Source organism: Oncorhynchus keta, unplaced genomic scaffold (genome assembly GCF_023373465.1).
Source record: "Oncorhynchus keta strain PuntledgeMale-10-30-2019 unplaced genomic scaffold, Oket_V2 Un_scaffold_5451_pilon_pilon, whole genome shotgun sequence".
NCBI classification, from domain to species: Eukaryota; Metazoa; Chordata; class Actinopteri; order Salmoniformes; family Salmonidae; genus Oncorhynchus; species Oncorhynchus keta.
This window is the reverse complement of record NW_026290961.1, coordinates 98,017-242,195: the sequence shown is the minus strand read 5'-3', so window position 1 is coordinate 242,195 and position 144,179 is coordinate 98,017. Positions and strand designations below refer to the sequence as shown.

At 44.3% G+C, this 144,179-nt stretch overlaps 5 protein-coding genes and 3 long non-coding RNA genes across 151 annotated transcripts in view; 4 read left to right on the top strand and 4 right to left on the bottom strand.

Moving 5' to 3' along the window:
• Window positions 1-11,197, top strand: part of LOC118373693 (fibronectin-like) — a 36,722-nt gene extending 25,525 nt beyond the window's left edge. The window contains exons 9-16 of one of the 50 annotated variants that reach the window (XM_052517004.1): window positions 1,465-1,548; window positions 1,630-2,028; window positions 7,056-7,195; window positions 7,275-8,122; window positions 8,301-8,421; window positions 8,744-8,825; window positions 9,318-9,779; window positions 9,840-10,389. In XM_052517004.1, the coding sequence (XP_052372964.1) occupies window positions 1,465-1,548; window positions 1,630-2,028; window positions 7,056-7,195; window positions 7,275-7,388 (737 nt within the window). In that variant the 3' untranslated portion in view covers window positions 7,389-8,122; window positions 8,301-8,421; window positions 8,744-8,825; window positions 9,318-9,779; window positions 9,840-10,389. The other 49 variants (XM_052516992.1, XM_052516989.1, XM_052516986.1 and 46 more) reach the window with 49 other exon arrangements.
• On the bottom strand, window positions 4,964-6,028 carry LOC127929175 (uncharacterized). Of its 3 annotated transcripts, XR_008133662.1 has the most exons (4): window positions 5,610-6,028; window positions 5,328-5,402; window positions 5,184-5,258; window positions 4,964-5,108 (listed from the first exon to the last, which is right to left on the bottom strand). It is a non-coding gene; the product is annotated as an uncharacterized LOC127929175 (long non-coding RNA). The 3 variants fall into 3 exon arrangements; XR_008133661.1 differs by lacking the exon at window positions 5,184-5,258 and having other exon boundaries at window positions 5,041-5,183; window positions 5,259-5,402; XR_008133660.1 differs by lacking the exon at window positions 4,964-5,108 and having other exon boundaries at window positions 5,109-5,258.
• Window positions 11,198-35,632: 24,435 nt separating the features above from the next.
• On the top strand, window positions 35,633-42,692 carry LOC118373694 (uncharacterized). Its single transcript, XR_008133656.1, has 5 exons — window positions 35,633-35,827; window positions 37,055-37,199; window positions 37,446-37,687; window positions 42,226-42,309; window positions 42,394-42,692. It is a non-coding gene; the product is annotated as an uncharacterized LOC118373694 (long non-coding RNA).
• A 1,960-nt stretch (window positions 42,693-44,652) lies between these two features.
• On the top strand, window positions 44,653-45,910 carry LOC127929177 (uncharacterized). 6 transcript variants are annotated; one of them, XR_008133687.1, is made up of 4 exons: window positions 44,653-44,764; window positions 44,969-45,091; window positions 45,132-45,213; window positions 45,856-45,910. It is a non-coding gene; the product is annotated as an uncharacterized LOC127929177 (long non-coding RNA). The 6 variants fall into 6 exon arrangements; XR_008133690.1 differs by lacking the exon at window positions 45,856-45,910 and adding an exon at window positions 45,378-45,425 and having other exon boundaries at window positions 45,132-45,172; XR_008133686.1 differs by lacking the exons at window positions 45,132-45,213; window positions 45,856-45,910 and adding an exon at window positions 45,530-45,609.
• Window positions 45,911-49,047: 3,137 nt separating this feature from the next.
• On the top strand, window positions 49,048-52,173 carry LOC127929170 (uncharacterized). Of its 50 annotated transcripts, none has more exons than XR_008133579.1 (5): window positions 49,048-50,616; window positions 50,677-50,744; window positions 50,899-50,942; window positions 51,153-51,421; window positions 51,475-52,173. XR_008133579.1 is itself a non-coding variant. In XM_052516943.1 (5 exons), exons 1-5 carry the CDS (start codon window positions 50,543-50,545, stop codon window positions 51,728-51,730), a joined length of 951 nt encoding a protein of 316 aa, XP_052372903.1. In that variant the 5' UTR covers window positions 49,048-50,542; the 3' UTR covers window positions 51,731-52,173. The 50 variants fall into 50 exon arrangements, 22 of the variants coding, with proteins under 22 accessions (XP_052372903.1, XP_052372896.1, XP_052372895.1 ...); XR_008133565.1 differs by having other exon boundaries at window positions 50,973-51,421; XR_008133577.1 differs by having other exon boundaries at window positions 49,048-50,637; window positions 50,698-50,744.
• LOC127929169 (prostaglandin reductase 1-like) lies at window positions 51,812-64,496 on the bottom strand. 10 transcript variants are annotated; one of them, XM_052516924.1, is made up of 13 exons: window positions 64,281-64,494; window positions 63,650-63,793; window positions 61,548-61,701; window positions 58,401-58,504; window positions 56,586-56,753; window positions 56,351-56,468; window positions 55,166-55,321; window positions 54,854-55,031; window positions 54,422-54,517; window positions 54,134-54,157; window positions 53,875-53,993; window positions 52,135-52,509; window positions 51,812-52,098 (listed from the first exon to the last, which is right to left on the bottom strand). In XM_052516924.1, exons 3-12 carry the CDS (start codon window positions 61,653-61,655, stop codon window positions 52,399-52,401), a joined length of 1,182 nt encoding a protein of 393 aa, XP_052372884.1. In that variant the 5' UTR covers window positions 61,656-61,701; window positions 63,650-63,793; window positions 64,281-64,494; the 3' UTR covers window positions 51,812-52,098; window positions 52,135-52,398. The 10 variants fall into 10 exon arrangements, with proteins under 10 accessions (XP_052372884.1, XP_052372885.1, XP_052372886.1 ...); XM_052516925.1 differs by having other exon boundaries at window positions 63,650-63,785; XM_052516926.1 differs by lacking the exon at window positions 63,650-63,793 and having other exon boundaries at window positions 64,281-64,496.
• A 2,521-nt stretch (window positions 64,497-67,017) lies between these two features.
• On the bottom strand, window positions 67,018-85,253 carry LOC118381412 (C-type lectin domain family 4 member K-like). 28 transcript variants are annotated; one of them, XM_052516915.1, is made up of 10 exons: window positions 84,467-85,253; window positions 84,096-84,189; window positions 83,793-83,894; window positions 81,338-82,165; window positions 76,519-76,643; window positions 76,192-76,316; window positions 69,777-70,533; window positions 69,425-69,464; window positions 68,588-68,667; window positions 67,018-68,347 (listed from the first exon to the last, which is right to left on the bottom strand). In XM_052516915.1, the coding sequence occupies exons 1-7, from the start codon at window positions 84,608-84,610 to the stop codon at window positions 70,380-70,382; spliced, it is 1,572 nt and encodes a 523-aa protein (XP_052372875.1). In that variant the 5' UTR covers window positions 84,611-85,253; the 3' UTR covers window positions 67,018-68,347; window positions 68,588-68,667; window positions 69,425-69,464; window positions 69,777-70,379. The 28 variants fall into 28 exon arrangements, with proteins under 28 accessions (XP_052372875.1, XP_052372870.1, XP_052372872.1 ...); XM_052516910.1 differs by lacking the exon at window positions 69,425-69,464 and adding an exon at window positions 68,988-69,107; XM_052516912.1 differs by lacking the exons at window positions 68,588-68,667; window positions 69,425-69,464 and adding exons at window positions 68,468-68,547; window positions 69,659-69,698 and having other exon boundaries at window positions 69,817-70,533.
• A 47,103-nt stretch (window positions 85,254-132,356) lies between these two features.
• LOC118383606 (N-acetylaspartate synthetase-like) lies at window positions 132,357-134,299 on the bottom strand. Of its 3 annotated transcripts, none has more exons than XM_035770079.2 (3): window positions 134,012-134,299; window positions 133,528-133,692; window positions 132,357-133,005 (listed from the first exon to the last, which is right to left on the bottom strand). In XM_035770079.2, exons 1-3 carry the CDS (start codon window positions 134,226-134,228, stop codon window positions 132,611-132,613), a joined length of 777 nt encoding a protein of 258 aa, XP_035625972.2. In that variant the 5' UTR covers window positions 134,229-134,299; the 3' UTR covers window positions 132,357-132,610. The 3 variants fall into 3 exon arrangements, with proteins under 3 accessions (XP_035625972.2, XP_052372851.1, XP_052372850.1); XM_052516891.1 differs by having other exon boundaries at window positions 133,528-133,610; window positions 134,012-134,159; XM_052516890.1 differs by having other exon boundaries at window positions 133,528-133,730; window positions 134,012-134,157.
• Window positions 134,300-144,179: the final 9,880 nt, after the last annotated feature.

Genomic DNA, 144,179 nt, shown 5'->3' with positions numbered 1-144,179 from the left:
GTTGGCTGGGCTCCCTGCCTGTGCCATTAAACCCCTACAACTCATCCAGAACGCCGCAGCCCGTCTGGTGTTCAACCTTCCCAAGTTCTCTCACGTCACCCCGCTCCTCCGCTCTCTCCACTGGCTTCCAGTTGAAGCTCGCATCCGCTACAAGACCATGGTGCTTGCCTACGGAGCTGTGAGGGGAACGGCACCTCAGTACCTCCAGGCTCTGATCAGGCCCTACACCCAAACAAGGGCACTGCGTTCATCCACCTCTGGCCTGCTCGCCTCCCTACCACTGAGGAAGTACAGTTCCCGCTCAGCCCAGTCAAAACTGTTCGCTGCTCTGGCTCCCCAATGGTGGAACAAACTCCCTCACGACGCCAGGACAGCGGAGTCAATCACCACCTTCCGGAGACACCTGAAACCCCACCTCTTTAAGGAATACCTAGGATAGGATAAAGTAATCCTCCCCCCCCCCCTTAAAAGATTTAGATGCACTATTGTAAAGTGGCTGTTCCACTGGATGTCATAAGGTGAATGCACCAATTTGTAAGTCGCTCTGGATAAGAGCGTCTGCTAAATGACTTAAATGTAAATGTAAATGTAAATGTACTTCGCCACCATGGCCTATTTATTGCCTTAACTCCCGTATCTTACCTCATTTGCACTCAGTATATATATTTTTTCCTACTGTATTATTGACTGTATGTTTTGTTTATTCCATGTGTCACTCTGGGTTGTTGTATGTGTCAAACTGCTATGCTTTATCTTGGCCAGGTTGCAGTTGCAAATGAGAACTTGTTCTCCACTAGCCTACCTGGTTAAATAAAGGTGAAATAAATAAATACTTTAGTAATCATAATGTATGTGTCAGCATGGGATGTAAAGGTACATTATCTTTGACTACTATTCTACTTTTCCTCCTGTTCAAGAGGATAGAAATCCTCATAATTTCCTGATAATTTTAGCGTAATTATTTCTATATAGTCTATACTTTCTCACTCTGAACTTCTAACTCAAGTGGGAAGGGTGTGACTTCTTGACAACGATCACAGATCGCCCCTGTAGCAATTAAGGTGAAGTGCCTTGTTCAAGGGCACAACATATTTTTCACCTTGTCCGCTCCGGTATTCAAACCTGCAACATTTCGGTTATTGGCACAACACTGTAACCTCGAGGCTGCCTGCCTCTACCTTACCCCTAACTACAGTGCCCGTTAATATTGAGGCTACCTGCCTCTACCTAAAGTGCCCTTTTTCAGGTGCGAGCTATAAATCTGTGTTTTCACATTGCATTTGTTTTAGGGGGCATGAGAATTGGCGAGGAGAAAACTCAAAATAACTTTGATCGCTTTAATTATATTTTTTTTACACTGCAAATTGTTTTTAATGCCATGAGATCCAGCCAAATAGGTTCTGGAATGCATCAGTCCTAAACTGAGGTGCTGTTCCTGTTCCCTGTTAATAACCTGTTATTCAGTACATTTTCAGTGGTGGAAGAGAACCTCCAGAGTTGCTGCAGTGTGTGTTCTACTGGCTGTGATCATTGGCCTGTGGGATTCCTGTAAGTTAATGTTTTATTACTAAACATTTGTAGTCAATGTTGTGATAATTACACATTTTGATTGACTTTTCCGTTTTACAGATGCAACTGCAGAGCGAGACCAGCTACAGAATAGTCTAAATACCAGGACTACAGAGAGAGACCAGCTACAGAATAGTCTAAATACCAGGACCACAGAGAGAGACCAGCTACAGAATAGTCTAAATACCAGGACCACAGAGAGAGACCAGCTACAGAATAGTCTAAATACCAGGACCACAGAGAGAGACCAGCTACAGAATAGTCTAAATACCAGGACCACAGAGAGAGACCAGCTACAGAATAGTCTAAATACCAGGACCACCGAGAGAGACCAGTCACAGAATAGTCTAAATACCAGGACCACTGAAATAGACAAGTTGATGAAGAGTCTGAACACTACAACTATGGAGCGTGACCAGCTACAGAAGGAGAAAGAAAGGCTGAACTGGACGAACAATGGTAAGGACAGCCCCCCCACATAGTTTCGGTAGTTGACCTGTTATCTCACACCCAAGCAAATTCAAGAAGTATTGTCATCGCTAGCCGTGGCCATTAGGAACAATAACAAATGACAGGAACTGTGTTTTGCCGTAGCGCTCAACACATGCCACAGGAGATAAGAGGTCATCAGAACTACCTACCTACAACTCCCACAGATTTTGTTTTGTCAGTCGAGGAAATTAGATAAATACTAGTTCGACATCTTTTATCATTCACCAGTGACCTTGTGGTTAGTGGTCGCCCTGAGATTGGAAGTATTGAGAGTTCGATCCCCGACTGAGTCCTATGAAAGGCTGTACAATGTTACCTGATGAGTGTCTGCTTGGCACTCAGCATTAAGGAGATAAAGTGGAGGTAAGGTCCTACGATAGACTAGTGTCTAGCGGGTGTACTTTATAAAAAAATATATACTTTTAGTTAAACAGGATCAACTAGGACCAATGTCTCATTTGCAGTAGAGCCCTGTTTTCAATACAAAGAACTAAACATATACAGTGGCAAGGAAAAGTGTGAACCCTTTGGAATTACCTGGATTTCTGCATAAATTGGTCATTAAATGTGAACTGGTCTTCATCTAGGTCACAACAATAGACAAACACAGTCTGCTTAAACTTTTAACACAAACAATTATTTCCGTGTCTTTATTGAACACACCGTGTAAACATTCACAGTGCAGGGTGTAAAAAGTAGGTGAACCCTTGGATTTAATAACTTGTTGACCCTCCTTTGGCAGCAATAACCTCAACCAAACGTTTTCTGTAGTTGCGGATCAGACCTGCAAAACGGTCAGGAGGAATTTTGGACCATTCCTCTTTACAAAACTGTTTCAGTTCAGCAATATTCTTGGGATATCTGGTGTGAAGTGCTCTCTTGAGGTCATACCACAGCATCTCAATCGGGTTGAGGTCAGGACTCTGACTGGGCCACTCCAGAAGGCGTATTTTCTTCTATTGAAGCCATTCTGTTGTTGATTTACTTCTGTGTTTTGGGTTGTTGTCTTGTTGCATCACCCAACTTCTGTTGAGCTTCAATTGGCAGATAGACAGCCTTACATTCTTCTGCAAAATGTTGATAAACTTGGAAATTTATTTTTCCGTTGATGATAGCAAGCTGTCCAGGCCCTGAGGCGACAAAGCAGCCCCAAACCATGATGTTCCCTCCACCATACTTTAAAGTTGGGATGAGGTTTTGATGTTGGTGTGCTGTGCTGTGCCTTTTTTCTCCAAACATAGTGTTGTGTGTTCCTTCCAAACAACTCAACTTTAGTTTAATCTGTCCACAGAATATTTTGCCAGTCGCGCTGTGGAACATCCAGGTGATCTTTTGCAAACTTACGAAGTTGAGCAATGTTTTTTTTGGACAGCAGTGGCTTCTTCTGTGGTGTCCTCCCAAGAACACCATTCTTGTTTAGTGTTTTATGTATCGTAGACTCGTCAGAGATGTTAGCATGTTACAGAGATTTCTGTAAGTCTTTAGCTGAAACTCTAGGATTCTTCTGAACATCATTGAGCATTCTGCTCTGTGCTCTTGCAGTCATCTTTGCAGGACGGCCACTCCTATGGAGAGTAGCAACAGTGCTGAATTTGATCCATTTATAGACAATTTGTCTCACCGTAGACTGATGAACATCGAGGCTTTTAGAGATACTTGTGTAACCCTTTCCAGCTTTATGCAAGTCAACCTAATCTTAGGTCTTCTGAGATGTATTTTGTTCAAGGCATGGTTCACATAAGGCAAAGCTTCTTGCGGCTCGAGTGTTTTTTATAGAGCAAGGCGGCTCTAACCAATTTCTCCAATCTCGTCTCATTGATTGGACTCCAGGTTAGCTGATTCCTGAATCCAATTAGCTTTTTAATAAGTCATTAGCTCAGGCTTAGTTTAAGGAGACTGTGTTTGTCTATTGTTGTGACTTAGATGAAGATCAGATCAAATTTGATGACCATTTTATGTAGAAATCCAGGTAATTCCAAAGGGTTCACATACATTTTCTTGCCACTGTATGCACAACTACACAGACACAATAAATATATGCCTTAAGAAAAACAACCACAGTAAACATTTACAAGATCAGAAATACATTTTTTGAAATGCACAAGAGGCACCAGAACATCAATTCTAAGAGTTTTTTGTAAATTGTTCCACATACAGTTGAAGTCGGAGGTTTACATACACCTTTGCCAAATACATTTAAACTCAGTTTTCCACAATTTTGGACATTTAATCCTCATAAAAATTCCCTGTCTTAGGTCAGTTAGGATCACCACTTGTGAATTGTCAGAATAATAGTAGAGAGAATGGTTTATTTCAGCTTTTATTTCTTTCATCACATTCCCAGTGGGTCAGAAGTTTACATACACTCAATTAGTATTTGGTAGCGTTGCCTTGAAATTGTTTAACTTGGGTCAAACATTTCAGGTAGCCTTTCACAAGCTTCCCACAATAAGTTGGGTGAATTTTGACCCATTCCTCCTGACAGAGCTGGTGTAACTGAGTCAGGTTTGTAGGTCTCCTTGCTCGCACACGTTTTTTACAGTTCTGCCCACAAATGTTCTATAGGGTTGAGGTCAAGGCTTTGTGATGGCCACTCCAATACATTGACTGTGTTGTCCTGAAGCCATTTTGTCACAACTTTGGAAGCATGTTTGGGGTCATTGTCCATTTGGAAGACCCATTTGCGGCCAAGCTTTAACTTCCTGAATGATGTCTTGAGATGTTACTTCAATAAATCCACGTAATTTTCCTTCCTCATGCCATAATTTGCCTTCCTCATGCCATAATTTGCCTTCCTCATGCCATAATTCTAGAAGAGACTATAGATGTCAGATACATTGGAAGTTGTTACTTGTACATCAAGCTGCCTCTACAGAAACAGGAGCATAGATCCTATGAGCTGTTCTGACCTCTCACAAGCTCTCTCATCAAGCTGCCTCTACAGAAACAGGAGCATAGATCCTATGAGCTGTTCTGGCCTCTCACAAGCTCTCTCATCAAGCTGCCTCTACAGAAACAGGAGCAGAGATCCTATGAGCTGTTCTGGCCTCTCACAAGTTCTCTCATCAAGCTGCCTCTACAGAAACAGGAGCAGGAGCATAGATCCTATGAGCTGTTCTGACCTCTCACAAGCTCTCTCATCAAGCTGCCTCTACAGAAACAGAAACAGGAGCATAGATCCTATGAGCTGTTCTGACCTCTCACAAGTTCTCTCATCAAGCTGCCTCTACAGAAACAGGAGCAGAGATCCTATGAGCTGTTCTGACCTCTCACAAGCTCTCTCATCAAGCTGCCTCTACAGAAACAGAAACAGGAGCATAGATCCTATGAGCTGTTCTGACCTCTCACAAGTTCTCTCATCAAGCTGCCTCTACAGAAAAAGGAGCATAGATCCTATGAGCTGTTCTGGCCTCTCACAAGCTCTCTCATCAAGCTGCCTCTACAGAAACAGGAGCATAGATCCAATGAGCTGTTCTGGCCTCTCACAAGCTCTCTCATCAAGCTGCCTCTACAGAAACAGGAGCAGAGATCCTATGAGCTGTTCTGACCTCTCACAAGCTCTCTCATCAAGCTGCCTCTACAGAAACAGGAGCATAGATCCTATGAGCTGTTCTGACCTCTCACAAGCTCTCTCATCAAGCTGCCTCTACAGAAACAGGAGCATAGATCCTATGAGCTGTTCTGACCTCTCACAAGCTCTCTCATCAAGCTGCCTCTACAGAAACAGGAGCAGGAGCATAGATCCTATGAGCTGTTCTGACCTCTCACAAGCCAAGGCTCGTGCAACGCTACTTACTTATTGAATGTGTGAATAAATAATAGTTGCAAAGTTATGTTTAACTTGAAAGTGTCACTGAACAAAAATATAAAGGCAACATGTAAAGTGTTGGTCCCATGTTTCATGAGCTGAAATAAAATATATCAGAAATGTTCCATATGCATGTTTCAAAGCTCAAATGTTGTGCACAGATGTGTTTACATCTCTGTTAGTGAGCTTATCTCTTTTGCCAAGATAACCATCGACCTGACAGGTGTGGCATATCAAGAAGCTAATTAAACAGCATGATAATTACACAGGTGCACTTTGTGCTGGGGATAGTAAGAGGCCACTCTAAAATGTGCAGTTTTGTCCACAACACAATGCCGTCTATGACTCAAGTTGAGGAAGCATGCAGTTTGCATGATGACTCCAAGAATGTCGACCCGACCTGTTGTCAGAGATTTTTATGTTAATTTCTCTACATTAAGCCTCCAACTTCATTTTAGAGAATTTGGCAGTACGTCCGACCGGCCTCACAACTGCAGACCACGTGTAACCACGCCAGCTCAGGACCTCTACATCAGACTCCTTCACCTGCCACCCGGACAGCTGATGAAACTGGGTTTGCACAACAAGAATTTCAGTGCAAACTGTCAGAAATCGTCTCAGGGAAGCTCATCTGCATGTAGCAAGGATCTGTACACATTTCCTGGAAGATGAAAATGTCCCAGTTCTTCCATGTCCTGAAAAGTCACCAGACATGTCACCCATTGAGCATGTCTGTGATGCTCTGGATTGAGCTGTACGACAGTGTGTTCCAGTTTCCGCCAATATCCAGCAACTTTGCACAGCCATTGAAGTGGAGTGGGACAACATTCCACAGGCCACAATCAACAGCCTGATCAACTCTATGTGAAGGAGACAAAAAAAAACATATATATACAGATATCTGTGACCAACAGATGCATAATTGTATTCCCAGTCATGTGAAATCCATACATTAGGACCTAAAAAATGTATTTCAATTTACTGATTTCCTTTTATGAACTGTAACTAAGTAAAATCTGTGAAATGCATTCATGTTGCGTTTATAATTTTGTTCAGTGTAAAACCTTCCTGATGAAGGGCAGAATCTCAATCAGCTCAGTGGAAGGGTTCATTAACTTTATCTGAGTCATGCTCTTGATTTTAAATAACATTAAAGTGACAAATATGGTAAATGTGAAACTTCTAGGGCCCTGTCCTGAAGGATGGAGAAGGTTTGGCTGCAGCTGTTACTACCTCTCTACTGAGGGGAAATCCTGGGAGGAGAGTAGACAGGACTGTCTGGAGAGAGGAGCAGATCTGGTGATCATTAACAGTGAAGAGGAACAGGTGAGAGACAGAGAGAGATACTCTATTTATTAGTCCATCATGTGTTACTAACAATGCTATTTCTGTTCCTCAACAACAGACATTCATCAATGGGTTTGAATCAGTCCTTTTTGCCTGGATTGGTCTGACTGACTCTGTTACTGAGGGGACCTGGAAATGGGTGGACGACACCCCACTGACCACCCCAAGGTAAGAGACTACGGATCTATAATAACACTGACCACCCCAAGGTAAGAGACTACTGATCTATAATAACACTGACCACCCAAAGGTAAGAGACTACTGATCTATAATAACACTGACCACCCCAAGGTAAGAGACTACTGATCTATAATAACACTGACCACCCCAAGGTAAGAGACTACTGCTCTATAATAACACTGACCACCCCAAGGTAAGAGACTACTGCTCTATAATAACACTGACCACCCAAAGGTAAGAGACTACTGATCTATAATAACACTGACCACCCCAAGGTAAGAGACTACTGATCTATAATAACACTGACCACCCAAAGGTAAGAGACTACTGATCTATAATAACACTGACCACCCCAAGGTAAGAGACTACTGATCTATAATAACACTGACCACCCCAAGGTAAGAGACTACTGATCTATAATAACACTGACCACCCCAAGGTAAGAGACTACTGATCTATAATAACACTGACCACCCAAAGGTAAGAGACTACTGATCTATAATAACACTGACCACCCCAAGGTAAGAGACTACTGATCTATAATAACACTGACCACCCAAAGGTAAGAGACTACTGATCTATAATAACACTGACCACCCCAAGGTAAGAGACTACTGATCTATAATAACACTGACCACCCCAAGGTAAGAGACTACTGCTCTATAATAACACTGACCACCCCAAGGTAAGAGACTACTGCTGTATAATAACACTGACCACCCCAAGGTAAGACTACTGAGACTGACCACCCCAAGGTGCTCTATAATAACACTGACCACCCCAAGGTAAGAGACTACTACTCTAATAACACTGACCACCCCAAGGTAAGAGACTACTACTCTAATAACACTGACCACCCCAAGGTAAGAGACAACTGCTCTATAATAACACTGACCACCCCAAGGTAAGAGACTACTGCTCTATAATAACACTGACCACCCCAAGGTAAGAGACTACTAATCTAATAACACTGACCACCCCAAGGTAAGAGACTACTGCTCTATAATAACACTGACCACCCCAAGGTAAGAGACTACTGATCTATAATAACACTGACCACCCCAAGGTAAGAGACTACTGCTCTATAATAACACTGACCACCCCAAGGTAAGAGACTACTACTCTAATAACACTGACCACCCCAAGGTAAGAGACTACTACTCTAATAACACTGACCACCCCAAGGTAAGAGACTACTGCTCTATAATAACACTGACCACCCCAAGGTAAGAGACTACTGATCTATAATAACACTGACCATCCCAAGGTAAGAGACTACTGCTCTATAATAACACTGACCACCCCAAGGTAAGAGACTACTAATCTAATAACACTGACCACCCCAAGGTAAGAGACTACTGCTCTATAATAACACTGACCACCCCAAGGTAAGAGACTACTGATCTATAATAACACTGACCACCCCAAGGTAAGAGACTACTGCTCTATAATAACACTGACCACCCCAAGGTAAGAGACTACTGCTCTATAATAACACTGACCACCCCAAGGTAAGAGACTACTGCTCTATAATAACACTGACCACCCCAAGGTAAGAGACTACTGCTCTATAATAACACTGACCACCCCAAGGTAAGAGACTACTGCTCTATAATAACACTGACCACCCCAAGGTAAGCGACTACTGTTCTATAATAACACTGACCACTCCACGGTAAGAGACTACTGCTCTATAATAACACTGACCACCCCAAGGTAAGAGACTACTGCTCTATAATAACACTGACCACCCCAAGGTAAGAGACTACTGCTCTATAATAACACTGACCACCCCAAGGTAAGAGACTACTGCTCTATAATAACACTGACCACCCCAAGGTAAGAGACTACTGATCTGTAATAACACTGACCACCCCAAGGTAAGAGACTACTGCTCTATAATAACACTGACCACCCCAAGGTAAGAGACTACTAATCTAATAACACTGACCACCCCAAGGTAAGAGACTACTGCTCTATAATAACACTGACCACCCCAAGGTAAGAGACTCCTGCTCTAATAACACTGACCACCCCAAGGTAATATACTACTGCTCTAATAACACTGACCACCCCAAGGTAAGAGACTACTGCTCTATAATAACACTGACCACCCCAAGGTAAGAGACTACTGCTCTATAATAACACTGACCACAGTGGAAGGAGTAGGACTGATTCTCTGTGTTGTTCATACTCTAGGTTCTGAGAAGGTGACCAGTCTAACTCTGTGTTATTCATACTCTAGGTTCTGAGAGAGTGGTCAGTCTAACTCTGTGTTGTTCATACTCTAGGTTCTGAGAGAGTGGTCAGTCTAACTCTGTGTTGTTCATACTCTAGGTTCTGAGAGAGTGGTCAGTCTAACTCTGTGTTGTTCATACTCTAGGTTCTTAGACCTATATTATTAGAGAGTGGTCAGTCTAACTCTGTGTTGTTCATACTCTAGGTTCTTAGAGAGTGGTCAGTCTAACTCTGTGTTATTCATACTCTAGGTTCTGAGAGAGTGGTCAGTCTAACTCTGTGTTGTTCATATTCTAGGTTCTGAGAAGGTGACCAGTCTAACTCTGTGTTATTCATACTCTAGGTTCTGAGAGAGTGGTCAGTCTAACTCTGTTGTTCATACTCTAGGTTCTGAGAGAGTGGTCAGTCTAACTCTGTGTTGTTCATACTCTTGGTTCTGAGAGAGTGGTCAGTCTAACTCTGTGTTATTCATATTCTAGGTTCTGAGAGAGTGGTCAGTCTAACTCTGTGTTATTCATACTCTAGGTTCTGAGAAGGTGACCAGTCTAACTCTGTGTTATTCATACTCTAGGTTATGAGAGAGTGGTCAGTCTAACTCTGTGTTGTTCATACTCTAGGTTCTGAGAGAGAGGTCAGTCTAACTCTGTGTTGTTCATATTCTAGGTTCTGAGAGAGTGGTCAGTCTAACTCTGTGTTGTTCATACTCTAGGTTCTGAGAGAGTGGTCAGTCTAACTCTGTGTTGTTCATACTCTGGGTTCTGAGAGAGAGGTCAGTCTAACTCTGTGTTGTTCATACTCTACGTTCTGAGAGGGTGACCAGTCTAACTCTGTGTTATTCATACTCTAGGTTCTGAGAAGGTGACCAGTCTAACTCTGTTGTTTCTTCTGCAGGTATTGGAGGATTGAACATCCTCGTGGTGGTACACTCCAGAACTGTGCATTCATCCATCACATGTCATCAGGCCAAGGACAATGGTGGAGTTTTGATTGTTCCTCTTCACAACAGTGGATCTGTGAGAAATAGGCTTCTCTTAGGTACTTTCTCTACACTGCTGATTAATGAACTCTACTGTATGTAATGATGGTCTGAAGACTGGTGTGTTTTGATAGAATGGTACTCTGAACTACAGGTCGGAGAGAAACACATGCACACATTCAGACACACCAACATACAGGACCTGAACAAGAGTCTCCCACGAGAGAAACGACACCTTTATTAGAAATTCCCTTTTGGGCCGAGAGCTGACACTGATTTTGAAGTTGCAGGCAGGGCTACCTCATCACTTGACCATGAACAACCAATCATGACTGACTCATGTCTGCTACACAAGCCGACACACAATCATTTATTCATATGTCAAACAATGATGTGTAGAATATAGATATCATTCAATAGCCACTGTCAATCAATTACTGTTAAGTTCTACATTTCTAAATACATTTAAAATGACTGTATATGTTTATTAGTTATACAGTATGTCTGCTTCTTGTGCTTTTATCATTCCGTACTTAAACGTGTACTTCCTGCTTATTCAATAAATCATTTAATCTTTTTTAAAGACATTTCTTGTCTAGTACATTTTTGTTCTCTCTAATCTGTTCTATACTTTATCTAATATTAACATGGAATCTAGAAGAACAAGACTCCTCTGTCTCTTTAGGATAGAGAGTGAATGTTACTGTTTACATTTTAACTCATATCTTGTTAAATTCCTCTATGTTGTGACAACACCAGATTGAAGGGTTGGATTGTAACCATTAGTTATCAAAGCAGTGTCTATGGTTGTGTAACTAAACTAACAAATGGGACTAATCATTGACTACAGTAGGACAGGTGGCAATGACCTCCAGTTATCAGAGAGACAGCCTTCAAATCAAATGTATTTGTCACATACACATGGTTAGTTGATGTTAATGCGAGTGTAGCGAAATGCTTGTGCTTATAGTTCCGACAATGCAGTAATAACCAACGAGTAATCTAACCTAACAATTCCAAAACTACTACCTTATACACACAATACATATATATACACAGTAAGAATATGTACATAAATATATATGAATGAGTGATGGTACAGAGCGGCATAGGCAAGATGCAGTAGATGGTATAGAGTACAGTATATACATATGAGATACGTAATGTAGGGTATGTAAACATAGTAAGTGGCATTGGCAGGGTTTTGGCAGGGTTAGGCAGGGTTTTGGCAGGGTTAGGCAGGGGTTAGGCAGGGTTTTAGCAGGGTTTTGGCAGGGTTAGGAAGGGTTAGGCAGGGTTTTGGCAGGGTTATGCAGGGTTTTGGCAGGGTTAGGCAGGGTTTTGGCAGGGTTTTGGCAGGGTTAGGCAGGGTTTTGGCAGGGTTTTAGCAGGGTTTTGGCAGGGTTAGGCAGGGTTTTGGCAGGGTTAGGCAGGATTAGGCAGGGTTTTGGCAGGGTTAGGCAGGGTTAGACAGGGTTTTGGCAGGGTTAGACAGGGTTTTGGCAGGGTTAGGTAGGGTTTTGGCAGGGTTAGGCAGGGTTTTGGCAGGGTTAGACAGGTTTAGGCAGGGTTTTGGCAGGGGTAGGCAGGGTTTTGGCAGGGTTTTGGCAGGGTTAGGCAGTGTTTTGGCAGGGTTAGGCAGGGTTTGGCAGGGTTAGGCAGGGTTTGGCAGGGTTGGGCAGGGTTTTAGCAGGGTTTTGGCAGGGTTAGGCAGGGTTTTGGCAGGGTTTTGGCAGGGTTAGGCAGGATTAGGCAGGGTTTTGGCAGGGTTAGACAGGGTTAGGCAGGGTTTTGGCAGGGTTAGGCAGGGTTTTGGCAGGGTTAGGCAGGGTTAGACAGGTTTAGGCAGGGTTTTGGCAGGGTTTTGGCAGGGGTAGGCAGGGTTTGGCAGGGTTAGGCAGGGTTTTGGCAGGGTTAGGCAGGGTTTTGGCAGGGTTAGGCAGGGTTTTGGCAGGGTTAGACAGGGTTAGGCAGGGTTAGGCAGGGTTTTGGCAGGGTTTTGGCAGGGTTAGACAGGGTTAGGCAGGGTTTTGGCAGGGTTAGGCAGGGTTTTGGCAGGGTTAGGCACGGTTAGGCAGTGTTTTGGCAGGGTTAGGCAGGGTTTTGGCAGGGTTAGGCAGGGTTTTGGCAGGGTTGGGCAGGGTTTTAGCAGGGTTTTGGCAGGGTTAGGCAGGGTTTTGGCAGGGTTTTGGCAGGGTTAGGCAGGATTAGGCAGGGTTTTGGCAGGGTTAGACAGGGTTAGGCAGGGTTTGGCAGGGTTAGGCAGGGTTTTGGCAGGGTTAGGCAGGGTTAGACAGGTTTAGGCAGGGTTTTGGCAGGGTTTTGGCAGGGGTAGGCAGGGTTTTGGCAGGGTTAGGCAGGGTTTTGGCAGGGTTAGGCAGGGTTTTGGCAGGGTTAGGCAGGGTTTTGGCAGGGTTAGACAGGGTTAGGCAGGGTTAGGCAGGGTTTTGGCAGGGTTTGGCAGGGTTAGACAGGGTTAGGCAGGGTTTTGGCAGGGTTAGGCAGGGTTTTGGCAGGGTTAGGCACGGTTAGGCAGGGTTTGGCAGGGTTTTGGCAGAGTTAGGCAGGGTTAGACAGGGTTAGGCAGGGTTAGGCAGGGTTAGGCAGGGTTTTGGCAGGGTTTGGCAGGGTTAGGCAGGGTTTTGGCAGGGTTAGGCAGGGTTTTGGCAGGGTTAGGCAGGGTTTTGGCATGGTTTTGGCAGGGTTAGGCAGGGTTTTGGCAGGGTTTGGCAGGGTTAGGCAGGGTTTTGGCAGGGTCAGGCAGGGTTTTGGCAGGGTTTTGGAAAGGTTAGGCAGGGTTTTGGCAGGGTTAGACAGGGTTAGGCAGGGTTTTGGCAGGGTTAGGTAGGGTTTTGGCAGGGTTAGGCAGGGTTTTGGCAGGGTTAGGCACGGTTAGGCAGGGTTTTGGCAGGGTTAGACAGGGTTAGGCAGGGTTTGGGCAGGGTTAGGCAGGGTTTTGGCAGGGGTAGGCAGGGTTAGACAGGGTTAGGCAGGGTTTTGTCAGGGTTAGGCAGGGTTTGGCAGGGTTTTGGCAGGGTTAGGCACGGTTTTGGCAGGGTTAGGCAGGGTTTTGGCAGGGTTAGGCACGGTTAGGCAGGGTTTTAGCAGGGTTAGACAGGGTTTTGGCAGGATTAGGCAGGGTTTGGCAGGGTTAGGCAGGGTTTTGGCAGGGTTAGGCAGGGTTTTGGCAGGGTTAGGCAGGGTTTTGGCAGGGTTAGGCAGGGTTTTGGCAGGGTTAGGCAGGGTTTGGCAGGGTTAGGCAGGGTTTTGGCAGGGTTTTGGCAGGGGTAGGCAGGGTTAGGCAGGGTTAGGCAGGGTTTTGGCAGGGTTTGGCAGGGTTAGGCAGGGTTTTGGCAGGGTTAGGCAGGGTTTTGTTGGTGTGATTGACAGAATGCATGAGATTAATCTAAAAGCGTATAAATCATCGGAGGCTGCTGAGGGGAGGACGGCTTGTAATAATGTCTGGAACAGAGCAAATAGAATGGCATCAAACACAGAAACCATAGAAACAATACTCTTGATGTATTTGATACATTTACATTACATTTAAGTCATTTAGCAGACGCTCTTATCCAGAGCGACTTACAAATTGGTGCATTACCTTATGACATCCAGTGGAACAGCCACTTTACAATAGTGCATCTAAATCTTTTAGGGGGGGAGTGAGAAGGATTACTTATCCTATCCTAGGTATTCCTTAAAGAGGTGGGGTTTCAGGTGTCTCCGGAAGGTGGTGATTGACTCCGCTGTCCTGGCGTCGTGAGGGAGTTTGTTCCACCATTGGGGGGCCAGAGCAGCGAACAGTTTTGACTGGGCTGAGCGGGAACTGTACTTCCTCAGTGGTAGGGAGGCGAGCAGGCCAGAGGTGGATGAACGCAGTGCCCTTGTTTGGGTGTAGGGCCTGATCAGAGCCTGGAGGTACTGAGGTGCCGTTCCCCTCACAGCTCCGTAGGCAAGCACCATGGTCTTGTAGCGGATGCGAGCTTCAACTGGAAGCCAGTGGAGAGAGCGGAGGAGCGGGGTGACGTGAGAGAACTTGGGAAGGTTGAACACCAGACGGGCTGCGGCGTTCTGGATGAGTTGATACCATTCCACTAATTCTGCACCAGCCATTACAAGCCCATCCTCCACACTTAAGGGTCCACCAATAAACATCCATTCCATGTGACCATGTATGACTGGCCTAGAGGAGCTACAGCTTGTGCTAATTCATTAACACTACATTACACAACACTAACCCAATACACTACACTAACCCCATACACTAGGGCTCTTTCTCAGTCTTCTAAACATCCTGCTTCTCCTTCACTGATCTGAAAGAGCTGACCAGGTGAAAGCTAAGCCAGTCTAATGATGAGCTTCCTTCCACCATATTGCTTTCACCTGTGAAGCCAATCAGTGCAGATGTAGGGGAGGAGACAAGGACAGGGAGACTATAGTGAAAGAGCCTCTGGCCACATTCAGAAGTCAAACTTGGTCAAAAGTTGCAGATATAAATGATATCAATAAAGCGGACATGATTCCTTATTCTACATTTCAGAGGCATGTTTTTTACTATGTAGTATATTTCAATCTGAAGGTTTGTAAACTTTGAATCTAGCTGAACAGGTGACATGTCCACAAATCCTGTACCAAGACCACAAGAAGGTGGTCAATTATTGTACTGCTTATAAAGACAAATTTCTATTTTATATTTGACCTTAATTTAACGAGGTATGCTAGTTGAGAACACCTTTATTTAACCAGGTATGCTAGTTGAGAACACCTTTATTTAACCAGGTAGGCTAGTTGAGAACAAGTTCTCATTTACAACTACGACCGGCCAAGATAAAGCAAAGCAGTGCGACACGAACAACTACACAGAGTTACACATGGAATAAACAGGCGTACAGTCAATAACACAATAGAAAAAAAGAAAGTCTATATACAGTGTGTGCAAATGGTGTGAGGAGGTAAGGCAATAAATAGGCCATAGTAGCGAAGTAATTACAATTTAGCAAATTGGAGTGATAGATGTGGTGTGATAGATGTGAAGATGATGATGTGCAAGTAGAAATACTGGTGTGCAAAAGAGCAGAAAAGTAAATAAAAACAATATGGGGATGAGATAGGTAGTTGGATGAGCTATTTACAGATGGGCTATATACAGCTGCAGCGATCGGTTGGCTGCTCAATGATATGTATTAAACCTAGACAATTCACAGGGCTGTTTTGAAACCTCAAAACTAAACATGGTCTCAATAACAAGATGAAACGAGCTGAAACACATGGCAGTTTCTTGTCATTCTTGCTAGCAATCTGGCCATCCAGAATCACAACCAAATCTAACAAAGAGTCACTGACCACAACCAAAAAGAAACCGGTGGGTTTAGGAGGGGTTCTGAAAGACACTCATGGGGGAGTCCACTGGGAGTTGACTAGCAACAACAACAGGAACCTAAAAGACACCCATCATGAGCACTCACTAAAAGTTCCCCAAGAACAGAAACAAAAGAGCAACCATCACCAAACTGAAAGACAGGATGCAAACCAAAAACTGGTGCAAAACAGGGAAGATCAGATATAGGAATATTTTCTAGAATCAGGAGGACCAACTAAAGGTGGAACCCTCCACATCTCTCAACACAACTGGAGCATAGGGCCAGCCACTCTTAAATAGCACCTGGGCCAACACCGTCAACTAACAAAATGGACAAGCCAGCACAGGTGTAACACACACTGACTAATGAGGTGACACCAATCGGTGTCCCACTCGCTAAATGTGCTAACTTCCAACCTCAAAATAAATGGAAAAACCAAAGACTGTAACATCTTCCCCCTTAAGACAACAAATATATCCTATATTTTACTTGGACAAGTTTTCTCACAACAAACAGAAAGTATAACTTCCAATCTCACAAAATGATCAACTTAAATGCGTCACCTCCTTAAATATAAACATGGTCGCCTACTGGCTGTCACCACTTAAATACATGACAAAACAGCCACTATTTCATATATATATTTATATATTCAGGATTATTTTTGCCTAACACTGAAGTTTTGAGAAACAGAGGTAAAATCACATATGTTTCTATATCTCTCAACCAAAACCCATCTCCAAAACGGCAAAACGTGCAGTCAAATGAAATAGTGAGTCGGGGCTACTCACTGACTAAACACAAAACTTGTTGACTAAACGCCCTTGAAAGACAATCAGCAACCAAGTTGTCCTTACCGCAGACATGTCTGACTTCAAGGGGAAACTCCTGCAATATGAGTCTCCAGCAAAGGAGTCGGCGGTTCATGGAGCTCGTCTTTTACAGGAAAATGAGAGGGTTATGATGGTATAGACCACTATAGTGGTAGAGGGTTATGATGGTATAGACCACTATAGTGGTAGAGGGTTATGATGGTATAGACCACTATAGTGGTAGAGGGTTATGATGGTATAGACCACTATAGTGGTAGAGGGTTATGATGGTATAGACCACTATAGTGGTAGAGAGTTATGATGGTATAGACCACTATAGTGGTAGAGGGTTATGATGGTATAGACCACTATAGTGGTAGACCACTATAGTGGTTATGATGGTATAGACCACTGTGGTAGAGGGTTATGATGGTATAGACCACTATAGTGGTAGAGGGTTATGATGGTATAGACCACTATAGTGGTAGAAGGTTATGATGGTATAGACCACTATAGTGGTAGAGGGTTATGATGGTATAGACCACTATAGTGGTAGAGGGTTATGATGGTATAGACCACTATAGTGGTAGAGGGTTATGATGGTATAGACCACTATAGTGGTAGAGGGTTATGATGGTATAGACCACTATAGTGGTAGAGGGTTATGATGGTATAGACCACTATAGTGGTAGAGGGTTATGATGGTATAGACCACCATAGTGGTAGAGAGTTATGATGGTATAGACCACTATAGTGGTAGAGGGTTATGATGGTATAGACCACTATAGTGGTAGAGGGTTATGATGGTATAGACCACTATAGTGGTAGAGGGTTATGATGGTATAGACCACTATAGTGGTAGAGAGTTATGATGGTATAGACCACTATAGTGGTAGAGGGTTATGATGGTATAGACCACTATAGTGGTAGAGACCACTATAGTTATGATGGTATAGACCACTATAGTGGTAGAGAGTTATGATGGTATAGACCACTATAGTGGTAGAGGGTTATGATGGTATAGACCACTATAGTGGTAGAGGGTTATGATGGTATAGACCACTATAGTGGTAGAGAGTTATGATGGTATAGACCACTATAGTGGTAGAGAGTTATGATGGTATAGACCACTATAGTGGTAGAGAGTTATGATGGTATAGACCACTATAGTGGTAGAGAGTTATGATGGTATAGACCACTATAGGTGTAGATGGTTATGATCGTATAGACCACTATAGTGGTAGAGAGTTATGATGGTATAGACCACCATAGTGGTAGAGGGTTATGATGGTATAGACCACTATAGTGGTAGAAAGTTATGATGGTATAGACCACTATAGTGGTAGAGGGTTATGATGGTATAGACCACTATAGTGGTAGAGAGTTATGATGGTATAGACCACTATAGTGGTAGAGAGTTATGATGGTATAGACCACTATAGTGGTAGAGAGTTATGATGGTATAGACCACTATAGTGGTAGAGGGTTATGATGGTATAGACCACTATAGTGGTAGAGAGTTATGATGGTATAGACCACTATAGTGGTAGAGGGTTATGATGGTATAGACCACTATAGTGGTAGAGGGTTATGATGGTATAGACCACTATAGTGGTAGAGGGTTATGATGGTATAGACCACTATAGTGGTAGAGGGTTATGATGGTATAGACCACTATAGTGGTAGAGAGTTATGATGGTATAGACCACTATAGTGGTAGAGGGTTATGATGGTATAGACCACTATAGTGGTAGAGGGTTATGATGGTATAGACCACTATAGTGGTAGAGAGTTATGATGGTATAGACCACTATAGTGGTAGAGGGTTATGATGGTATAGACCACTATAGTGGTAGAGGGTTATGATGGTATAGACCACTATAGTGGTAGAGGGTTATGATGGTATAGACCACTATAGTGGTAGAGAGTTATGATGGTATAGACCACTATAGTGGTAGAGGGTTATGATGGTATAGACCACTATAGTGGTAGAGAGTTATGATGGTATAGACCACTATAGTGGTAGAGGGTTATGATGGTATAGACCACTATAGTGGTAGAGGGTTATGATGGTATAGACCACTATAGTGGTAGAGGGTTATGATGGTATAGACCACTATAGTGGTAGAGAGTTATGATGGTATAGACCACTATAGTGGTAGAGGGTTATGATGGTATAGACCACTATAGTGGTAGAGAGTTATGATGGTATAGACCACTATAGTGGTAGAGAGTTATGATGGTATAGACCACTATAGTGGTAGAGAGTTATGATGGTATAGACCACTATAGTGGTAGAGAGTTATGATGGTATAGACCACTATAGTGGTAGAGGGTTATGATGGTATAGACCACTATAGTGGTAGAGGGTCATGATGGTATAGACCACTATAGTGGTAGAGGGTTATGATGGTATAGACCACTATAGTGGTAGAGGGTTATGATGGTATAGACCACTATAGTGGTAGAGGGTTATGATGGTATAGACCACTATAGTGGTAGAGAATTATGATGGTATAGACCACTATAGTGGTAGAGAGTTATGATGGTATAGACCACTATAGTGGTAGAGGGTTATGATGGTATAGACCACTATAGTGGTAGAGAATTATGATGGTATAGACCACTATAGTGGTAGAGAGTTATGATGGTATAGACCACTATAGTGGTAGAGAGTTATGATGGTATAGACCACTATAGTGGTAGAGGGTTATGATGGTATAGACCACTATAGTGGTAGAGGGTTATGATGGTATAGACCACTATAGTGGTAGAGAATTATGATGGTATAGACCACCATAGTGGTAGAGACCGATACATAAACCTTGAAGTGCTGAAGAGCCTGTACCAAAGCGAGCATCTCTTTCTCTATAGTTTATTATTGTTTGTGATATGAGGCCCATTTCTTTGAAAAGTACCCCACAGCGTTGTTATCGTCTTTCTGTAGGAGCACAGCCCCAGTTCCTACATCGCTGGCATCAAACCAAATGGACGATGGAAATCCAGAGCAGCTGGCACCGGTGCAGAGACCAAAAGGGTCTTAGTGTTTCATAACCTGAACAGAAGACAAAGGTCGGAAAACAAACCATCAGGAGAGACAAAAGCAGACAAATCTTTGGCGGTCTGAGTTACAGAGGTCTGCCAATATCCCTTCAGCAGATCAAGCTCTCTAGCGTATTTATCAGTACCAACACGGTCCACACAATCGTCGACCCTGGGCAAAGGGTACGAGTCAGACTTTGTCAAGACATTGAGTTTCTGAAAATCTGAACAAAGCAGCAGAGACCAATCTGACAGGGTGAATTCCACGAGCCGTTTCCATCTTGTGGAATGCCGTGCTCAAGCATGAACCCTACCTCACTGTGGAGCTTCTCTCTCTTTTCAGGATTCACTCAATAGACATGTTGTTTGATTGGGGCAGAGTCCACAACGTCAATGTCATGCTTCAGTACATTTGTCTGAGTTGGCATATCTGAGAATAAACCCTGCTATTTTAAAAGCAATGCAACAATGTTGCCTTTTTCCTCCAGAGACAAGTGTGCCAAGTAGACAACAATGTTTTCTAGAGTATCTGAGTTACTTAACCGTCCAATAGGAACCGTGTGTGTTGGAATTTCTTCGTGTTCTTTAGGAAGACTATAGTCTGACCTCTTTCCCATGGAAGCACACACATTGTTTTAGTGAAGTTGTCGTCTAACCCATCTATATAAAAACATACCTGAAAATATATTTGAGAGTACTAATGTTACTGTTCCCACTACAACAAAGAAATACTTAAATACATTTATTTTGGTTCTTGAAACGTGTTAATGAAATACTGTAGAATTCCATTTATTCCTATGGAGGACTGCTTGGCCTGAGGAGTGCCAATATGGCGGCCAGTGGCTTCAAAGCCTCTCATTGGCCAATACATAGCATCAGCAAGCCAGGGTTTATATATATCATTGGTTTCTAATTTGTTAAAGTATAACTGTGTCACGAATCCCTCTGGAACTGTTGACTACCCACACCTGGTGCCCATTTCCTCACTGATTGTATTTGTATATATGTGCCCTCTGTTCACCATTGTCCTAACGATTATTGTTCCAATGTCTGTTGTTCCAGTGACCACCTGAGCTGTGTTTTGGCTTCGTGCCATTTGGATTGTGCATGTAGGTATTACGGGTCTCGCCCCGTGTGGTGTCATTGTGCGCCCTGTGTATTTATAGAGGTACTCCTCGCTCTTTGTTTGGGTTCAACCCTGTGTTTTGTATAGGTGTTTGTTTGGTCTTCGTCCACGTGCCTTTAAATGGCACGCTGTAATTTGGGTCAATAAAATACCCTATTACATATTTATACGCCTGTCTCCCGAATCCTTCACACAACGCGACAAACTAACCCCATTTAGAAGTGAAACACTGGTGTTACTATATTATTAGTACATTACAACACTTCGTAGTACAGCTTTAATCACATTATATAGATTTGATGGTTCTTGCCTGCAAGGTGGAATAATTCGTTACCACATATGAAATAAGCAGAACTTCCTCATGTTTCCCCCCACTGCAGTGTGATATACCATTTTGAAGCTTTGAGTCCCTACATTTATAAAATGTACAAAAAAAGACAAATCTTGGAAATGGTACATAAGAATCAAATGGAATATGTAGTCACTTTTAACAGGCAGAATGCATGATTGGTACATACAATGGAATGGAAGTTTAAAAAAAACGTCCATTTTTAAATTGATTAATAACTCTAAAAACTTCTATGAAAATGGTATTTTGTTAAATTGTGAAATGCACACCATAACGGGAATTGGCTGAATTGAAATGTTTTTTAAAGAATAAATCTGGAATGGTAGCAATCACAAGGGAACAGGTTGGAGATTATGGGAAGATATTAAACTAAAGGTGAGAACTCAACAGTCTTCACTTGACAAGACTGAATCCAAATATTACACAGTTGATTTGATGTGCATTTTACATATTTATTGTACTTCCTGCTGCATTTCTGTAAATACTCTGGATGCATTCAATAAACAATGCAGATATTCTTGGAAAAAGTTGGGTAGGTGCAACATAAGACAAAAAGGTACTAGGGTAAGTGCCCACACACATCGCTCCATTTAACCAGGCAAGTCAGTTAAGAATAAATTATTATTTACAATGACGGCCTACACCTGTCAAACCCAGACGACACTGTGCCAAAGTTGCACTGCCCTATGGGACTCCCAATCCCAGCCGGTTGTGATACAGCCTGGAATCGAACCAGGGTGTCTGTAGTGATGCCTCAAAGCACTGACATGCAGTGCATTAGACTGCTGCGCCACACTGGAGCCTAAAGTGCACAGATCCTAAGTTATTTCAATGCGCTTTTATGACTGAAAGAAGAGTGTTCAACTATAAAGGTGTTGTTTAGGAACTATCTGTGCTGTTGAAGAACTAGAGCAAGAAAATATGTAGTCGTTTTGTTTGGAAACAGCCCAGCATCCCCGCCATCACACTGTTGTTGTTTACGCAGTCCCAAAACGGTCCATTATAAATCACAATCTGGGTCTAGCTAAATATTAAAATATGATTTGACAGTGTTAGGCTTTCACAAGGCAATTCAGACAAGCAGATCGTAATTTTGAGTACATTCAGATGCGTGGTTCGCAGCAAATTGTCTTCACAATACAACAAACAGACTCATCCTGTTCAGAACAACCCAGGATATAAAGCCATGTCATCCAAATATGTTATATTGGTTTGTTGTTAAGACAAACACAACAACATGTAGTGATGGAGCATTATTAAGACTGGCCAAAAAATGATGAACTGATGTACCACTGTCTGGTAGATTCAGATACACCATGTGACATCAACAGAATGTGTGGTTGGTTGGAAACAGGCAGGAAGTGTAATGAAAGTTCACAGTCAAGCTCAAATCCAACTGAAAAGTTCAAGTTGCATTCTGTAACTCCAAAAGTCCCTAAAGTTAGGAAACTTGAAAGACTCAATACCAAAATGTGTCTATACTGTACTTTCAAAGATATGTTTTATGAAATAAATTACTTTATACAGCCAGATAATCTTGTCCTCAGCCATATCTCTCTCTCTCTCTCTGTCGAATGGTAACAACTGAGCCTGGGGACTAGGTTAACTGTCTGATTCTCTCTGTAGAATGGTAACAACTGAGCCTGGGGACTTGTATTGGATGATTTTCAACTCTGAATCTCTGTGGTTTATAGATATTGGATGGAAGGGGAACCTAATAACTTGAATGACAAGGTGGCCTGTGTTGAGATCTCACAGACGGCATCAGACCCATTGAAGAGTTGGAAGGATGGACCATGTTCTCCAAAACACTGGGTGTGTGAAAAACCATTCACACCGTAGTCTAATATAGTAGCTACTGTAACCCCATATCTTATGGAGTTGTTCTGGTTTTCACTGTTAGGCTTAAGCTGTTTTTGTTTCTATGTGTAACTACATTGAAAGATGTATTCATGTCTTTAAAGACTCCAGAGCTATGTGCAGTGTGTCCACCATTCATCAGGCCCAGGGGAGTGGAACTGTGGTTTTGTAGGCTGTGGTTTATCTTTTTTTTCCTTTACCATATTTACCATTTTTACCATTATGGTGTGCACATAACAATCTAACAAGATACTGTTTTCATTTAAAAACTTTTTCAAGTTTTTACAGCTATCAATCCATTTGAAATGCAGCAGTGTTCTATGTTTGCTTCCATTCTGTTCCATGTGTTCCATGTGTTCATTCTACTGATTAAATACATCTATATACTGTGATCCAGGTATGTACTTTACTTGTCAGGTATACTATATTACTAAGTATTATAATGTACTAATAGTAACTCCAGTGTTTTCCTTCTTAATGGTGTCAGTTAATAGCACAGTAAAACCACTTTATTTAATAGATAGAAAACAGTCCTTATCAGTAAAGTTTTTGCAGTACCAGAATTGACCACTAAATGTGTTGTGTCATGCATGGACATGTGACCAGAGACTGTATTCCCAAAGCGTCCCAAAGTAAGTGCTGATCAAGAAACAGTTTTTTTCTTTGACCTCTCTCTCGTAATGTTAGTATATATTTTTTGCTTAGCTTACCCAGTACAAAGGAACCAATGGGATAGTCCCAAAAGTGCGAACTCTGCCCAACCACCAACACAATACTCCTGTTGGATAAAATATTCACATTTAAAAAATCTGTGCAGTATTCTGTAGCTACACATACTACCCGTTTCCAACCACTTACACATGTTCAGGATAAACCCAAATGAACCATGTTACCTTGTATCTGAACCCACTGTCCAATGATACGTTAGTTCATTATTGTTTGATGAAATAAGGTAACTGGTATCCTGATGTTGACACATAATGTAGGGTGTTTAAACTGTTAAACACACGTTACTCCAATCTTACATTTCACTCGGTACATTTTGCTACGTTTGTATTATTTACAAACCAATATATCACAGTTGGATGCATCTGTTTTCACTTCTCTAAGACTGATTTTCTCCATTTCACCAGATATGATCATTTCAGTCATCATCATGAATCAAGTTGACAATCTACTGGCAAATCCTTTTCAATCACTGTCATATGAACAGAAATTATAGAAAAAACGTATCACTGCTCATCGGCCATTAGACATAAACATTACACAAGTTGGAAATCACAAATTCAACAATGAGTGGTTCAGAAGGAATCAGTGGCTAACAGCAAGTGTTGAATAGCAATAACTATCCTGCTATTCAGTGGAGAGGGTGTGTGTGGTCCAAGTCTGGGTTTAAGGGTCTCTTTTCCAACCTTAAAAGGATAAACACACATGCAACAACATGGGCCAGAAAAGGTTGAAAACATTGTCCATGCTGTCAATCCAGCGTGACTTCTGCCAAGTTCAAAACAACTGGAAACTCGGAAGTGGGAAATCTCAGACTTGAGTGAGTTCAAGACAACTGGGACATTGGAAAAAAACAAGGGACTCTTACTGATGCTGCTGTCTGTTAGAAAATGCACAGTTGAGGGAAAGGGTCATGGTTCGTTTTGGAAAGACTCTCCAATATGAATTGTTTCCTCTGAATCCACTGATTCTGTCATTCATCTGGAGAATGTTTTAGTATTTCTCCTGGATACTTTTGTTCAGTTCGTTCAGTTTCCCAAATATGTCTGTTACCTTTGGCAAGGAGACACATTTTCTTTTTATTAAACAGATTTGAGCATGTGGGGGGGGAGCAAACATATATATAAAATGTTGATGCCAACAAAGCCACTAAGCAATACACTAACTGTACTATAACGGTGACAAACGGTGCACACAAAGCTGTCCCAACAGCAGAGTCCCAACAGCAGAGTCACAACAGCAGAGTCCCAACAGCAGAGTCCCAACAGCAGAGTCCCAACAGCAGAGTCCCAACAGCAGAGTCCCAACAGCAGAGTCCCAACAGCAGAGTCCCAACAGCAGAGTCCCAACAGCAGAGTCCCAACAGCAGAGTCCCAACAGCAGAGTCCCAACAGCAGAGTCCCAACACCTTACCAAATACATTTTTTTATTAGTCACATACACATGGTTAGCAGATGTTAATGCGAGTGTAGAGAAATGCTTGTGCTTCTAGTTCCGACCGTGAAGTAATATCTAACAAGTAATCTAACAATTTAACAACAACTACCTACTACACACAAGTGTAAGGGAATGATTAAGAATATGTACATATAAATATATGGATGAAAGATGGCCGAACGGCATAGGCAAGATGCAGTAGATGGTATAGAGTACAGTATATACATATGAGATGAGTAATGTAGGGTATGTAAACACGATATAAAGTGGCATTGTTTATTAAGTGACTAGTGATACATTTATTACATTCAATTATTAATTATTAAAGTGGCTAGAGATTGAGTCTGTACGTTGGCAGCAGCCACTCAATGTTAGTGATGGCTGTTTAACAGTCTGATGGCCTTGAGATAGAAGCTGATTTTCAGTCTCTTGGTCCCAGCTTTGATGCACCTGTACTGACCTCGCCTTCTGGATGATAGCGGGGTGAACAGGCAGTGGCTCGGGTGGTTGTTGTCCTTGATGATCTTTATGGCCTTCCTGTAACATTGGGTGGTGTAGGTGTACTGGAGGGCAGGTAGTTTGCACCCGGTGATGCGTTGTGCAGACCTCACTACCCTCTGGAGAGCCTTAAGGTTGTGGGCGGAGCAGTTTCTGTACCAGGCGGAGGAGCACTTTGGGATCTACTTCCCAATCCGAAGTCAGTTGACTTGCCGATAAGTGAAATCAAACAGCTGATCGAGCTGTCATGTGACTGAATGCTGCAGACAATGCATTCAGGGGTCAATGTTTCACTGGATGAGTGTCAACAAGATGCATACCCAGCATTGTTAAAATAACAGTTGTAATTCAATCTGAGCATACTAGTTCACGCCCTAAAAGAAGACGAGGTTCCAATGTAGTCCATGAAGAGGTAGGTCTATTAGAATGATGGTCACAGCTATTCTACTGCACTATTACAAACAGCAGTAACTACTGTTCACATTTTTCAAAAGTGAAGACTGAAATCCAGCTTTGTAGAATCCGGTTTATCTTGTCACAAAGTGTCCTGGTTCAATTATATTCAGTTTCAGAGAAAATAGTGTCAAATAGTGACTGTAAAATCCAAGTAAAAACCAAGGCAAACAGCAGGAAGTGAAGTTACTGTACTCTGTCTTTGTTCCACCGTGATTTGACTGCAGTTACTGTGGTTTGTCTTGGTTTTCTGCTCCGAGTTCAGGTCAAACCAATCATGACACCATCAGACACACCACGAGACAGCCTGTGATCCCCAGAATAAAGAAGACACATTCCCACAGGATATTTATGGTTGATCTCTCATTGAAATGTAAATGACCAGTTAATGGTAAGATAGCAAACAAAGTATGTAAAAGTTAGCTAACATTATGCAACTGACAGCATTGTAACTATATTTATACAAAGTCAAATATTTCTTAAGTTTAAACATTCGCCATGATTCAATAGTTCTTACCTTATACTGAAACAATGCTTGAGGTTTACTTCAATACAACATTCACAACATGGAAACATGGCTACATAAAACCATTAAATACATCTAGAATGTAGTTAGAACTCTCAAACTGTTTCCATCAAACAGAAAAACGGGCTGGGAGGTATGGTTGGGCGGGCTAGGAGGTTTGGTAGGGCGGGCTAGGCCTCCTACAATGGCAGAGGGCAGTATCTGCATTTTAGGGGTCAAAGGTGTCGTGTCGGATTAAGTGATATGACATACTATTCTATAAAACCCTTTCTCCGTAATTAAATGACCTGATTGAGCTAATCATGTAAATGTAATTAACTAGAAAGTCGGGACACCACAAAATAATATTTATAGAGCTGTTATCTATCGAATAAACTCTTAAAGACCTAGTAATATTTTACATCAACAGCAGTCAATATTAATCGTCACCTTAATTCAGTCTCATCTGAACGTTGTAAATTCTTGGTTATCTTCACGAACCCTGGCTAACAAGTTGAATCAGCAATACAAAATTGGGTTTAATTATTTATTTACTAAATACCTAACTAATCACACAGAATTACATATACACAGAATGAATCATACCTTGATTACAAATGACGTCATAAAGGAAAACGTCCCTAGTGGACTGAACAGATATGACAGCTACACAAAAGAAAAGGGGGCTGGGTTTGAGTGAAAGAGCGAGAAGATTTGAGGAACAAAGGGAGATGCCATGCTATAGTTTTAACCATGGTTTGAGGCTATACAGTGTTCTGAACTAAGCTCATCAGGCATTTATAAGTTATATTATTCTAGAAAAAAATAGGCATATATCATTAATTTCAAAGTAAAATGGATGTAGCAACTGCAGATTTCCCTTTAAGGCCTTTTTTCTCAGTTTCCCTGTTTGCATAGTTACTGATCTTGGCCTTTGTGGGGCAGTTAATTGACCTCAGGTGGCTGTCCTGCCCTTGCCCCTAGTCTGCCTCATGTCCCTCCTTTCACCATGGGTACACCGTCCTGAAAACTATAGCACTACACATATATATATATATGCTTTAAACCTGTTCTGGCAGTTCATGTCTTTGAAGATTAGAAGGGTCCAACGTGGTTCGCCAAGAAGATGTTCAGATAGTAAATCTGGATGATGACTGTGTGAACTGTCAAACAGATATGTCACATTTCTGGTTCGTCCATAACTTGTTTCCTGCTTGTAGGAGGGTGCGTTTACATCAGTTAATGGAAAATGTTTCCTCAGCCTAATGCAAGTCAAGGTATCCTTGGATGATTGTTAACAATAGGCATACTCAGCATTGTTGAAATAACTATGCTATGGAAAAATCTGAACATCGCAGTTCAGACCCTAGAAGAAAACAAGGTTCCAATGTAGTCCATGAAGAGGTAGTCCATGAAGAGGTAGTCCATGAAGAGGTAGTCCATGAAGAGGTAGTCCATGAAGAGGTAGGCCATGAAGAGGTAGGCCATGAAGAGGTAGGCCATGAAGAGGTAGGCCATGAAGAGGTAGTCCATGAAGAGGTAGTCCATGAAGAGGTAGTCCATGAAGAGGTAGGCCATGAAGTGGTAGTCCATGAAGAGGTAGGCCATGAAGAGGTAGTCCATGAAGAGGTAGGCCATGAAGAGGTAGTCCATGAAGAGGTAGGCCATGAAGAGATAGGCCATGAAGAGGTAGTCCATGAAGAGGTAGGCCATGAAGAGATAGGCCATGAAGAGGTAGTCCATGAAGAGGTAGTCCATGAAGAGGTAGTCCATGAAGAGGTAGTCCATGAAGAGGTAGTCCATGAAGAGGTAGGCCATGAAGAGGTAGGCCATGAAGAGGTAGGCCATGAAGAGGTAGTCCATGAAGAGGTAGTCCATGAAGAGGTAGTCCATGAAGAGGTAGTCCATGAAGAGGTAGTCCATGAAGAGGTAGTCCATGAAGAGGTAGTCCATGAAGAGATAGGCCATGAAGAGGTAGGCCATGAAGAGGTAGTCCATGAAGAGGTAGTCCATGAAGAGGTAGTCCATGAAGAGGTAGTCCATGAAGAGGTAGGCCATGAAGAGGTAGTCCATGAAGAGGTAGGCCATGAAGAGATAGGCCATGAAGAGGTAGTCCATGAAGAGGTAGGCCATGAAGAGATAGGCCATGAAGAGGTAGTCCATGAAGAGGTAGGCCATGAAGAGGTAGTCCATGAAGAGGTAGGCCATGAAGAGGTAGTCCATGAAGAGGTAGGCCATGAAGAGGTAGGCCATGAAGAGGTAGTCCATGAAGAGGTAGTCCATGAAGAGGTAGTCCATGAAGAGGTAGTCCATGAAGAGGTAGTCCATGAAGAGGTAGTCCATGAAGAGGTAGTCCATGAAGAGGTAGGCCATGAAGAGATAGGCCATGAAGAGGTAGTCCATGAAGAGGTAGTCCATGAAGAGGTAGTCCATGAAGAGGTAGTCCATGAAGAGGTAGTCCATGAAGAGGTAGGCCATGAATAGGTAGTCCATGAAGAGGTAGGCCATGAAGAGGTAATCCATGAAGAGGTAGGCCATGAAGAGGTAGGCCATGAAGAGGTAGGCCATGAAGAGGTAGTCCATGAAGAGGTTGTCCATGAAGAGGTAGTCCGTGAAGAGGTAGTCCATGAAGAGGTAGGCCATGAAGAGGTAGGCCATGAAGAGGTAGTCCATGAAGAGGTAGTCCATGAAGAGATAGGCCATGAAGAGATAGGCCATGAAGAGGTAGTCCATGAAGAGGTAGTCCATGAAGAGGTAGTCCATGAAGAGGTAGTCCATGAAGAGGTAGTCCATGAAGAGATAGGCCATGAATAGGTAGTCCATGAAGAGGTAGTCCATGAAGAGGTAGGCCATGAAGAGGTAGGCCATGAAGAGGTAGGCCATGAAGAGGTAGGCCTATTAGAATTATGTGCACAGCTATTCTGCCATACAATTACAAACAGCAGTAACTAACTACACATTAAATGATCATATAGATACTATACTACAAGGCTGCATTTCGGGCCTAACTACACGTTGACAAAAATGTTGGTCAAAATTGAGTTAGGACTGATATCCGGCTGTGCAGTATCTATTTAATCTTGTGACAAAGTATCCTGGTTATGTTGTATTCCGTCTCAGAGAAAATGAATTGTAAAATGTGTAGTAACTACACAATCCAAGTAAAAACCCAGGTAAACAGCATTAAGTGAAGTTACTAAGTGAAATTACTTTACTCTGGCTTTGTTACAGCGTGTTTTCACTACAGTCACTGAAGTTTGTCTTGGTATTCATTGGGGTTCCTAGTTCAGGCCATCCCAAACATGACACACACCATGAGACAGCCAGGGATCAAGATCTTACCAGAATAAACATGACACTATCTCACTGGAAAATTATGGTTGAACTCGCATTGAAACGCAAATACCCAGATAATGGTAAGATACCAAACAGAATATGTAAAAGTTAGCTAACATAAAGCAACTGACAGAATTATAACTATATTTATACAAAGTCAAATATGTCTTAAGTATAAATATTCTCCACGATTAAATAGTTATTTCCTTCATACCGAAAAAATGCTTGAGGGTTACTTCAATACAACATTCACAACAAGGAAACATGGCTACATAAAACCATTAAATACATCTAGAATGTAGTTAGAACTCTCAAACTGTTTCCATCAAACAGAAAAACAACAAGAAAGATGGATTAACACATTTATATTTCAGATCCTATACTTTGCATTTACCCATATAGTTGTTTAAGGTCATACAATGTCAGAGTGCAGTATCAGCGTTTTAGGGGTCATTAGGTTAATCCAACTCGTTGTTTTTCGGGGCGGCAGGTAACCTGGTTAGAGTGTTGGACTAGTAACCGAAAGGGGTCCTTCTGTAGCTCAGTTGGTAGAGCATGGCGCTTGTAACGCCAGGGTAGTGGGTTCGATTCCAGGGACCACCCATACGTAGAATGTATGCACACATGACTGTAAGTCGCTTTGGACAAAAGCGTCTGCTAAATGGCATATATTATTATATTATATTTATTATTGAATCCCCAAACTGACAAGGTAAAAATCTGCGGTTCTGTCCCTGAACAAGGCAGTTAACCCACTGTTCCTAGGCCATCATTGAAAATAAGAATTTGTTCTTAACTGACTTGCCTAGTAAAATAAAGGTAAAATTAAACAAATCTGTGTGCATGGTTGATGTACCAAATTATTCATCGTAAAATAATAATCACTCAGTGGATTATCACTTATCTACCTACAACATGTTTTTCTATGCAGCCATATCGTTTTAAAGGGTCAATCCCCAGTTCAAACAATAACAAAGAGGGCACCCCGCCTCTGTTTTGGTAAAAAGGTTAAGGGCTGGGCCTGGATAAATGTAATCACTCTCAAATTAACAGACAAAGCTATGGGTGCAAGGACTGACCATCCATGATGTCAACAGTAAGATCTATACAGTGTACTTTTACATTTACATAGTTTACAAACATTGGAGTCAAACTTACTGCTTGGGCAGTGCACAACCCTGAATTAGCAGCGCCGTAAACTATATATACAAACGTATGTGGACACCACTTCAAATGAGGAGATTTGGCTATTTCATCCACACCAGTTGCTGACAGGTGTATAAAATCAAACACAGAGCCACGTAATTTCCATAGACAAACATTGGCAGTAGAATGGCCTTACTGAAGAGCTCAGTAACTTTCATGGTGACACTGTCATAGGATGCAACTTTCTAACAAGTCAGTTTGTCAAATTTCTGTAGTGGAAACGCCTAGGAGCAACAACTGCTCAGCCTCAAAGTGAGAGTCCACACAAGCTCACAGAATTCGATTGCCGAGTGCTGGAGCGCATAGCTCGTAAAAATGGTCTGGCCTCAGTTGCAACACTCACTACCTAGTTCTAAACTGCCTCTGCAAGCAACTTTAGCACAATACCTGTTTTTTCGGGAGCTTCATTAAATGTATTTCTGTGCAGCCACACACAAGCCAAAGATCACCATGCGCAATGCCAAGTGGCGGCTGGAGTGGCGTAAAGTTCGCCGCCATTAGACTTTGGAGCAGTGGAAACACGTTCTCTGGAGTGATGAATCTCGTTTTTCCATCTGGCAGTCCGACGGATGAATCTGGGTTTGGCGGATGCCAGGAGAGCGGTACCTGCCCCAATGCATAGTGTCAATTGTAAAGTTTAGTGGAGGAGGAATAATGGTCTTGGACTGTTTTTCATGGTTCAGGTTAGGCCCATTAGTTCCAGTGAAGGGAAATCTTAAATCTACACAATAAAATGACATTCTAGACAATTCTGTGCTTCAAACTTTGTGGCAACAGTTTGGGGAAGGCACTTTCCTGTTTCAGCATGACAATTCCCCCGTGCACAAGGCGAGGTCCAAACATAAATCATTAGTTGAGATCGGTGTGGAAGAACTTGACTGGCCTGCACAGAGCCCTTACCTCAACCCCATCGAACACCATCGGGATGAATTGGAACGCCGACTGCGAGCCAGGCATCATCATCCAACATCAGGGCCGACCTTACTAATACTCTTGCGGCTGAATGGAAGCAAGTCCCCGCAGCAATGTTCCAACATCTAGTCGAAAGCCTCTCAGAAGAGTAGAGGCTGTTATAGTGGCAAAGGGGGGACAAACTCCATTTTAATGCCCATGATTTTGGAATGAGATGTTTGATGAGCAGGTGTCCACATACTTTTGGTCATGTAATGTATATTGCCAAGCTTATATTTTCGGATTTAACAAGTGACATTAATAAGTGATCATACCTTTCACCTGGATTCACCTGGTCAGTCTGTTATGGAAATAGCAGGTGTTCATAATCTTTAGTACACTCAGTGTAAATGCCTCATGAGCTTATTTCTAATGTCGTTCCTCATAGAGACCCAAAAAATAAGCTTGGTTTGCTCAAATGTTTGTTTAGTTCTACTGTCGTAACTATAGAGACCAAAATATACTCTTGTTGCTCCAATGTTTGTTACGTTCTACATTAGTAACCATAGAGACCCAACATATGAGTTTGTTTTGTTCCAATGTTTGCTTAGATCTACTTTCTTAACATTTTTGGGATAGGTGGCAGCATTTTCACTTTTGGATGAATAGCATGCCCAGAGTGAACTGCCTCCTACTCTGTCCCAGATGCTAATATATGCATATTATTATTACTATTGGATAGAAAACACTCGGACGTTTCTAAAACTGTTTGAATGATGTCTGTGAGCATAACAGTCTCAGATTATTGCATGGTTTGCTTTTTCCGTAAAGTTTTTAAAAAATCTGACCCAGCGGTTGCATTAAGAACAAGTGTGTCTTTAATTCTATGTAAAACATGTATCTTTCATCAAAGTATTTATTTGATTTGATGTGGCTCTCTGCAATTTTCTGGGTATTTTGGAGGCATTTCTGAACATGGCGCCAATGCAAACTAACATTTTTGGATATAAATATGCACATTATCGAACAAAACATACATGTATTGTGTTGCATGATGTCCTATGAGTGTCATCTGATGAAGATCATCAAAGGTTAGTGATTCATTTTATCTCTATTTCAGCTTTTTGTGACTCCTATCTTTGGCTGGAAAAATGGCTGTGTTTTTCTGTGGCTATGTACTGACCTAACATAATTGTTTGGTGTGCTTTCACCGTAAATCCTTTTTGAAATCAGACATGTTGGCTGGATTCACAACAACTGTAGCTTTAATTTGGTGTCTTTCATGTGTGTTTCATGAAAGTTATTTTTTTTACAGTAATTTATTTGAATTTGGCGCTCTGCATTTTTACTGGCTTTTGGCCAAGTGGGATGTTAGCGTCCCACATATCCCAGAGAGGCTTTAACCTTAGAGACCCAAAATATGAGCTTGTTTTGCTCTAATGTTTGCTTAGTTCTACTGTCGTAACCATAGAGACCCAAAATATGAGCTTGTTTTGCTCCAATGTTTGCTTAGTTCTACTGTCGTGCCCCGTAGAGACCCAAAATATAAGCTTGTTTTGCTCCAATGTTATATTGATGCTTTGCTTGGGCAGTGCGCCAACCTGAAGGAGCAGACCCTATAATAGCCCAGACTTGCATTATTCGTTTTGATCTATGACCCCCACAAGCGTCACGGGATTCGAGTGAAGTCGGTACCACCAATCTGCCAAATTCTGTCTGTAGAGTCTGAACAGTTTGGGTTACACACTAATATGACCCCTTTGTAGAAAGATGAGGCTCTCACGAACAAATACACGTCAGTATAAGAACACACACAAGCTTCACAAGACTCGTGTGAAGGAAGTCCGAAACCAGTTTAAAAAATGAAAGGAAGTAATATATATGGCGGTAGTTTAGTGCCTAAAAAAAGGCATTAAACATGTGGCAAAAAATATATAATTATTTCCAGATCTTCCCTATATCGCTCAGATAAAGGACAGAATCTATAAACAAACTTCCTTTAGATTTTTTATTTTATTTTATTTTTTACAGATTTTACATGTATGAATCTGTTATTCAATGCGTTTCTATGGGCTAATAGCAGTAAGGTCAAATTCAATGTTTTATCAAATAATATACAGTTGAAGTCGGAAGTTTACATATACTTAGGTTGGAGTCATTAAAACTCATTTTTCAACCACTCCACACATTTCTTGTTAACAAACTACAGTTTTGCCAAGTCGGTTAGGACATCTACTTTGTGCATGACACAAGTCATTTTTCCAACAGCTGTTTACAGACAGATTATTTCACAGATAATTCACTGTTTCACAATTCCAGTGGTTCAGAAGTTTACATACAGTAAGTTGACTGTGCCTTAAAACCTGTTGGGGCCAGGGGTTCCGCTAGCAAAACGTTTCGACAACATCCGGTGAAACTGCAGAGCGCGAAAAAAAAGAAAAAAAAAATCACAAATTCAACACACCAAATTAAAGCTGCATTTCTTGTTAATCTAGCCATGGTGTCAGATTTTAAAAAGGCTTTACGGCGAAAGCAAACAACACTATTATCTGAGGCTCGCACCCCATCAAACAAGCACAGAAAATCATATTTCATCCCGCTAGGTGAGACACAAAACTCAGAAATAAATATAAATCATGACTTACCTTTGAAGATCTTCTTTTGTTGGCGCTCCAATATGTCCCACAAACATCATAAATGGTCCTTTTGTTCAATTAAATCCATCGTTATATATCCAAAATGTCCATTTAGTTGGCGCGTTTGATATTTGTGGGCAGAACTGAAAAAGCATGTGCGAGCAAGGAGACCTACAAACCGGATTCAGTTACACCAGCTCTGTCAGGAGGAATGGGTCAAAATTCACCCAACTTATTTTGGGAAGGTTGTGGAAGGCTACCCGAAATGTTTGACACAAGTTCAAACAATTTAAAGGCAATGCTACCAAATATGAATTGAGTGTATGTAAACTTCTGACCCACTGGGAATGAAATAAATCATTCTCTCTACTATTATTCTAACATTTCACATTCTTAAAATAAAGTGGTGATCCTAACTGAGGATTAAATGTCAGGAATTGTGAAAAACGGAGTTTAAATGTATTTGGCTAAGGTGTATGTAAACTTCCGACTTCAACTGTATATATAGAATAATTTATTTAAATTGCGTTATTTTGATTTGATTTAATACTTGTTCTCCATTTGAAGAATACATCAAAAGTCATTTGTATTACATTAAACAAAATGTTGAATCATTTTGATACTACAGGAAATAGGTTGACTGCTATTTTAAACAACAACAGTCATGGCTGCCTTGGTTGTCAACATCCTTGTGGCTGGTGAAGTCTTTTTACCATAGAAAAACAGGAATCCCTAAAGTTGTTGCTGGTGAGGCATACGGCATGGAAGGGTGGGGCAACTGTTCCTGCCCCTGAACTAGACAGACTGGAACAACCTCCGTGATTTACAAGAAATCACCCGACTGTCTAGAAATGGAAAACCTTCAAACTAAGGCTGACCTATCACTTCATGAAGTACAACTTGGCCCCACATCACTTTAAAACATCAGCTGTCAATCCTCCCGCAGACATACAACTCCAGATACCCAACTCAACAGGCAGGTAAGGACGTCTATAAAGTCACTATTACAAGACACAAGCCTGATACAATAAATGGGTGTTTTGTCTTTCTAAATCGACATGAAATGAAGTATGACTTTTGTAAAGGCTATATGCAACTTATTTTTTACATATCTGTATGGTGTTAAGATATAGATGGGAGGGGTTGAATGGAGCTGAAGGGTGGGACGAATAACAACAAGAGAAGTAATGTAAAATATACTGTGTCCGTAAAATGCTTTGGTTCAGAACTTTTGTGAAACAGAACAGTTAAAAATATATGGCAAATAGAAATCAAACTGGATGCATCCCTCGACATGTAGCGAACATTAGTCAATGCATCTCGGCCCTCACAGCCAATGTTCATTTGGATGGCATAAGGTGGGGAGTTGAGTCGTTCAGTCAGTTTCCTATTGATTGCTAGATATAGTTTATAGTGTTTTCTGACGAAGGCATTGATGCCAGTTTGTGCCTCTGCCTCCCCACACATTGTTTTCACGTATTAGTGTCACACCCTGACCTTAGTATTCTTTGTTTTCTTTATTGTTTTGGTTAGGTCAGGGTGTGACATGGGTGATGTATGTGTTTTTGTACTGTCTAGGGGTTTTGTAGGTTTATGGGGTTGTTTACCATCTAGGTGTTTATGTAGGTCTATGGTTGCCTAGATTGGTTCTCAATTAGAGGCAGCTGTTTTTCCTTGTCTCTGATTGGGAACCATATTCAGGCAGCCATATTCTTTGGGTATTTCGTGGGTTATTATCTATGTCTATGTGTAGTTGCCTGTGTCTGCACTGTTTATATATATATATAGCGTCACGTTTGTTGTTTTGTAAGTTTGTTTTAGTGTTCTTTCTTCATTAAATATATAACATGTATTCATATCACGCTGTGCCTTGGTCTCCTCCATTCAACGAACGTGAAAATTAGTGTGCACTTTCATAGCTTAGTGGGTTTAGCCATTCAGCGTGGGAATGACTCAAGTGCAAAGGTCAAGTGCGGCTTTTTCCCACTATCTGAGGGCGCTCTGGTTTAATTTAAACTTTTAGATTTAATACATTTTCATTTCAATTTTTTTAGGGTTGACCACAATGATTTAGAAAGACTAAGACGATATAATTTACCCCATTTTCATATAAGTGTGTGTCAAATCGGAAGGCCTGTTGTCTGGACCTCTGGCAGTCTCTATGGGGGTGCCACAGGGTTAAATTCTCGGGCCGACTCTTTTTTCAGTATACATCAATGATGTCGCTCTTGCTGCTGGTGATTCTCTGATCCACCTCTACGCAGACGACACCATTCTGTATACTTCTGGCCTGATGCTGAATGAAGAGCTCTTCACTAGATACCAACACACTCAAAGGCGATTTTCTGAAAAGTGAGTTTACAAGTTGATCAACTTTCAAATCAGAATTGCTTTCGCCTTGGTCCTCAAATGCAGTGTATGATATACCATGTTGCAGCTCTGAGTCTCTATAAGGTCAAAACATAATTTGTTGCTACATAAGCCCGAATCCAGGTGATGAGTCACACATAGTATTGTACATCAGCATACATGCAGAAAGTGGTTCTTATGCAGAATGAACAATTATTGCATTGTTGTGTATTGTGTCTTTATCCAAAGCCGCCGGAAAACGTGTGGCGAGACCCCATTTGCTCCAGTACTTTTTGATCTGCTGCAGCGCTGCTACACCACTTTCAGAGCAGCAGCACCAACCAAGACACTTCTCAGCACATTTTTGCATTCCAGTTCAACATTTACCTGCTCTGTTGCAGTCTATCGTTCTACTTCTGTGGGTTTTATGGCGGACTACAACCCCAAAATGTGTGTTCCCGCCACCAACTTGATGGGGTTGAAAAAACAAGGTAAAAATAAAATCCATTCTAACTAACCTAATCCACCCTAGTAAAAACATAGAAAAACACAAAACTCCCACTTCTTCCTTCCTTCATGTCTCCCTTCTCAGGTTCTAGGGTCTGGGAGGGTGGTATGGCTTGTGACAATAGAGTAGCCATATCTAGGAAAACAATAGTTTAGAAGAGGTCATACAATCAGTTTTGTAGTGATTATTTTGATGTAAAGAATATTTGCTGGTCTGTGGATGATTTATTGAATGATTTGGTACCTATTGGAGAGCTCTCCTTTGTCTACACCCATTCAGCATTGTTCACATTCTCTTAAGCTTTAGCCCCGCCCATCTCTAAGGATTCACATGAGGTCACGTGCTAAACAGTGAGAAGTATTGTAAAGATTAAGAATACACGTGGTAGTAGCCTACAATAACGAAAAACCCCAGGTAAACAGAAAGTGTCCAGATAAAAATATTTTACAAATATTAGATGATGCTTACCCAGACACACTTGTCTAAATTGATGGGTCATGTTAAATAAATGCTATAACCCCCAGCCATATTCAGTGGTGGAAAAAGTACTATATTGTCATGCTTGAGTAAAAGTATAAATCATTTCAAATTCCTTATATTAAACCAGATGGCACAATTTGTTCTCTTTTTTATTTATTGACGGATAGCCAGGGGCAGACTCCAACACTCAGACATCATTTACAAACAAAGCATGTGTGTTTAGTGATAAATGTTACAAGTACTTTTGGGTGTCAGAGAAAATGTATGGAGTAAAAGGTACAATATTATATTTTGGAATGTAGTGCAGTAAAAGTTGCCAAAAGTATAAATAATAAAGTAATGTACAGATACCCCACCAAAATGCTTAAGTAGTACTTTAAAGTACTTTTGACCACTTCCTAAATGCTTTCACACCAAATAGTATTCGATACAAAAGTTAAGGTCATGCAATCTGAGTTGAAACCTGAGTGAGGTGCACATGTACAGCACATAAAAGATGTATGCTCCATATACAGTGAGGAGAACAAGTATTTGACACACTACTGATTTTGCAGGTTTTCCTACTTACAAAGCATGTAGAGGTCTGTAATTTTTTATCATAGGTACGCTTCAACTGTGAGCGACGGAATCTGAAACAAAATTCCAGAAAATCACATTGTATGATTTTTTAGTAATTCATTTGCATTTTATTGCATGACATAAGTATTTGATCACCTACCAACCAGTAAGAATTCCGGCTCTTACAGAGCTGTTAGTTTTCCTTTAAGCCCCCTGTTCTCCACTCATTACCTGTATTAACTGCACCTGTCCACACACTCCAACCTCTCCACAATGGCCAAGACCAGGAGCTGTGTAAGGACATCAGGGATAACATTGTAGACCTGCACAAGGATGGGATGGGCTACAGGACAATAGGCAAGTAGCTTGGTGAGAAGGCAACTGTTGGTGCAATTATTAGAAAATGGAAGAAGTCCAAGATGACGGTCAATCACCCTCTGTCTGGGGCTCCATGCAAGATCTCACAACGTGGGGCATCAATGATCATGAGGAAGGTAAGGGATCAGCCCAGAACTACATGGCAGGACCTGGTCAATGACCTGAAGAGAGCTGGGACCACAGTCTCAAAGAAAACCATTAGTAACACACTACGCCGTCATGGATTAAAACCCTGCAGCTCACGCAAGGTCCCCCTGCTCAAGCCAGCACATGTCCAGGCCCGTCTGAAGTGTGCCAATGACCATCTGAATGATCCAGAGGAGGAATGGGAGAAGGTCATGTGGTCTGATGAGACAAAAATAGCTTTTTGGTCTAAACTCCACTCGCCGTGTTTGGAGGAAGAAGGATGAGTACAACCCCAAGAACACCATCCCAACCGTGAAGCATGGAGGTGGAAACATTCTTTGGGGATGCTCTTCTGCAAAGGGGACAGGAAGACTGCACCATATTGAGGAGAGGATGGATGGGGCCATGTATCGCGAGATCTTGGCCAACAACCTTCACTCAGTAAGAGCATTGAAGATGGGTCGTGAGCATGACAACGACCCAAAACACATAGCCAGGGCAACTAAGGAGTGGCTCCGTAAGAAGCATCTCAAGGTCCTGGAGTGGCCTAGCCAGTCTCCAGACCTGAACCCAATAGAAAATCTTTGGAGGGAGCTGAAAGTCCATATTGCCTAGCGACAGCCACGAAACTTGAAGGATTTGGAGATGGTCTGTATGGAGGAGTGGGCCAAAATCCCTGCTGCAGTGTGTGCAAACCTGGTCAAGAACTACAGGAAACGTATGATCTCCCTAATTGCAAACAAAGGTTTCTGTACCAAATATTAAGTTCTGCTTTTCTTGATGTATCAAATACTTATGTCATGCAATAAAATGCAAATTATTACTTAAATCATAGTGATTTTCTGGATTTTTGTTTTAGATTCTCAAAGTTGAAGTGAACCTATGACTAAAAAAAATTACAGACCTCTACATGCTTTGTAAGTAGGACAACCTGCAAAATCAGCAGTGTATCAAATACTTGTTCTCCCCACTGTGTTTGTGGTGGACACTTGATACGGCCACATGGTATTGTTGTGGTATGTCACAAAATCATGTTACGACCACATAAATGTTTTTTCAATATTTTGCTAAGTCTTGCTAAGTGGATGGGTCTCAATAGAAGGTGTAAACGGTACAGCCAAATGGTTACTTGCATAGTAGCAATATCAGAAGAAAAAAAATCTGAAACAAACAAAATACATTATGTACAAGAACGATATTGTTTCTGTACATGGTTGTTTTTTTTTCCCATGTTTAATAAAACATAACACGTAAATAACTCAAAACAATAAACGTGGACACTAGAAGACTTTAACCAAGTTTAATCATTTCCAAAGGTACAGCTGTAATCAGAGAGCAAAACATTTCTTCAGTTATATACATCCTACTTAAGACACTCCTCCTCCTTACAGATTATGGCTCCACAGGAACTAATAAAGAGGGTAACAGGATGACAAACCTTTATTACTGCCTTTAAGAGAATCTGTCCTCACCTCCTGACCTCAACACATTCCTTCATCTAATCCACAGATTTCCATTGTTTTTCAGAACACCATTAACTTCTGACATAACCCAGTCTCTTTAATTTCCTATCATTTATTTACTCTCTCAATGATCATAGTTTAGCCAATTCCAACGATTTCAATAATGATAGTGATAGACGAGGTAGTTCTAGGCATACAATCAGGGGTAAAGTGGCTGAGCAGCAGGATAAAAATAATTGTAGCAGCAACATTCCCCATCAAACCTGGCAGAGTTTGAGAGGATATGCAGAGAAGAAATGGGGAAAAGTACCTGAATACAGGTGTGCTAAGCTTGTAGAGTCATACCCATGAAGATTCAAGGATTGTTTAGGCTGTCTTTCTCCGACGACGAGTAGTAGTAGTAAGGATCGGAGGACCAATGCACGGCGTGGTACATGTTCATGCTCTTTATTAAAACAAGCACTGAAACAAAACAATAAAGGACAGGTGACATAACCAACCGAAACAGTTCCGTGTGGAACACACAGAAAATAAACACCCACAACTCAAAAGTGAAACCAGGCTACCTAAGTATGGTTCTTAATCAGGGACAACGATTGACAGCTGCCTCTGATTGAGAACTATACCAGGCCAAACACAGAAATCCCAAAACATAGAAAAAGGAACATAGACAACCCACCCAACTCACGCCCTGACCATACTAAAAGACATAATAAAAGAACTAAGGTCAGAACGTGACAAGGATGTAATCGCTGCCAATGGTGCTTCAACAAAGTACAGAGTAAAGGGTTTGAATACTTTTGTAAATGTGATATTTCAGTTTTCCAAATCCATTATAGAAGAAGGTTGTAATGTAACAAAATGTGGAAAATGTCAAGGGATCTAAATACTTTCCGAATGCACTGAAGATGTTACATTACAAATTCAACTTCTGCTGGATTTGGTTACTGGCCAAACACTCTAACCTAGAGGCTACCTGCCTCTACCTTACCCCTACCTACAGTACCCTCTGTTAATATTGAGGCTACCTGCCTCTACCTTACCCCTACCTACAGTACCCTCTGTTAATATTGAGGCTACCTGTCTCTACCTTACCCCTACCTACAGGCCCTCCGTAGTTATTGGGACAGTGAGCATGTTTTCTTCTTATGTCTCTATACTCCAAAAGTTTGGATTTGAAATAATGACAGAGGTTAAGGTGCAGACCGTCAGCTTTCATTTGAGGGTATTTTCATCCATATCAGGTGAACCATTTAGAAATAACATCATGTGTAATAAAGTTGTGAAAAGTTTTAAATTCTCAGGATATCAGGCACGGGCTGAAAAACATTTTCACATTGCATTTTTGTAAGGGGCAGTATAATTACAGAGGAGGAAACTCAGGGTAGCCTAACTCAGGTAGCCTAGCGGCAGGGTAGCCTAGTGGTTAGAGCGTTGGACTAGTAACCGGAAGGTAAAACAAGTAAAACACATTACCATATTACCAAAAATCTGACTGTAATAACTTGTTATTCAGTACATGTTCAAAGGTGGAAGAGACCCTCCAGAGTTGCTGCAGTGTGTGTTCTACTGGCTGTGATCATAGGCCTGTGGGATTCCTGTAAGTGAACATTGTTTTTTACTAAAACATTTGTAGTCAATGTTGAGACAGTTACACATTTTGATTGACTTTTCCCCTTTACAGATGCAACTGCAGAGAGAGACCAGCTACAAAAAAGTCTAAATACCTCAACCAGAGAGAGAGACCAGCTACAGAATAGTCTGAATACCATGACCACAGAGAGAGACCAGCTACAGAATAGTCTGAATACCATGACCACAGAGAGAGACCAGCTACAGAATAGGCTAAATACCATGACCACAGAGAGAGACCAGCTACGTAATAGTCTATTTTCCACGAACACAAAGAAAGACCAGCCACAAAATAGTCTAATTTCCACAACCACAGAGAGAGACCAGCTACAGAATAGTCTGAAAACCATGACCCCAAGGTACCAGAAATGTAATGTCTATTTTAACACTGACCACAGAGGTAGAGACTAGCTACAAAATAGTCACTGACCACCCCAAGGTAGAGACCAGCAACAGAATAGTCTATAATAACACTGACCACCCCAAGGTAGAGACCAGCTGCAGAATAATAAACCCTGAACACCCCAAGATAGAGACCAGCTACGTATAATCACTTTCCACCACACCAGAGGTAGAGACTACTGCTGTAAAATAACACTGACCACCCACAGAGAGAGACCAGAAATGTAATAGTCTATTTTCCACCCACAGAGAGAGACCAGCTACAGAATAGTCTGAAAACCATGACCACAGAGGTAGAGACCAGCTACAGAATAGTCACTTACCACCCCAAGAGAAGACCAGCAACAGAATAGTATAAATACCATGACCACAGAGGTAAGACCAGCTACAGAATAGTCTAAATACCATGACCACAGGTAAGAGACTAGCTGCAGAATAATAAACCCCATGAACACCCCAGATAGAGACCAGCTACGTAATAGTCACTTTCCACCCCACAGGTAGAGACTAGCCACAAAATAGTCACTTTCCACCCCAAGGTAGAGACTACTGAAATGTAATAACTATTTTCCACCCCAAGGTAGAGACTACTGCTACAGAATAGTCTGAAAACCATGACCAAGGTAGAGACCAGCTCAGAATAGTCTACTGACCACCCCAAGAGTAGAGACCAGCAACAGAATAGTCTAAATACCATGACCACAGAGAGAGACTAGCTCTATAAAATACACTGAATACAGAGGTAAGAGACCAGCTCAGAATAGGCTAAATACCATGACCACAGAGAGAGACCAGCTCAGAATAGTCACTGACCATGGCCTCAAGAGAAGAGACTAGAATAGTCTAAATACCATGACCACAGAGAGAGACCAGCTACAAAATAGTCTAAACTACAACCCATTGAACTAGATGAGTACTGCTCTAATACTGACAACCCCAAGCTATGGAGCGTGACCAGCCCAAGGTTGATAGACAGGCTGAACTGGGAGAACAAAGGTAACACTGACCACAGTGGAAGTTTCGGTAGTTGACCTATTATCTCACACATAAACATATTCAATAAGTATTGTTCCACATTTAAGCTGCAACATAACTGAAGATGCATTTTCCAATCTGTGTCGAAAGTGTAATGTAATTAATTGTCCCAGTTTTTAATTAGTAATTCTAGAAGAGACTATAGATGTCAGATACATTGGAAGTGTTTACTTGTACATCAAGCTGCCTCTACAGAAACAGGAACAGGAGCAGGATCCTATGAGCTCTTCTGGCCTCTCATAAGCCAAGGCTCGTGCAAAGCTACTTATTGAATGTGTGAATAAATAATAGTTGCAAAAGTTATGTTTAACGTGTAAATGTCAGATACACTGAACAAAAATATTAACGCAACATGTAAAGTGTTGGTCCCATGTTTCATGAGCTGAAATAAGATACCAAAAATGTTCCATATACACAAAAAGCCAGTTTCTCTCAAATGCTCAAATTTGTTTTAATCTCTGTTAGTGAGCATTTCTCTTTTGCCAAGATGATCCATCCACATGACAGGTGTGGCATATCAATAAGCTGATTAAACAGCATGATCATTACGCAGGTGCACCTTAGAAGTGCTTTATCTGTGTCATGTTCTTTTTATTTTGTGTAATATAAATGTTCATAACATTCGAGTGTCAAAGATAGTAAATGTGAAACTTCTAGGCTCCTGTCCTGAAGGATGGAGAAGGTTTGGTTGCAGCTGTTACCACCTCTCTACTGAGAAGAAATCCTGGGAGGAGAGTAGACAGGACTGTCTGGAGAGAGGAGCAGATCTGGTGATCATTAACAGTGAAGAGGAGCAGGTGAGAGACAGAGAGAGATACTATATTTATTAGTCCATCATGTGTTAGTAACAATGATTTTTCTGTTCCTCAACAACAGACATTCATCAATGGGTTTGAATCAGTCAAATATGTCTGGATTGGTCTGACTGATTCTGTTACTGAGGGGACCTGGAAATGGGTGGACGGAACCCCACTGACCACCCCAAGGTAAGAGACTACTGCTGTATAATAACACTGACCACCCCAAGGTAAGAGACTACTGCTCTATAATAACACTGACCACCCCAAGGTAAGAGTCTACTGCTCTATAACAACACTGACCACCCCAAGGTAAGAGACTACTGCTCATAATAACACTGACCACCCCAGGGTAAGAGACTACTGCTCTATAATAACACTGACCACCCCAAGGTAAGAGACTACTGCTCTATAATAACACTGACCACCCCAAGGTAAGAGACTACTGCTCTATAATAACACTGACCACCCCAAGGTAAGAGACTACTGCTCTATAATAACACTGACCACCCCAAGGTAAGAGACTACTGTCTATAATAACACTGACCACCCCAAGGTAAGAGACTACTGATCTATAATAACACTGACCACCCCAAGGTAAGAGACTACTGCTCTATAATAACACTGACCACCCCAAGGTGAGAGACTACTGTCTATAATAACACTGACCACCCCAAGGTAAGAGACTACTGGCCTATAATAACACTGACCACCCCAAGGTTCTGAGACTACTGCTGTATAATAACACTGACCACCCCAAGGTAAGAGACTACTGCTCTATAATAACACTGACCACCCCAAGGTAAGAGACTACTGCTCTATAATAACACTGACCACCACAAGGTAAGAGACTACTGTCTATAATAACACTGACCACCCCAGGTAAGAGACTACTGATCTATAATAACACTGGGTAAGAGACTACTGCTCTATAATAACACTGACCACCCCAAGGTAAGAGACTACTGCTCTAATAACACTGACCACCCCAAGGTAAGAGACTACTGCTCTATAATAACACTGACAACCCCAAGGTAAGAGACTACTGATGTATAATAACTCCACCCCAAGGTAAGAGACTACTGATGTTCACTGACCACCCCAAGGTAAGAGACTACTGATGGTCAGTCTAACACTGTGAGACTACTGATACTCTAACACTGACCACCCCAAGGTGGCAGACTAACTGCCTTGTAATAAAACTGACCACCCCAAGGTAAGAGACTACTGCTCACTGAACCCCAAGGTGGTTCACTGATAATAACACTGACCACCCCAAGGTAAGAGACTACTGCTGTATAATAACACTGACCACCCCAAGGTAAGAGACTACTGACACTGACTCTACAGCTAACTCAGTGTAACACTGACCACAGTGGAAGGAGTAGGACTGATTCTCTGTGGTTCTGAGAGAGTGGTCAGTCTAACTCTGTGTTGTTCATACTCTAGGTTCTGAGAGAGTGGTCAGTCTAACTCTGTGTTGTTCATACTCTAGGTTCTGAGAGAGTGGTCAGTCTAACTCAGTGTTGTTCATACTCTAGGTTCTGAGAGAGTGGTCAGTCTAACTCTGTGTTGTTCATACTCTAGGTTCTGAGAGAGTGGTCAGTCTAACTCTGTGTTGTTCATACTCTAGGTTCTGAGAGAGTGGTCAGTCTAACTCTGTGTTGTTCATACTCTAGGTTCTGAGAGAGTGGTCAGTCTAACTCTGTGTTGTTCATACTCTAGGTTCTGAGAGAGAGGTCAGTCTAACTCTGTGTTGTTCATACTCTAGGTTCTGAGAGAGTGGTCAGTCTAACTCTGTGTTGTTCATACTCTAGGTTCTGAGAGAGTGGTCAGTCTAACTCTGTGTTGTTCATATTCTAGGTTCTGAGAGAGTGGTCAGTCTAACTCTGTGTTGTTCATACTCTAGGTTCTGAGAGAGTGGTCAGTCTAACTCTGTGTTGTTCATACTCTAGGTTCTTAGAGAGTGGTCAGTCTAACTCTGTGTTGTTCATACTCTAGGTTCTGAGAGAGAGGTCAGTCTAACTCTGTGTTGTTCATACTCTAGGTTCTGAGAGAGGTCAGTCTAACTCTGTGTTGTTCATACTCTAGGTTCTGAGAGAGTGGTCAGTCTAACTCTGTGTTGTTCATACTCTAGGTTCTGAGAGAGAGGTCAGTCTAACTCTGTGTTGTTCATACTCTAGGTTCTGAGAGAGTGGTCAGTCTAACTCTGTCATGAATGAACTCTGTGTTGTTCATACTCTAGGTTCTGAGAGAGTGGTCAGTCTAACTCTGTGTTGTTCATACTCTAGGTTCTGAGAGAGAGGTCAGTCTAACTCTGTGTTGTTCATACTCTAGGTTCTGAGAGAGTGGTCAGTCTAACTCTGTGTTTTACACTGATCTGAACCTGATCATACTCTAGGTTCTTAGAGAGTGGCCAGTCTAACTCTGTGTTGTTCATACTCTAGGTTCTGAGAGAGAGGTCAGTCTAACTCTGTGTTGTTCATACTCTGGGTTCTGAGAGAGTGGTCAGTCTAACTCTGTGTTGTTCATATTCTAGGTTCTTAGAGAGTGGTCAGTCTAACCCTGTTGTTTCTACTGCAGGTATTGGTGGAGTGGAGAGCCTGGTGGTGGTACGTACTTTGAACTGTGGGAAATCTATTACATATCGTCAGGCCAAGGCGTATGGAGGGATTTGGGATGTTCATTTTCACAAGAATGGATCTGTGAGAAATAGGCTTCTCATAGGTACTTTTAATGAACTCTCTACTGTATGTTAATGATGGTCTGTAGACTGGTGTGATTTGATAGAATGGTACTCTGAACTACAGGTAGGAGAGAAACAAATGTTCACATTCAGACAGACACACACACACATGAAGACACTGATCTGAACCTGAGTCTCCCACAGGAGAAACCAACTTCTTAATTAGATAAGGAGGTAATTCCCTCTTGGGCCGAGAGCTGACACTGATTTTTGAAGTCGCAGGTTGGGCTGCCGAATCACGTGACCAGGAGCAACATGACTGACTACTGTCTGTTGCACAAGCTGACACACAATCATGTATTCATACTGTATGTCAAAAAGTGTGTATACATAGTGGCATAACATCTGTAATCTAGAAGGACAAGACATCTCTCTGCCTCTTTAGGACAGAGTGAATTTTACAGTGTACATTTTAAAGGTCTACTCCTAAACTTGAAGAAAGAAAAACTGGTGTCAATAAGACATTGTGCCTTTTAAGACAGAGTGAATGTTACTGTTTACATTTTAACTAATATCTTGTTAACTTCCTGTTTGTGGTGATAACACCAGAATGAAGGGTTGGATCATAACCACCAGTTATCAGAACAGGGTCTAAGGTTTTGTTACTAAACTAACTGGGACTAATCATTGACTACAGTAAGACAGGTGGCAATGACTGTCAGTGCAATAAACAGGACACGCCCCCTGGTGACCTTTAATACAGGTAGTGATTAGATTCAACTGTTTTGAAAAGCAGCTATTATTTAGCAAGTGAATGGAGTTGTTTAATGGTTGTATTATATTTCAGAGGGATAGAGAGAATCCCAACTTATACCCTATCCCCTTTGTATTGCATTCCTTTTGGTGAGTAGTGCACTATAAAGGGAATGGGGTGTCATTTGGGATTCCCTCACAGCCAGAGAGTTCGGCAGAATACAGGGAGAGACAGCTTCCGCACGTCTCACCGTGGCCCAATGGAGGCCCGTTGAGGCTCTTCAGTTGGCCATCCCAAGAGCTCAACAATATCACAAGGAAAACAAAAAGACTATCCAGACCAAACCAACCTGGTTGGGAGGCTATTTTCATATAGCTTCTCTGATCAGTAATTACCTGTCAATCATCCATGCCTGAGATTAACAGGGTTGGGAGGCTACTTTCATATAGCTTCTCTGATCTGTAACTACCTGTCAATCATCCACACCTGAGAGCAACAGGGTTGGGAGGCTACTTTCATATAGCTTCTCTGATCAGTAATTACCTGTCAATCATCCATGCCTGAGAGCAACAGGGTTGGGAGGCTACTTTCATATAGCTTCTCTGATCAGTAATTACCTGTCAATCATCCATGCCTGAGAGCAACAGGGTTGGGAGGCTACTATCATATAGCTTCTCTGATCAGTAATTACCTGTCAATCATCCATGCCTGAGAGCAACAGGGTTGGGATCAATTCCATTTAAAAAAGGAAACACCACATGTACGTTGAACCATTTCTTAGAAAAGATTACAATGCATAGTCTTGGAGGTTGGCAGTGAGCTACCCTGAAGGAGCAGAGCCTGAGTGAATTGTCATATTCAGTTAATAATATAGAACTGTTCTGTAGAATAGACCACATGTAAGTACAGTGTGAATCCAATTGGCACAATATCTGCTGATGCGATCAACTGATGTCACCACACTCAGGTTTCTTTCATGAACTGGCTTCGTTTCATATCCATTCAGTCAATTCAAGAAATAAACAGAAATTCCTATATAACATTGTTTCTCATAGACAACTCCAACTTCCAATTTCCACATTCTCATTACATAGACAAGCTTTGAGGAAAATGTATTTCAGTTTATTCACTGTATTGAAATGGAATTGACCCTAAACCTGGTGCGAAATCACTTTCTTAAAGGCCCAGTCCAACAGGACCTTGGCCCTGGCTGCTGCTGCCCCCTAGTGGTAGGATGTGAGACGTGGGAATAGACTCGTCCCAATCTCTCTCTCCTCCCGACAAGTTTAAAAACATTGGATTGGTTTAGGCATAGGCCATGGAACAAGTTTCCATACCTGGCATTTTCTTTACAATTTTAAATTTTATTTCACCTTTATTTAAACCAGGTAGGCCAGTTGAGAACAAGTTCAAATTTACAACTGCGACTTGGCCAAGATAAAGCAAAGCAGTGCGACACAAACAACAACACAGAGTTACACATGGAATAAATAAACATACAGTCAATAACACAATAGAAAATGTCTATATACAGTGTGCGCAAATGAGGTATTCAAGAAGGGAAGTGAACAAGTGCACACTACAGGAGAAGGGAGATATTGGCACTCAAACTGTGGCATAATCCACATATCTACCTCCATTCCTAACATCATTACACTGCGACATTTATGACAATTACAAAATGCATTCATGTGATTGAATGTGGCAGAAAAGTAGTTTAAAAGCATTTCTGTTGTGAAATGTTAACTAAAAAGGTAGACTCAGCAATATGACGTAGATGCAGAAAGTAAACCGCATAGTGGGTCAATTTCAACAACAACTAAGAGTGTTCTTCTCTGCTGTTCTGTTGCCCTGGATACCAACCTTTAAACAGCGTGATGCGAACCTGTGCACATGCACAGATACTGTGTGTGACTGCGAAGTGTTGCATCTCGTTGATCTCAATATCTCCGGTCCGTGGCATCGTCATTTTGCGGAGTCTATCTGGATGTGTTATATTTTTCTTGTGTCAACATGACAGGTATATTCATTCATGGCTTGAGCAGGGAGGTCTGGATTGGACTTCAGCCATACAGAGGGAGTTTGGGAGTGGGTTGATGGGACCAGTGCTGTAAAAAGTACCCTATTTTCATACTTGAGTAAAAGTAAAGATACCTTAATAGAAAATGACTCAAATAAAAGTAATCCAGTAAAATACTACTTGAGTAAAAGTAAAAAAAAGTATTTGGTTTTGAATATAGTTAAGTATCAAAAGTAAATGTATAAATAGTGGGTTGATGGGACACCTCATCTTATGGAGTTGTGTTGGATATCAATTTCAAGTTTTAAGCAGTTCGTTTTTATTTGTAATTAAACTGGCATATCATAAATGTATGTAATCTAGTGCACTAAATATATAATAGAAGTTAGCAGGTGTTATATTAGTGGTGAAGAATACATGTACACCATTGTGTAATGTATTGTAGTGAATGTGGGGACTAGTCCCAGCGACTGTCAACCCAACACCTTAGTAGTTACACCAGGAGATATGAAACCTTTGAGGTTGCTAGGTGTTGGGTTAAGGTCACTACAGTATAAACTCAGTCTAGACCAGGTTATGAGGTTGCTAGGTGTTGGGTTAAGGTCAATACAGTATAAACTCAGTATAGACCAGGTCATGAGGTTGCGAGGTGTTGGGTTAAGGTCACTACAGTATAAACTCAGTATAGACCAGGTTATGAGGTTGCTAGGTGTTGGGTTAAGGTCACTACAGTATAAACTCAGTATAGACCAGGTTATGAGGTTGCTAGGTGTTGGGTTAAGGTCACTACAGTATAAACTCAGTATAGACCAGGTTATGAGGTTGCTAGGTGTTAGGTTAAGGTCACTACAGTATAAACTCAGGTGGAGGGTTAAGGTCACTACAGTATAAACTCAGTATAGACCAGGTGTCCTCCTCCCAGAGCGCTATAGACCAGGTTATGAGGTTGCTAGGTGTTAGGTTAAGGTCACTACAGTATAAACTCAGTATAGACCAGGTCATGAGGTTGCGAGGTGTTGGGTTAAGGTCACTACAGTATAAATTCAGTATAGACCAGGTTATGAGGTTGCTAGGTGTTGGGTTAAGGTCAATACAGTATAAACTCAGTATAGACCAGGTTATGAGGTTGCTAGGTGTTGGGTTAAGGTCACTACAGTATAAACTCAGTATAGACCAGGTTATGAGGTTGCTAGGTGTTGGGTTAAGGTCACTACAGTATAAACTCAGTATAGACCAGGTTATGAGGTTGCTAGGTGTTGGGTTAAGGTCACTACAGTATAAACTCAGTATAGACCAGGTTATGAGGTTGCTAGGTGTTGGGTTAAGGTCACTACAGTATAAACTCAGTATAGACCAGGTTATGAGGTTGCTAGGTGTTGGGTTAAGGTCAGTCACTACAGTATAGACCAGGTTATGAGGTTGCTAGGTGTAGGGTTAAGGTCACTACAGTATAAACTCAGTATAGACCAGGTTATGAGGTTGCTAGGTGTTGGGTTAAGGTCAATACAGTATAAACTCAGTATAGACCAGGTTATGAGGTTGCTAGGTGTTGGGTTAAGGTCACTACAGTATAAACTCAGTATAGACCAGGTTATGAGGTTGCTAGGTGTTGGGTTAAGGTCACTACAGTATAAACTCACTATAGACCAGGTTATGAGGTTGATAGGTGTTGGGTTAAGGTCACTACAGTATTAACCAGGTGGTGGGGACTGTCTGGTAATTAGTCAAATATGATGTTATTGGTGTAGAAACAGTAAATGATCAGTAGGCTGGATGTATTATTTATAAACATTATATTGTGAAGACATGTTTATTTAGTTAATAGCATTACACTGGACCAAACCTGTCTGTCTGGCTGTCTGTTGAATTACACTGGACCAAACCTGTCTGGCTGTCTGTTGAATTACACTGGACCAAACCTGTCTGGCTGTCTGTTGAATTACACTGGACCAAACCTGTCTGGCTGTCTGTTGAATTACACTGGACCAAACCTGTCTGGCTGTCTGTTGAATTACACTGGACCAAACCTGTCTGGCTGTCTGTTGAATTACACTGGACCAAACCTGTCTGTCTGTCTGTTGAATTACACTGGACCAAACCTGTCTGGCTGTCTGTTGAATTACACTGGACCAAACCTGTCTGGCTGTCTGTTGAATTACACTGGACCAAACCTGTCTAGCTGTCTGTTGAACGTTTCTATGAATAAACATGGAACAGAACACTAGAGTGTGGTATTCGGGAAGTATTCTGGAATGTTAAGGTGAAGCAGATTCTGGTTCTAGAACCTGGAGTGTATGAAGTTGAGTGTTCTGGAATGCTTTAGCCAGATGTTCTGGAGGAGTGTAATGTTGATTGTGACGTCATCACACCTTGACCACAGCCTTGCCAGTGTTGTCTCCCTGTAGCATGCCCATGAAGGCAGCAGGCATGTTGTTGAAACCAATGGTGATGTGTTCATTGCATCTCAGCTTGCCCTGAAAGATCAACACAAACATTTTATTCTCCTCTTCCTCGTCGTCAGCATCATCATTACCGTCATCACCCTCATCACCTCTGTCATATTCCTCATCATGCTTACACAATGTTTGACAACTATTTTCATGGATTCACATGACTATAAAACTACCTTCACAAGGAATCTTAACTGGATTGGTTTCGAAAGTATCCTGAACACTGGTAATGGAACACTGGTATTGGAACACTGGTAATGGAACACTGGTATTAAAACACTGGTAATGGAACCCTGCCCCTGTACATCAGTCATCCAGTATAATATTGTCACAAGTAGCAGGACACTGCTAATAAAACACTGGTAATAAAACACTGGTAATAAAACACTGGTAATAAAACACTGGTAATACAACACTGCTAATAAAACACTGGTAATACAACACTGGTAATACAACACTGGTAATAAAACACTGGTAATAAAACACTGGTAATACAACACTGGTAATACAACACTGGTAATACAACACTGGTAATAAAACACTGGTAATACAACACTGGTAATACAACACTGGTAATACAACACTGGTAATAAAACACTGGTAATAAAACACTGGTAATAAAACACTGGTAATAAAACACTGGTAATAAAACACTGGTAATAAAACACTGGTAATAAAACACTGGTAATACAACACTGGTAATGGAACACTGGTAATAAAACACTGGTAATACAACACTGGTAATAAAACACTGGTAATAGAAAACTGGTAATAGAACACTAATAATAGAACACTGGTAATAGAACACTAGTAATAGAACACTGGTAATAGAACACTAGTAATAGAAAACTAGTAGTAGAACCCTGGTAACAGAATCCTGGTAATAGAACACTAGTAATAGAACACTTATTAGAACACTGGTAATAGAACACTAATAATAGCACACTGGTAACAGAACACTAATAATAGAACACTAGTAATATAAAACAAGTAGTAGAACCCTGGTAACAGAATCCTGGTAATAGAACACTAGTAGTAGAACCCTGGTAATAGAACACTAGTAATAGAACACTTATTAGAACACTGGTAGTAGAACACTGGTAATAGAACCCTGGTAATAGAACATTAGTAGTAGAACACTAGTAGTAGAACACTGGTAATAGAATCCTGGTAATAGAACACTGGTAATAGAAACCTGGTAATAGCAAAATAGTAATAGAACCCTGGTAATAGAACACTAGTAGTAGAACACTGGTAATAGAACCCTGGTAATAGAACCCTAGTAGTAGAACACTGGTAATAGATTCCTGGTAATAGAACACTGGTAATAGAAACCTGGTAATAGAACAATAGTAATAGAACCCTGCTAGTAGAACCCTCTCTCTGTACCTCAGTCATCCAGGCCATCAGCCTCCTCAGTGACTGCTGGTGTTTGTTTTTCCAGCGAGCACACAGGAAGCCCTCCATCCTCAGCTGCTTGAAGATCATATGGGTGTGTACATACGGCCCTGAAATATAAACACATACAGTAGCCACATATTAACATGTACAGATATACAGATCCAGTTACACAGATACAGTAAGATCATATGGGTCTGTACATACGGCCCTGAAATATAAATAAATAACTGTGGCGTGGACAGTAGACCTGTCTGTGGTGTGGACAGTACACCTGTCTGTGGTGTGGACAGTACACCTGTCTGTGGTGTGGACAGTAGACCTGTCTGTGGTGTGGACAGTAGACCTGTCTGTGGTGTGGACAGTAGACCTGTCTGTGGTGTGGACAGTAGACCTGTCTGTGGTGTGGACAGTAGACCTGTCTGTGGTGTGGACAGTAGACCTGTCTGTGGTGTGGACAGTAGACCTGTCTGTGGTGGGGACAGTAGACCTGTCTGTGGTGTGGACAGTAGACCTGTCTGTGGTGTGGACAGTAGACCTGTCTGTGGTGTGGACAGTAGACCTGTCTGTGGTGTGGACAGTAGACCTGTCTGTGGTGTGGACAGTATACCTGTCTGTGGTGTGGACAGTAGACCTGTCTGTGGTGAGGACAGTAGACCTGTCTGTGGTGAGGACAGTATACCTGTCTGTGGTGTGGACAGAAGACCTGTCTGTGGTGTGGACAGTAGACCTGTCTGTGGTGTGGACAGTAGACCTGTCTGTGGTGTGGACAGTAGACCTGTCTGTGGTGTGGACAGTAGACCTGTCTGTGGTGGGGACAGTAGACCTGTCTGTGGTGTGGACAGTAGACCTGTCTGTGGTGTGGACAGTACACCTGTCTGTGGTGTGGACAGTAGACCTGTCTGTGGTGTGGACAGTAGACCTGTCTGTGGTGTGGACAGTATACCTGTCTGTAGTGTGGACAGTATACCTGTCTGTGGTGTGGACAGTATACCTGTCTGTAGTGTGGACAGTATACCTGTCTGTAGTGTGGACAGTATACCTGTCTGTGGTGTGGTGTCGTTGTACATGGAGATGCTTCCACACACAGCTATTCTGCCATACTCTCTCATCTGAGGCATCACTACACTGGAGAACTTCCCCCCAACCTGGACGGAGAGAGAGAGAGATTGAGCTTTGATACACACACACACATGTCCACACACACACATGCATGTCCACACACACACGCATGTCCACACACACAAAGAGTGCGTGTGTGCGAGTGGTGCAGCGACCTCACGTTCTCAAAGTAGCAGTCGTATCCGTGTGGCGCGGCCTCCCTGAGTGATTCCTCCAGAGAGGTGGCAGTCTTGTAGTTGAAGACCTGGTCAAAACCCAGCTCCTTTAGATAGGACACCTTGGTATCTGTCCCCGCACAGCCCACCACTCTGCAGCCCTGAGGACGGACACACACACAGTGTCACGACTTCTGCCAAAGTCGGTCCCTCTCCTTGTTCGGGTGGCGTTCGGCGGTCAACGTCACCGGGTTTCTAGCCACTGCCGATCCACTTTTGATTTTCCATTTGTTTTGTCTTTGTTTTCTACACACCTGGTTTCTATTCCCCAATTACATGTTCATTATTTAACCTCTGCTCCAGCAGGTTTATCTCTCTGGTCACCCCCAAAGCCAATTACTCCTTCAAGTTCTCTGCTGCCAATGACTGGAACGAACTACAAAAATCTTTGAAACTGGAAATACTTATCTCCCTCACTAACTTTAAGCACCAACTGTCAGATCAGCTCACAGATTACTGCACCTGTACATAGCCCATCTATAATTTAGCCCAAACAACTACCTCTTCCCCTACTATATTTATTTATTTTGCTCCTTTGCACCCCATTATTTATATTTCTCCTTTGCACATTCTTCCACTGCAAATCTACCATTCCAGTGTTTTACTTGATATATTGTATTTACTTTGCCACCATGGCCTTTTTTTGCCTTTACCTCCCTTATCTCACCTAATTTTCTCACATTGTATATAGACTTATTTTCCTACTGTATTATTGACTGTATGTTTGTTTTACTCCATGTGTAACTCTGTGTTGTTGTGTGTGTCGAACTGCTTTGCTTCATCTTGGCCAGGTCGCAATTGTAAATGAGAACTTGTTCTCGACTTGCCTACCTGGTTAAATAAAGGGGGGAGAAAAATTGTATTACGGTCCGTTATTGTGGGCTCGGTTTATTATGCTGTATGTTGTGAATATTATGAGTAAATATGTGTTTTACTCAATGCTCCTGACTCTCTACACCAGCTACACACAGACCTTATTACACACAGACTCACTATACATTATGAAAGTCACTGGTAACACACAGAGACACATGGAATGTAGAACACAACTTGTCCTCATCTTCAGGAAGTAACTAACACTGTTGAGACGTTGTTGGGAACGCTCTGGGAACGTTGGGGGAATGTTGTACCTTGATCTTGGCGATCTGTCCCACCACTGACCCCACGGCTCCTGCTGCAGCGTTCACCAGAAGAGTCTCCCCCTTCTTTATCTCACACACCTCCTCTAGTCCATACAGAGCTGTCAGACTAGAGAGATATCATCATCACCATCAGCACTATTATAACCACTACTGTATATCACACACCTCAACCACACAGTGCAGTCTGCATATCTATCTATCGAGAAAGATCCATCCATCCTACCCAGGCATGCCGATGGCCCCCAGGGCCAGGGAGAGGGGGATGTCCTGGGGCCAGTCGGGAAGCACAGGGGTCAGCTCTGCCCCATCACACACCCAGTGACTCCTCCATCCACAATCACTGACCACATGGCAGCCCACCGGGAAGCTGGGGTTATAGCTCTGGATCACCCTGGAGAGGGGGGGAGAGAGACAGAGAGAGGTGAGTGTGTGTGTGTCAACATGAGTGTCAGTCAGTCTATAGTGTGTCAAGATGAGTGTCAGTCGGTCTATAGTGTGTCAACATGAGTGTCAGTCAGTCTATAGTGTGTCAACATGAGTGTCAGTCAGTCTATAGTGTGTCAACATGAGTGTCAGTCAGTCTATAGTGTGTCAACATGAGTGTCAGTCAGTCTATAGTGTGTCAACATGAGTGTCAGTCAGTCTATAGTGTGTCAACATGAGTGTCAGTCAGTCTATAGTGTCAACATGTGTCAGTAGGTCTATAGTGTGTCAACATGAGTGTCAGTCAGTCTGTAGTGTGTCAACATGAGTGTCAGTCAGTCTATAGTGTGTCAAGATGAGTCAGTCAGTCTATAGTGTGTCAACATGAGTGTCAGTCAGTCTATAGTGTGTCAACATGAGTGTCAGTCAGTCTATAGTGTGTCAACATGAGTGTCAGTAGGTCTATAGTGTGTCAACATGAGTGTCAGTCAGTCTATAGTGTGTCAACATGAGTGTCAGTCAGTCTATAGTGTCAACATGAGTGTCAGTCAGTCTATAGTGTCAACATGAGTGTCAGTCAGTCTATAGTGTCAACATGAGTGTCAGTCAGTCTATAGTGTGTCAACATGAGTGTCAGTCAGTCTATAGTGGCAAAATGACTGTCAGTCAGTCTATAGTGTGTCAACATGAGTGTCAGTCAGTCTATAGTGTGTCAACATGAGTGTCAGTCAGTCTATAGTGTGTCAACATGAGTGTCAGTCAGTCTATAGTGTGTCAACATGAGTGTCAGTCAGTCTATAGTGTGTCAACATGAGTGTCAGTCAGTCTATAGTGTGTCAACATGAGTGTCAGTCAGTCTATAGTGTCAACATGTGTCAGTAGGTCTATAGTGTGTCAACATGAGTGTCAGTCAGTCTGTAGTGTGTCAACATGAGTGTCAGTCAGTCTATAGTGTGTCAAGATGAGTGTCAGTCAGTCTATAGTGTGTCAACATGAGTGTCAGTCAGTCTATAGTGTGTCAACATGAGTGTCAGTCAGTCTATAGTGTGTCAACATGAGTGTCAGTAGGTCTATAGTGTGTCAACATGAGTGTCAGTCAGTCTATAGTGTGTCAACATGAGTGTCAGTCAGTCTATAGTGTGTCAACATGAGTGTCAGTCAGTCTATAGTGTGTCAACATGAGTGTCAGTCAGTCTATAGTGTGTCAACATGAGTGTCAGTCAGTCTATAGTGTGTCAACATGAGTGTCAGTCAGTCTATAGTGTGTCAACATGAGTGTCAGTCAGTCTATAGTGTGTAAACATGAGTGTCAGTAGGTCTATAGTGTGTCAACATGAGTGTCAGTCAGTCTATAGTGTCAACATGAGTGTCAGTCAGTCTATAGTGTCAACATGAGTGTCAGTCAGTCTATAGTGTGTCAACATGACTGTCAGTCAGTCTATAGTGTGTCAACATGAGTGTCAGTCAGTCTATAGTGTGTCAACATGACTGTCAGTCAGTCTATAGTGTCAACATGAGTGTCAGTCAGTCTATAGTGTGTCAACATGACTGTCAGTCAGTCTAGTATGTGTTTGCATCCACATGCCCGCCTCCCTCCCCTATAATGTACCCTTACTTGGCAACTTGTGATCCAATCATAACGTCTCCCTCCTTCATCATTGTCTGGCTGTAGGGTCTCATGTAAGGGTCCACACTGAGGAACACAGCCTCCAACAGCACCTGAACAGTGGTCTATTCATTAGTACACACCGTAGCGAAACATTTTGCAACTGAAAATATTTTGCTAAAAAAAATTACAATTTGTTAAGGGGTATATTCATTAGTGGACACCGTTTTGCAAAGAAAACACATGTTTTTTTAAACACAGATATCAAGTCATTTCACATGCCATGGAACAATGATGCAGTTTCCGGTAGGGCGCCAAGACAATTTTCCCCTCTGGGACATTAAGGGGCAATTCCGCCACTTTCAACTTCATATTCTTTATCTCCAGCAACAATCCAGTGTCTACATGTGAAAACAGTGTGTTTATGTGATCCGTGGTTAAAAAGAGAAGAAGGTCCTCAAAAAGTATTCTCTGTGACATCACAGGGTAGAATTAAAACAGTGATTTCTTGCTCCCCACGTCACTGCAAATCTCGGCGTTAGAAAAACACTGTTTTTAAAAATGTTTGAACTTTTGATGAATTGAAAATGAAAGAGAGCCGCACACTTTAGGAGCTCAGATGCAAACATGTTATTACCAACATTTCGACAGCAAAGCTGTCTTCATCGGGGTATAATCACAAACACTGCAGGATGACTCGTTTATACAGTGTCAAAAGCCACAGGTGTCTGTAATCATGGCCAAGAGTGGCCTAATATCATTGGTTAATTCTAGTCACTTTCTATACTTTGCCAAGATTACACAAGAATGTTACAAAACCTCCAGGGCGCCCTATTGTAGCGGGCATTGATGCAGTAACGGCCCCTCTATCTACTTTTGTTAACTTTTTTATTAGACCACTCGCAGAACAGCTCCCCTCCTTTGTAAAGGACACCAGCAGTATGATCTCTATCATTGAATCTCTTGATCCTCTCCCTGAGAATACCTTGTTAGTTACTTTTGATGTTGAGTCATTATACACTAATATTCCATACGAGGGCGGTATTGAAGCTATGGAACATGTTCTTCTGCAACGTGACCTTAATGAACTACCTTCCAGTGCCTGCATTGTAACATTGGCTGAAATAGTACTCACACATAACTATTTCATGTTTCTAAATGATTTCTTTATTCAGACGAAAGGTACTGCTATGCGATCCCCCATGGCTCCTAACTATGCTAATTTCTATGTGGGTTACATGGAGAAACAATCTATTTTCAATCCTCTCAAAAATGTTTTCTTGCCTCACATCATTATGTGGAAACGGTATATTGATGATATTTGTGTTCTATGGAGGAGTGATGCAAAACAGCTCCAGGCGTTCCATGCTTTTCTTAACTCCTGTTCTGAGCATCTGAGATTTACTATGTAATCTGATACACGTCTAATCAGTTTTCTTGATCTTCTGATCTTGTGTGAAAATAATGTTCTATACACTGATCTTTACAGGAAACCTACTGATCCTAACAGTTTGTTGAGGGCTGACAGTTGTCACCCACTTCCCTTGAAAACAGTTTACCCTACAGCCAATTCTGTTGAATCAAAAGAATTTGCAAAAAACAATCAGATTTCGACAGAAATATGGCTGAGACGCAAAGAAAGTTCAAGGAGAGGGGCTACAAGAATGGTCAGATTAATATTGCCATTGAGAAAATTCAAAACAAAATGAGACATTACCTTTTTCAAGGTCAGTCTCGCAAAAAGACACATTCTTGTGTTCTAACTACCCGCTATTCAAAACGTTCTGAACAAATTAAGGGAATCGTTCACAAACATTGGCACATCCTAAAATCCGATGAGTCTCAGGAATGTGTTTTCAGACCTTCCCTTGGTCGTATTCTCGCGGGGCAGAAATCTCAGAGACCAATTGGTACACTGATTTACCACCCCAAGATATTCCTGAACAACGTCTATTTGCGCCCCTACTGGATGGAAACTACAAATGTAATGGCTGTGCTCAATGGAATGGCACTTATAAATGTAGATCATTCAAACACCCACAAACAGGGAAATCGATCCCAATAAAAGGTGTTATTACGTGCTTCACTAAGGCTTGTGGGTAAAACAAAGCGCGAATTAAAAGTACGTATCTCAGAGCATCGTAGCACCATTAAGTGCAACAACTTTACTTATCCAGTTGCGGCCCACTTCTTGGAGGCAGGCCACCCGATTTCGTCTCTGCGTTATATTGGCATTGAACATGTCACCCTCCCTAGGAGAGGGGTGACCTTGATAATTTATTGTTAAAACGAGAGGCTGCCTGGATCTTTAACTTAAAGACCCTTGTTCCCTTCGGTCTCAACGTAGACTTTGATCTGAAGCCATTCTTGTGATTATTGTGACTTTGCCATTGTAATTGTTTGTAAGCTTGTGTAGTCAAATGAATCTATGATCGTATGCTCTCCATTTGTTGTTTGTATGTTGTTGTTTGTGTGCCATTTTAATATTTGAAAATTAACCAATGATATTAGGCCACTCTTGGCCATGATTACAGACACCTGTGTCTTTTGACACTATATAAACGAGTCATCCCACAGTGTTTGTGATTATACCCTGATGAAGACAGCTTGGCTGTCGAAACATTGGTATTACATTTTTGCATCTGAGTGTGCGGCTCTCTTTTATTTTCAAGTTTTCTACTCCGCTAGCCAGCACCTCTAGCCAGCACCTCTAGCCAGGACCTCTAGCCAGGACCTCTAGCCAGCACCTCTAGCCAGGACCTCTAGCCAGGACCTCTAGCCAGCACCTCTAGCCAGCACCTCTAGCCAGCACCTCTAGACAGCACCTCTAGCCAGCACCTCTAGACAGCACCTCTAGCCAGGACCTCTAGCCAGCACCTCTAGCCAGCACCTCTAGCCAGCACCTCTAGCCAGCACCTCTAGCCAGCACCTCTAGCCAGCACCTCGTCTAAATAGGTGTGCATTTCTTTTTCTTCTAGATTAACTTTTTATGATGTCATCGAGTAGAACTTTTTAAAGTTGTATTTTTTTCTACAAAACATAGAAATGCTACATTTCCACATATGTAGTAGACACTGTTATTGTGCTGCATATTATGAAGATAAGGTTGGAAAATGGTGGAATTGACCTTCAAAGTCTATCCTATCCTATCCTCACCTGCCCATTCTTGGGCTGCGGCAGCGTCTCCTCACTCAGATGGAAGTCACTAGCCTTGGGGAAACCCTGGAAGTGCTGGCGTAACGTCCAGGCCTTGGACACAACCATGGTGCTCTGCTCCTCTGGTCTAAAATACTAGATCTGTAGAGACTGGCTGGAGGGAAGAGGAGGAGGAGACAGAGGTATGAGTGTATGAGAGAGACAGAGGGAGATTTTGAACATGTGTTATGTGTCTTGGGTTGAAATCCCAGCGTAAATATTTGCATTCCTTTGTGCATACGCTAATAAACCCTATCACAGCTATGTTTACTCAGGGCAGGTCATGAAAACGACTTTGTCCCAATGTTTTCTCAGGGCAAGTCATGGAAACTATTGTTTAGCCATGTTTATGATATGATATGATATATGCCATTTAGCGGACGCTTTTATCCAAAGCGACTTACAGTCATGTGTGCATACATTCTACGTATGGGTGGTCCCGGGAATCAAACCCACTACCCTGGCGTTACAAGCTCCATGCTCTACCAACTGAGCTACAGAAGGACCACCCAGGGCAGGTCATGAAAACTATTGTTATGACATAAAAACAGATTAAGCTACTTTGGGTTGGGAGCAAAATACATTTTCATTCACTACTGCAACATAATGGACAATAAAGTATTATTATTGTAATTCAAATGGTTCTACTTGAATCTACCTGAATATGCTGATTAATGCTGCATAAAACTCAAGGGCGCGATTTTGGTTTTAGAAGTGGGGGGGCATAACAATACATATATTATTAACAGCCTACCCAACCGCTCGGAGATGTCCGCTTGGTCCTAAAGCACACTTTTGCCTCGTTTTGTATCACATTTCCAATTATAAAACTGGGGTGGATTTTTTTTTTTTAATATCTGCATGCCCCCCGTCCCCAGTGAAAGTTGCGCCCCTGATAAAACAGAAGTATGTCCAACTAGCCTAGTCTTCACACTCGACATTTTCTTTTCTGGCTGAGCCTTTATTTAACTAGGCAAGTCAGTTAAGAACAAATTCTTATTTACAATGATGGCCTACCCCAGACAACACTGGGCCAATTGTGTGGCGCCCTATGGGGCTCCCAATCACGGCCTGATGTGATACAGCCTGGATTTGAACCAGAGACTGTACTGATATGCAGTGCCTTAGACCGCTGCACCACAGCCCATGTACATCGAGTACATTCCTTACCTAGCTATATTTCACTGTGTAAAGCTGATTAAATATTGTCATCTATGTTTTCCATTAAAGTATTTGGTAATTGAATGGAATAGATCTAAGCATTGCCACTGTGGATTTCAGACAGCTTCATTTCAGCTACTTTGCAACAGTGTTGCTATGGGTTACTTTATAGGTGGCTGTAACGACTTTGATCTCGAATGTCCACTTCATACAGAGAAATCACACCCCAGCAATGAACTAAAGCAGCCGTTCAGAATTAAATATAGTTGTGATGAATGGGCTTTTATGGAACGCAATATATGCACGTGTTCAGACAAGACAACTCAACCCAAGGCTGGTCCCAGATCTGTTTGTATGCCAACTGTAGTAACATGCAACCTATTCCTATTCCTATAGTCGTTGTTTGTGGTTGAAGTTGAATTTTTGGTTTGAAACAGACGACCGAGCTACTCTATGCTAGCCGTTATGCTTAATGTTAAACTGGTCAATATGTGATGTTAATTCAACGTTTCTCAGGCGTCAACATGCGGAATAGATCTACTTCAGCAGCAACAACAAAAAGGCGAGGAGCGGAAGAACCCGCCCGTAAACTACATGCGTGCTGGTAAGCATCTCATCCAAGCAGCCAGATAACGGAATGGGACTAGTCCTACTTTTAGCTCAAGCGAATCCTTACTCGTACGACATCCGTTAGTAAACGCGTAATTACGCCACCGCGAAATCGACTGAATGAGTGTAGGCCAACGTCTCATAAACGCGGAACTTGTAAATTAGATAAACATTTGTACTAGACAAAAACTGAATATAAACATTTGTACTAGACAAAAACTGAATATAAACATTTGTACTAGACAAACACTGAATATTAGGGTAGAAAGTGTGGATATGTCTGTTTACTTTACCGTTTGGTCCGTGCTTGCGCGTCTGCTGTTTCAGTTCAGGCTCGTACAAGTCTGCTGGAGAAAGTTGGCTTGTCGGTGGATCTCAGGATTGGGTATAGTAACCGATCTGTCGCAGTGTCCGGAAGGGAACTGTGGGCTTTGTTACTGGCATTGGAGTTATAACGTTGCCTAACCTTTCACCCTAATATTTCCTCACCGACCGAAAAAGCAGAATCATTGAACAGTGCGATGACAGAAGTTGTAGCCTAATGCTACGTTCATAACATAGTGGAAAGGTTGTATTTGCCATGTACGACTGGGAAAAAACCTAATCTTGATCCCCTCCAACTGGTAATTACTAGAGGAAAACACGTTTATCATCCCTGAGCTCAGACTTCTCCCACATGCTGACCTTTGTCGTCATCTACTAAGAAAATTACTTCCAAAACAGCATTTTCTGCAGTTAAGTGCAACAAAACCTTATTTATAAAAAGTAATCTATTAATATGGTTTTGTAACATTATAATTTGTTTTCAAGCATGATGTCCATGGTTGATGCAACTTGTTGGCTTTTAGCCAGTTGCAGTTTCTCAAAGAGTTCAAAGCATGTGAATGCATCAACTGGTATTATGACTTCACAACTGGTACTTACCACTTTCCATGAATGCAGCATTACTACGTCAATTTGCTGCATTCATAACCAAGTGGGAGGTGGTTATTACTAGAGGTGTGCCGAGTAGTCGAACAAGCAAGTATGGTGAAGGAAATGAGCAATTCTCTTGATACGATTATGATCCGAGTCTTTCTTTATTATCCGTGATCGGAAACGCATCTTTCTCTTGTCATTCAGTCAAGCGAGGTGCTGCTATATCATCTAAATAGCTCAACTGGCTAGTTTGCCTGTATGTAAAGAGAAGGGTGGGCTGTATATTGATCCTGCTGTTCTGATTGGATAGAGCTGTATGTCTCTGTCCACTCGCTTCATAATTTCACCCGATCACTTTCATTTCTGTTTCGGTGTGGTCATTCACGTTAGCATGCTTCTATGATAAATCACATGGCAAGGACGTTTGCTATCAAGCTGTCAATGTGCTTAATATCTAACAAACGGATGAGGGTAGGAAAAAAAGATGAAACGCCAACTCGCATTCTGACTGAGAGCAAAATTGTCCGCCCACGGCAAGTTGAGGAGACAGAGGTGGAACACACACCCCTCCGCGGCTCCTACTCTGCAGGTTCTTTGGTCTATAAACGTGCAGGGAGATAGGTATTTGCCAACATCTACTCATCCGACCCAACTATCAACTGTCAATGTACAGATATGATTACGAATATGAGGATGGCCGTGTAATTAACAGTTGTGAAGTCGTAAATACCAGTTGGATACATTCGCATGCTTTGACCTCATTGAGAAATGCCGATAAGATAATGGCCAACAAGCTGCTAGGTCATATTTAACTAGGCAAGTCAGTTAAGAACAAATTCTTATTTACAATGACTGCCACACCCAGACGACGCTAGGCCAACTGTGCGCCGCCCTATGGGACTCCCAATCACAGCCGGTTGTGATACAGTCTGGATTCGAACCAGGGTGTCTGTAGTGAGGCCTCTAGCACTGAGATACAGTGCCTTAGACCGATGCGCCAACTTGGAAGGCCAAGAGTAAGCCAATTAGTGTTCAAAAAACATATTTGTAGATTGTTTTTATAAATAATGTTGTATTAAATTTAACTGCCTAAAATGCACTTATCGGGATCATTTCCTTAGTAGGTGACATTAGAGGTCAACATGTGGGAGAAGTTGGAGCTCAGGGATTTCCCACTAGTAATTACGAGTCGAAGGGGCATTAAAGTGGTGGGAAGGTGGTATTTATGATATTCATGATATTGACTTACATTTGGATATTGTCTTTTTTTATTTAAATGTTTATTAATATCACACATTATGGCATACTATTTATAGGGTTATTGGCAGCATATTGTATGAAATGTTTCATTTTATTCTTCCACCTCAACATGAATTTCTTAGTAGCTGAAAGACATAGGCCGAGCTCTGGTCCAGGACGTTAGTGCGCGTTTCACTTCAAAGATTACGCTTTGAACACACCGACTGCCCGCTTTGAAGCAACGAAAACATGCGTCTCTCCTTCACTCTCCTTCACTGCAGCTGAGGTGAGAAAGACATTTAAACGTGTTAACCCTCGCAAGGCTGAAGGCCCAGACGGCATCCCCAGGCGCGCCCTCAGAGCATGCGCAGACCAGCTGGCCGGTGTGTTTACGGACATATTCAATCAATCCTTATACCAGTCTGCTGTTCCCACATGCTTCTGGGCCACCATTGTTCCTGTTCCCAAGAAAGCTAAGGTAACTGAGCTAAACGACTTACCAGCCCTGTAGCACTCACTTCCGTCATCATGAAGTGCTTTGAGAGACTAGTCAACTGACCATATCACCTCCACCTACTACCTGACACCCTAGACCCACTCCAATTTGCTTACCAGCCCAAATAGGTCCACAGACGATGCATATTACAACCATACTGGTCACACTGCCCTAACCCACCTGGTCAAGAGGAATACCTATGGTGAGAATGCTGTTCATCGACTACAGCTCGGCATTCAACACCATAGTACCCTCCAAGCTACAGCATACATGGTCTAAGCTCGAGACCCTGGGTCTCGATTATATTACCAATACAGCATACATGCCCTGTGCAACTGGGTACTGGACTTCCTGATACGGGCCGCCCCAGGTGGTGAGGGTAGGCAACAACATCTCCTCCCCAGCTGATCCTCATTACACGGGGTCTATAGTGACCCACAAGGGTGCATTCTGAGCCCTCTCCAGTACAGCATCCCTGTTCACTGACGATTATATTACCACGCACGCCTCCAACTCAATCATCAAGTTTGCGGACTGACACAACAGTGGTAGGCTTGATTACCAACAACGGTCTACTGAGACGGCCTACAGGTCTAGGAGGTGAGGGCCCTATTATATTACGGAGTGTGGTGTCAGGAAAATAACCAGTCACACTCAACGTCAACAAAACTAAGGAGATGATTGTGGACTTCAGGAAACAGCAGAGGTCTATACTGAACACCCCTATCCACATCGATGGATCAGTAGTGGAGAGGGTAGCAAGTTTTAAGTTCCTCGGCATTATATTACCACATCACAGACAAACTGAATTGGTCCACTCACACTGACAGCGTTATATTACCAGAAGAAGGCGCAGCAGCGCCTGGTCATACCTCAGGAGGCTGAAGAAATTCAGCTTGTCACCAAAAGCACATACATGGTCAAACTTCTACAGATGCACAATCGAGAGCATCCTGGTCTATAGTGCTGTATATTACCGCCTGGTACGGCAACTGCTCCGCCCCATCAACCGTAAAGCTCTCCAGAGGGTAGTGAGGTCTGCACAACGCATCACCGGGGGCAAACTACCTGCCCTCCAGGACACCTACACCACCCGATGTTACAGGAAGGCCATAAAGATCATCAAGGACATCAACCACCTGAGCCACTGCCTGTTCACCCCGCTATCATCCAGAAGGAGAGGTCAGTACAGGTGCATCAAAGCTGGGACCGAGAGACTGAAAAACAGCTTCTATTTCAAGGCCATCAGACTGTTAAACAGCCACCACTAACATTGAGTGGCTGCTGCCAACACACTGTCATTGACACTGACCCAACCCCAGCCACTCTAATAATGGGAATTGATAGGAAAATATGTAAATATATCACAATGCTACCTTATATAATGTTACTTACCCTACATTATTCATCTCATATGCATACGTATATACTGTACTCTACATCATCGACTGCATCCTTATGTAATACATGTATCACTAGCCACTTTAACTATGCCACTTTGTTTACTTTGTCTACATACTCATCTCATATGTATATACTGTACTCGATACCATCTACTGTATGCTGCTCTGTACCATCACTCATTCATATATCCTTATGTACATATTCTTTATCCCCTTACACTGTGTATAAGACAGTAGTTTTTGGAATTGTTAGTTAGATTACTTGTTGGTTATCACTGCATTGTCGGAACTAGAAGCACAAGCATTTCGCTACACTCGCATATTAACATCTGCTAACCATGTGTATGTGACAAATAAAATTGGATTTGATTTGACTGTGCTTGCGCAAAATAGTTCGCTGCGTCATCTAGATATGTGTGCAACAAAAGTTCAACATTCACCTTATGTTACCATTTCTGTCACCCCTTCACGCATACAGTTTGACGTATGCGTTCGATAAACCCAACGTATAAACCACACAGAACGCACTGAAACAGCCTCTGCAACGCAATTGTCAAAGGCAACGCAGCGTTCCATTGGAAATTAATAAACTTCTGGTGTCCCAAAACGCAAATCACAGTCAGTGTGTTCAACGCGTAGGATATAAGAGAACGCGCACTAACGCTCTGGACCAGAGCTATGGAAGGAGGAACTGAAGTGCAAGCTCCAATCTATTTCGCCAGGTGGCGACAATAGTCCAGACAAAGTATCAATGATTTTCTACACACCCGTACACCAAGGCTTTTGCACTATTACAGCATACATGGTCTACTGACCTATTATATTACCAGTACAGCATACATGGTCTATACTGACCCATTATATTACCAGTACAGCATACATGGTCTATACTGACCCATTATATTACCAGTACAGCATACATGGTCTATACTGACCTATTATATTACCAGTACAGCATACATGGTCTATAGTGCTCCATTATATTACCAATACAGCATACATGGTCTATACTGACCTATTATATTACCAGTACAGCATACATGGTCTATACTGACTTATTATATTACCAGTACAGCATACATGGTCTATAGTGCCCCATTATATTACCAATACAGCATACATGGTCTATACTGACCTATTATATTACCAGTACAGCATACATGGTCTATACTGACTTATTATATTACCAGTACAGCATACATGGTCTATACTGACCCATTATATTACCAGTACAGCATACATGGTCTATACTGACCTATTATATTACCAGTACAGCATACATGGTCTATACTGACTTATTATATTACCAGTACAGCATACATGGTCTATACTGAGCCATTATATTACCAATACAGCATACATGGTCTATACTGACTTATTATATTACCAATACAGCATACATGGTCTATACTGACTTATTATATTACCAGTACAGCATACATGGTCTATACTGACCTATTATATTACCAGTACAGCAAACATGGTCTATACTGACTTATTATATTACCAATACAGCATACATGGTCTATAGTGAGCCATTATATTACCAGTACAGCATACATGGTCTATACTGACCCATTATATTACCAGTACAGCATACATGGTCTATACTGACCTATTATATTACCAGTACAGCATACATGGTCTATACTGACCCATTATATTACCAATACAGCATACATGGTCTATACTGAGCTATTATATTACCAGTACAGCATACATGGTCTATACTGACCCATTATATTACCAATACAGCATACATGGTCTATACTGAGCTATTATATTACCAGTACAGCAAACATGGTCTATAGTGCATTATATTACCAGTACAGCAAACATGGTCTATATTGACCCATTATATTACCAGTACAGCATACATGGTCTATACTGACTTATTATTTTACCAATACAGCATACATGGTCTATACTGAGCTATTATATTACCAGTACAGCAAACATGGTCTATAGTGCCCCATTATATTACCAGTACAGCAAACATGGTCTATATTGACCCATTATATTACCAGTACAGCATACATGGTCTATACTGACCTATTATATTACCAATACAGCATACATGGTCTACTGACCCATTATATTACCAGTACAGCATACATGGTCTACTGACCCATTATATTACCAGTACAGCATACATGGTCTACTGACCTATTATATTACCAGTACAGCAAACATGGTCTATACTGACCTATTATATTACCAGTACAGCATACATGGTCTATAGTGACTTATTATATTACCAGTACAGCATACATGGTCTATACTGACCTATTATATTACCAGTACAGCATACATGGTCTACTGACCTATTATATTACCAGTACAGCAAACATGGTCTATACTGACCCATTATATTACCAGTACAGCATACATGGTCTATAGTGACCCATTATATTACCAGTACAGCATACATGGTCTATACTGACCTATTATATTACCAGTACAGCATACATGGTCTATAGTGACCCATTATATTACCAGTACAGCATACATGGTCTATACTGACTTTGTACTGTTAAATAATAAGCTGTTACGTTTCTTTGCTAATACATCAGGATTTCTATTACTTAAGCTGCTTCGCCAGTCCACTTAAATCCATAACAGTTTCTGATAATATAATGTTGGGATTTCATTACAAAATAAAACATAATCTAGTCACATTGGATATCCAAATGAGAATTTTAGGCTGTTTATGTTGCCGGCTGGGTTTTGAACCAGGGTCATATGTGCAAGAACAGACTGTGTTAGCCCACCACAGAGTGTGTTAGCCCACCACAGAGTGTGTTAGCCCACCACAGAGTGTGTTAGCCCACCATGCTCAGATAAGGGTCAATTTACCTATGTTTTTCCCCCCAATCACTTTGCCAAATTTTCACAAGAATGAGTTTAACACAAACATCTAAAACAGATCATCAAAATGTCTCATGTTTCAAAACTCTAAACACATAATTACAATGTGGACGTTGTCTTCTCACACATCCAGTGGATATTCGTTGTGCATGGTACGTCGTTCCAACTCTTTAGTGGGTCTGATGCCTTCTTTGAGAGATGAGCGCAGTCTTCAGCCTGATTTGCATCGTTTGGTTCCCCATCCCTCCAATACCTATAACAAAACAGATGGCAAAAAGTAGTCAAAAAAGCAATCAAACAGGCTACAGCACAGATAGTCAGATGGTAAAGTCACATGGAACAACACCACAGATAATCAGATGGTAAAAGTCACATGGAACAACACCACAGATAATCAGATGGTAAAGTCACATGGAACAACACCACAGATAGTCAGATGGTAAAAGTCACATGGAACAACACCACAGATAGTCAGATGGTAAAGTCACATGGAACAACACCACAGATAGTCAGATGGTAAAGTCACATGGAACAACACCACAGATAGTCAGATGGTAAAAAGTCACATGGAACAACACCACAGATAGTCAGACGGTAAAAAGTCACATGGAACAACACCACAGATAGTCAGACGGTAAAAAGTCACATGGAACAACACCACAGATAGTCAGACGGTAAAAAGTCACATGGAACAACACCACAGATAGTCAGACGGTAAAAAGTCACATGGAACAACACCACAGATAGTCAGACGGTAAAAAGTCACATGGAACAACACCACAGATAGTCAGACGGTAAAAAGTCACATGGAACAACACCACAGATAGTCAGACGGTAAAAAGTCACATGGAACAACACCACAGATAGTCAGACGGTAAAAAGTCACATGGAACAACACCACAGATAGTCAGACAGTAAAAAGTCACATGGAACAACACCACAGATAGTCAGACGGTAAAAAGTCACATGGAACAACACCACAGATAGTCAGACGGTAAAAAGTCACATGGAACAACACCACAGATAGTCAGACGGTAAAAAGTCACATGGAACAACACCACAGATAGTCAGACGGTAAAAAGTCACATGGAACAACACCACAGATAGTCAGACGGTAAAAAGCCACATGGAACAACACAGATAATCAGACGGTAAAAAGTCACATGGAACAACACCACAGATAATCAGACGGTAAAAAGTCACATGGAACACCACAGATAGTCAGACGGTAAAAAGTCACATGGAACACCACAGATAGTCAGACGGTAAAAAGTCACATGGAACACCACAGATAGTCAGACGGTAAAAAGTCACATGGAACACCACAGATAGTCAGACGGTAAAAAGTCACATGGAACAACACAGATAATCAGACGGTAAAAAGTCACATGGAACAACACCACAGATAGTCAGACGGTAAAAAGTCACATGGAACAACACCACAGATAGTCAGACGGTAAAAAGTCACATGGAACACCACAGATAGTCAGACGGTAAAAAGTCACATGGAACAACACCACAGATAGTCAGACGGTAAAAAGTCACATGGAACACCACAGATAGTCAGACGGTAAAAAGTCACATGGAACAACACAGGGAAACAGAAAGTAAAAAGACATCCAACACACATGACATTTACATTTGAGTCATTTAGCAGACACTCTTACCCAGAGAGACTTACAGTTAGTGAATTCATCTTCAGATAACTAGGTGGGACAACCACATCTCAGTCATAGTAAGTACATTTTTCCTCTGTAAAGTAGCTATCAATCAGCAAAGTCAGAGCTAGTAAGGTAAGGTAAGAGCTAGTAAGGTAAGAGCTAGTAAGGTAAGGTAAGGTAAGAGCTGGTAAGGTTATGTAAGAGCTAGTAAGGTCAGGTAAGAGCTAGTAAGGTCAGGTAAGAGCTAGTAAGGTAAGGTAAGAGCTGGTAAGGTAAAAGCTAGTAAGGTAAGGTAAGAGCTAGTAAGGTAAGAGCTAGTAAGGTAAGGTAAGAGCTAGTAAGGTAAGAGCTGGTAAGGTAAGGTAAGAGCTAGTAAGGTAAGGTAAGAGCTAGTAAGGGTGGAAAAAGTCAAGTGTGAGTGTTAGTTCATGAAAGGCTTCTGGGTGGGTGTGGTGTGGTGGGGGGGGGTATGTGGGATGATTTAAGCTACTTTCTGAAGATGTCAGCTTTCAGATGTTTTTTGGAAGATTGTTGTCCTAGCTTCAGGGGGAAGAGATTGGACTGGGCATCCGTAAAGGTGGGAGGGCCCAGAGACCAGAGGTGGGAGAACTGAGTGCCCGGGTTGGGAGAGAGTTGGTCAGAGACCGCACGCTCAAGTGTTTTGGACAGAAAATTTAAAAAAGGAAACCGGTCTGTAGTTTTTGATGTCAGAGGAGTTGAGTGTTGGTTTCTTGAGGAGAGGAGCGGATCGGGACATTTTGAAGTCAAGAGGGGACGCAGCTAGTGGTCAGGGATGAGTTGATGAGGAAAGAGAGAAGGTCTCCAGAGATGGTCTGGAGGAGGGGATGGGGTCAGGTTGTCGGGTGGGAGTTACATTTTCCTCCCTTTTCACTCAGCTGCCCACAGCCCTGTTCTATAAGCTCGCAATGAGTCACAGCCACGGGGCAGGAGGGGAGGGCCGAGCCGGCCAGGGAGAGGAAAGGGGACAGTGTGAGTCATATGATGTGGAAAGGGAGGAGAGTAGGGTCAAAAAGGCAGAATCGAGAGACAGGAGGGAGAAGGATTTAGCAGAAGGGATAGAAGAGGAGAGAGTAGAGAGAGAGAGAGAGAGAGAGAATGAAGAGAGAATGAAGATTGAGACGGCACATGACCATCTAGATAGGTGCTGAGTGGTTAGAGTTGGAGGAAAGGGAGACAGAAAAGGAAACAAAGTAGTGATCAGAGACCTGGAGGGGGTTGCAGTGAGATTAGGAGGAGAACAGAGACCTGGAGGGGGTTGCAGTGAGATTTAGGAGGAGAACAGAGACCTGGCGGGTTGCAATGAGATTAGGAGGAGAACAGAGACCTGGAGGGGGTTGCAGTGAGATTAGGAGGAGAACAGAGACCTGGAGGGTTGCAGTGAGATTAGGAGGAGAACAGAGACCTGGAGGGTTGCAGTGAGATTAGGAGGAGAACAGAGACCTGGAGGGTTGCAGTGAGATTAGCAGGAGAACAGAGACCTGGAGGGTTGCAGTGAGATTAGTAGGAGAACAGAGACCTGGAGGGTTGCAGTGAGATTAGCAGGAGAACAGAGACCTGGAGGGTTGCAGTGAGATTAGGAGGTGAACAGAGACCTGGAGGGTTGCAGTGAGATTAGGAGGAGAACAGAGACCTGGAGGGTTGCAGTGAGATTAGCAGGAGAACAGAGACCTGGAGGGTTGCAGTGAGATTAGCAGGAGAACAGAGACCTGGAGGGTTGCAGTGAGATTAGGAGGAGAACAGAGACCTGGAGGGTTGCAGTGAGATTAGCAGGAGAACAGAGACCTGGAGGGTTGCAGTGAGATTAGGAGGTGAACAGAGACCTGGAGGGTTGCAGTGAGATTAGGAGGAGAACAGAGACCTGGAGGGTTGCAGTGAGATTAGCAGGAGAACAGAGACCTGGAGGGTTGCAGTGAGATTAGGAGGTGAACAGAGACCTGGAGGGTTGCAGTGAGATTAGGAGGCGAACAGAGACCTGGAGGGTTGCAGTGAGATTAGGAGGCGAACAGAGACCTGGGGGGTTGCAGTGAGATTAGCAGGAGAACAGAGACCTGGAGGGTTGCAGTGAGATTAGGAGGAGAACAGAGACCTGGAGGGTTGCAGTGAGATTAGGAGGAGGACAGAGACCTGGAGGGTTGCAGTGAGATTAGGAGGAGAACAGAGACCTGGAGGGTTGCAGTGAGATTAGTAGGAGAACAGAGACCTGGAGGGTTGCAGTGAGATTAGCAGGAGAACAGAGACCTGGAGGGTTGCAGTGAGATTAGGAGGAGAACAGAGACCTGGAGGGTTGCAGTGAGATTAGCAGGAGAACAGAGACCTGGAGGGTTGCAGTGAGATTAGGAGGAGAACAGAGACCTGGAGGGTTGCAGTGAGATTAGGAGGTGAACAGAGACCTGGAGGGTTGCAGTGAGATTAGGAGGAGAACAGAGACCTGGAGGGTTGCAGTGAGATTAGGAGGAGGACAGAGACCTGGAGGGTTGCAGTGAGATTAGGAGGTGAACAGAGACCTGGAGGGTTGCAGTGAGATTAGGAGGAGAACAGAGACCTGGAGGGTTGCAGTGAGATTAGGAGGAGAACAGAGACCTGGAGGGTTGCAGTGAGATTAGGAGGAGAACAGAGACCTGGAGGGTTGCAGTGAGATTAGTAGGAGAACAGAGACCTGGAGGGTTGCAGTGAGATTAGGAGGAGAACAGAGACCTGGAGGGTTGCAGTGAGATTAGGAGGAGAACAGAGACCTGGAGGGTTGCAGTGAGATTAGTAAGAGAGCAGAGACCTGGAGGGTTGCAGTGAGATTAGGAGGAGAACAGAGACCTGGAGGGTTGCAGTGAGATTAGTAGGAGAACAGAGACCTGGAGGGTTGCAGTTAGATTAGGAGGAGAATAGAGACCTGGAGGGTTGCAGTGAGATTAGGAGGAGAACAGCCTCTAGTAAAGATGAGGTCAAGCGTATTGCCTGCCTTGTGAGTGGGAGGGGACTGGGGAAAGATGAGGTCAAGCGTATTGCCTGCCTTGTGAGTGGGACTGGGGAAGGTGAGGTCAAAAGAGGCAAGGAGGGAAAATTAATCGGAAATGAAGGAAATAAATTAATCAAAGGCCAACGTCAGGAGGTGTAAATCACCAAATACGAAGAGCGGTGACCCATTGTCAGTAAATTGTCAGTAAATGAGCTTTAAAGTGTCAAGCTCATTGAGTAACTCTCTAAGGGCACCTGGTGGGCGATAGATAACAACAATGTTAAACTCAAGTGGACAATTGACAACATGAAACTGAAATGAGAAGATGGACAGGTGAGAGAGGGAGACAAGAGAACATCTCCACTTAGGAGAACTGAGTAGTCCTGTGCCATCACCACGACGACCAGATGCTCTCGAACTATGAGAGAACACGTAGTCAGATGAAGAGAGAGCAGCTGGAGAAGCAGTGTTCTCTGGGGTGATCCTTGTCTCTGTCAGGGCCAAAAGGTCAAGGGACTGAAAAGCAGCATAGGCTGAGATGAACTCTTTGTACTTGATCGGAAAACCAGGAACTCCACATGGGTTGTGTGTGCAGGGTACACTACATTAGAAGGATTGTAGTGGAAGGGTGGGGACTGTCTGTAAAGCCTACAGGGAGAGCAGTGAACAGGTATAGAACACACTAATAGTCACCAAATCTACAAAAGAGCAAAATGAGTTCATCAGAAAGGAGCTGGGTAAGACACTCAAGTGAGAGAGTGGTGTGGAGCCTTCCTCTGCAGAACAACTCGGCAGAACCGCCTTTGTTTCGATGACCATCTTAGTTTTGGCAACAAGACCACCGCTGACATGACAGCTGCTGCTGAGGAAACAGGGGAGACTGAAGTACGGAAGTACTAACACTAAATGCTAATTGCCTTTCAAAGGTGAAGAACACACCTCCCGGTGCTCATTTCTGATTGCCTAGAAGAGGAGAAACCACTCCCCCTCCAATACAACCACTGATTACCAAAACAACAACAGTCCCAAATGGCCCTGCCCCTTAATCCTGGTTGATGTGTCAACAATCATCTGGAAGTTATGAGCAGTAAGCAGTCAACGCACCAAGTAGGCTACTGGGAAGACAGGCAGCACTTAAAGTAGATGGATGGCCCTAACTATAGAAGCACATAGAAACAGACAGTAAAAAGTCATCCAATACCAACACAGATAATCAGACGGTAAAAAGGAATTGTTAGGAATTAGACTGTAAAATATCATCCAGAACAGGTCCACTCACGTAGTGACAGGAGCTGACGATTGGTCTAATGCGCCATCGTTAATCCACTCCCAAACCCCCTCTGTATTGGTGTCATGGAAACCAAGATAGATTTCCAGGCATCCACTCCATTCATGGATAAATTCCTATTGTTTGTCACAAAGAAAAGATCTTGAATCAAATACAAACATGCTTTTCTGTCAGGATTATTCACGTTTTATTGTGGAGGGGGGGCTTGCAAACATTGGTTAAAGATAGCGACATGATAAAGTGAAAAACAAAACAGGAGCTGAAATAGAAACAAAATGTTGAAATTATCAAAAATATAATTGACTAACTCCCTCTCACCTGTTCCTCTTTGCTGTTAATGATCACCAGGTGTGCTCCTCGTCCCAGACAGTCCTGCCTGCTCTCTGTCCAGGATTTCTTCTCAGTAGAGAGGTAGTACAAACTGGACTTAAACTTCTTCCATCCTTGGGGACAGGAGCGTAGAGGTTATTTCATGACAAACCCATGATAGCGATCACATTTGTCTACATCAGGGACAAAATAGCACCTTATTCCCTACATAGTGCACTATTTTCCACCAGGACCCAAATGGCATGGTGGTTTAGAAATAACAGCGTCCTTGGTGACTTTCAGTGGGAATGGAAGCTGGTCCTTTCAGTTCCCCAAAATGTTTTGACCTAGATTCAATCAGATCAAGTGTTAAGGCGACAGCAGACAGCTGCATAGTGGATGTTTTGGTGGAGGTTGAACTGTGTTAGATCTGTGAGTGGCTGCTCTTGCCATCAATGTCACGAAGCCACACACTTGTGTTAGAAGTTCAGAACGAGAAAGTGTAGACTGTATAGAAATGACGCTCAAATGGAAAAATCATTCAAATAAATCATGGGTATTTGGGTTTGAAAGTGTAAACAAGGCTGCATGGGATCTCTTAATGCAAATCTGTGTAGCCAATGGCAATGTCTGCATTGGGTACACTGAGTGTACAAAACATTAGGAGCACTTGCTCTTTCCATGACATAGACTGACCAGGTGAATCCAGGTGAAAGCTATGATCTCTTATTGATGTCACCTGTTAAATCCACTTCAATCCGTGTGGATGAAGGGGAGGAGACGGGTTAAAGATGTTTAAGCCTTGAGACATGGATTGTGTCTGTGTGCCATTCAGAGGGTGCATGGGTAAGACAAAATATTTAAGTGCCTTTGAACAGGGTATGGTAGTAGGTGCCAGGCGCACCGTTTTGAGTGTGTCAAGAACCGCAAAACTGCTGGGGTTTTCGCACTCAACAGTTTCCTGTGTGTATCAAGAATGGTCCACCACCCAAAGGACATCCAGCCAACTTGACGCAACTGTGCATTGTAGTCAGCATGGGCCAGCCTCCCTGTGAAATGCTTTTGACACCTTGTAGAGTCCATGCCCCGAGGAATTGAGGCTGTTCTCTGGGTTAAAGGGGATGCAAGTCAATAAGGAGGTGTTCCTAATATTTAATACACTCAGTGTACAATGCCAGGAGCTGCTTGTGGATTTGACAGCTCTAACGCAGTTCCACCTCTGACACCATCAAAACAACTGCTATGTGGATGTCGGCTAAACCGGATCTGATTAAATACACCCCTTACTGAACATTAACTGATCTGCTCTAGTCTATTTGAAATATCCCAAACTCCAAAAATATGCTTTCATTGGTTGCTTTCCTTGGTTGCTTTCCACAAAAAAAACTTTTTTTTAACAAAAAAAGTCTGACCCCTACTTACTGAGAAATGAACCATCACATCAAAAGGTAGTTTTTAATTCATCAACACAGCTCCATCCTGTTTACTTTCCAAACACTGGGAAGACACACATGACAAACCTAATGCCTACTCAGCTGCCTGGTATCAACTGATAAGCGTCCACAGCCAGCTGCCTACTCAGCTCTCTGGTATCAACTGATAAGTGACCAGAGCCATCTAAGTACGCAAAAATCTGTCTTTGCTGACAGATCTACTTGTTTTTGCCAACTCTTTGAATAATCTACATCAAGGGTTCTTTAACGTTTTCAGCTCAAGATCCAAATTAGAAATTGGCCTTACTCCCGTGACCTAAATTGTCCTCCAATGACCCAAATTATGAAGAAACAGTGTGTAGATGTACTCATAACTTGCAACCCACCTCCCACATGCTCAGGGCCCACTTTCGGACCCGACCCATAGTTTAAGAAACTCTTGTCTACATGCAGAGTAACGCACAGTTAAAAATCCATTGTGTTGGATGGGAACAGCATATGTTAAAAATGAAATAACACTTATTTAGAGGTAATCCAATGGATTACATTAAATTACTTGTATTGTAATCCGTCCAACCCCGATCTGTAAAAATACAGTAAATCAAGCGCACCTAAAAAAAAAAAAAAAAATGTTTGAAAACAATTAGGCTACTATTTGGATCAAGCCAGGCCCCCAGTGTCCGGTTTGGAGCATGAAGTCAAGTGCTGTAATGAATTTCCTCCTCTTCTTCCGAAGAGGAGAGGCGAAACGGATCAGAGGACCAATACGCGGCGTGGTAATTGTCCATGGTTCTTTTTTAATGCGTAAAGGTACACATGAACAAACTAACAAAAAAACAAGAAATGTGAAAACTCAAAACAGTCCTATCTGGTGAACACACAGAGACAGGAACAATCACCCACAAACACACAGTGAAACCCAGGCCACCTAAGTATGATTCTCAATCAGAGACAACTAATGACACCTGCCTCTGATTGAGAACCATACTAGGCCGAAACATAGAAATAACCAAAACATAGAAAAACAAACATAGACTGCCCACCCAACTCACGCCCTGACCATACTAACTAAATACAAAACACAGGAAATAAAGGTCAGAACGTGACAAGTGCTCTGTTGGTCGCCCACTGCATAGCAAACTAGCGGTGCCCAAAAAAAGCCTAAATCCATTACGATCGCTAGAACGGACCCATTTTTAAAGATACTGTTTTGAGCTCAATAATTTGTTTACTAAGATCAAGTTTGATCCCCTATGTGAATTATTTTTAAATTCTCTACAAATTGGGATATTTAATTAAATAGTGATAAATTCTGATCACTATATTGTCGTCACCACAGGACCACGTCCTGACACAGACCAATCACGGGCCGGCAGGCTTAGAGGAGGCTCACGCCCTCATGTACGTGCTCTCAGGCAGGATGAAAACGACTACATCGACCATGATGCTTTGCTAGTGACGGCTGCTTTCAACATGATCGTTAGCGATTTTCTGGGTAACATTCAGTCCCATTCAGCAATATGGCTTCAAATTAAAACACTTCCGGATTCAGCCATTGGAACTTATCCATAAGAAAGAAGTGGACGACGTCAGCGTTATCACTATGTACTGGTCTTAATGTCTATGGATCTAGCAGATCTGGCGTACAGTCAATTGATCTAGCACAGTGGTTCCCAAACCTTGTATAGTCCCCGTACCCCTTCAAACATTCAACCTCCAGCTGTACCCCCTCTAGCACCAGGGTCAGCACACTCTCAAATGTTGCTATTTGCCATCATTGTAAGCCTGCCACACACACGCTCTATACTATACATTTATTAAACATAAGAATGAGTGAGTTTTTGTCACAACCCGACTCGTGGGAAGTGACAAAGAGCTCTTATAGGACCAGGGCACAAATAATAATATAATAATAATAATAATCAATAGTTTTACTCTTTATTTAACCATCTTACATATAAAACCTTATTTGTTCATCAACAATGGTGAATAACTCACCACAGGTTAATGAGAAGGGTGTGCTTGAAAGGATGCACTTAACTCTGCAACTCTGTTGTATTAGAGAGAGTCTCAGTCTTAAATACTTTTCCACACACAGTCTGTATTTAGTTTTCATGCTAGTGAGGGCCAAGAATCCACTCTCACATAGGTACATGGTTGCAAAGGGCATTCCTGTCTTAACAGCACTGTTTGCCAAGGCAGGATACTCTGAGCGCAGCCCTATCCAAAACATCTGGCAGTGGCTTTTGATTCAATTCTATTTTCACAGAACTGCTTGTTGCAATTTCAATGAGGCTCTCTCGTTCAGATATCGGTAAGTGGACTGGAAGCAGGGCATGAAAGGGGTAACGAATTCAGTTGTTTGTGTCGTCCTTTTCAGGAAAGTACATCCGTAATTGCACACCCAGCTCACTCAGGTGCGTCGCTATATCACATTTGACATTGTCCATAAACTTTAGTTCATTTGCACACAAAAAAATCGTACAATGATGGGAAAGACCTGTGTGTTGTCCTTGTTAATGCAGACAGAAAATAGCCCCAGCTTCTTAATCATAGCCTCAATTTTGTCCCGCGCATTGAATATAGTTGTGGAGAGTTCCTGTAATCCTAGATTTAGATCATTCAGGCGAGAAAAAACATCACCCAGATAGGCCAGTCGTGTGAGAAACTCATCATAATGGCTTGCATGATGACGAGTTTCTCACACGACTGGCCTATCTGGGTGATCTAGGATTACAGGAACTCATGGTGTTTATACTTGCGTACTATTGTTTGTACAGATGAACGTGGTACCTTCAGTTGTTTGAAAATTGCTCCCAAGGATGATCCAGACTTGTGGAGATATACAATTTTTTTCTGAGGTCTTGGCTGATTTCTTTTGATTTTTCCATGATGTCAAGCAAAGAGGCACTGAGTTTGAAGGTAGGCCTTGAAATACATCCACAGGTACACCTCCAATTGACTCAAATGATGTCAATCATTTTCTGGAATTTTCCAAACTGTTTAAAGGCACAGTCAACTTAGTGTATGTAAACTTCTGGCCCACTGAATTTGTGATACAGTGAATTATAAGTGAAATAATCCCAATGTAAACAATTGTTGGAAAAATGAGTTGTGTCATGCACAAAGTAGATGTCCTAACCGACTTGCCAAAACTACAGTTTGTTAACAAGAAATTTGTGGAGTTTTAATGACTCGAACATAAGTGCATGTAAACTTCCGACTTCAACTGTAAATGTACTGTTTGAAAATGTGAATCATTTTAAAAAAAAAATGTGAATCACATTTTTATTTGGCGTACCTCCGACGGCATTGCGCATTCCCCAGTTTGGGAATACCTAATCTAGCAGATCTGGAGTACCACAAAACAGTCAAGTCATATTCCAATTTCTTACCACAGCTCTGTTTGTTTAGCTCTTCCTTCAAGTGGTCTCTCTCTTTAGTCAGGGTGTTGTAACTGGTCTGTAACTGGTCTCTCTCTTTAGTCAGGGTGTTACTACTGGTCTGTAACTGGTCTCTCTCTTTAGTCAGGGTGTTACTACTGGTCTGTAACTGGTCTCTCTCTTTAGTCAGGGTGTTACTACTGGTCTGTAACTGGTCTCTCTCTTTAGTCAGGGTGTTACTACTGGTCTGTAACTGGTCTCTCTCTTTAGTCAGGGTGTGGTAACTGGTCTGTAACTGGTCTCTCTCTTTAGTCAGGGTGTTGTAACTGGTCTGTAACTGGTCTCTCTCTTTAGTCAGGGTGTTACTACTGGTCTGTAACTGGTCTCTCTCTTTAGTCAGGGTGTTACTACTGGTCTGTAACTGGTCTCTCTCTTTAGTCAGGGTGTTACTACTGGTCTGTAACTGGTCTCTCTCTTTAGTCAGGGTGTGGTAACTGGTCTGTAACTGGTCTCTCTCTTTAGTCAGGGTGTTACTACTGGTCTGTAACTGGTCTCTCTCTTTAGTCAGGGTGTTGTATCTAGTCTGTAACTGGTCTCTCTCTTTAGTCAGGGTGTTGTAACTGGTCTGTAGCTGGTCTCTCTCTTTAGTCAGGGTGTTGTAACTGGTCTGTAACTGGTTTCTCTCTTTAGTCAGGGTGTTGTAACTGGTCTTTAACTGGTTTCTCTCTTTAGTTGGGGTGGTGTAACTGGTCTTTAGCTGGTCTCTCTCTTTAGTCAGGTTGTTCAAACTGGACGTCTGGAATCTCTCTGCAGAGTAGTAATGACCAATGACTCGGGTATCTGTCGAAATAAAAACATATAGATTTTTTTAAACAATATTCTAAAACAAAATTCAGCCACACAAGTGGATATAGTATACACATGTGCTTACATCACTGAGGACAAAACAGTAATTTCCCCGTTGTGGTCCTTTGAACATCTAAGTATTAAACTACTGATGATGAAGAATGTATACTCAGCAAAAAAAGAAATGTCCTCTCACTGTCAACTGCGTTTATTTTCAGCAAACTTAAAATATCTGTAAATATTTGTATGAACATAAAAATATTCAACAACTGAGACATAAACTGAACAAGTTCCACAGGCATGTGATAAACAGAAATTGAATAATGTGTCCCTGAACAAAGGGGGGTCAAAATTAACAGTCTGTATTTGATGTGGCCACCAGCTGCATTAAGTACTGCAGTGCATCTCCTCATGGACTGCACCAGATTTGCCAGATAGCCCTCACCCTCCGATCCAACAGGTCCCAGATTTGCTCAATGGGATTGCGATCCGGGCTCTTCGCTGGCCATGGCAGAAAACTGACATTCCTGTCTTGCAGGAAATCACGCACAGAACGAGCAGTATGGCTGGTGTCATTGTCATGCTGGAGGGTCATGTCAGGATGAGCCTGCAGGAAGGGTACCACATGAGGGAGGAGGATGTCTTCCCTGTAACGCACAGGGTTGAGATTGCCTGCAATGTCAACAAGCTCAGTTCAATGATGCTGTGACACACCGCCCCAGACCATGACGAACCCTCCACCTCCAAATCGATCCCGCTCCAGAGTACAGGCCTTGGTGTAAACGCTCATTCCTTCAACAATAAACGCGAATCCGACCATCACACCTGGTGAGACAAAACCGCGACTCGTCAGTGAAGAGGACTTTTTGCCAGTCCTGTCTGGTCCAGCGACGGTAGGTTTGTGCCCATAGGCGACGTTGTTGCCGCAGTGATGGGACCCCGGCATCTCTGATGATGTCTGGTGAGGGCCTGCCTTACAACAGGCCTACAAGCCCTCAGTCCAGCCTCTCTCAGCCTATTGCGGGGACAGTCTGAGCACTGATGGAGGGATTGTGCATTCCTGGTGCAACTCGGGCAGTTGTTGTTGCCATCCTGTACCTTTCCCGCATGTGTAATGTTCGGATGTACCGATCCTGTGTAGGTGTTGTTACACGTGATCGGCCACTGCGAGGACAATCAGCTGTCCATCCTGTCTCCCTGTAGCTCTGTCTTAGGTGTCTCACATTATGGACATAGCAATTTATTGCCCTGGCCACATCTGCAGTCCTCATGCTTCCTTGCTGCATGCCTGAGGTACGTTCACGCAGATGAGTAGGGACCCTCGGCATCTTTCTGGTGTTTTTCAGAGTCAGTAGAAAGGACTCTTTAGTGTCCTAAGTTTTCATAAATGTGACCTTAATTGCCTACCGTCTGTAAGCTGTTAGTGTCTTAACAACCGTTCCATTAATTGTTTATGGTTCATTGAACAAGCATGGGGAACAGTGTTTAAACGCTTTACAATGAAGATTTGTGAAGTCATTTGGATTTTTACTAATTTTCTTTGAAAGACAGGGTCCTGAAAAAGGGACGTTTCTTTTTTACTGAGTTTATTAGTGAAAACATAATAAACGTATAAACTTACAGTAGACAGACAGGCCTATGATCCCAGCCAATAGGAGGACACACAGCAGCCCCAGACACACTGCAGCAACTCCGGATGGTCTCTTCCACCACTGAAAGTTAGCTGAAGCTCAAGGTATTATAAACTCTCTCGGGTAATGTTACATTTTTTTATATCATCCAGAATTGTGAGGGGACTAATAGGTACTCGTCTGAGAAAGTGGTTTGTGTGTGTGTGTGTGTGTGTGTGTGTGTGTGTGTGTGTGTGTGTGTGTGTGTGTGTGTGTGTGTGTGTGTGTGTGTGTGTGTGTACTTGCATTGGTACCTGAAAATGTAACACCGATGTAATCCTTTTTTCTGGGCTTGTTGGCATATGTGTCTTTGTCAATATCCATGGTCTGCATTGTTGGATTCTCCACCTGTGTTTGTATAGATTGTCTCTTACATTTTTACACTCAAAATGTGTATCTGTGCCTTATGTATCGTTACTTGAAGTACTGGAGGTGAGCTTGACGTAGTTGATTTACTACAGAGGAAACAATGGGATAGTCCCAAACGTACAAACTCAATTAGTGATTACTCTGCTTAGGTCAAATATTAATATTTTAAACATAAAGTTGTATATATCTAACCCCCCACAGACAGTGCATAACAGTAGCATGTATTAATCAGGTGAAATGAGGAAGAAAATCTTACCACGGTCTTTGAGAGTTGAAAAGAAATGCGTCCAAATATATTACATTGGTGTGTGAATATGTCCAACGTAACCAGATGAACTGAGTGAGCACGAAATGTAAGATTGGAGTTGTGTGGTTTTTTTTTGTCCAAACCACTGCACATTTTGTGTCAACGTCAGCATATCCTTTACCTTATTTGGCCAAACAATTATGAACTAATATACCACTGGACAATAGGTTCAGATACAAGGTATCATGTGGTTAACTTGGGCTTATCCAGAAAGTGTGTGAGTGGTTGGAAACAGGCAATATGTGTAACTAAAGTTCACAGTCAACTGAAAGTTCAAGTTAGAGAATACTGCACAGAAATGTGGGGTCATTTGGACTGTTAAAAACACATAAGGACACTTAACAATGCTCAATCACTACATTGTGTTAGGCTTGTCTTAACAACGAACCATTATAGACCGTAACAATGCTCAATCACTACATTGTGTTAGGCTTGTCTTAACAACGAACCAATATAGACCGTAACAATACTCAATCACTACATTGTGTTAGGCTTGTCTTAACAACGAACCAATATAGACCGTAACAATGCTCAATCACTACATTGTGTTAGGCTTGTCTTAACAACGAACCAATATAGACCGTAACAATACTCAATCACTACATTGTGTTAGGCTTGTCTTAACAACGAACCAATATAGACCGTAACAATACTCAATCACTACATTGTGTTAGGCTTGTCTTAACAACGAACCAATATAGACCGTAACAATACTCAATCACTACATTGTGTTAGGCTTGTCTTAACAACGAACCAATATAGACCGTAACAATACTCAATCACTACATTGTGTTAGGCTTGTCTTAACAACGAACCAATATAGACCGTAACAATACTCAATCACTACATTGTGTTAGGCTTGTCTTAACAACGAACCAATATAGACCGTAACAATACTCAATCACTACATTGTGTTAGGCTTGTCTTAACAACGAACCAATATAGACCGTAACAATACTCAATCACTACATTGTGTTAGGCTTGTCTTAACAACGAACCAATATAGACCGTAACAATACTCAATCACTACATTGTGTTAGGCTTGTCTTAACAACGAACCAATATAGACCGTAACAATACTCAATCACTACATTGTGTTAGGCTTGTCTTAACAACGAACCAATATAGACCGTAACAATACTCAATCACTACATTGTGTTAGGCTTGTCTTAACAACGAACCAATATAGACCGTAACAATGCTCAATCACTACATTGTGTTAGGCTTGTCTTAACAACGAACCAATATAGACCGTAACAATGCTCAATCACTACATTGTGTTAGGCTTGTCTTAACAACGAACCAATATAGACCGTAATAACATTTATTTTCTTCATTTCATCTGTTATGATTATGTCATATTTTATGCATTGTCTGATTCGTATGTAATGTGTTAGAAGCTCTGGGGCGATCAAATACATACAGGACAGCTGGTTTAGAGATATGGAATTTAGGCATTAAATATGAATGTTTTACCTAATAGGAGCATGTGTTGCTAGTTGGGCAGATGTTGCACCTTTGGGACCATCCCATTGGTTCCTTTGTACTGGTTAAGATGAATCATGCTAACCTCACGTTTTTGACGTCTGCAAACGCAGGTGCAGTTGAGAGCAAATAATCAACCAGTCCTTCAATTCACAAGTGGCTGAAACTATCTTGAGTGGAGCGGCAAGCGAATAAATTATATATTTTTTAAAAATATGACTAATATTATTTGTTTTGAATTCTGCCCAGGTCATGAGGCCCCTTGATGAAATGAGGCCTGAGATAATTCCCTCTTCTACCTAAGGCTAAGTCCGCCAGTGGGGAGGAGGGAAGGAGAGGCGAGAGACAGCAACCGACAAAGCCAACTCGCGCTATAGCAGACTAATAGCTGCCATAGCTAGGTTATTTATCATCCAATATGATTAGGTAGTACCTGTCTTGACTGAATCAAACCGGGAGAAGCTAGTTAATAACTAGCTAGCTAGCTAGGCTAATTAAAGCTGCATGTGTTTTCTAGTCCTACAGCTACAAATAACAGCAACTCCAATGAGAATATGAATTATTAGATGGTTCAGGATTATGGCAATGAAGCCCTTTATCTCCTTCTCCAGAGTCAGATGGACTGGACACCATGTTTATGTCTCTGCATGAAGTTTAAAGGAAGTTGCTTAATAGCTTTATCGCAATTGCTAACTAGTGTTAGCGCAATGACTGCAAGTCCATGGTATCTACTAGCATGCTAGTTTGCATTGGCACGTGAAACTACAGTGCCTTCAGAAAGTTATCACACCCCTTGACTTGTTCCACTTTTTTGTTGTGTTTTAACCAGATTTTTCTATAAGTACCTCATTTCTGTACCCCACACATACAATTATATGTAAGGACCCTCAGCCGAGCAGTGAATTTCAAACACAGATTCAACCAAAGACCATGGATGTTTTCCAAGGCCTCCCAAAGAAGGGCACATATTGGTAAATGGGTTAAAAAATATAAAAGCAGACATTTAATATCCTTTTGAACATGGTTATTAATTGCACTTTGGATGGTGTATCAATAAACCCAGTCACTACAAAGATACAGGCGTCCTTTCTAACTCGGTTGCCGGAGATGAAGGAAACCACTCAGGGATTTCACCATGAGGCCAATGGTGACTTTAAAACAGTTACAGAGTTTAATTCCTGTGATAGGAGAATACCGAGGATGGATCAACAACATTGTAGTTACTCCACAATACTAACCTAATTGACAGAGTGAAAAGAAGGAAGCCTGTACAGAATAAAAAATATTCCAAAACATGTGTTCTGTTTGCAAAAAGGCATTAAAGCAATACTGCAAAACATTTGGCACTTTTTTATTTTTCTTAAAAAATACAAAGTCGCAACACAAGCGATATTCGTTATTCTTCCATTGGTCATTCAAATGTGTTAGCCAGATAGGGTTATCTAGACATGCTGCTAACCTGGTCTAGGGTTATGAAATTCTGCTAAATTTGCCAGAATTCACAAAATGTATAACAGATTTCCTCCATTCCTCACTCGTACCAGCCAGGATTTCTTCAAAACCAAGGAATTCTTGTAAAGTTAGCGGACTTTGCAACCCTATGCCTGGCTAAACCAGGATGAATGATGGACTCAATGTTTCTAAGACTGTGTGTGTGTGTGTGTGTGTGTGTGTGTGTGTGTGTGTGTGTGTGTGTGTGTGTGTGTGTGTGTGTGTGTGTGTGTGTGTGTGTGTGTGTGTGTGTGTGTGTGTGTGTGTGTGTGTGTGTGTGTGTGTGCATTTTTAGCTGAGTCAGAAAGCCTTAAGGTGATGCACTCCTGCTCTCTTCCAACGTCCCCTAATGACCTCTTCACTCCCGAAATAGGCCTCCTATACGTGCCTCTCTCATTTCCTCCCTTCCATACTAAGGGCCCCATCTCAATTTAAGACATCTATTCCTGTTTTACACACTTCTCAGTAGTTGGTATTCAGACTGATCTAGTTAGTTTGTATTCAGACTGATCTAGTTAGTTTGTATTCAGACTGATCTAGTTAGCTAACTTTTCTTTCTTACCATTATCTGGGTATTTGAGGTGTCAATATGAGTTCAACCAACACTCAGTTTAGTTCGCTCCGTTCATTAAAATCACCTGTGACTACCTGGACCTAACATTTTGTTTTTGAAGTATTGAAACCAAACCATATGATTTAAATAGAAGTGAATGTAAGAAGCGCTCATCATTTCAAATATGATACATGTAGTATAAAACAGCATATAAACACTCTAAATAGGATACATGTAGTATAAAACAGCATATAAACACTCTAAATAGGATACATGTAGTATAAAACAGCATATAAACACTCTAAATAGGATACATATAGTATAAAACAGCATATAAACACTCTAAATAGGATACATGTAGTATAAAACAGCATATAAACACTCTAAATAGGATACATATAGTATAAAACAGCATATAAACACTCTAAATGGGATACATGTAGTATAAAACAGCATATAAACACTCTAAATAGGATACATGTAGTATAAAACAGCATATAAACACTCTAAATAGGTCAGGCACCAGACGGGGAGCCTAAGGAGGAAAGGAAAATAAAAATAGAGCCTATATTATTTCAAGGCTATAGCCTTCAAAGAAATACAATGTGAAGCATCGTATCGTACACATACTAGGCTGCTAGGAACATTAAGCGCTAAGCATTTAAACAACATTTCGTTGTATCAAATCATTGTAGTCTATAAATTGCACATATAGGCTGTGAATTAAAATTAGAATTACGTAGAATTAAATACAAATTATTTATGCTCAGTATCTTTCAATTCAATTTTAGAAACACAGGTTTGGCAAGTCTGTGTCTTCAGTCTCATGCTGGAGAGCAGACCAGCAGTGGAGAATATCCTCTCCACACTTGCAGAGCCACTGGGGATGATAAACACCCTTTTGGCCACTCTTGCCAGGCTGGGCAGAGATGCAGTTTTTTTTTCTATATGTAGGCTTAAACGTTTTCAGGCAAAATAAACCAATCAAAATGGGAAGATTAAAAGTTGTGAATGTCCCTAGAAGGCCAGCATCCCGGAGTCGCCTCTTCACTGTTGACGTTGAGACTGGTGGTTTGTAGGTACTATTTAATGAAGCTGCCAGGTGAGGACTTGTGAGGAGTCTGTCTCTCAAACTAGACACTAATGTACATGTCCTTTTGCTCAGTTGTGCACCGGGGCCTCCCACTCCTCTTTCTATTCTGGTTAGAGCCAGTTTGCGCTGTTCTGTGAAGGGAGTAGTACACAGCGTTGTACAAGATCTTTAGGTTCTTGGAAATTTCTCACATGGAATAGCCTTCATTTCTCAGAACAAGAATAGACTGATGAGTTTCAGAATAAAGCCTTTGTTTCTGGCCATTTTGAGCTCTTAATCAAACCCACAAATGCTGATGCTCCAGAAACTCAACTAGTCTAAAGAAGGCCAGTTGTATTGCTTCTTTAATCAGAACAACCGTTTCCAGCTGTGCTAGCATAATTGCAAAAGGGTTTTCTAATGATCAATTAGCCTTTTAAAATGATAAATTCATTGGGCCCTAATATATGGATTCCACATGACTGGGAATACAGATATGCATCTGTTGGTCACAGGTATCTTTTAAAAAAAGTAGGGGTGTGGATCAGTATCTGGTATGACCACCATTTGCCGTGAAGAGCACACTTTTCCAGTGGCCATCAAAGGTGAGCATTTGCCCACTGAAGTTGGTTACGACACCAAACTGCCGTCAGGTCAAGACCCTGGTGAGGACAACAAGGACGCAGATGAGCTTCCCTGAGATGGTTTTTGACAGGTTGTGCAAACCCACACTTTCATCAGCTGTCCGGGTGGCTGGTCTCAGACAATCCTGCAGGTGAAGAAGCCAGATGTGGAGATCCTGGGCTGGCATGGTTACACGTGGTCTGTGGTTGTGAGGCCAGTTGGATATACTGACAACTTCTCTAAAACAACTTTGGAGGCGGCTTATGGTAGAGAAATTAACATTAAATTCTCTGGCAACAGCTCTGGTGGACATTCCTGCAGTCAGCATGCGAATTGCATGCACACTCAAAACTTGAGACATCTAAGGCATTGTGTTGTGTGTCAAAACTGCACATTGGAAACAGGCAGTATGTCACGCTCAAGTCCAACTGAAAGTTTACGTTGCAGACTGCTGCACAGAAGTGCTTCAAAACCCCCTCTCTCAAGCATAACCTGGGGTTATGAATGATCTAGTATTCTGCTACTCCAAAATTCCCAAAAGTTAGAAAACATCTGTCTATAGCTCACTTTCAAATATATATATTTTTGTGAAATTATGTGGTCTGCGTGAATGACAGTGCAGGGAATCTTCTTTAGTAAAATAAACCCAAACCTGGACTCGATGCAAAGCAAATGTAGATCTAGAGATCAACCATCTCAGGAATACTGACCTGGGATCAAGTCATTCCTGTCCACATGACCTTATTCATTATGATCAAAAAGGATAAACAGATCCTAGATCAGCACTCCTACACTGACAGGTTTGATAAATATGGGCCCTGGCTTGAGTCTGCTAATGCAACAAAAATATGTATTTTACCTATGACTGCATTTTTCAACAAAAACAACTAGAGGAAGAGAGAGAGAGTAATGTGAAAGATGAAAACAGGAAAGTATGTTGTGGAGGAGCTGTGTCAGGGTGATAAGGCGGAATCCCCCTATCCTTCACTATGTTACTTATTTTAAGTCCTATACCGTTTCTTGTAAAACACATGATTCTGCTTCTCATACAGTAGGCCTTACAAGGCCCTAAAAAAGGTTACCTAGCCACTCTACAATAGGCTACCTAGCCACTCTACAATAGGCCATCTAGCCACTCTACAATAGGCTACCTAGCCACTCTACAATAGGCCATCTAGCCACTCTACAATAGGCTACCTAGCCACTCTACAATAGGCCATCTAGCCACTCTACAATAGGCCATCTAGCCACTCTACAATAGGCTAGCTAGCCACTCTACAATATGCCATCTAGCCACTCTACAATAGGCTACCTAGCCACTCTACAATAGGCCATCTAGCCACTCTACAATAGGCTACCTAGCCACTCTACAATAGGCCACCTCGCCACTCTACAATAGGCTACCTAGCCACTCTACAATAGGCCACCTAGCCACTCTACAATAGGCCACCTAGCCACTCTACAATAGGCCACCTATCCACTCTACAATAGGCCACCTAGCCACTCTACAATAGGCTACCTAGCCACTCTACAATAGGCTACCTAGCCACTCTACATGAACCTAGTTACCCTAAAATAGGCTAGCTAGGGAGGCTACAATAGGCTAGCTAGGATACCTACAACAGGCTAGCTAGCCACTCTACAATAGGCCATCTAGCCACTCTACAATAGGCTACCTAGCCACTCTACAATAGGCCATCTAGCCACTCTACAATAGGCTACCTAGCCACTCTACAATAGGCCACCTAGCCACTCTACAATAGGCTACCTAGCCACTCTACAATAGGCCATCTAGCACCTCTACAATAGGCTACCTAGCCACTCTACAATAGGCCACCTAGCCACTCTACAATAGGCCACCTAGCCACTCTACAATAGGCTACCTAGCCACTCTACAATAGGCCACCTAGCCACTCTACAATAGGCCACCTAGCCACTCTACAATAGGCTACCTAGCCACTCTACAATAGGCCACCTAGCCACTCTACAATAGGCTACCTAGCCACTCTACAATAGGCTACCTAGCCACTCTACATGAACCTAGTTACCCTAAAATAGGCTAGCTAGGGAAGCTACAATAGGCTAGCTAGGATACCTACAATAGGCTAGCTAGCCACTCTACAATAGGCCATCTAGCCACTCTACAATAGGCTACCTAGCCACTCTACAATAGGCCATCTAGCCACTCTACAATAGGCTACCTAGCCACTCTACAATAGGCCACCTAGCCACTCTACAATAGGCCACCTAGCCACTCTACAATAGGCTACCTAGCCACTCTACAATAGGCCATCTAGCCACTCTACAATAGGCTACCTAGCCACTCTACAATAGGCCACCTAGCCACTCTACAATAGGCCACCTAGCCACTCTACAATAGGCTACCTAGCCACTCTACAATAGGCTACCTAGCCACTCTACATGAACCTAGTTACCCTAAAATAGGCTAGCTAGGGAAGCTACAATAGGCTAGCTAGGATACCTACAACAGGCTAGCTAGCCACTCTACAATAGGCCATCTAGCCACTCTACAATAGGCTACCTAGCCACTCTACAATAGGCCATCTAGCCACTCTACAATAGGCTACCTAGCCACTCTACAATAGGCCACCTAGCCACTCTACAATAGGCTACCTAGCCACTCTACAATAGGCCATCTAGCCACTCTACAATAGGCTACCTAGCCACTCTACAATAGGCCACCTAGCCACTCTACAATAGGCTACCTAGCCACTCTACAATAGGCTACCTAGCCACTCTACATGAACCTAGTTACCCTAAAATAGGCTAGCTAGGGAAGCTACAATAGGCTAGCTAGGATACCTACAATAGGCTAGCTAGCCACTCTACATTAACCCATAATAGTCTAAGTCCTATATTACAATCATTTGATGAACATTTTTATTTAGCTATTAGCCCATACACATGCATCGAATAACAGATCCACTACATGGAACAGATAGTACTCCCCCCCCTAAAAAATCTAAAGGAAGTTTGTTCTGAAGTGTCTGTCCAATATCTGAGAGATATATTAGAATGATCTGGCCCTGTCCAGGGGTGTCCTCGAATGGGGCCACAGTGTCTCCTGACCCCTCCTGTCTCAGCCTCCAGTATTTATGCTGCAGTAGTTTATGTGTCGGGGGGCTAGGGTTAGTTTGTTATATCTGGAGTACTTCTCCTGTCCTATTCGGTGTCCTGTGTGAATCTAAGTGTGCGTTCTCTAATTCTCTCCTTCTCTCTTTCTTTCTCTCTCTCGGAGGACCTGAGCCCTAGGACCATGCCCCAGGACTACCTGACATGATGACTCCTTGCTGTCCCCAGTCCACCTGGCCGTGCTGCTGCTCCAGTTTCAACTGTTCTGCCTTATTATTATTCAACCATGCTGGTCATTTATGAACATTTGAACATCTTGGCCATGTTCTGTTATAATCTCCACCCGGCACAGCCAGAAGAGGACTGGCCACCCCACATAGCCTGGTTCCTCTCTAGGTTTCTTCCTAGGTTTTGGCCTTTCTAGGGAGTTTTCCCTAGCCACCGTACTTCTACACCTGCATTGCTTGCTGTTTGGGGTTTTAGGCTGGGTTTCTGTACAGCACTTTGAGATATCAGCTGATGTACGAAGGGCTATATAAATACATTTGATTAGATTTTTTTTGTTTTTTAAATACATGTATTTAACCCCTTATTTTTGCCACTAAACAGTCTCCATATATATTTCCATTCATTTTTTCAACTGGTACGAGGGGACCTTCAGACGAGTCTTGTGAGCATTCTAGAGCAAAACAACGGAAATGTCCGTGTGAGTCTCACCTTTCCACAGAGGTGTCATATCAGTGTGTAGCCCAAACTGCTCGGATGCTACAGACAGAAGTTGGCAGATGGGCTGTAGAGCAAAACGAGGTCATAGAGCAAAACGAAGAAAGCAATCGTGTTTGTGAGAGTCTCATCGGTGTCAGCTTTCCATCAAGGGGTTATAATAGTTTGCAGGTCAAACCGTTTGGAGGTTACAGGTGATGTTGTGAGAAGACCAATTTTCAGGATGTCTAATGGTCTAACAAATACCTCAACTTTCACCACGGATGCGAAAGTATGACATAGGTTGATGAGGTGGATTGAGACGCATCCAATGCAATAAAACATATCTCTAACTTAAACTGACAGATTTTGATGAGGATTTTTGTATTATTCTAATTATATTTTCCACTGGGGCGCGGACATCAACCTTAGGGGGTTTTAACCTAGCGACGCTACAATAGGCTAGCTAGCAAACATACAATATGCTAGCTAGGGACCCTACAATAGGCTATAGCCACTCTAAATTAAGCGAGCAACCCTACAATAAACTATAGCCACCCTAAATCTAGCTAGCTACAGTATTTATAGATTAGCTAGCTACATTTAAAGAGAGAGCTGAAGTTTTGCAAGAAATAAAAACTTGTGAATGATGAACGTCAGTCCTTATTCGTCCTGCTGATAAGGGTCGGTTGTACTCATGGATAGGACAGTCCTTATTCGTCCTGCTGATAAGGGTGGGTCGGTTGTACTCATGGATAGGACAGCTTATGTACATGAGTGTCATAGACAGCTGCTTGACAACACCTTTTACAAGAAACTCAGAAGTGACCCCACTTCCCAATTTCAGAATACTATCTTGTCTGTCCTAGATGGGTATTTAAGTTCTGGTTATAACCAAAAAATAACATGCTTTTTTGGCTATTCAACACCCTAAAATTGCCACTTGCTATACTTTGCCGAAATTACACAAGAATGTTACACAACCTCCAGGGCGCCCTATTGTAGCGGGCATTGATGCAGTAACGGCCCCTCTATCTACTTTTGTTAACTTTTTTATTAGACCACTCGCAGAACAGCTCCCCTCCTTTGTAAAGGACACCAGCAGTATGATCTCTATCATTGAATCTCCCTGAGAATACCTTGTTAGTTACTTTTGATGTTGAGTCATTATACACTAATATTCCATACGAGGGCGGTATTGAAGCTATGGAACATGTTCTTCTGCAACGTGACCTTAATGAACTGCCTTCCAGTGCCTGCATTGTAACATTGGCTGAAATAGTACTCACACATAACTATTTCATGTTTCTAAAGGATTTCTTTATTCAGACGAAAGGTACTGCTATGGGATCCCCCATGGCTCCTAACTATGCTAATTTCTATGTGGGTTACATGGAGAAACAATCTATTTTCAATCCTCTCAAAAAAAAATTCTTGCCTCACATCATTATGTGGAAACGGTATATTGATGATATTTTTGTTCTATGGAGGAGTGATGCAAAACAGCTCCAGGCGTTCCATGCTTTTCTTAACTCCTGTTCTGAGCATCTGAGATTTACTATGTAATCTGATTTACATTTTTACATTTAAGTCATTTAGCAGACCCTCTTATCCAGAGCGACTTACAAATAGCCACCCTAAATCTAATCTGATACACGTCGAATCAGTTTTCTTGATCTTCTGATCTTGTGTGAAGATAATGTTCTATACACTGATCTTTACAGGAAATCTACTGATCGTAACAGTTTGTTGAGGGCTGATAGTTGTCACCCACTTCCCTTAAAAAATAGTTTGCCCTACAGCCAATTCTGTCGAATCAAAAGAATTTGCAAAAAACAGTCCGATTTCGACAGAAATATGGCTGAGACGCAAAGAAAGTTCAAGGAGAGGGGCTACAAAAATGATCAGATTAATATTGCCATTGAGAAAATTCAAAACAAAACGAGACATGATCTTTTTCAAGGTCAGTCTCGCAAAAAGACGCATTCTTGTGTTCTAACTACCCGCTATTCAAAACATTCTGAACAAATTAAGGGAATTCTCGCGGGGCAGAAATCTCAGAGACCAATTGGTAAACTCTGATTTACCACCCCAAGATATTCCTGAACAACGTCTATTTGCGCCCCTACTGGATGGAAATTACAAATGTAATGGCTGTGCTCAATGCAATGGCACTTATAAATGTAGATCCTTCAAACACCCACAAACAGGGAAATCGATCCCAATAAAAGGTGTTATTACGTGCTCCACTAAGGCAGTTATTTATCTTATAACTTGTCCTTGTGGTAAAAATTATGTAGGTAAAACAAAGCGCGAATTAAAAGTACGTATCTCAGAGCATCGTAGCAACATTAAGTGTAAAAACTTTACTTATCCAGTTGTGGCCCACTTCTTGGAGGCAGGCCACTCGATTTCGTCTCTGCGTTATATTACATTACATTTAAGTCATTGGCATTGAACATGTCACCCTCCCTATGAGAGGGGTTGACCTTGATAATTTATTGTTAAAACGAGAGGCTGCCTGGATCTTTAAATTTAAAGACCCTTGTTCCCTTCGGTCTCAACGTAGACTTTGATCTGAAGCCATTCTTGTGATTATTGTGACTTTGCCATTGTAATTGTGTGTAAACTTGTATAGTCAAATTAATCTATGATCGTATGCTATCCATTTGTTTGTATGCTGTTCTTTGTATGACATTTTAATATTTGATTATTAACCAATGATATTAGGCCACTCCTGGCCATGATTACAGACACCTGTGTCTTTTGACACTATATAAACTAGTCATCCCGCAGTGTTTATGATTATACCCTGATGAAGACAGCTTGGCTGTCGAAACGTTGGTATTAAATCTTTGCCTCTGAGCTCCAAGAGTGTGCGGCTTTCTTTTATATTCAATGATGAATGAGTTACCTGATGCTGACACTCTGACCGCAGGAGGTCAAATGCATTAAAGGGGAGATGTTTAATGTTGCAACTAGAATAGATTGTGATGTTACTAGCTATGCCTGTCATGGACTGTTCGCTAACACATTTTTTGGGGAGCAAAAACGATTCTAGAACCCTCCTGCTGAACAGGGTTCAACAACCAGTTACTGTGTGACTTTGGGTCAAGACACTAACAGGGTTATAAAGTTCAGAACCATGTCTGAACACATAAAGGGACAATCTGAAGTTCAAACAAAAACAAACTGGGCAAACCACTTAAGGATGTGGGGCTGGGGAAATGTAACCAATCAAATACAGAGACTGGGCTATAGCTGTAAGGACTGACCATCAGGCTATAGGTGCAATGACTGACCATCAGGCTATAGCTGCAATGACTGACCATCAGGCTATAGGTGCAATGACTGACCATCAGGCTATAGCTGCAATGACTGACCATCAGGCTATAGCTGTAAGGACTGACCATCAGGCTATAGGTGCAATGACTGACCATCAGGCTATAGGCTGACCATCAGGCTATAGCTGCAAGGACTGACCATCAGGCTATAGCTGTAAGGACTGCAATGCTGTACTGACCATCAGGCTATAGGTGCAATATAGCTGCAATGACTGACCATCAGGCTATAGCTGCAAGGACTGACCATCAGGCTATAGCTGTAAGGACTGACCATCAGGCTATAGCTGCAATGACTGACCATCAGGCTATAGCTGCAATGACTGACCATCAGGCTATAGCTGCAATGACTGACCATCAGGCTATAGCTGCAATGACTGACCATCAGGCTATAGCTGCAAGGACTGACCATCAGGCTATAGCTGCAAGGACTGACCATCAGGCTATAGCTGCAAGGACTGACCATCAGGCTATAGCTGCAAGGACTGACCATCAGGCTATAGCTGCAAGGACTGACCATCAGGCTATAGCTGCAAGGACTGACCATCAGGCTATAGCTGCAAGGACTGACCATCAGGCTATAGCTGCAAGGACTGACCATCAGGCTATAGCTGCAAGGACTGACCATCAGGCTATAGCTGCAAGGACTGACCATCAGGCTATAGGTGCAGGCTACCATCAGCTAGGTGCAATGACTGACCATCAGGCTATAGCTGCAAGGACTGACCATCAGGCTATAGGTGCAATGACTGACCATCAGGCTATAGCTGCAATGACAATCAGGCTATAGCTGCAATGACCATCAGGCTATAGCTGCAATGACTGACCATCAGGCTATAGCTGCAATGACTGACCATCAGGCTATAGCTGCAATGACTGACCATCAGGCTATAGGTGCAATGACTGACCATCAGGCTATAGGTGCAATGACTGACCATCAGGCTATAGGTGCAATGACTGACCATCAGGCTATAGGTGCAATGACTGACCATCAGGCTATAGATGCAATGACCCATCAGGCTATAGCTGCAATGACTGACCATCAGGCTATAGCTGCAATGACCCATCAGGCTATAGATGCAATGACTGACCATCAGGCTATAGCTGCAATGACTGACCATCAGGCTATAGATGCAATGACTGACCATCAGGCTATAGATGCAATGACTGACCATCAGGCTATAGCTGCAATGACTGACCATCAGGCTATAGATGCAATGACTGACCATCAGGCTATAGCTGCAATGACTGACCATCAGGCTATAGATGCAATGACTGACCATCAGGCTATAGATGCAATGACTGAGCAATGACTGACCATCAGGCTATAGATGCAATGACTGACCATCAGGCTATAGATGCAATGACTGACCATCAGGCTATAGCTGCAATGACTGACCATCAGGCTATAGATGCAATGACTGACCATCAGGCTATAGATGCAATGACTGACCATCAGGCTATAGGTGCAATGACTGACCATCAGGCTATAGCTGCAATGACTGACCATCAGGCTATAGGTGCAATGACTGACCATCAGGCTACCATCAGGCTATAGCTGCAAGGACTGACCATCAGGCTATAGGTGCAATGACTGACCATCAGGCTATAGCTGCAAGGACTGACCATCAGGCTATAGCTGCTATGAGGCTATAGCTGCAATGACTGACCATCAGGCTATAGCTGCAATGACTGACCATCAGGCTATAGCTGCAATACTGACCATCAGGCTATAGCTGCAATGACTGACCATCAGGCTATAGCTGCAATGACTGACCATCAGGCTATAGCTGCAATGACTGACCATCAGGCTATAGCTGCAATGACTGACCATCAGGCTATAGCTGCAAGGACTGACCATCAGGCTATAGCTGCAATGACTGACCATCAGGCTATAGCTGCAATGACTGACCATCAGGCTATAGCTGCAATGACTGACCATCAGGCTATAGGTGCAATGACTGACCATCAGGCTATAGGTGCAATGACTGACCATCAGGCTATAGCTCAGGCTAATGACTGACCATCTGGCTATAGGTGCAATGACTGACCATCAGGCTATAGCTGCAATGACTGACCATCAGGCTATAGCTGCAATGACTGACCATCAGGCTATAGCTGCAATGACTGACCATCAGGCTATAGCTGCAATGACTGACCATCAGGCTATAGCTGCAAGGACTGACCATCAGGCTATAGCTGCAATGACTGACCATCAGGCTATAGGTGCAATGACTGACCATCAGGCTATAGGTGCAATGACTGACCATCAGGCTATAGCTGCAAGGACTGACCATCAGGCTATCAATGACTGACCATCAGGCTATAGCTGCAATGACTGACCATCAGGCTATAGGTGCAATGACTGACCATCAGGCTATAGCTGCAATGACTGACCATCAGGCTATAGCTGCAATGACTGACCATCAGGCTATAGCTGCAATGACTGACCATCAGGCTATAGCTGCAATGACTGACCATCAGGCTATAGGTGCAATGACTGACCATCAGGCTATAGCTGCAAGGACTGACCATCAGGCTATAGCTGCAAGGACTGACCATCAGGCTATAGCTGCAAGGACTGACCATCAGGCTATAGCTGCAATGACTGACCATCAGGCTATAGCTGCAAGGACTGACCATCAGGCTATAGCTGCAATGACTGACCATCAGGCTATAGCTGCAAGGACTGACCATCAGGCTATAGCTGCAAGGACTGACCATCAGGCTATAGGTGCAATGACTGACCATCAGGCTATAGGTGCAATGACTGACCATCAGGCTATAGCTGCAAGGACTGACCATCAGGCTATAGCTGCAATGACTGACCATCAGGCTATAGCTGCAATGACAATCAGGACTGACCATCAGGCTATAGCTGCAATGACTGACCATCAGGCTATAGGTGCAATGACTGACCATCAGGCTATAGCTGCAATGACTGACCATCAGGCTATAGGTGCTATAGCTGCAAGGACTGACCATCAGGCTATAGCTGCAATGACTGACCATCAGGCTATAGGTGCAATGACTGACCATCAGGCTATAGCTGCAATGACTGACCATCAGGCTATAGCTGCAAGGACTGACCATCAGGCTATAGCTGCAATGACTGACCATCAGGCTATAGCTGCAATGACTGACCATCAGGCTATAGCTGCAATGACTGACCATCAGGCTATAGCCAATGACCATCAGGGGGCTATAGCTGCAAGGACTGACCATCAGGCTATAGGTGCAATGACTGACCATCAGGCTATAGGTGCAATGACTGACCATCAGGCTATAGGTGCAATGACTGACCATCAGGCTATAGCTGCAATGACTGACCATCAGGCTATAGCTGCAATGACTGACCATCAGGCTATAGCTGCAATGACTGACCATCAGGCTATAGGTGCAATGACTGACCATCAGGCTATAGCAAGGACTGACCATCAGGCTATAGGTGCAATGACTGACCATCAGGCTATAGCTGCAATGACTGACCATCAGGGCTATAGGTGCAATGACTGACCATCAGGCTATAGCTGCAATGACTGACCATCAGGCTATAGCTGCAATGACTGACCATCAGGCTATAGCTGCAATGACCATCAGGCTATAGCCATCCATGGCTATAGATGCAATGACTGACCATCAGGCTATAGCTGCAATGACTGACCATCTGGCTATAGGTGCAAGGACTGACCATCGGGCTATAGATCAAGGACTGACCATCAGGCTATAGGTGCAATGACTGACCATCTGGCTATAGGTGCAATGACTGACCATCTGGCTATAGATGCAATGACTGACCATCAGGCTATAGGTGCAATGACTGACCATCAGGCTATAGCTGCAATGACTGACCATCTGGCTATAGATGCAATGACTGACCATCAGGCTATAGGTGCAATGACTGACCATCAGGCTATAGGTGCAATGACTGACCATCGGGCTATAGATGCAATGACTGACCATCGGCTATAGGTGCAATGACTGACCATCTGGCTATAGGTGCAATGCAATGACTGACCATCATAGGCTGACTGAGGCTGATGCAATGACTGACCATCAGGCTATAGCTGCAATGACTGACCATCAGGCTATAGCTGCAATGACTGACCATCTGGCTATAGGTGCAATGACTGACCATCAGGCTATAGGTGCAATGACTGACCATCAGGCTATAGGTGCAATGACTGACCATCAGGCTATAGGTGCAATCTGGGCTATAGCTGCAATGACTGACCATCAGGCTATAGCTGCAATGACTGACCATCAGGCTATAGGTGCAATGACTGACCATCAGGCTACCATCTGGCTATAGGTGTAATGACTGACCATCAGGCTATAGCTGCAATGACTGACCATCAGGCTATAGGTGCAATGACTGACCATCAGGCTATAGCTGCAATGACTGACCATCAGGCTATAGCTGCAATGACTGACCATCAGGCTATAGGTGCAATGACTGACCATCAGGCTATAGGTGCAATGACTGACCATCAGGGCTATAGCTGCAAGGACTGACCATCAGGCTATAGGTGCAATGACTGACCATCAGGCTATAGCATGCAATGACTGACCATCAGGCTATAGCTGCAAGGACTGACCATGATCAGGCTATAGCTGCAATGACTGACCATCAGGCTATAGCTGCAATGACTGACCATCAGGCTATAGGTGCAATGACTGACCATCAGGCTATAGGTGCAATGACTGACCATCAGGCTATAGGTGCAATAGGTGCAATGACTGACCATCAGGCTATAGCTGCAAGGACTGACCATCAGGCTATAGCTGCAAGGACTGACCATCAGGCTATAGCTGCAAGGACTGACCATCAGGCTATAGCTGCAATGACTGACCATCAGGCTATAGCTGCAAGGACTGACCATCAGGCTATAGCTGCAAGGACTGACCATCAGGCTATAGCTGCAAGGACTGACCATCAGGCTATAGGTGCAATGACTGACCATCAGGCTATAGGTGCAATGACTGACCATCAGGCTATAGGTGCAAGGACTGACCATCAGGCTATAGGTGCAATGACTGACCATCAGGCTATAGCTGCAAGGACTGACCATCAGGCTATAGCTGCAAGGACTGACCATCAGGCTATAGATGCAATGACTGACCATCAGGCTATAGATGCAATGACTGACCATCATAGGTGTAATGACTGAGGCTATAGCAATGACTGACCATCAGGCTATAGCTGCAATGACTGACCATCAGGCTATAGCTGCAATGACTGACCATCAGGCTATAGCTGCAATGACTGACCATCAGGCTATAGCTGCAAGGACTGACCATCAGGCTATAGCTGCAAGGACTGACCATCAGGCTATAGACCATGCAAGGACTGACCATCAGGCTATAGCCATGCAAGATGACTGACCATCAGGCTATAGGTGCAATGCATCAGGCTACTGACCATCAGGCTATAGCTGCAAGGACTGACCATCAGGCTATAGCTGCAAGGACTGACCATCAGGCTATAGCTGCAATGACTGACCATCAGGCTATAGGTGCAATGACTGACCATCAGGCTATAGGTGCAATGACTGACCATCAGGCTATAGGTGCAATGACTGACCATCAGGCTATAGGTGCAATGAGGCTGCAATGACTGACCATCAGGCTATAGCTGCAATGACTGACCATCAGGCTATAGCTGCCATCAGGCTATAGACTGACCATCAGGCTATAGGTGCAATGACTGACCATCAGGCTATAGCTGCAAGGACTGACCATCAGGCCAGCTCCATCAGGCTATAGCTGCAAGGACTGACCATCGGGCTATAGATGCAATGACTGACCATCAGGCTATAGGTGCAATGACTGACCATCAGGCTATAGCTGCAAGGACTGACCATCAGGCTATAGCTGCAAGGACTGACCATCAGGCTATAGCTGCAATGACTGACCATCAGGCTATAGGTGCAATGACTGACCATCAGGCTATAGGTGCAATGACTGACCATCAGGCTATAGGTGCAATGACTGACCATCAGGCTATAGGTGCAATGACTGACCATCAGGCTATAGGTGCAATGACTGACCATCAGGCTATAGCTGCAAGGACTGACCATCAGGCTATAGCTGCAAGGACTGACCATCAGGCTATAGGTGCTGACTGAATCAGGCTATAGCTGCAAGACTGACCATCAGGCTATAGGTGCAATGACTGACCATCAGGCTATAGGCCATCGGCTATAGCTGCAATGGACTGACCATCAGGCTATAGCTGCAAGCACCATCAGGCTACTGCAAGGACCATCAGGCAATGACTAGGTGCAATGACTGACCATCAGGCTATAGGTGCAATGACTGACCATGGGGCTATAGATGCAATGACTGACCATCAGGCTATAGGTGCAATGACTGACCATCTGGCTATAGATGCAATGACTGACCATCTGGCTATAGATGCAATGACTGACCATCAGGCTATAGATGCAATGACTGACCATCTGGCTATAGATGCAATGACTGACCATCTGGCTATAGATGCAATGACTGACCATCAGGCTATAGGTGCAATGACTGACCATCAGGCTATAGGTGCAATGACTGACCATCGGGCTATAGATGCAATGACTGACCATCGGGCTATAGGTGCAATGACTGACCATCAGGCTATAGGTGACAATCGACTGACCATCAGGCTATAGCTGCAATGACTGACCATCAGGCTATAGCTGCAAGCTGACTGACCATCTGGCTATAGCTGCAAGGACTGACCATCAGGCTATAGATGCAATGACTGACCATCAGGCTATAGATGCAATGACCCATCAGGCTATAGCTGCAATGACTGACCATCAGGCTATAGGTGCAATGACTGACCATCAGGCTATAGGTGCAATGACTGACCATCAGGCTATAGGTGTAATGACTGACCATCAGGCTATAGGTGCAATGACTGACCATCAGGCTATAGCTGCAATGACTGACCATCAGGCTAGCTGCAGACTGCCAATAGGTGCAATGACTGACCATCAGGCTATAGGCAATGACTGACCATGGGGCTATAGGTGCAATGACTGACCATCAGGCTGGCCATCAGGCTAGGTGCAATGACTGACCATCAGGCTATAGCTGCAATGACTGACCATCAGGCTATAGCTGCAATGACTGACCATCAGGCTATAGGTGCAATGACTGACCATCAGGCTATAGGTGCAATGACTGACCATGGGACCATCAGGCTATAGGTGCAATGACTGACCATCGGGCTATAGGTGCAATGACTGACCATCAGGCTATAGGTGCAATGACTGACCATCAGGCTATAGGTGCAATGACTGACCATCAGGCTATAGCTGCAATGACTGACCATCAGGCTATAGCTGCAAGGACTGACCATCAGGCTATAGCTGCAATGACTGACCATCAGGCTATAGGCAAGGACTGACCATCAGGCTATAGCTGTAAGGACTACCATCGGTGCAATGACTGACCATCCATCGGCTATAGATGCAATGACTGACCATCAGGCTATAGATGCAATGACTGACCATCAGGCTATAGCTGCAATGACTGACCATCGGGCTATAGGTGTAATGACTGCATCAGGCTATGACCATCATGGGGCTATAGGTGCAATGACTGACCATCAGGCTATAGGTGCAATGACTGACCATCAGGCTATAGCTGCAATGACTGACCATCAGGCTATAGCTGCAATGACTGACCATCTGGCTATAGGTGCAATGACTGACCATCTGGCTATAGGTGCAATGACTGACCATCGGGCTATAGGTGCAATGACTGACCATCAGGCTATAGCTGCAATGACTGACCATCAGGCTATAGCCAATGACTGGCTATAGGTGCAATGACTGACCATCAGGCTATAGGTGCAATGACTGACCATCAGGCTATAGGTGCAATGACTGACCATCAGGCTATAGGTGCAATGACTGACCATCAGGCTATAGCTGCAAGGACTGACCATCAGGCTATAGCTGCAAGGACTGACCATCAGGCTATAGCTGCAAGGACTGACCATCAGGCTATAGCTGTGCAATGACTGACCATCAGGCTATAGCTGCAAGGACTGACCATCAGGCTATAGCTGCAAGGACTGACCATCAGGCTATAGGTGCAATGACTGACCATCAGGCTATAGATGCAATGACTGACCATCTGGCTATAGCTGCAAGGACTGACCATCGGGCTATAGATGCAATGACTGACCATCGGGCTATAGATGCAATGACTGACCATCTGGCTATAGGTGCAATGACTGACCATCTGGCTATAGATGCAATGACTGACCATCAGGCTATAGGTGCAATGACTGACCACCATCTGGCTATAGATGCAAGGACTGACCATCAGCAAGGAATGACTGACCATCAGGCTATAGGTGCAATGACTGACCATCATAGATGCAATGACTGACCATCGGGCTATAGGTGCAATGACTGACCATCAGGCTATAGGTGCAATGACTGACCATCAGGCTACTTACCATCGGGCTATAGCTGTAAGGACTGACCATCAGGCTATAGCTGTGGACAATGACTGACCATCAGGCTATAGCTGTAAGGACTGACCATCGGGCTATAGCTGCAAGGACTGACCATCGGGCTATAGCTGCAATGACTGACCATCAGGCTATAGACTGACCATGCAAGCTGCAATGACTGACCATCAGGCTATAGCTGCAATGACTGACCATCAGGCTATAGGCTATAGGTGCAATGACTGACCATCAGGCTATAGCTGACCATCAGGCTATAGCTGACCATCAGGCTATAGGTGCAATGACTGACCATCAGGCTATAGGTGCAATGACTGACCATCAGGCTATAGCTGCAATGACTGACCATCAGGCTATAGGTGCAATGACTGACCATCAGGCTATAGCTGCAATGACTGACCATCAGGCTATAGCTGCAATGACTGACCATCAGGCTATAGGTGCAATGACTGACCATCAGGCTATAGGTGCAATGACTGACCATCAGGCTATAGGTGCAATGACTGACCATCAGGGCTATAGGTGCAATGACTGACCATCAGGCTATAGACTGCAATGACTGACCATCAGGCTATAGCTGCAATGACTGACCATCAGGCTATAGGTGCAATGACTGACCATCAGGCTATAGCTGCAATGACTGACCATCAGGCTATAGCTGCAATGACCATCAGGCTATAGCTGCAAGGACTGACCATCAGGCTATAGCTGCAATGACTGACCATCAGGCTATAGCTGCAATGACTGACCATCAGGCTATAGCTGCAATGACTGACCATCAGGCTATAGCTGCAAGGACTGACCATCAGGCTATAGCTGCAAGGACTGACCATCAGGCTATAGGTGCAATGACTGACCATCAGGCTATAGGTGCAATGACTGACCATCAGGCTATAGCAATGACTGACCATCAGGCTATAGGTGCAATGACTGACCATCAGGCTATAGCTGCAAGGACTGACCATCAGGCTATAGCTGCAAGGACTGACCATCAGGCTATAGATGCAATGACTGACCATCAGGCTATAGCTGCAATGACTGACCATGGGGCTATAGGTGCAATGACTGACCATCAGGCTATAGGTGCAAGGACTGACCATCAGGCTATAGCTGCAATGACTGACCATCAGGCTATAGCTGCAAGGACTGACCATCAGGCTATAGCTGTAAGGACTGACAATGACTGACCATCAGGCTATAGCTGCAATGACTGACCATCTGGCTATAGGTGCAATGACTGACCATCAGGCTATAGGTGCAATGACTGACCATCTGGCTATAGGTGCAATGACTGACCATCTGGCTATAGATGCAATGACTGACCATCAGGCTATAGGTGCAATGACTGACCATCTGACCATCTGGCTATAGATGCAATGACTGACCATCAGGCTATAGGTGCAATGACTGACCATCTGGCTATAGGCTGATAGGCTGCAATGACTGACCATCAGGCTATAGGTGCAATGACTGACCATCAGGCTATAGGTGCAATGACTGACCATCAGGGCTATAGGTGCAATGACTGACCATCAGGCTATAGGTGCAATGACTGACCATCTGGCTAAAGCTGCAAGGACTGACCATCAGGCTATAGCTGCAAGGACTGACCATCAGGCTATAGCTGCAATGACCATCAGGCTACTGTATGACCATCAGGCTATAGCTGCACCATCGGGCTATAGCTGCAAGGACTGACCATCAGGCTATAGCTGCAAGGACTGCAATGAGATGCAATGACTGACCATCAGGCTATAGATGCAATGACTGACCATCAGGCTATAGCTGCAATGACTGACCATCAGGCTATAGGTGCAATGACTGACCATCAGGCTATAGGTGCAATGACTGACCATCAGGCTATAGGTGCAATGACTGACCATCAGGCTATAGGTGCAATGACTGACCATCAGGCTATAGCTATAGGCTATGCAATGACTGACCATCAGGCTATAGGTGCAATGACTGACCATCAGGCTATAGGTGCAATGACTGACCATCAGGCTATAGGTGCAATGACTGACCATCGGGCTATAGGTGCAATGACTGACCATCAGGCTATAGGTGCAATGACTGACCATCAGGCTATAGGTGCAATGACACCATCAGGCTATAGCTGCAATGACTGACCATCAGGCTATAGCTGCAATGACTGACTGACCATCAGGCTATAGCTGCAATGACTGACCATCAGGCTATAGCTGCAAGGACTGACCATCAGGCTATAGCTGCAATGACTGACCATCAGGCTATAGCTGCAAGGACTGACCATCAGGCTATAGCTGCAATGACTGACCATCAGGCTATAGCTGCAATGACTGACCATCAGGCTATAGCTGCAAGACTGACCATCAGGCTATAGCTGCAAGGACTGACCATCAGGCTATAGGTGCAATGACTGACCATCAGGCTATAGGTGCAATGACTGACCATCAGGCTATAGGTGCAAGGACTGACCATCAGGCTATAGGTGCAATGACTGACCATCAGGCTATAGCTGCAAGGACTGACCATCAGGCTATAGCTGTAAGACTGACCATGGGGCTATAGGTGTAATGACTGACCATCAGGCTATAGCTGCAATGACTGACCATGGGGCTATAGGTGTAATGACTGACCATCAGGCTATAGCTGCAAGGACTGACCATCCATCAGGCTATAGCTGTAAGGACTGACCATCGGCTATAGCTGGCCATCAGGCTAGCTGCAAGGACTGACCATCAGGCTCTGACCATGGGGCTATAGCAATGACTGACCATCGGGCTACTGACCATCTGGCTATAGGTGCAAGGACTGACCATCGGGCTATAGATGCAATGACTGACCATCGGGCTATAGGTGCAATGACTGACCATCTGGCTATAGGTGCAATGACTGACCATCTGGCTATAGATGCAATGACTGACCATCAGGCTATAGGTGCAATGACTGACCATCTGGCTATAGCTGCAATGACTGACCATCTGGCTATAGATGCAATGACTGACCATCAGGCTATAGGTGCAATGACTGACCATCTGGCTATAGCTGCAATGACTGACCATCTGGCTATAGATGCAAGGACTGACCATCAGGCTATAGCTGCAATGACTGACCATCAGGCTATAGGTGCAATGACTGACCATCGGGCTATAGATGCAATGACTGACCATCGGGCTATAGGTGCAATGACTGACCATCTGGCTATAGGTGCAATGACTGACCATCGGGCTATAGCTGTAAGGACTGACCATCTGGCTAAAGCTGACTGACCATCGGGCTATAGCTGCTGACCATCGGCTAAAGCTGTAAGGACTGACCATCGGGCTATAGCTGCAATGACTGACCATCGGCTATAGATGCAATGACTGACCATCAGGCTATAGATGCAATGACTGACCATCAGGCTATAGCTGCAATGACTGACCATCGGGCTATAGGTGTAATGACTGACCATCAGGCTATAGGTGCAATGACAATGGGGCTACTGACCATCAGGCTATAGGTGCAATGACTGACCATCAGGCTATAGCTGCAATGACTGACCATCAGGCTATAGCTGCAATGACTGACCATGGGGCTATAGGTGTAATGACTGACCATCAGGCTATAGGTGCAATGACTGACCATGGGGCTATAGGTGTAATGACTGAAGGCTATGGTGCAATGACTGACCATCAGGCTATAGGTGCAATGACTGACCATCAGGCTATAGGTGCAATGACTGACCATCGGGCTATAGATGCAATGACTGACCATCGGGCTATAGGTGCAATGACTGACCATCTGGCTATAGGTGCAATGACTGACCATCGGGCTAAAGCTGTAAGGACTGACCATCGGCTATAGCTGCAATGACTGACCATCTGGCTAAAGCTGTAAGACTGACCATCGGGCTATAGCTGTAAGGACTGACCATCAGGGCTATAGCTGCAATGACTGACCATCGGGCTATAGCTGCAATGACTGACCATCGGGCTATAGATGCAATGACTGACCATCAGGCTATAGATGCAATGACTGACCATCAGGCTATAGCTGCAATGACTGACCATCAGGCTATAGGTGCAATGACTGACCATCAGGCTATAGGTGCAATGACTGACCATGGGGCTGACTGACCATCAGGCTATAGCTGCAATGACTGACCATCAGGCTATAGCTGCAATGACTGACCATCAGGCTATAGGTGTAATGACTGACCATCAGGCTGCAATGACTGACCATCAGGCTATAGGTGCAATGACTGACCATCAGGCTATAGGTGCAATGACTGACCATCAGGCTATAGCTGCAATGACTGACCATCAGGCTATAGCTGCAATGACTGACCATCAGGCTATAGGTGCAATGACTGACCATCAGGCTATAGCTGCAATGACTGACCATCGGGCTATAGGTGCAATGACTGACCATCGCTATAGGAATGACTGACCATCAGGCTATAGGTGCAATGACTGACCATCAGGCTATAGGTGCAATGACTGACCATCAGGCTATAGCTGCAAGACTGACCATCAGGCTATAGCTGCAATGACTGACCATCAGGCTATAGGTGCAATGACTGACCATCAGGCTATAGCTGCAAGGACTGACCATCAGGCTATAGCTGCAAGGACTGACCATCAGGCTATAGCTGCAATGACTGACCATCAGGCTATAGCTGCAAGGACTGACCATCAGGCTATAGCTGCAAGGACTGACCATCAGGCTATAGCTGCAAGGACTGACCATCAGGCTATAGCTGCAAGGACTGACCATCAGGCTATAGCTGCAAGGACTGACCATCAGGCTATAGGTGCAATGACTGACCATCAGGCTATAGGTGCAATGACTGACCATCAGGCTATAGGTGCAAGGACTGACCATCAGGCTATAGGTGCAATGACTGACCATCAGGCTATAGCTGCAAGGACTAGGCTATAGCTGCAAGGACTGACCATCAGGCTATAGGTGTAATGACTGACCATCAGGCTATAGACTGACCATCGGGCTATAGCTGTAAGACTGACCATCGGGCTCAGGCTATAGCTGCAATGACTGACCATCGGGCTATAGATGCAATGACTGACCATCAGGCTATAGATGCAATGACTGACCATCAGGCTATAGCTGCAATGACTGACCATCAGGCTATAGGTGCAATGACTGACCATCAGGCTATAGGTGCAATGACTGACCATCAGGCTATAGGTGCAATGACTGACCATCAGGCTATAGGTGCAATGACTGACCATCAGGCTATAGCTGCAATGACTGACCATCAGGCTATAGCCATCCATGGGGCTATAGGTGTAATGACTGACCATCAGGCTATAGGTGCAATGACTGACCATGGGGCTATAGGTGTAATGACTGACCATCAGGCTATAGGTGCAATGACTGACCATCAGGCTATAGGTGCAATGACTGACCATCAGGCTATAGCTGCAATGACTGACCATCAGGCTATAGCTGCAATGACTGACCATCAGGCTATAGGTGCAATGACTGACCATCAGGCTATAGGTGCAATGACTGACCATCAGGCTATAGGTGCAATGACTGACCATCGGGCTATAGGTGCAATGACTGACCATCTATAGCTATAGGACTGACCATCGGGCTAAAGCTGTAAGGACTGACCATCGGGCTATAGCTGCAATGACTGACCATCGGGCTATAGATGCAATGACTGACCATCAGGCTATAGATGCAATGACTGACCATCAGGCTATAGCTGCAATGACTGACCATCAGGCTATAGGTGTAATGACTGACCATCAGGCTATAGGTGCAATGACTGACCATGGGGCTATAGGTGCAATGACTGACCATCAGGCTATAGGTGCAATGACTGACCATCAGGCTATAGCTGCAATGACTGACCATCAGGCTATAGCTGCAATGACTGACCATCTATAGGCTAATGAGACCATCAGGCTAATGACTGACCATCTATAGGGCTATAGCTATAGGTGCAATGACTGACCATCAGGCTATAGCTATGACCATCAGGCTATAGCAATGACTGACCATCAGGCTATAGCTGCAATGACTGACCATCAGGCTATAGGTGCAATGACTGACCATCAGGCTATAGGTGCAATGACTGACCATCAGGCTATAGGTGCAATGACTGACCATCAGGCTATAGGTGCAATGACTGACCATCGGGGCTATAGGTGCAATGACTGACCATCGGGCTATAGGTGCAATGACTGACCATCAGGCTATAGGTGCAATGACTGACCATCAGGCTATAGGTGCAATGACTGACCATCAGGCTATAGCTGCAATGACTGACCATCAGGCTATAGCTGCAAGGACTGACCATCAGGCTATAGCTGCAAGGACTGACCATCAGGCTATAGCTGTGGACACCATGACTGACCATCAGGCTATAGCTGCAATGGACTGACCATCGGGCTATAGATGCAATGACTGACCATCAGGCTATAGATGCAATGACTGACCATCAGGCTATAGCTGCAATGACTGACCATCAGGCTATAGGTGCAATGACTGACCATCAGGCTATAGGTGCAATGACTGACCATGGGGCTATAGGTGCAATGACTGACCATCAGGCTATAGGTGCAATGACTGACCATCAGGCTATAGCTGCAATGACTGACCATCAGGCTATAGCCAATGACTGACCATCAGGCTATAGGTGTAATGACTGACCATCAGGCTATAGCTGCAATGACTGACCATCAGGCTATAGGTGTAATGACTGACCATCAGGCTATAGCAATGACTGACCATCAGGCTATAGCTGCAATGACTGACCATCAGGCTATAGCTGCAATGACTGACCATCAGGCTATAGGCAATGACTGACCATCAGGCTATAGGTGCAATGACTGACCATCAGGCTATAGGTGCAATGACTGACCATCAGGGCTATAGGTGCAATGACTGACCATCAGGCTATAGCTGCAAGGACTGACCATCAGGCTATAGCTGCAATGACTGACCATCAGGCTATAGCTGCAAGGACTGACCATCAGGCTATAGCTGCAAGGACTGACCATCAGGCTATAGCTGCAATGACTGACCATCAGGCTATAGCTGCAAGGACTGACCATCAGGCTATAGCTGTAAGGACTACCATCAGGCTGCAATGACCATGGGGCTATAGATGCAATGACATCGGGCTATAGCTGCAATGACTGACCATCTGGCTATAGGTGCAAGGACTGACCATCGGGCTATAGATGCAAGGACTGACCATCGGGCTATAGGTGCAATGACTGACCATCTGGCTATAGGTGCAATGACTGACCATCTGGCTATAGATGCAATGACTGACCATCAGGCTATAGGTGCAATGACTGACCATCTGGCTATAGCTGCAATGACTGACCATCTGGCTATAGATGCAAGGACTGACCATCAGGCTATAGGTGCAATGACTGACCATCAGGCTATAGGTGCAATGACTGACCATCGGCTATAGATGCAATGACTGACCATCGGGCTATAGGTGCAATGACTGACCATCTGGCTATAGGTGCAATGACTGACCATCAGGCTGTAAGGACTAGGGCTGCAAGGACTGACCATCTGGCTAAAGCTGTAAGGACTGACCATCGGGCTATAGCTGTAAGGACTGACCATCGGGCTAAAGCTGCAAGGACTGACCATCGGGCTATAGCTGCAAGGACTGACCATCGGGCTATAGATGCAATGACTGACCATCAGGCTATAGATGCAATGACTGACCATCAGGCTATAGCTGCAATGACTGACCATGGGGCTATAGGTGTAATGACTGACCATCAGGCTATAGGTGCAATGACTGACCATGGGGCTATAGGTGTAATGACTGACCATCAGGCTATAGGTGCAATGACTGACCATCAGGCTATAGCTGCAATGACTGACCATCAGGCTATAGCTGCAATGACTGACCATCAGGCTATAGGTGCAATGACTGACCATCAGGCTATAGGTGCAATGACTGACCATCAGGCTATAGGTGCAATGACTGACCATCAGGCTATAGGTGCAATGACTGACCATCAGGCTATAGCTGCAATGACTGACCATCAGGCTATAGCTGCAATGACTGACCATCAGGCTATAGGTGCAATGACTGACCATCAGGCTATAGGTGCAATGACTGACCATCAGGCTATAGGTAGACTGACCATCGGGCTATAGGTGCAATGACTGACCATCGGGCTATAGGTGCAATGACTGACCATCAGGCTATAGGTGCAAGGACTGACCATCAGGCTATAGCTGCAAGGACTGACCATCAGGCTATAGCTGCAATGACTGACCATCAGGCTATAGGTGCAATGACTGACCATCAGGCTATAGCTGCAAGGACTGACCATCAGGCTATAGCTGCAATGACTGACCATCAGGCTATAGCTGCAAGGACTGACCATCAGGCTATAGCTGCAAGGACTGACCATCAGGCTATAGCTGCAATGACTGACCATCAGGCTATAGCTGCAAGGACTGACCATCAGGCTATAGCTGCAAGGACTGACCATGGGGCTATAGCTGCAAGGACTGACCATCAGGCTATAGGTGCAATGACTGACCATCAGGCTATAGGTGCAATGACTGACCATCAGGCTATAGGTGCAAGGACTGACCATCAGGCTATAGGTGCAATGACTGACCATCAGGCTATAGCTGCAAGGACTGACCATCAGGCTATAGCTGTAAGGACTGACCATGGGGCTATAGGTGTAATGACTGACCATCAGGCTATAGCTGCAAGGACTGACCATGGGGCTATAGGTGTAATGACTGACCATCAGGCTATAGCTGCAAGGACTGACCATGGGGCTATAGGTGTAATGACTGACCATCAGGCTATAGCTGTAAGGACTGACCATCGGGCTATAGCTGTAAGGACTGACCATCAGGCTATAGCTGTAAGGACTGACCATCAGGCTATAGCTGCAAGGACTGACCATCGGGCTATAGATGCAATGACTGACCATCGGGCTATAGCTGCAATGACTGACCATCTGGCTATAGGTGCAAGGACTGACCATCGGGCTATAGATGCAAGGACTGACCATCGGGCTATAGGTGCAATGACTGACCATCTGGCTATAGGTGCAATGACTGACCATCTGGCTATAGATGCAATGACTGACCATCAGGCTATAGGTGCAATGACTGACCATCTGGCTATAGCTGCAATGACTGACCATCTGGCTATAGATGCAAGGACTGACCATCAGGCTATAGGTGCAATGACTGACCATCTGGCTATAGCTGCAATGACTGACCATCTGGCTATAGATGCAAGGACTGACCATCAGGCTATAGGTGCAATGACTGACCATCAGGCTATAGGTGCAATGACTGACCATCGGGCTATAGATGCAATGACTGACCATCGGGCTATAGGCAATGACTGACCATCTGGCTATAGCAATGACTGACCATCGGGGCTAAAGCTGTAGGACTGGGCTATAGCTGAAGGACTGACCATCTGGCTAAAGCTGTAAGGACTGACCATCGGGCTATAGCTGTGGACACCATCGGGCTAAAGCTGACCATCGGGCTAAGGACTGACCATCGGCTATAGATGCAATGACTGACCATCAGGCTATAGCTGCAATGACTGACCATCAGGCTATAGCTGCAATGACTGACCATCAGGCTATAGGTGCAATGACTGACCATGGGGCTATAGGTGTAATGACTGACCATCAGGCTATAGGTGCAATGACTGACCATCAGGCTATAGGTGCAATGACTGACCATCAGGCTATAGCTGCAATGACTGACCATCAGGCTATAGCTGCAATGACTGACCATCAGGCTATAGGTGCAATGACTGACCATCAGGCTATAGGTGCAATGACTGACCATGGGGCTATAGGTGCAATGACTGACCATCGGGCTATAGGTGCAATGACTGACCATCGGGCTATAGGTGCAATGACTGACCATCAGGCTATAGGTGCAATGACTGACCATCAGGCTATAGATGCAATGACTGACCATCAGGCTATAGCTGCAATGACTGACCATCAGGCTATAGGTGCAATGACTGACCATCAGGCTATAGCTGCAAGGACTGACCATCAGGCTATAGCTGCAATGACTGACCATCAGGCTATAGATGCAATGACTGACCATCAGGCTATAGCTGCAATGACTGACCATCAGGCTATAGCTGCAATGACTGACCATCAGGCTATAGCTGCAAGGACTGACCATCGGGCTATAGCTGCAAGGACTGACCATGGGGCTATAGCTGCAAGGACTGACCATCAGGCTATAGGTGCAATGACTGACCATCAGGCTATAGCTGCAAGGACTGACCATCAGGCTATAGCTGCAAGGACTGACCATCAGGCTATAGATGCAATGACTGACCATCAGGCTATAGCTGCAATGACTGACCATCAGGCTATAGCTGTAAGGACTGACCATGGACTATAGGTGTAATGACCATCAGGCTATAGCTGCAATGACTGACCATGGGGCTATAGGTGTAATGACTGACCATCAGGCTATAGCTGCAAGGACTGACCATGGGGCTATAGGTGTAATGACTGACCATCAGGCTATAGCTGTAAGGACTGACCATCGGGCTATAGCTGTAAGGACTGACCATCAGGCTATAGCTGTAAGGACTGACCATCAGGCTATAGCTGCACCACCATGGGGCTATAGATGCAATGACTGACCATCAGCTATAGCTGCAATGACTGACCATCTGGCTATAGGTGCAAGGACTGACCATCGGGCTATAGATGCAATGACTGACCATCGGCTATAGGTGCAATGACTGACCATCTGGCTATAGGCTGACTGACCATCTGGCTATAGATGCAATGACTGACCATCGGGCTATAGATGCAATGACTGACCATCTGGCTATAGCTGCAATGACTGACCATCTGGCTATAGATGCAATGACTGACCATCGGGCTATAGGTGCAATGACTGACCATCTGGCTATAGCTGCAATGACTGACCATCTGGCTATAGATGCAATGACTGACCATCAGGCTATAGGTGCAATGACTGACCATCAGGCTATAGGTGCAATGACTGACCATCGGGCTATAGATGCAATGACTGACCATCGGGCTATAGGTGCAATGACTGACCATCTGGCTATAGGTGCAATGACTGACCATCGGGCTAAAGCTGTAAGGACTTACCATCGGGCTATAGCTGTAAGGACTGACCATCTGGCTAAAGCTGTAAGGACTGACCATCGGGCTATAGCTGTAAGGACTGACCATCGGGCTAAAGCTGTAAGGACTGACCATCGGGCTATAGCTGCAAGGACTGACCATCGGGCTATAGATGCAATGACTGACCATCAGGCTATAGATGCAATGACTGACCATCAGGCTATAGCTGCAATGACTGGGGCTAATGACTGACCATCAGGCTATAGGTGCAATGACTGACCATCTATAGGTGTAATGACTATCAGGCTATAGGTGCAATGACTGACCATCAGGCTATAGCTGCAATGACTGACCATCAGGCTATAGCTGCAATGACTGACCATGGGGCTATAGGTGTAATGACTGACCATCAGGCTATAGGTGCAATGACTGACCATGGGGCTATAGGTGTAATGACTGACCATCAGGCTATAGGTGCAATGACTGACCATCAGGCTATAGGTGCAATGACTGACCATCAGGCTATAGGTGCAATGACTGACCATCAGGCTATAGGTGCAATGACTGACCATCGGGCTATAGGTGCAATGACTGACCATCGGGCTATAGGTGCAATGACTGACCATCGGGCTATAGCTGTAAGGACTGACCATCGGGCTATAGCTGTAAGGACTGACCATCTGGCTAAAGCTGTAAGGACTGACCATCGGGCTATAGCTGTAAGGACTGACCATCGGGCTAAAGCTGTAAGGACTGACCATCGGGCTATAGCTGCAAGGACTGACCATCGGGCTATAGATGCAATGACTGACCATCAGGCTATAGATGCAATGACTGACCATCAGGCTATAGGTGCAATGACTGACCATGGGGCTATAGGTGTAATGACTGACCATCAGGCTATAGGTGCAATGACTGACCATGATAGGTGTAATGACTGACCATCAGGCTATAGGTGCAATGACTGACCATCAGGCTATAGCTGCAATGACCCATCAGGCTATAGCTGCAATGACTGACCATGGGGCTATAGGTGTAATGACTGACCATCAGGCTATAGGTGCAATGACTGACCATCAGGGCTATAGGTGTAATGACTGACCATCAGGCTATAGGTGCAATGACTGACCATCAGGCTATAGGTGCAATGACTGACCATCAGGCTATAGCTGCAATGACTGACCATCAGGCTATAGCTGCAATGACTGACCATCAGGCTATAGGTGCAATGACTGACCATCAGGCTATAGGTGCAATGACTGACCATCTATAGGCTAATGAGCCATCGCTATAGGTGCAATGACTGACCATCGGGCTATAGGTGCAATGACTGACCATCAGGCTATAGGTGCAATGACTGACCATCAGGCTATAGCTGCAAGGACTGACCATCAGGCTATAGCTGCAATGACTGACCATCAGGCTATAGGTGCAATGACTGACCATCAGGCTATAGCTGCAAGGACTGACCATCAGGCTATAGCTGCAAGGACCCATCAGGCTATAGCTGCAAGGACTGACCATCAGGCTATAGCTGCAAGGACTGACCATCAGGCTATAGCTGCAATGACTGACCATCAGGCTATAGCTGCAAGGACTGACCATCAGGCTATAGCTGCAAGGACTGACCATCAGGCTATAGCTGCAATGACTGACCATCAGGCTATAGCAATGACTGACCATCAGGCTATAGGTGCAATGACTGACCATCAGGCTATAGGTGCAATGACTGACCATCAGGCTATAGGTGCAATGACTGACCATCAGGCTATAGCTGCAATGACTGACCATCAGGCTATAGCTGCAATGACTGACCATCAGGCTATAGCTGCAATGACTGACCATCTGGCTAAAGCTGTAAGGACTGACCATCAGGCTATATAGGACTGCAATGACTGACCATCGGGCTATAGCTGCAAGGACTGACCATCGGGCTATAGATGCAATGACTGACCATCAGGCTATAGATGCAATGACTGACCATCAGGCTATAGCTGCAATGACTGACCATGGGGCTATAGGTGTAATGACTGACCATCAGGCTATAGGTGCAATGACTGACCATGGGGCTATAGGTGTAATGACTGACCATCAGGCTATAGGTGCAATGACTGACCATCAGGCTATAGCTGCAATGACTGACCATCAGGCTATAGCTGCAATGACTGACCATGGGGCTATAGGTGTAATGACTGACCATCAGGCTATAGGTGCAATGACTGACCATGGGGCTATAGGTGTAATGACTGACCATCAGGCTATAGGTGCAATGACTGACCATCAGGCTATAGGTGCAATGACTGACCATCAGGCTATAGCTGCAATGACTGACCATCAGGCTATAGCTGCAATGACTGACCATCAGGCTATAGGTGCAATGACTGACCATCAGGCTATAGGTGCAATGACTGACCATCAGGCTATAGGTGCAATGACTGACCATCGATAGGTGCCATCAGGCTATAGGTGCAATGACTGACCATCAGGCTATAGGTGCAATGACTGACCATCAGGCTATAGCTGCAAGGACTGACCATCAGGCTATAGCTGCAATGACTGACCATCAGGCTATAGGTGCAATGACTGACCATCAGGCTATAGCTGCAAGGACTGACCATCAGGCTATAGCTGCAAGGACTGACCATCAGGCTATAGCTGCAAGGACTGACCATCAGGCTATAGCTGCAAGGACTGACCATCAGGCTATAGCTGCAATGACTGACCATCAGGCTATAGCTGCAAGGACTGACCATCAGGCTATAGCTGCAAGGACTGACCATGGGGCTATAGCTGCAAGGACTGACCATCAGGCTATAGGTGCAATGACTGACCATCAGGCTATAGGTGCAATGACTGACCATCAGGCTATAGGTGCAAGGACTGACCATCAGGCTATAGGTGCAATGACTGACCATCAGGCTATAGCTGCAAGGACTGACCATCAGGCTATAGCTGTAAGGACTGACCATGGGGCTATAGGTGTAATGACTGACCATCAGGCTATAGCTGCAAGGACTGACCATGGGGCTATAGGTGTAATGACTGACCATCAGGCTATAGCTGCAAGGACTGACCATGGGGCTATAGGTGTAATGACTGACCATCAGGCTATAGCTGTAAGGACTGACCATCGGGCTATAGCTGTAAGGACTGACCATCAGGCTATAGCTGCAAGGACTGACCATGGGGCTATAGATGCAATGACTGACCATCTATAGGCTATGAGGGCTGCTGCAATGACTGACCATCTGGCTATAGGACTGACCATGCATAGATGACTGACCATCAGGCTATAGGTGCAATGACTGACCATCTGGCTATAGGTGCAATGACTGACCATCTGGCTATAGATGCAATGACTGACCATCAGGCTATAGGTGCAATGACTGACCATCTGGCTATAGCTGCAATGACTGACCATCTGGCTATAGATGCAATGACTGACCATCAGGCTATAGGTGCAATGACTGACCATCAGGCTATAGGTGCAATGACTGACCATCGGGCTATAGATGCAATGACTGACCATCAGGTGCAATGACTGACCATCTGGCTATAGGTGCAATGACTGACCATCGGGCTAAGCTGTAATGACTGACCATCGGGCTATAGCTGCAAGGACTGACCATCTGGCTATAGCTGTAATGACTGACCATCGGGCTATAGCTGTAAGGACTGACCATCGGGCTAAAGCTGTAAGGACTGACCATCAGGCTATAGCTGCAATGACAATGACTGACCATCAGGCTATAGATGCAATGACTGACCATCAGGCTATAGCTGCAATGACTGACCATCAGGCTATAGGTGTAATGACTGACCATCAGGCTATAGGTGCAATGACTGACCATCAGGCTATAGGTGCAATGACTGACCATCAGGCTATAGGTGCAATGACTGACCATCAGGCTATAGCTGCAATGACTGACCATCAGGCTATAGCTAATACTGACCATGGGGCTAAGGTGAATGACTGACCATCAGGCTATAGGTGCAATGACTGACCATGGGGCTATAGGTGTAATGACTGACCATCAGGCTATAGGTGCAATGACTGACCATCAGGCTATAGGTGCAATGACTGACCATCAGGCTATAGGTGCAATGACTGACCATCGGGCTATAGATGCAATGACTGACCATCAGGCTATAGGTGCAATGACTGACCATCTGGCTATAGGTGCAATGACTGACCATCGGGCTATAGCTGTAAGGACTGACCATCTGACTGACCCATCGGCTATAGCTGCAATGACTGACCATCGGGCTATAGCTGCAATGACTGACCATCGGGCTATAGCTGCAAGGACTGACCATCGGGCTGTAGATGACAATGACCCATCAGGCTATAGATGCAATGACTGACCATCAGGCTATAGCTGCAATGACTGACCATCAGGCTATAGGTGCAATGACTGACCATCAGGCTATAGGTGCAATGACTGACCATCAGGCTATAGGTGCAATGACTGACCATCAGGCTATAGGTGCAATGACTGACCATCAGGCTATAGCTGCAATGACTGACCATCAGGCTATAGCTGCAATGACTGACCATGGGGCTATAGGTGTAATGACTGACCATCAGGCTATAGGTGCAATGACTGACCATCAGGCTATAGGTGCAATGACTGACCATCAGGCTATAGGTGCAATGACTGACCATCAGGCTAAGGAATGACTGACCATCAGGCTATAGCTGCAATGACTGACCATCAGGCTATAGCTGCAATGACTGACCATCAGGCTATAGGTGCAATGACTGACCATCTGGCTATAGGTGCAATGACTGACCATCTGGCTATAGGTGCAATGACTGACCATCGGGCTATAGGTGCAATGACTGACCATCGGGCTATAGGTGCAATGACTGACCATCAGGCTATAGGTGCAATGACTGACCATCAGGCTATAGCTGCAATGACTGACCATCAGGCTATAGCTGCAATGACTGACCATCAGGCTATAGGTGCAATGACTGACCATCAGGCTATAGCTGCAATGACTGACCATCAGGCTATAGCTGCAAGACTGACCATCAGGCTATAGCTGCAAGGACTGACCATCAGGCTATAGCTGCAAGGACTGACCATCAGGCTATAGCTGCAATGACTGACCATCAGGCTATAGCTGCAAGGACTGACCATCAGGCTATAGCTGCAAGGACTGACCATGGGGCTATAGCTGCAAGGACTGACCATCAGGCTACTGGTGCAATGACCCATCAGGCTATAGGTGCAATGACTGACCATCAGGCTATAGGTGCAAGGACTGACCATCAGGCTATAGGTGCAATGACTGACCATCAGGCTATAGCTGCAAGGACTGACCATCAGGCTATAGCTGTAAGGACTGACCATCAGGCTATAGGTGTAAGGACTGACCATCAGGCTATAGCTGTAAGGACTGACCATCGGGCTATAGCTGTAAGGACTGACCATCGGGCTATAGCTGCAATGACTGACCATCGGGCTATAGCTGCAATGACTGACCATCTGGCTATAGATGCAATGACTGACCATCAGGCTATAGATGCAATGACTGACCATCAGGCTATAGGTGCAATGACTGACCATCAGGCTATAGGTGCAATGACTGACCATCGGGCTATAGGTGCAATGACTGACCATCAGGCTATAGGTGCAATGACTGACCATCAGGCTATAGCTGCAAGGACTGACCATCAGGCTATAGCTGCAAGGACTGACCATCAGGCTATAGCTGCAATGACTGACCATCAGGCTATAGCTGCAAGGACTGACCATCAGGCTATAGCTGCAATGACTGACCATCAGGCTATAGCTGCAAGGACTGACCATCAGGCTATAGCTGCAAGGACTGACCATCAGGCTATAGCTGCAATGACTGACCATCAGGCTATAGGTGCAATGACTGACCATCAGGCTATAGGTGCAATGACTGACCATCAGGCTATAGGTGCAATGACTGACCATCAGGCTATAGGTGCAATGACTGACCATCAGGCTATAGCTGCAATGACTGACCATCAGGCTATAGCTGCAAGGACTGACCATCAGGCTATAGGTGCTGACCATCAGGCTATAGATGCAATGACTGACCATCAGGCTATAGCTGCAAGGACTGACCATGGGGCTATAGGTGTAATGACTGACCATCAGGCTATAGCTGTAATGACTGACCATCAGGCTATAGCTGCAAGGACTGACCATCAGGCTATAGCTGCAATGACTGACCATCAGGCTATAGCTGCAATGACAATGACTGACCATCAGGCTATAGCTGCAATGACTGACCATCAGGCTATAGCTGCAAGGACTGACCATCAGGCTATAGCTGCAATGACTGACCATCAGGCTATAGCATGCAATGACTGACCATCAGGCTATAGGTGCAAGGACTGACCATCAGGCTATAGGTGCAATGACTGACCATCAGGCTATAGCTGCAATGACTGACCATCAGGCTATAGGTGCAATGACTGACCATCAGGCTATAGCTGCAATGACTGACCATCAGGCTATAGCTGCAAGGACTGACCATCAGGCTATAGCTGTAAGGACTGACCATCAGGCTATAGCTGTAAGGACTGACCATCAGGCTATAGCTGTAAGGACTGACCATCAGGCTATAGGTGCAAGGACTGACCATCAGGCTATAGCTGCAATGACTGACCATCAGGCTATAGCTGCAATGACTGACCATATGGCTATAGGTGCAATGACTGACCATCAGGCTATAGGTGCAATGACTGACCATCAGGCTATAGGTGCAATGACTGACCATCAGGCTATAGGTGCAATGACTGACCATCAGGCTATAGCTGCAATGACTGACCATCAGGCTATAGGTGCAATGACTGACCATCAGGCTATAGGTGCAATGACTGACCATCAGGCTATAGGTGCAATGACTGACCATCAGGCTATAGGTGCAATGACTGACCATCAGGCTATAGGTGCAATGACTGACCATCAGGCTATAGCTGCAATGACTGACCATCAGGCTATAGCTGCAATGACTGACCATCAGGCTATAGGTGCAATGACTGACCATCAGGCTATAGGTGCAATGACTGACCATCAGGCTATAGGTGCAATGACTGACCATCAGGCTATAGGTGCAATGACTGACCATCAGGCTATAGGTGCAATGACTGACCATCAGGCTATAGGTGCAATGACTGACCATCAGGCTATAGCTGCAATGACTGACCATCAGGCTATAGCTGCAATGACTGACCATCAGGCTATAGGTGCAATGACTGACCATCAGGCTATAGCTGCAATGACTGACCATCAGGCTATAGCTGCAAGGACTGACCATCAGGCTATAGCTGCAATGACTGACCATCAGGCTATAGCTGCAAGGACTGACCATCAGGCTATAGCTGCAATGACTGACCATCAGGCTATAGCTGCAATGACTGACCATCAGGCTATAGCTGCAATGACTGACCATCAGGCTATAGCTGCAATGACTGACCATCAGGCTATAGGTGCAATGACTGACCATCAGGCTATAGGTGCAATGACTGACCATCAGGCTATAGGTGCAATGACTGACCATCAGGCTATAGGTGCAATGACTGACCATCAGGCTATAGCTGCAAGGACTGACCATCAGGCTATAGCTGCAAGGACTGACCATCAGGCTATAGCTGCAATGACTGACCATCAGGCTATAGCTGCAGCCATGGGGCTATAGGTGTAATGACTGACCATCAGGCTATAGCTGCAATGACTGACCATCAGGCTATAGGTGTAATGACTGACCATCAGGCTATAGCTGCAAGGACTGACCATCGGGCTATAGCTGCAATGACTGACCATCAGGCTATAGCTGCAATGACTGACCATCAGGCTATAGCTGCAATGACTGACCATCAGGCTATAGATGCAATGACTGACCATCTGGCTATAGCTGCAATGACTGACCATCTGGCTATAGGTGCAATGACTGACCATCGGGCTATAGATGCAATGACTGACCATCGGGCTATAGGTGCAATGACTGACCATCTGGCTATAGGTGCAATGACTGACCATCTGGCTATAGATGCAATGACTGACCATCAGGCTATAGGTGCAATGACTGACCATCAGGCTATAGGTGCAATGACTGACCATCAGGCTATAGGTGCAATGACTGACCATCAGGCTATAGGTGCAATGACTGACCATCAGGCTATAGGTGCAATGACTGACCATCGGGCTATAGATGCAATGACTGACCATCGGGCTATAGGTGCAATGACTGACCATCTGGCTATAGGTGCAATGACTGACCATCGGGCTATAGCTGTAAGGACTGACCATCGGGCTATAGCTGTAAGGACTGACCATCTGGCTATAGCTGTAAGGACTGACCATCGGGCTATAGCTGTAAGGACTGACCATCGGGCTAAGCTGTAAGGACTGACCATCGGGCTATAGCTGCAAGGACTGACCATCGGGCTATAGATGCAATGACTGACCATCAGGCTATAGATGCAATGACTGACCATCAGGCTATAGGTGCAATGACTGACCATCAGGCTATAGGTGCAATGACTGACCATCGGGCTATAGGTGCAATGACTGACCATCAGGCTATAGATGCAATGACTGACCATCAGGCTATAGGTGCAATGACTGACCATCAGGCTATAGCTGCAATGACTGACCATCAGGCTATAGCTGCAATGACTGACCATCAGGCTATAGGTGCAATGACTGACCATCAGGCTACCATAGGCTATAGGTGCAATGACTGACCATCAGGCTATAGGTGCAATGACTGACCATCAGGCTATAGGTGCAATGACTGACCATCAGGCTATAGCTGCAATGACTGACCATCAGGCTATAGCTGCAATGACTGACCATCAGGCTATAGGTGCAATGACTGACCATCAGGCTATAGATGCAATGACTGACCATCAGGCTATAGGTGCAATGACTGACCATCAGGCTATAGGTGCAATGACTGACCATCAGGCTATAGGTGCAATGACTGACCATCAGGCTATAGGTGCAATGACTGACCATCAGGCTATAGGTGCAATGACTGACCATCAGGCTATAGGTGCAATGACTGACCATCAGGCTATAGATGCAATGACTGACCATCAGGCTATAGCTGCAATGACTGACCATCAGGCTATAGGTGCAATGACTGACCATCAGGCTATAGGTGCAATGACTGACCATCAGGCTATAGGTGCAATGACTGACCATCAGGCTATAGGTGCAATGACTGACCATCAGGCTATAGGTGCAATGACTGACCATCAGGCTATAGATGCAATGCATGACTGACCATCGGCTATAGGTGCAATGACTGACCATCTGGCTATAGGTGCAATGACTGACCATCAGGCTATAGCTGCAATGACTGACCATCAGGCTATAGCTGCAAGGACTGACCATCTGGCTATGTAAGGACTGACCATCATATAGCTGCTGACCATCAGGCTATAGCTGCAATGACTGACCATCAGGCTATAGCTGCAATGACTGACCATCAGGGCTATAGCTGCAAGGACTGACCATCAGGCTATAGATGCAATGACTGACCATCAGGCTATAGATGCAATGACTGACCATCAGGCTATAGCTGCAATGACTGACCATGGGCTATAGGTGCAATGACTGACCATCAGGCTATAGGTGCAATGACTGACCATCAGGCTATAGGTGTAATGACTGACCATCAGGCTATAGGTGCAATGACTGACCATCAGGCTATAGCTGCAATGACTGACCATCAGGCTATAGCTGCAATGACTGACCATCAGGCTATAGGTGCAATGACTGACCATCAGGCTATAGCTGCAATGACTGACCATCAGGCTATAGGTGCAATGACTGACCATCAGGCTATAGGTGCAATGACTGACCATCAGGCTATAGGTGCAATGACTGACCATCAGGCTATAGGTGCAATGACTGACCATCAGGCTATAGGTGCAATGACTGACCATCAGGCTATAGGTGCAATGACTGACCATCTGGCTATAGGTGCAATGACTGACCATCAGGCTATAGGTGCAATGACTGACCATCAGGCTATAGGTGCAATGACTGACCATCAGGCTATAGCTGCAATGACTGACCATCAGGCTATAGCTGCAATGACTGACCATCAGGCTATAGGTGCAATGACTGACCATCAGGCTATAGGTGCAATGACTGACCATCAGGCTATAGGTGCAATGACTGACCATCAGGCTATAGGTGCAATGACTGACCATCAGGCTATAGGTGCAATGACTGACCATGGGGCTATAGGTGCAATGACTGACCATCAGGCTATAGCTGCAATGACTGACCATCAGGCTATAGGTGCAATGACTGACCATCAGGCTATAGCTGCAATGACTGACCATCAGGCTATAGCTGCAATGACTGACCATCAGGCTATAGGTGCAATGACTGACCATCAGGCTATAGGTGCAATGACTGACCATCAGGCTATAGGTGCAATGACTGACCATCAATAGGTGCAATGACTGACCATCAGGCTATAGGTGCAATGACTGACCATCGGGCTATAGGTGCAATGACTGACCATCAGGCTATAGGTGCAATGACTGACCATCGGGCTATAGATGCAATGACTGACCATCAGGCTATAGCTGCAATGACTGACCATCAGGCTATAGGTGCAATGACTGACCATCAGGCTATAGGTGCAATGACTGACCATCAGGCTATAGGTGCAATGACTGACCATCAGGCTATAGGTGCAATGACTGACCATCAGGCTATAGCAATGACTGACCATCTGGCTATAGGTGCAATGACTGACCATCAGGCTATAGGTGCAATGACTGACCATCAGGCTATAGGTGCAATGACTGACCATCAGGCTATAGGTGCAAGGACTGACCATCAGGCTATAGGTGCAATGACTGACCATCAGGCTATAGCTGCAATGACTGACCATCAGGCTATAGCTGCAATGACTGACCATCAGGGCTATAGGTGTAATGACTGACCATCAGGCTATAGCTGCAATGACTGACCATCAGGCTATAGGTGTAATGACTGACCATCAGGCTATAGCTGCAATGACTGACCATCAGGCTATAGGTGCAATGACTGACCATCAGGCTATAGCTGTAAGGACTGACCATCTGGCTATAGCTGCAATGACTGACCATCGGGCTATAGCTGCAATGACTGACCATCGGGCTATAGCTGCAAGGACTGACCATCTGGCTATAGGTGTAAGGACTGACCATCAGGCTATAGCTGTAAGGACTGACCATCAGGCTATAGGTGCAAGGACTGACCATCGGGCTATAGATGCAAGGACTGACCATCGGGCTATAGGTGCAATGACTGACCATCTGGCTATAGGTGCAATGACTGACCATCTGGCTATAGATGCAATGACTGACCATCAGGCTATAGGTGCAATGACTGACCATCTGGCTATAGCTGCAATGACTGACCATCTGGCTATAGATGCAATGACTGACCATCAGGCTATAGATGCAATGACTGACCATCAGGCTATAGGTGCAATGACTGACCATCGGGCTATAGATGCAATGACTGACCATCGGGCTATAGAATGACTGACCATCTGGCTATAGGTGCAATGACTGACCATCGGGCTATAGCTGCAATGACTGACCATCAGGCTATAGCTGCAATGACTGACCATCAGGCTATAGCTGCAATGACTGACCATCGGGCTATAGCTGTAATGACTGACCATCGGGCTAAAGCTGCAATGACTGACCATCGGGCTATAGCTGCAATGACTGACCATCGGGCTATAGATGCAATGACTGACCATCAGGCTATAGATGCAATGACTGACCATCAGGCTATAGCTGCAATGACTGACCATGGGGCTATAGGTGTAATGACTGACCATCAGGCTATAGGTGCAATGACTGACCATGGGGCTATAGGTGGACCATCAGGCTATAGGTGCAATGACTGACCATCAGGCTATAGCTGCAATGACTGACCATCAGGCTATAGCTGCAATGACTGACCATCAGGCTATAGGTGCTGCATGACTGACCATCAGGCTATAGGTGCAATGACTGACCATGGGGCTATAGGTGTAATGACTGACCATCAGGCTATAGGTGCAATGACTGACCATCAGGCTATAGGTGCAATGACTGACCATCAGGCTATAGCTGCAATGACTGACCATCAGGCTATAGCTGCAATGACTGACCATCAGGCTATAGGTGCAATGACTGACCATCAGGCTATAGGTGCAATGACTGACCATCTGGCTATAGGTGCAATGACTGACCATCGGGCTATAGGTGCAATGACTGACCATCGGGCTATAGGTGCAATGACTGACCATCAGGCTATAGGTGCAATGACTGATAGATAGGTGCAATGACTGACCATCAGGCTATAGGTGCAATGACTGACCATCAGGCTATAGATGCAATGACTGACCATCAGGCTATAGCTGCAATGACTGACCATCAGGCTATAGGTGCAATGACTGACCATCAGGCTATAGGTGCAATGACTGACCATCAGGCTATAGGTGCAATGACTGACCATCAGGCTATAGGTGCAATGACTGACCATCAGGCTATAGGTGCAATGACTGACCATCGGGCTATAGCTGCAATGACTGACCATCGGGCTATAGGTGCAATGACTGACCATCTGGCTATAGGTGCAATGACTGACCATCAGGCTATAGCTGCAATGACTGACCATCGGGCTATAGCTGCAATGACTGACCATCTGGCTATAGCTGCAATGACTGACCATCAGGCTATAGCTGCAATGGACTGACCATCGGGCTATAGCTGCAATGACTGACCATCGGGCTATAGCTGCAATGACTGACCATCGGCTATAGCTGCAATGACTGACCATCGGGCTATAGATGCAATGACTGACCATCAGGCTATAGATGCAATGACTGACCATCAGGCTATAGCTGCAATGACTGACCATCAGGCTATAGGTGTAATGACTGACCATCAGGCTATAGCTGCAATGACTGACCATCGGGCTATAGGTGTAATGACTGACCATCAGGCTATAGGTGCAATGACTGACCATCGGGCTATAGATGCAATGACTGACCATCAGGCTATAGCTGCAATGACTGACCATGGGGCTATAGGTGTAATGACTGACCATCAGGCTATAGGTGCAATGACTGACCATCAGGCTATAGGTGCAATGACTGACCATCAGGCTATAGGTGCAATGACTGACCATCAGGCTATAGGTGCAATGACTGACCATCAGGCTATAGGTGCAATGACTGACCATCAGGCTATAGGTGCAATGACTGACCATCAGGCTATAGGTGCAATGACTGACCATCAGGCTATAGGTGCAATGACTGACCATCAGGCTATAGGTGCAATGACTGACCATCAGGCTATAGGTGCAATGACTGACCATCAGGCTATAGGTGCAATGACTGACCATGGGGCTATAGGTGCAATGACTGACCATCAGGCTATAGCTGCAATGACTGACCATCAGGCTATAGGTGCAATGACTGACCATCAGGCTATAGCTGCAATGACTGACCATCAGGCTATAGCTGCAATGACTGACCATCAGGCTATAGGTGCAATGACTGACCATCAGGCTATAGGTGCAATGACTGACCATGGGGCTATAGGTGCAATGACTGACCATCGGGCTATAGGTGCAATGACTGACCATCAGGCTATAGGTGCAATGACTGACCATCAGGCTATAGGTGCAATGACTGACCATCAGGCTATAGGTGCAATGACTGACCATCAGGCTATAGATGCAATGACTGACCATCAGGCTATAGCTGCAATGACTGACCATCAGGCTATAGGTGCAATGACTGACCATCAGGCTATAGGTGCAATGACTGACCATCAGGCTATAGGTGCAATGACTGACCATCAGGCTATAGGTGCAATGACTGACCATCAGGCTATAGGTGCAATGACTGACCATGGGGCTATAGGTGCAATGACTGACCATCAGGCTATAGATGCAATGACTGACCATGGGGCTATAGATGCAATGACTGACCATCAGGCTATAGGCAATGACTGACCATGGCTACTGCAATGACTGACCATCAGGCTATAGGTGCAATGACTGACCATCAGGCTATAGGTGCAATGACTGACCATCAGGCTATAGGTGCAATGACTGACCATCAGGCTATAGGTGCAATGACTGACCATCAGGCTATAGGTGCAATGACTGACCATCAGGCTATAGGTGCAATGACTGACCATCAGGCTATAGGTGCAATGACTGACCATCTGGCTATAGGTGCAATGACTGACCATCAGGCTATAGGTGCAATGACTGACCATCAGGCTATAGGTGCAATGACTGATCATCCATAACATAAGAACTGTAGTTTTAAAATGTCTTGAAGCTATACAGTGACTAAGTTTGCATGTTATGTTGTTATATTCTTCCAGAATCAACAGCTAGTATCGCGTATATCATTTAAAATGGAGTTAGTAATCACAGATTACCCCTTTAACACTTAAAAGTAATGAATAGACACATTCAGCCTTCCAGTTTTCAGAGTTTTGGAATTGTGGATTAGCTGAACATTCAACCATTACTTTTAACCCCGATAGCTTTTGTGTTTGAGAGAGAGAGAGAGGAAGTGAAACACTTCTGTGCAGCATTTTGTAACTTGAACTTTCAGTGACTTGGGCTTGACTAGAACATTTCAACTTTTGGACAAATGATAACAGTTTCCTCCCAAAGGCCATTTGTAATGACTTATCACACTAGGTGTCTAGCTAACTCCTAAGGCTCATGCTAACACCTAGTTAAACTCATACAGAAACATTGGTTTTGTTTGAAACACTATTCAGTGGTGTTGTTTTGTTTTTTATTTATTTTTGGAACAAAACAGAGTAAAAAATAAAACAATAGACCCATTAAGAAAGTTAATTGTGGAAAAAAAATACAAATGAGTAAATATATTTATTGGTTTATTTTGATATTGAAAATGTAATGAATTGAAGGTTATTGGTTGATGTAAACATTGAAATGTACAGATTTGAAGGTTGTATCATTAGATTTGGGGTGTGTTGTGGTCGCGAGAAATTATTGCGGAAAAAGTCCCCAGAAATTCTGGCAGGAAAATTCAAAACTGAAAAGGTTTGAATCCCACTTGAGGTGACCGTAGGATTTTAACAGTGAGGAGACTGACGAAGCCGATGGATCTCTCTTGTCCAGTGTGAGTATTTTGATTTGCAAGTGAAGATAATAGCCGGCAAAATGTGCAAGTATTTACAAGAATTATCAAATAGAGCATTTCAAACAAACACGAGCAGCATGCCGACCTGTTCCCTGTCCTGTTCCTCAAACAAAGAGTTACAGGCTTCTTATAGCAATACCCAAGCCTTCTACATCTGCTCAATTAACATTCAAAGCACATGATATACCCTACAGACATGTTCAGATAAACATATGTAATAATACAGGCACACATTTCAATTGGAGACGCTGCTATGCTTTAATCAATACCCTGGGATATAAACATGTCCCCCGGAATAAGCTACTAGCGCGTTACCCTGAATAAACCATGCGCTCGAACGCACCCAATTTCCCCACCAATTCTCTGAACAGGAAATGAACAGAACCCTCTTCAAATCACAAGGGGAAACAGGTACGTTTGTGAACAATTCTTTACCTTTAACCTAGCGATTACATACATTACGTTCTGGTGATTTTCTTCCATTACCTAAATGGTGAAACAAGATGCTCTGAGTTCAGGGTCTCAGGGGGTTGGGTTAGAGTGTGTGCTTGCGTGTGTGGTGTGCATTCATGTGTGTGTTTGCCGGCATGTGCACTCGTGTGTCGTGCTCCATCCCTGTTTTCCGTGCCGTGCTCCATCCCTGTTCCGTGCCGTGCTCCATCCCTGTTCCGTGCCGTGCTCCATCCCTGTTCCGTGCCGTGCCCATCCCTGTTCTGTTCCATCCCTGTTCCGTGCCGTGCTCCATCCCTGTTCCGTGCCGTGCTCCATCCCTGTTCCGTGCCGTGCTCCATCCCTGTTCCGTGCCGTGCTCCATCCCTGTTCCGTGCCGTGCTCCATCCCTGTTCCGTGCCGTGCTCCATCCCTGTTCCGTGCCGTGCTCCATCCCTGTTCCGTGCCGTGCTCCATCCCTGTTCCGTGCCGTGCTCCATCCCTGTTCCGTGCCGTGCTCCATCCCTGTTCCGTGTTCACTGCTGGCTGTGAGTGTTAGTATTGTGAACGGTCATGTCCTTCCGGTAGTGGTGATGACTGACCCGGTAGAAGAGCTGCTCCAGTACCGACCGGCTCACGCCAGGCGTGGCGTATCCCTTGGTGACGCCGACGCATCGGAACCCCAGAGTCTGGTATAGCTGGTGAGCAGCCGGCGAGTAGGCCGTGGTTCCCAAGACGACAGAGAGGTAGCCACGGTCCGCTGCATATTGTAGAACCTTCCGCCCGAGGGCAACGCCAACCCCACGTTGCCGACAGCGCCGGTCCACCGACATGCGATGCAGCTCCACAGTGCCAGCTTCCCCCCGCAGGGCACAGGCCGCCACTACACCCACCACACTGCCCTCCAGCACTGCAACCCACAGACAGGAGTCTGAGGGAGAAATAAGAGGGGTGCAATTTGGAAATAGTGGGTAATATCAAATAATATCCTAATCCTCCCATTTAATAAAAGCTGATGTCATTGTCTGTTGACTTTTATACTTTAAATGGATCCTTTTCTTGAAAGAGCCCAATCACTGACTGGTCATCCTGTTGGGGACAAAGACTTCCTATACTTTTATTTTCTATTGATGGGGTAGACCGAAATGAGCCTGGAGTCAGAGGGATCATGGTGACACATCCACAGGCACTAGCTGCCATTCTAGATGAGTAATTATATTCCAGAATGGAGACAGGAATGAAGCCCTGGTTTTATTTTGCCTCCCTGCTCGTTTGTTTTTAACCAGGCACGGAATCTTGTGTGGAAATCTATTTTAATAAAATAACTATGTGCAATGTAACTAAACTAAAGCCAACTACACTCAAATAAACAAATATATAATGGTATGATTCATGGATAAAACGAATGATACATGCATTTTTTTTTTAAAAACTATTCGACCAAGACTATTACCTGGAGTTTTCATGTAATGTCCCTCGATGTCGCCCATATCCGTGAGTTTGGCGCGCTCCAGGTAACCAAGGACAACTCTCCTGCTGTAGTAGCAGCGCGCGCACAGGACAGCGAGAGGCACCAAACAAGTCAGCAAGAACGACTTGGTCGCAACAAAACAAACAACTGCAAAAGCCGTGGCGAAGAATGGATGATTGAGTCATCTAAATGTTGACATACAATAGTCACAGGAAGGAAATGAGTTGGTACTATCGCAATCGAACACAAATGATGCCTTCTACTGCATTTTCCCAAAAATTATACTAAATAATGCAATCAAATAACACAAACGGTATTGATGAAATGTCAAGATAGCCTAACTGTAAATTATTACATTCATAACACATTCTTCATTGTCAATCAAATAACACTGAAAACTAACATTTTGCTGGAATAACAGTCAATATATAAATAGAAATTGATATAAGACCTATTTCTCCCTTACTTGTCATAGCGGCGTACAGGAGCAGGCTCTCGGGGTGATGTTTTAACCCTCTAAACGCGGTATCCGGAACCATCTCCATCAACCCGTCAATGAATATGCGCTCGACGTCCGGATAGTCAGCGCTTTCGAATTTACGCACAACCACACGGTCCGTTCTAAATCCATTATTCCCTTTCTGATGGCACTTTGTTGTCACTTGGTTGTTGTTGTCTTCCATGTTATCTCACTCAGAAACTTTGTTGACGTCTCCCTGGGAAAAGTGAACTGACTCGCCGTAAGTCGTTAAATACTATCACACCTTTTTCTTCGTCTATGATGTTTAACGGCGGTTGGCATCCAATTTGTTGCATTACCGCCGCCTACTAGACTGGAGTACAACTCCCTTACACTTTGTATGAAAATTAAAAATGTAACAAATTAAATACCCTACCATCTAACACTACTCACTAATTTCAAAATGATAGAAAACAAAATGACCACCCTAGTGCACTAATTAACCATATTTATTCCAACCTCAGGCCATCACCCTGAAAGGATGGGATATCACCACATAACACACCCTGTATCTCTTCTGATGTCGTCTCTCACACCCAAACACCTCTCTACAGCTGCCATCACCACTTAACACACCCTGTAACTCTTCTGATGTCGTCTCTCACACCCAAACACCTCTCTACAGCTGCCATCACCACTTAACACACCCTGTAACTCTTCTGATGTCAAGTCTCTCACACCCAACACCTCTCTACAGCTGCCACCACCACTTAACACACCCTGTAATGTCTCTTCTGCTGCCACCACCACTGTCGTCTCTCTCACACCCAACACCTCTCTACAGCTGCCATCACCACTTAACACACCCTGTATCTCTTCTGATGTCGTCTCTCACACCCAACACCTCTCTACAGCTGCCACCACCACTTAACACACCCTGTATCTCTTCTGATGTCGTCTCTCACACCCAAACACCTCTCTACAGCTGCCATCACCACTTAACACACCCTGTAACTCTTCTGATGTCGTCTCTCACACCCAAACACCTCTCTACAGCTGCCACCACCACTTAACACACCCTGTAACTCTTCTGATGTCATCTCTCACACCCAACACCTCTCTACAGCTGCCATCACCACTTAACACACCCTGTAACTCTTCTGATGTCGTCTCTCACACCCAACACCTCTCTACAGCTGCCATCACCACTTAACACACCCTGTAACTCTTCTGATGTCGTCTCTCACACCCAACACCTCTCTACAGCTGCCACCACCACACACCCTGTATCTCTTCTGATGTCATCTCTCACACCCAAACACCTCTCTACAGCTGCCACCACTACTTAACACACCCTGTATCTCTTCTGATGTCATCTCTCACACCCAACACCTCTCTACAGCTGCCACCACCACTTAACACACCCTGTAACTCTTCTGATGTCATCTCTCACACCCAAACACCTCTCTACAGCTGCCACCACCACTTAACACACCCTGTAACTCTTCTGATGTCAAGTCTCTCACACCCAACACCTCTCTACAGCTGCCACCACCACTTAACACACCCTGTAACTCTTCTGATGTCATCTCTCACACCCAAACACCTCTCTACAGCTGCCACCACCACTTAACACACCCTGTATCTCTTCTGATGTCGTCTCTCACACCCAAACACCTCTCTACAGCTGCCACCACCACTTAACACACCCTGTAACTCTTCTGATGTCATCTCTCACACCCAAACACCTCTCTACAGCTGCCACCACCACTTAACACACCCTGTAACTCTTCTGATGTCGTCTCTCACACCCAAACACCTCTCTACAGCTGCCATCACCCAACACACCCTGTAACTCTTCTGATGTCGTCTCTCACACCCAACACCTCTCTACAGCTGCCATCACCACTTAACACACCCTGTATCTCTTCTGATGTCATATCTCACACCCAACACCTCTCTACAGCTGCCATCACCACTTAACACACCCTGTAACTCTTCTGATGTCAAGTCTCTCACACCCAAACACCTCTCTACAGCTGCCACCACCACTTAACACACCCTGTAACTCTTCTGATGTCGTCTCTCACACCCAACACCTCTCTACAGCTGCCACCACCACTTAACACACCCTGTAACTCTTCTGATGTCGTCTCTCACACCCAACACCTCTCTACAGCTGCCATCACCACTTAACACACCCTGTAATCACACCCTCTCTACAGCTGCCATCACCACCAAACACACCCTGTATCTCTTCTGATGTCGTCTCTCACACCCAAACACCTCTCTACAGCTGCCATCACCACTTAACACACCCTGTAACTCTTCTGATGTCGTCTCTCACACCCAAACACCTCTCTACAGCTGCCATCACCACTTAACACACCCTGTATCTCTTCTGATGTCGTCTCTCACACCCAACACCTCTCTACAGCTGCCATCACCACTTAACACACCCTGTATCTCTTCTGATGTCGTCTCTCACACCCAAACACCTCTCTACAGCTGCCATCACCACTTAACACACCCTGTAACTCTTCTGATGTCGTCTCTCACACCCAAACACCTCTCTACAGCTGCCACCACCACTTAACACACCCTGTATCTCTTCTGATGTCGTCTCTCACACCCAACACCTCTCTACAGCTGCCACCACCACTTAACACACCCTGTAACTCTTCTGATGTTGTCTCTCACACCCAACACCTCTCTACAGCTGCCACCACCACTTAACACACCCTGTAACTCTTCTGATGTTGTCTCTCACCCCAACACCTCTCTACCACCACCACTTAACACACCCTGTATCTCTTCTGATGTCGTCTCTCACACCCAAACACCTCTCTACAGCTGCCACCACCACTTAACACACCCTGTATCTCTTCTGATGTCGTCTCTCACACCCAAACACCTCTCTACAGCTGCCATCACCACCAAACACACCCTGTATCTCTTCTGATGTCGTCTCTCCACCCAACACCTCTCTACAGCTGCCATCACCACTTAACACACCCTGTATCTCTTCTGATGTCGTCTCTCACACCCAACACCTCTCTACAGCTGCCACCACCACTTAACACACCCTGTAACTCTTCTGATGTCAAGTCTCTCACACCCAACACCTCTCTACAGCTGCCACCACCACTTAACACACCCTGTAACTCTTCTGATGTCATCTCTCACTCTCTACAGCTGCCACCACCACTGATGATGTCGTCTCTCACACCCAACACCTCTCTAAGCTGCCACACCACTTAACACACCCTGTATCTCTTCTGATGTTGTCTCTCACACCCAAACACCTCTCTACAGCTGCCATCACCACTTAACACACCCTGTAACTCTTCTGATGTCGTCTCTCACACCCAAACACCTCTCTACAGCTGCCACCACCACTTAACACACCCTGTAACTCTTCTGATGTCGTCTCTCACACCCAAACACCTCTCTACAGCTGCCACCACCACTTAACACACCCTGTAACTCTTCTGATGTCGTCTCTCACACCCAAACACCTCTCTACAGCTGCCACCACCACTTAACACACCCTGTAACTCTTCTGATGTCGTCTCTCACACCCAAACACCTCTCTACAGCTGCCATCACCACTTAACACACCCTGTAACTCTTCTGATGTCGTCTCTCACACCCAAACACCTCTCTACAGCTGCCACCACCACTTAACACACCCTGTAACTCTTCTGATGTCAAGTCTCTCACACCCAAACACCTCTCTACAGCTGCCACCACCACTGTCCCTGTAACTCTTCTGATGTCGTCTCTCACACCCAAACACCTCTCTACAGCTGCCACCACCACTTAACACACCCTGTAACTCTTCTGATGTCATCTCTCACACCCAAACACCTCTCTACAGCTGCCACCACCACTTAACACACCCTGTAACTCTTCTGATGTCGTCTCTCACACCCAAACACCTCTCTACAGCTGCCACCACCACTAACACACCCTGTAACTCTTCTGATGTCGTCTCTCACACCCAAACACCTCTCTACAGCTGCCACCACCACTTAACACACCCTGTAACTCTTCTGATGTCAATCTCACACCCAACACCTCTCTACAGCTGCCATCACCACTTAACACACCCTGTAACTCTTCTGATGTCAAGTCTCTCACACCCAACACCTCTCTACAGCTGCCATCACCACTTAACACACCCTGTAACTCTTCTGATGTCGTCTCTCACACCCAACACCTCTCTACAGCTGCCATCACCACTTAACACACCCTGTAACTCTTCTGATGTCGTCTCTCACACCCAAACACCTCTCTACAGCTGCCACCACCACTTAACACACCCTGTATCTCTTCTGATGTCGTCTCTCACACCCAACACCTCTCTACAGCTGCCACCACCACTTAACACACCCTGTATCTCTTCTGATGTCGTCTCTCACACCCAACACCTCTCTACAGCTGCCACCACCACTTAACACACCCTGTAACTCTTCTGATGTCGTCTCTCACACCCAAACACCTCTCTACAGCTGCCACCACCACTTAACACACCCTGTATCTCTTCTGATGTCAAGTCTCTCACACCCAACACCTCTCTACAGCTGCCACCACCACTTAACACACCCTGTAACTCTTCTGATGTCGTCTCTCACACCCAAACACCTCTCTACAGCTGCCGCACCACTTAACACACCCTGTAACTCTTCTGATGTCGTCTCTCACACCCAAACACCTCTCTACAGCTGCCACCACCACTTAACACACCCTGTAACTCTTCTGATTTCGTCTCTCACACCCAAACACCTCTCTACAGCTGCCATCACCACTTAACACACCCTGTAACTGTTCTGATGTCGTCTCTCACACCCAAACACCTCTCTACAGCTGCCACCACCACTTAACACACCCTGTAACTCTTCTGATGTCAAGTCTCTCACACCCAAACACCTCTCTACAGCTGCTACCACCACATAACACACCCTGTAACTCTTCTGATGTCAAGTCTCTCACACCCAAACACCTCTCTACAGCTGCTACCACCACATAACACACCCTGTAACTCTTCTGATTTCAAGTCTCTCACACCCAAACACCTCTCTACAGCTGCCACCACCACTTAACACACCCTGTATCTCTTCTGATGTCATCTCTCACACCCAAACACCTCTCTACAGCTGCCACCACCACTTAACACACCCTGTAACTCTTCTGATGTCGTCTCTCACACCCAAACACCTCTCTACAGCTGCCATCACCACTTAACACACCCTGTAACTCTTCTGATGTCGTCTCTCACACCCAACACCTCTCTACAGCTGCCACCACCACTTAACACACCCTGTAACTCTTCTGATGTCGTCTCTCACACCCAAACACCTCTCTACAGCTGCCACCACCACTTAACACACCCTGTAACTCTTCTGATGTCATCTCTCACACCCAAACACCTCTCTACAGCTGCCACCACCACTTAACACACCCTGTAACTCTTCTGATGTCGTCTCTCACACCCAAACACCTCTCTCAGCTGCCACCACCACTTAACACACCCTGTAACTCTTCTGATGTCGTCTCTCACACCCAAACACCTCTCTACAGCTGCCACCACCACTTAACACACCCTGTATCTCTTCTGATGTCAAGTCTCTCACACCCAAACACCTCTCTACAGCTGCTACCACCACTTAACATACCCTGTATCTCTTCTGATGTCAAGTCTCTCACACCCAACACCTCTCTACAGCTGCCACCACCACTTAACACACCCTGTAACTCTTCTGATGTCGTCTCTCACACCCAACACCTCTCTGGCTGCCACCACCACTTAACACACCCTGTAACTCTTCTGATGTCGTCTCTCACACCCAACACCTCTCTACAGCTGCCACCACCACTTAACACACCCTGTAACTCTTCTGATGTCAAGTCTCTCACACCCAACACCTCTCTACAGCTGCCACCACCACTTAACACACCCTGTAACTCTTCTGATGTCGTCTCTCACACCCAAACACCTCTCTACAGCTGCCACCACCACTTAACACACCCTGTAACTCTTCTGATGTCATCTCTCACACCCAACACCTCTCTACAGCTGCCACCACCACTTAACACACCCTGTATCTCTTCTGATGTCATCTCTCACACCCAAACACCTCTCACCTCTCTCACACCACTCCTCTCTCTGTACTGGTATATCTCTACTACTCTCACTACTCCTCCCTCTGTACTGGTACAGATCTACTACTCTCACCACTCCTCCCTCTGTACTGGTATATCTCTACTACTCTCACCACTCCTCCCTCTGTACTGGTATATCTCTACTACTCTCACCACTCCTCCCTCTGTACTGGTATATCTCTACTACTCTCACCACTCCTCCCTCTGTACTGGTATATCTCTACTACTCTCACCACTCCTCCCTCTGTACTGGTATATCTCTACAACTCTCACCACATCTCCCCCTTAACCCATCTTCCTCTACTCTCTTCACTGCCTCAGCATATAACAACTTCTGCACTACTCTAACCCTGGAAACCTCAACCTGCCTCTCTCACAAAGAACATTTCTGATCCCCAGCTCCAAATGTGTCATTCTGCCCCTGAACAAGGCAGTTAACCCACTGTTCCTAGACCAGTTAACCACTGTTCCTAGACCAGTTAACCCACTGTTCCTAGACCAGTTAACCCACTGTTCCTAGACCAGTTAACCCACTGTTCCTAGACCAGTTAACCCACTGTTCCTAGACCAGTTAACCCACTGTTCCTAGACCAGTTAACCCACTGTTCCTAGACCAGTTAACCCACTGTTCCTAGACCAGTTAACCCACTCTTCCTAGACCAGTTAACCCACTCTTCCTAGACCAGTTAACCCACTGTTCCTAGACCAGTTAACCCACTGTTCCTAGACCAGTTAACCACTGTTCCTAGACCAGTTAACCCACTGTTCCTAGACCAGTTAACCCACTGTTCCTAGACCAGTTAACCCACTGTTCCTAGACCAGTTAACCCACTGTTCCTAGACCAGTTAACCCACTGTTCCTAGACCAGTTAACCCACTGTTCCTAGACCAGTTAACCCACTGTTCCTAGACCAGTTAACCCACTGTTCCTAGACCAGTTAACCCACTGTTCCTAGACCAGTTAACCCACTGTTCCTAGACCAGTTAACCCACTGTTCCTAGACCAGTTAACCCACTGTTCCTAGACCAGTTAACCCACTGTTCCTAGACCAGTTAACCCACTGTTCCTAGACCAGTTAACCCACTGTTCCTAGACCAGTTAACCCACTGTTCCTAGACCAGTTAACCCACTGTTCCTAGACCAGTTAACCCACTGTTCCTAGACCAGTTAACCCACTGTTCCTAGACCAGTTAACCCACTGTTCCTAGACCAGTTAACCCACTGTTCCTAGACCAGTTAACCCACTGTTCCTAGACCAGTTAACCCACTGTTCCTAGACCAGTTAACCACTGTTCCTAGACCAGTTAACCCACTGTTCCTAGACCAGTTAACCCACTGTTCCCCCGGTAGGCCGTCATTGTAAATAAGAATTTGATCTTAACTGACTTGCCTAGTTAAATGAAGGTTAAATTAAAAAAAAAAAATGTTTTAAATGGGCCCCCTACAATTAACACTTTCCACTACTTTCTCCAATGCTACACATTCCTCTGCCTCATGCCCTTCTGCACACTTCTCACACCTAGGACCCTCCCTCCTACATACTGCTGTCTCATGCCCTTCTGCACACTTCTCACACCTAGGACCCTCCCTCCTACATACTGCTGTCTCATGCCCTTCTGCACACTTCTCACACCTAGGACCCTCCCTCCTACATACTGCTGCCTCATGCCCTTCTGCACACTTCTCACACCTAGGACCCTCCCTCCTACATACTGCTGCCTCATGCCCTTCTAAACACTTATCACACCTAGGACCCTCCCTCCTACATACTGCTGCCACATGCCCTTCTAAACACTTCTCACACCTAGGACCCTCCCTCCTACACACTGCTGCCTCATGCCCTTCTAAACACTTCTCACACCTAGGACCCTCCCTCCTACATACTGCTGCCTCATGCCCTTCTAAACACTTCTCACACCTAGGACCCTCCCTCCTACATACTGCTGCCTCATGCCCTTCTAAACACTTCTCACACCTAGGACCCTCCCTCCTACATACTGCTGTCTCATGCCCTTCTAAACACTTCTCACACCTAGGACCCTCCCTCCTACATACTGCTGTCTCATGCCCTTCTAAACACTTCTCACACCTAGGACCCTCCCTCCTACATACTGCTGTCTCATGCCCTTCTAAACACTTCTCACACCTAGGACCCTCCCTCCTACATACTGCTGTCTCATGCCCTTCTAAACACTTCTCACACCTAGGACCCTCCCTCCTACACACTGCTGCCTCATGCCCTTCTACACACTTCTCACACCTAGGACCCTCCCTCCTACATACTGCTGTCTCATGCCCTTCTAAACACTTCTCACACCTAGGACCCTCCCTCCTACATACTGCTGTCTCATGCCCTTCTAAACACTTATCACACCTAGGACCCTCCCTCCTACATACTGCTGTCTCATGCCCTTCTAAAACTTCTCACACCTAGGACCCTTCCTCCTACACACTGCTGTCTCATGCCCTCTGCAAACTTCTCACACCTAGGACCCTTCCTCCTACACACTGCTGTCTCATGCCCCTCTGCAACACTTCTCACACCTAGGACCCTTCCTCCTACACACTGCTGTCTCATGCCCTTCTGCACACTTCTCACACCTAGGACCCTTCCTCCTACACACTGCTGTCTCATGCCCCTCTAAACACTTCTCACACCTAGGACCCTTCCTCCTACACACTGCTGTCTCATGCCCTTCTGCACACTTCTCACACCTAGGACCCTTCCTCCTACACACTGCTGTCTCATGCCCTCTAAACACTTCTCACACCTAGGACCCTTCCTCCTACATACTGCTGTCTCATGCCCTCTGCAAACTTCTCACACCTAGGACCCTTCCTCCTACACACTGCTGTCTCATGCCCTTCTGCACACTTCTCACACCTAGGACCCTTCCTCCTACATACTGCTGCCACATGCCCTTCTAAACACTTCTCACACCTAGGACCCTCCCTCCTACATACTGCTGTCTCATGCCCTTCTAAACACTTCTCACACCTTGGACCCTCCCTCCTACATACTGCTGTCTCATGCCCTTCTAAACACTTCTCACACCTAGGACCCTCCCTCCTACATACTGCTGCCTCATGCCCTTCTACACACTTCTCACACCTAGGACCCTCCCTCCTACATACTGCTGCCTCATGCCCTTCTACACACTTCTCACACCTAGGACCCTCCCTCCTACATACTGCTGCCTCATGCCCTTCTACACACTTCTCACACCTAGGACCCTCCCTCCTACATACTGCTGCCTCATGCCCTTCTACACACTTCTCACACCTAGGACCCTCCCTCCTACACACTGCTGTCTCATGCCCTTCTGCACACTTCTCACACCTAGGACCCTCCCTCCTACATACTGCTGCCTCATGCCCTTCTAAACACAATATTCTTATTATTATTATTATTATACTTCTCACACCTAGGACCCTCCCTCCTACACACTGCTGTCTCATGCCCTTCTAAACACTTCTCACACCTAGGACCCTCCCTCCTACACACTGCTGTCTCATGCCCTTCTAAACACTTCTCACACCTAGGACCCTCCCTCCTACATACTGCTGTCTCATGCCCTTCTAAACACTTCTCACACCTAGGACCCTCCCTCCTACACTGCTGCCTCATGCCCTTCTGCAAACACTTCTCACACCTAGGACCCTCCCTCCTACATACTGCTGTCTCATGCCCTTCTAAACACTTCTCACACCTAGGACCCTCCCTCCTACATACTGCTGTCTCATGCCCTTCTAAACACTTCTCACACCTAGGACCCTCCCTCCTACATACTGCTGTCTCATGCCCTTCTAAACACTTCTCACACCTAGGACCCTCCCTCCTACATACTGCTGTCTCATGCCCTTCTAAACACTTCTCACACCTAGGACCCTCCCTCCTACACACTGCTGCCTCATGCCCTTCTAAACACTTCTCACACCTAGGACCCTCCCTCCTACACACTGCTGCCTCATGCCCTTCTACACACTTCTCACACCTAGGACCCTCCC

Bases quoted from the DNA above. Each gene is read 5' to 3' on its own strand.
- LOC127929169 (XM_052516926.1), bottom strand. From the start codon at position 61,655: ATGGTTGTGTCCAAGGCCTGGACGTTACGCCAGCACTTCCAGGGTTTC. The intron at 56,754-58,400 runs GTAAGGGTACAT...CCCCCTCTCCAG, and splicing joins ATTGGATCACAAGTTGCCAA to GGTGATCCAGAGCTATAACC. The intron at 54,158-54,421 runs GTCTACTGTCCA...CACCACAGACAG, and splicing joins ACTGTCCACACCACAGACAG to GTGTACTGTCCACACCACAG.
- LOC127929170 (XM_052516932.1), top strand. From the start codon at position 50,543: ATGAAACCTTTGAGGTTGCTAGGTGTTGGGTTAAGGTCACTACAGTAT. The intron at 50,943-50,972 runs GTGTCCTCCTCC...GCTATAGACCAG, and splicing joins ATAAACTCAGTATAGACCAG to GTTATGAGGTTGCTAGGTGT. The intron at 51,422-51,474 runs GTCAGTCACTAC...TGTAGGGTTAAG, and splicing joins TTGCTAGGTGTTGGGTTAAG to GTCACTACAGTATAAACTCA.
- LOC118381412 (XM_052516897.1), bottom strand. From the start codon at position 84,610: ATGTGCAGTGGTTTGGACAAAAAAAAACCACACAACTCCAATCTTACA. The intron at 83,895-84,095 runs GTACCAATGCAA...CTTGAGCTTCAG, and splicing joins CATCGGTGTTACATTTTCAG to CTAACTTTCAGTGGTGGAAG. The intron at 76,644-81,337 runs GTAAGAAATTGG...CCTGTCCCCAAG, and splicing joins GCTAAACAAACAGAGCTGTG to GATGGAAGAAGTTTAAGTCC.
- LOC118383606 (XM_035770079.2), bottom strand. From the start codon at position 134,228: ATGGAAGACAACAACAACCAAGTGACAACAAAGTGCCATCAGAAAGGG. The intron at 133,693-134,011 runs GTAAGGGAGAAA...CGGCTTTTGCAG, and splicing joins CCTGTACGCCGCTATGACAA to TTGTTTGTTTTGTTGCGACC. The intron at 133,006-133,527 runs GTAATAGTCTTG...TTTCTCCCTCAG, and splicing joins ACATTACATGAAAACTCCAG to ACTCCTGTCTGTGGGTTGCA.